Source organism: Anolis sagrei, chromosome 2 (assembly GCF_037176765.1).
Source record: "Anolis sagrei isolate rAnoSag1 chromosome 2, rAnoSag1.mat, whole genome shotgun sequence".
Taxonomy (NCBI): Eukaryota; Metazoa; Chordata; class Lepidosauria; order Squamata; family Dactyloidae; genus Anolis; species Anolis sagrei.
This window is the reverse complement of record NC_090022.1, coordinates 23278789-23400684: the sequence shown is the minus strand read 5'-3', so window position 1 is coordinate 23400684 and position 121896 is coordinate 23278789. Positions and strand designations below refer to the sequence as shown.

The following is a 121896-nucleotide window of genomic DNA, read 5'->3' as shown; positions in this document are numbered from 1 at the left end:
AGTCAGAATAATCCTTGTCTGATTTTACAGCCATCTTAAGTTAGTCTCTTTTCCCTCATTTTTTCTGTCGTCCCTTCCATATGTGTGGCATTAATATACACACAGAAGCAGAAAACAGGAACATTATGTCTCTATTTCTGCTCCACTTCAAGCACTTTCTCTGGGCCCTTCCACACAGCCATATAACCCAGAATATCAAGGCAGAAAATATCACAATATCTGCTTTGAACTGGGTTATCTGAGTCCACACTGCCATTCATTCCAGTTCAAAGCAGATCATGTGGGATTTTATTCAGCTGTGTGGAAGGGGCCTCTGTCTTCATTTGAAGCAGTTATGATTCCCTGCCCCCACTTTTTAGACTCTGGGACTACGGATTCTTGCTATCTATATTTGTTTGGAGGTTCCTTTTGTCACCCAGGGTGCCACCTTGTGATCATCAATATGGTCCAAACAAATGCATGAACTTGAGTACTTGGCTTAAACACTCTTAAGTATTGGAATCTCAGAGTATATATGATTATAATACAGACTCTATTATTTTGGTGCTGTTTTATTAAACATAATAGTAAACATACAAATATGTACGGCACTCGTCTTGGGGGAACAACAACCTTTCAGTGTCCAAACGTATTATATTCATTACATTTTGTTTTTGTTAACTGCCATCAAATCAACTTTGACATGTGGCCACCTCATGAATAAGAGACCTCCAAGTCGCCGTATCAACAGCCTTGCTCAGGTCTTGCAGCACTCTGATCTATGCATTATTTTAATCAAGAACACAGTCTTCCTCTTTGCCTACTCTCCTCTACCTTCCCAAGCATTACTACGTTTTCTAGTGAGTCATGTCTTGTCATGATGTGGCCAACTACGACAGTCTCAGTTTCATCATTTTGGCTTCTAGAGAGATTTCAGGTTTGACCTGCCCTGTCCATGGTACCCAGAGATCTCTTCTCTAGCACCGCATTCAGTTGAATTAATTATTAGCTTTCTTCATCCAATTTTCACAATCATACATAGAAATTGGAAATACGATGATGTGGACCATCCTAACCTTAGTGATTTCTTTTTCTCAAGTGCTGCTTCCACATGACTTTGTAGGTTCATCTTCAAATGGTTTCTCCTTGAATAAATCTGTCACACTTTCATCTCTTTTATATAATTATTCTGTGTTTTATGTATTGTTTTTACCATCTTTTTATTTCTACTTGATCATGCAATGTGTTCCCCTGAGGATCATTGAACATCCTCATTCTTGGTTATTGTAGGTTTTTTCGGGCTATATGGCCATGTTCTAGAGGCATTCTCTCCTGACGTTTTGCCTGCATCTATGGCAAGCATCCTCTGAGGTACCTACAACAACCCAGTGATTCCGGCCATGAAAGCCTTCGACAATACATCCCCATTCTTGGTTTAAATGTCCTTTTGACTTCTTAGTTCTTGTGGAAGAACCCCATTGATTTGTTGTTACCACCTTCTATTTCTCTATATCAGTGGTTCTCAACCTGTGGGTCCTGGCTTCTGTCTCTTTAATATGAGTGTGTGCTTTCAATTCACTTGTTGACTTATAGCAACTTGATAAATTTCCTAGTGTTGTCTTGGGTACAGGTAAGGTTAAAGATTTTCCCCTGACACTAAGTCCAGTTGTGTCCAACTCTGTGGGTTGGTGCTCATCTCCATTTCTAAGCTGAAGAGCCGGCGTTGTCAGTAGACATCTCCATGGTCATGTGGCCGGCGTGACTGCATGGAGTGCTGTTACCTTCCCGCTGGAGCGGTACCTACTGATCTACTCATATTTGCATGTTTTCAAACTTCTAGGTTGGCAGAAACTGGGGCTGACAGCAAGAGCTCACGCCACTCAGTGCTGTCTTACATAAGGAATATTCAGAAGTGGTTTTCTCAGTACCATCCTCTGAAATATAGCCTATAGCACCTGGAATTTGTTGGATGTCTCCTGCCTAAGTGCTAATCAGAGCTGATCCTGCATCCAAGATAGGCTGGGATCTTTTGAATATTTAGGCATAGACCTAATGGAATTTGGAAGAGAAGTTTCAGCAGGTGCTGCTTGTCCTGCAGCTGTGTAACAAAAAACTCCTTCAATTTAAATGTATACATGAATGACAAAATCAGGACTGCTCAGGAGATTTTTACTTTGGTAATGTTTGAGGAACAGTAGCGAGATGTGTCAGCAAGCATGACCCAATACTGGGATATTTTGGGGCACTCTATTGTGCAAAGGCCTGCAATCATTTTATAGAGCAGTATTTGTTTGCTGGAACTGGATTCACAACTGGAACTGGATTCATCACTGAACCTCAGGTCTTGGTGGTGGCCAGGGGAGCTTTTGCACAATTAGGACATTTGCATTGGTTGTACCCGTAACTTGAGAGATCAGACTTGGTTACAGTGGTCCACACTCTTGTTACATCATGGATAGATTAGTGCAATGCGCTCTATATGGGTCTGCCTTTGAAGACTGTTCAGAAGCTTCAAGTTGTCCAACAGGCAGCAGCCAGATTTCTCACTGTGTTATAGAAAACTGCCAGTATTTCCAATCTTACCAACAACTGGGTCCTTGGCTAAGCTGCTTTGGATGAAGCAGAGTCCAAACAAATCAGGGCATAACGTGGTTTATTCATGTTGCGCCATAGGAGGACGGACAGTCGACATAACACACAGTATGCCGGTACAAAACTGTCCGCCCTGACCTGGGACAAACGTCTGATATATATAACCAACTTGTTGACAACTTTCAGAGTTCCCCCTTTCCCTTATTTGGCATAGCATTAAGCAAACATTTCCTTTATCATAAACATCTTCAGGATGTAGCTCACCACAAATGGTCCAAAGTTAAGCAAAGCATATATCTGTGGAACACTCTCCCTGTAGACATCAGACAGGCGCCCTCCCTTATGTCCTTCCGTAAAAGCCTAAAGACATGGCTGTTCGAGAAGGCATTTAATTAAGTGCTATAATAATGTGGTAAAGATGACTGGAACAGAATAAGGAATATGAGATTGGTTACGATTCTACTATGAGACGAAGCGGATTATTTAGTTGTAACTATATAATTGTTGTATTGCTAATATGTTGTTTTGTAATTGCCTTTTGTAAATTGCCTTTTATATGTTGTACACCGCCATGAGTCGCCCTAGGGCTGAGAATGGCGGTTAACAAATGCACCAAATAAATAAATAAATAAATAAATAAATATCATCTTACGGGAATAGGCCGACCACATCAGCCAACACAAACCGTTCTTTCGAATAGACTGTTGTAACACTTGCCTCCCATGGGGGAAGGCAGGCTGCAGCTTAAGTAGAAGTTAACAATATGCCTTTTCTGACACGTTTAAGATAGACAGATACAAAATGGAGACACTTTGGTTCACTGTCTCCTTCAACTGGAACAATATACAGGGAGCATACAACATCCCTGTTAACATCAGCTCCACTGGCCGCGAGTCTGCTACCAAGCACAATTCAAAGTGCTGGATTTATTCAAAATGTTTCAAGGCCAATTGGGGGAAAGGAGCTTGATTTTCCATGTCTCAGCCCAGCACTTAATAGGAACCTGAATAATCAGGGAATGGCAGTTCAGGTACTGAGTCCAGTTTTGACAGGATTATGTGTTTGTCAGTCATCCCAGGGCGCTTCCACACAGCCAGTTATCCCAGGAGCATTTGCTTTTTTAAAATACAATTTTTCCTTGGCCACTAACCCCCCCCCCCCCAAAAGCGCATGCTTTCTGGGATGGATGTCCAGATGTTCTCCAGGAACTTTCTGGGAGAACACCTAGACACTCTAACCCCGTCTCCTAAAGGCCCCCAAAGCCCTATAAAAAACAAAAGAACTTACTCAGCCTCCATTAGAGAGCTGCCCGAGTGCTCCTGACATATATAATTTGTTTGTTTGTTTGTTTGTTTGTTTACCACACTTTTATCCCGCCTTTTTCAGCCCAAAAGTGACTCAGGGCGGCATACAGACTGGTAACAATTAGATGCCGAACACACATAAATACATTGTTTAAAACAGGTTAAATCACATAATAAAATTCATATAAAACAATTTAAAACTATAAAAATCAATTACTTCCAGGTTTGAATCCATGTCCATTTGCATCGTTAAGCTGTTCCATATTCGTTCACAATACTGAGTTTATCTGATTACAATGAGGTTCCAAAAGCTTGCTCGAAGAGCCAGGTTTTTACTATTTTCCTAAAGGTCAGGAGGTAAGGGACCAATCTAATATCCCCAGGAAAGGAGTTCCACAGTCGAGGGGCCACCACTGACCACTGAGAAGGCACTGTCCCTCGTCCCCACCAAGCGTGCCAATGAGGCAGGTGGGATCGAGAGCAGGGCCTCCCCATATGATCTTAAATTCCACACCAGGTTATCTTAAATGACCCATCAAGAGAAATGGGGGCAGGAGCAATTTTCTTCCTACGCCTTCCTCCTGGCGCAACATTTCCATGTGCCAGGAGAGTTCTGGCAGCAATCTAATGGAGGCTGGGTAAGTTCTTTTGTTACTGAAAGAGCTTTGGGGGCCTTTTGGGGAGAGGGTTAGAGTGTCTAGGCATTCCCCCAGAAAGTTCTAGGAGAACATCTGGACACCTACCTCAGAAAGCACGCAACTGGAAAACTGTGGGACTACTGTCTGGACTGCAGTCCAGACACCAGAAGTAGTGGATTTATCCAGCATCTTCCAAGAAGGTGCAGAATAAACCCACTAAAAAATTAATTTGCCACAAACCAGGTGAATTAATTCGGGTTTGTCCAAGAGGTCATCTGGACAGCCCCCTTTTAATTGCGGGAACTCCCATGTTAAAGGGGCTGTCTTGATGGACTCCCAGTGGCAAAGACAGGAAAAAGAAGTCATGCCCATGTCCCATGATAATAATTATACCTAGGCTACTCTCACTCGCCACTTTACATTTTACGATTGCAAAAGTCTTTATCAGAACAGCAGCTATATATTACTCGTCTCATTATGTCCTTCGTAGCTTTGCCACAAATGTCTTTGTCATCACTACAATCCAGTGTCAGTTTCGTGGTGAATCCTGGAAAGAAAAATAGAAATTACATATGTTATCTATATCTGGAATAGACAATGTACCTCCCACACACAATATTGGGGTACACCCCTTCCCCAGGAGTGTCTCACAATATTTACATCCTATCTGCTCTCTGATATGGTGACAGGCAGTAATATTATATCACTTTTGATCACTATTTCTCTCAGACTGTAGAAGAACTGCAACTAAGAAGTCTGTGATAAAGAAGGGAAGTGTTTTTATAGCTCTGAGGACTCTGACTTGGGTTATTGGGACAATTTTTTTTCCTGAAAATTATGCAAAAATGTAATATTTTCCTTGTTGAGACTCCATAATATCTAGTGTTATGCTTAACAAGACCATCTCCATGTTCTGGAGGCAGGAATTCCTTTCAACTTGGGTCCAGCATTTGTCCTGGAGGAAGCAACACAAGCTTTGCTGCTTTCTCCCTTTTTGCTTGGGTCCAACGTTTGTTCAGAAGCAATGAGAAATGCTGCAAGTGGGATGGAATTGGGTGGCAATGGCATAGCTTTAAGTACTGTCCTTTCCCCTTTTTTACTTTTCATTCAATCGATGAGTCCTGGAGGAAGCAACACGTGGCTTTTATTGATGAGATCACATGTTTTGATGCTCTTGCCCTCTTTCTTTGTGGGTGTGGGTAGAATTTAGTAGGCAGTTAGTCTGCTACACTTCCTGTTAGGTAAAGGTTTCCCCTGGCATTAAGTCTAGTTGTGTCCAACCACTTCTGCAGAAAGGTAACGGTGCTCCATGCAGTCATGCTGGCCACTTGACCTTGGAGATGTCTATGGGCAATGCTGGCTCTTCAGCTTAGAAATGGATATGAACATCCCCCCCCCCCACCCCAGAATTGGACACAACTATACTCAATATCAGGGGAAACCTTTACTAGACCAAAGAGATTTCACCTATTTAAGTTGCATCCCTAAATCCAGTATCTTGGACAATTTTGTTTCCATTGCAGCAGATCATCAAGGACAAGGAAAGCTGTACTTATTCAAACTCTGTGATGTATATTCAATGACCAGCTTAGGCAAAGTCACCCAAAGAGAGCATACAAGAAGCCCTACAGTTCAAGGCATATGTCTATTCAGGGGGAAGTCCACCTTTCCCAAGTGGGATATACAGTATTCAGATATAAGTGTACATGGTTGCAGAATAAAGATACCAAATGTGCTCTCATTCTTGGTCACGCAGAAAGCCTCTTCACTATCTATCTCGCACGTGCTTTTAAGAGGAAGGCATGTCTTTTCTGGAGCTTTAACAGTGCACCTCGTGCATTTGATGGCATCTGTTGAGAAGAAGAAGGCATGATATATTTTTAGGTCCTTGCAAACATCAGTTGTCTAAACAAATCTATGGACCTTATCATAAAAATCACCAGAATTGCCATGGATCGTGGTGAATCCAGCAGTGCCTGTCAAGAGGAACGGTGAACTCCTCCTCACGCCTCACATCGCCTGACTCACCCATTCCTCATCCCATGGAGAAAGCATCAACCTCCTGGCTTTCTCCCATTACATCTGGTGTGACACAGGAAGCCTCCATGTTGCTACCGCAGCAGCATATGCTTTTTCTGCTATAGTTTACCCACGGAGCCCCACTAAAAGTTCCTCTGTGTCATGGGATGGGAGATGGCAGGCTTCGTGGGTAAACTATAGCTGAACTGGCACATGCTGCCCAAGTAAGCCCCGTATGATGAGGTCGTAAGTCTTTCAGTTGGACTCATTTTCAAATCAGTTGTTTAAAAAGCCTTTGTAAAGGGATACTTCCTCCTTCAGTAAAAGAATCTGAGGTTTACAATTTAAAGTTGTAAAACAAGTAAATAGCAATAAAACTAATAATAATAATAATAATAATAATAATAATGCCACAGTGACATTAAAGAATGGGAAAATTACTCATAATGAGGGCATAGGGATGGTTTTGGACAAACCATAAAAGGCAATCAACCAAAAGCCTATAAATATCAGGGCATACTACAGTTGGACAATATCAAGCATGGGCATGTGAAAAATGTGGTCAGCAAAGAATATATCCAAAGAGTCTGAAAGGTTTTGAAGAGCAAATTAAATGGGAGAAATACAATCAAGGCTGAAATTGTGAAATGGACACAGGTAGAGCTGGATGATTTGGACAGAAAAACAAGAAAACTGATGACAATCCACTACTCACTACACCCACGTAGTGATGTCGACAGACTTGACCTGCCCAGAAAAATCAGGAGGCAGAGGGCTTCTGCAAGTGAAACAAACGGTAGAAGAAGAGAAACATGCATTGGCAGATTAGGTGAAAGGCAGTCAAGAACCAACATTGAGGGAAGTCAATAGTAGTAAACTGCTCAAAGTGCAAAAGTCAAAGAGTGAATACCATAAAAACACAATTCAGATCAGAAGAGAAAACTGGCGAAAGAAGGCTCTCCACGGACAGTTCCTGGGAAAATTTGAGAGCCAAATTGACAAAGAAACTACATGGCTGTGGCTCACAAATGGAACTGTGAAAAAGGAGACGGAGGGCCTGATTCTGGTATCCCAAGAACAAGCCATTAGAACCAAAGCCATCAAAGCCTGAATTGAAAGGTCGGCAACAGATCCCAAATGCAGACTGTGCAAGGAAGCAGAGGAAACAATAGATCACATCCTCAGCTGCTGCAAGAAGATTGCGCAGACAGACTACAAGCAGAGGCATAACACCGTTGCTCAGATGATTCATTGGAACTTGTGGCACAAATACCATCTGCCTGTGACAAAGAACTGGTGGGATCACAAGCCGGAAAAAGTTACAGAAAATGAACACATCAAACTACTCTGGGACTTCCGAATTCAGACTGACAGAGATTTGGAGCACAATACTCCCGACCTCACGGTTGTGTTAAAAAACAAAGTATGGATTGTCAATGTTGCAATCCCAGTTGACAGCAGGATTAAAGAGAAACAACTGGAAAAGCTGACACGATATGAGGATTAAAAGATCGAACTGCAAAGACTCTGGCACAAGCCAGTCAAAGTGGTCCTAGTGGTGATCGGCACACTGGGTGCAGTGCCTAAAGACCTTGGGCTGCACTTAAACACAATCAGTGTTGACAAAATTACCATCTGCCAGCTGCAAAAGGCCACGTTATAAATAATAATAATAATAATAATAATAATGCAGAAACTATTTTCAAAAGGATAGCATTATGCCCCCTCCTCCCCTAATAGCATTTACTTTAATGTTGACATTCCTTATATATCAATTGAGACCCAACCATAACCTTTCCTACCACCTCAAATGAAATCAGTAAAGATGGGAAATAGGGATATTGCATAGCAGATCACAGACATTTGCAGTCTACATCTTACCACTTGTAACTGGGACTTACCTCCTTGGCTCAGGGAGAGGAAAATACAGACTGCTAGGAGCCACACTGAAACAATTTGTGTCCCCCAAATCCCCAAGACTCTGTGACCCATTTTATAGCCTTTGGGCATGAAGGAATGAAAAGTGAGTCCTTGTCAGTCAGTGTGCTCCTTTTATATCTACCGGGAACTGGAGGGGCAGGGCCTGCATATATTCCATCTGATTTCCAGTGGCCAATAAATGCTCAAAATGGGAAATAGAACAGGGAGATCAGCTCTGTAGAGTGTTCTTGGGTCATGATCCTGTTGGTATTCAATCTCTCACAGAAGTCCCCTAATCAAAATGTCCTGGAAAGCTCACTACTGATTTCTCCAGGAGGAGACAATATTTTTGTAAAGCCTGTCATTTGTCTCAATTCTCAGGAGGTTCAGAGAAAAAAGTATAAGTCAGAATAATCTTGATCTGATTTTACAGTCATCTAAAATTGTGGTTGATGTTTGCCCTCTGAATGGCCAAATCCCCATATTGGGGATCAATTCCAAGAGCAAATCTGAACCTCAAACAACTACTAAACATCAGACATATTTTCTGATAATCTGACAGGCAGAGATTCTTAAAATAAAAGGGACTTTGACTCCCATCTACACTACCCACATCATGCACCATAGACTTATATAAACCAGTTTAAATGCATTGAACTGAATTATATGAGTCTACACTGATCATATACTGCAGCTTCAAAGTGCATTATATGACAGTGTAGATGCATCCATTGTAGATTAAGCAGGCACTGGTTCAACCTTCTGTTCTATCTGAGATCAGATCATGTTTAGACAGGCCAATCAAAGTTATCTTCTTGGTTTGCTTAATTGGGCTGGTAACTCATAAATTAGAGTGCCATTATATATATATATATTGCAGAATCCCTGTTTTGCTTACACAAGCATCCAATCAAGCAGATAATGCATGCAAAAAAGAGAAGCTTGCAAATGGAACAAGAGGTCCTTCTAAATAGGTTTGTATTAGGAACAAGGAGCAATCTGAAACTTTTTGTACAACATGCAGCTGGACACTCAGACTACTGGAACTAATTGTTATGTTACTTCCCAGATCACTGGAGACAAATTGACAGTGAGCTTTCTATTGCTCTTCAGTACTATCCATGCATATTGTCAGAAGTTATGCCAGCTTTACTTGAAGACCCAATACACTCCCACCTAAGAACAAACAAAGTCATGCTGGATTAGATCGATGTAGAAACAAGAATGTATGTATGTGTATTTTATAACACTCTCAAGAAAGTAATATAAATCAGGATTATATGCTCTCTAATGGAGTAAATTGTCTGAGACTTTATAGCATTTAACAGGAATGTTATCAGCACATTATAAGTAAATGTAGATTATCTCATCAACATAGAGAAATAAACAGTAGACTAAAGATAATAAAGTCCATCCTTTCCTGGAGTCGGATTTCAGTGAAGGAATTCAAAAGTCTCTGTCTTTATCCTCAAAAGAATTCTTCTTTTGGCAACACAGTCTTAAGGAGTACTTCTTAGGCAACAGAGTCTTCCTTAGGTAACAAAATTTCAACAAGGTCTCCCAGTATGTTATCCTTGTTTCGAAAAATTACCTTCTTCAGGATGTAGTCTGTTATCACATTATACTTAATGCACTAAATAAAGGAGTAAAAATAACATACATAATAGATACATGAAACTCCCAAAATCACATTGCTAAAGAAACATTTTATAATAACAGTACAGAAACACGCTACTCTACTTACACTCTCTTCAGTAGTACAGGCTCTGTTCTATAACGAGCAATGAGTCATAACTAGGCTACCTCTTAAGTAGAACTACATTTCACAAGAAACAAGTGTATTCAATTTTGTCATTTAGTCCTTGTGGAACCAGTGTTTGTAGTTTAAAGATCCAAAAAGATCTTTGCAAAATCTTTGCAGAAGGAGTTTTTTTACATCTGCATTAGGTCTGGGTAATATTTTTTCTAAAGCGCAAAATTTAAAGCTATGGTGTGTATGTGCTTTTTCATTGAAATGTACATATCGTGAAGAGTCAGTGGACCCATTCCTTATGCGTGAATGATGTTCATTTATCCTGGTTTTAAGGGGTCTAGTGGTCATTCCAACATATAATAGCTTGCAGGAGCATTCTAATAGGTAAATTACATTATCAGTGGAACATGTTGTTAAATGTTGCAATGTAATCTTAATGTTAAGTGTTGGATGAGAGTATATTTTAATCTTGAGTGATTGTTGACAACAGTTACAGTGTCCACAGCTAGTGTGACCCCTAGTGGTAAGTTCATGGGATGTAGTAGGAGAATTATATTCAGAATGGATCATAAGGTCCCTTAAATTTCTGGATCTTTTGTGTGCAATTATAGGTTTGTCTTTGCATCCAGGAATGTCCTGTAGTAAATGCCAATGTTTTGAAATAATCTTAGTGATTTTAGATGAATGTCCCAAATAGTCCTGCATTCTGTCCACAGAGTGGCCAACCAGACCTTCTTTAAGTGTAGATTTCAACTGAACTGTTGTTTGATGTTTCTTCCTGGAGACTAAGATACTACGACTCTCCTGGAAGCTTTGTCTAGATTTCCTTGAACTACCAGCCCGATTGTTCCCTATATTTCAAATCTCATATTGTCAAAAGCAGCTAAAGGAAACCATGGGATCGGTGCAACATTTAAATGCCTTAATGCTCATGTTTTAATGTTTTATGTTTATGCTGATGGTTTGTATAGTTTTTAATGATTTAACTTATAGGTTAAAAGGTAAAGGTTTTCCCCTGACATTAAGTCTAGTTGTGTCCGACTCTGGAGGTTGGTGATCATCTCCATTTCAAAGCTGAAGAGCCTATGTTGTCCGGAGACACCTCCAAGGTCATGTGGCTGGCATGACTGCATGGAATGCTGTTACCTTCCTGCCAGAGCAGTACCTATTGATCTACTCACATTTGCATGATTTTAAACTGCTAAGTTGTCAGAAGCTGGGGCTAACAGTGGGAGCTCATGCAGTTACCTGGATTCGAACCTGTGACCTTTCGGTCAGCAAGTTCAGCAGCTCAGCGCTTTAACCCACTGTTCCACCGGGGGCTCTGATTTAACTTATGGTTATATGCAATTGCTTTTAAACTTGTAATGTTCTTTTATATGGATGTGAGGCATTGAATCTTTGCCATTTACTGTGTTGTGAACCGCTTTGAGTCCCTCTACTGGTATATAAATAAAACAAACAAACAAATGAATAAAGGGCTATCTAATGGGACAGAAATTCTGCATTGAAAAATGCTTGGTTCCGGCCTGGTTATTTGCTACCTGTCTTTTGTTCTGCCTTGATTTAGGAGATGAGGTAAAAGGTGCTATATCTAAGTAGGTGCGATTCCCTTATACCAGTAGTTTTCTACCTGTGGGTCCCCAGATGTTTTGGCCTACAAGTCCCAGAAATCCATCAGTTTACCAGCTGTTAGAATTTCTGGGAATTGAAAGCCAAAACATCTGGGGACCCACAGGTTGAGAACCACTGCCTTATGCTTTCCTCCTTTTGAAATCTAACAAACACAAAGTTGCTATTTGAACTGTGATAATAGTGTGGAGATCACATCTAGATCGTTTTCTTCAGGAAAAAAACATGCCAGAGTTGTGCTTATTTTTTCCAAATCCTGGATATTTATTTTATATGATCCCAGACAGTATGATCCTTCTAAAAGTCATATTTCCATAGTCTTCTTATGTTGTTAAATACTAATACAGAAACGGAACAAAGGGGAGAGGAGTGGGAGAAGCCTTATATGTCAAAAACAGTTATGCCGCAGAAGAGATGCAAGACTGCACTCCGGTAAACCAGCTTGAAAGCATCTGGATAAAAATCAAGGGGACCAGGACTCAAAAAGATCTTGTTATGGGTGTCTACTACAGACCACCGATCCAGGATGAAGATCTCTGTCAACAGTTGACCAAACAGACACAAAGAAAAGCTATAGTAGTCATGGGCAACTTCAACTATCCCAATATTTTTTGGAAAACGAACTTGGACAAGAGCACAAAGTCTCAAAAAAGACATGCACAAGAAGTGGAAAAGGGGAGAAACCGCCAAAGAAAAATTCAAACAAATAACTAACTCATGTAGGGAAAAGATTCACAAGGATAAAGTGCAAAATGATGTATGTGTTTATTTTGTTGGATATATGTTTGTGTGGCATAGAATTGTTGCCTCTATATGTGAGCAATTCTGAGTCCCCTATGGGATGAGAGGGGTGGGTTATAAATATGGTAAATACATCAATAATAAGTAAACCCAGAAATGCTATGGGGGGAGCAGAACTCCCCAAACAGGGACAGCTGTATTTAGTATTTGAATGGGAGACTGTCAATGAATACCAGGTACTGTAAGCCAGGTTTCAGAGGAAAGAACCAGCAAAATTAAGTCTGAGTATTCCTTGCCTAACAAAACCCTATGAAATCCATAGGGTCACCACAAGATGACAGCTAACTTGAAGGCAGACAGTTAGGGCCCTTCCACACAGTTGAATAAAATCCCACATTTTCTGCTTTGAACTGGATTATATGGTAGTCTGGACTCACAAAACCCAGTTCAAAGCAGATATTGTGGGATTTTCTGTCTTGATATTTTGAGTTATGTGGCTGTGTGGAAGGAACCTTAGAAAGGAGTAGTCCTAAACAGAGGCAGAGTTGTGCATTTAAATGTATTGCTCATTGTCTGTAATACAGAAGGTTTCCTGTCGCCATTTTCCATCTTGGCTGATTGCTGTATGTCCGCATGTTTGGATGTTTCTTCCAGAACAGGTTTTGGCAATTTTCTTCAGCCAGCGACCTGGAATATAAGAAAGAAAGACAAAGTGGAAGAATAAAAAAGAATATGTTTATACTGTTATCATAGCATCATCTCTTCGTGCTTTACTTCTCCATTACCTAGGAAATAATATGTGTATGTCTGAAGAGTTACTTTTGCAAAAAATAATTATTGTTATATTTCTAAACACAGGCATTGCAATCAGTTACCCTTGGTTGGCATCCTGTTAGTCTGTTAAGAACTCATAACAGCTTCATATCCTCTTTGCGGTCATGGTACTCCTGAAATTACCACCGATGACCCCCAAACCCATCTTAAGAGCCAGTCAGCCATCTGAAGTAAAAGTAAAATGCTGATGATGAGGTCTCTGTGGCGGTCTGCAGAGATCTTTTTCAACTCTTTATAGGAATAGTGCTTTCCTCTGGAATATAGCTGACAGCACTTGGTATTTATTGCACCCTGTATTCGTTTCCCATTCAAGCACTAAAAAGAGCAGACCCTGCTTAGCTTAAGGTTGCTGTTGGGGCTGATCAAATCATCTGTGGTGCCCTGCTTGTCAGCAAAACAAACTCCCATCATTCTGGATAGGTGCCTGGCTTTGAAGGTAAGATTCAGGACTCAGAAGAGGAGTTAAAACAAAGCTCCAAGATCATGTCTCTGTGTTAATGTGGGATCTATTACACTTAAATTAAAAAAAAACTATTTCCTTTTCTTGAAACAGGCTTAGTTATTATAGGAACAGCACCAAACAGTTACGGTAGTTACTTTTATTAACCTAGGGTTATGGAAAAGTCCAGCATAATTAGGGGCATTTTGTTCCAACTTCCCATGTCAGTTTAAATCAACCCAGTATTTTCCAATTTCCATCAGTGGAAATTGCTGAAGAACAGTTTATGAAATGTTGTAGAAGTCTAGATGTGGAAGAGGGAGGGAGAGAAACCTTAGATCTTCCAAGAAAGTTTGGATGTAACTATGGGAATGAGCAGGTAAAATCAGATCAAAAAGAAATGTGAAGTCCTGACAATTTCAGAGGTCTTTCCCCCTTCTGGATGAGTCCTACTGCATGGACGCTCTCCATGGTCCTGAAGCAAATTCTGATTCCTGGGCTTGTTCCTATGCCACAGACCATGGTACTAAAAACCTGCTCCAGACATCTGAAGGCTTAATTCTCAAAGCCCAGGACTTGAAGAGACTAATCTGTCTTGGTTTGAGTTCTCCCAAATTGAGTTTTAAATGTTTCATAGAATCAGAGAATCACAGAATCAAAGAGTTGGAAGAGACCTCATGGGCCATCCAGTCCAACCCCCTGCCAAGAAGCAGGAATATTGAATTCAAATCACCCCTGACAGATGGCCATCCAGCCTCTGTTTAAAAGCTTCCAAAGAAGGAGCCTCCACCACACTCCGGGGCAGAGAGTTCCACTGCTGAACAGCTCTCACAGTCAGGACGTTCTTCCTCATGTTCAGATGGAATCTCTTTTCTTGTAGTTTCAGCTTATTTCTCTCTGAAGCATGAAGGAATTTGCAAATTTTGGCAAATAATAAACATAATAAAACAAAACAAAACAAAATTATCACCCATGCTTAGTTTTGTCAGGGGGTGTATCTACACTGTAGAATTAATGCAGTTTGTGCTTTAACGGCCATGTTATGGAATCCTGGAGTTTGTATTTTGGTGAGGCACCCGCAATCTTTGGCAAAGAAGGCTAAAGGCTTTGCAAAACCACAATCAAAGTGGTCTCAAACTGCATTAATTCTACAGTGTCTATGTACCCAAGGGCACTTCATTATGCAATAAGTACCCTTGAAGGGTTCAGGAATGTTCCCACTGTAGTTGAACTTCTTCAGCATAGCAGAGAGGAGGAAAAAGAAAATACAAAGCCATACCTTCATAGAATTTTGTGACTACGCAAACTCCATTGTCAACTGTACAGGTTCCACTTGAGGAGGCACAAGTGGAATAGACACCTGGGAAAAGAATGCTACATTCGCTGCATGTTATGGCACCCACTGCAATAAAACAAAACAAAGAGAGGAACTTTTAGTTCTCAATTAGGTGGTAAAAATAATTTTGCATTCTTATAGTCGGACCCATCTATTGCAGACATGGGCAAACTTTGGCCCTCAATGTGTTTTGGACTTCAACTCCCACATTTCCTAACAGCTGATATCATAGAATCATAGAATCATAGAATCAAAGAGTTGGAAGAGACCTCATGGGCCATCCAGTCCAACCCCCTGCCAAGAAGCAGGAATATTGCATTCAAATCACCCCTGAGAAATGGCCATCCAGCCTCTGCTTAAAAGCCCCCAAAGAAGGAGCCTCCACCACACTCCGGGGCAGAGAGTTCCACTGCTGAACGGCTCTCACAGTCAGGAAGTTCTTCCTAATGTTCAGATGGAATCTCCTCTCTTGTAGTTTGAAGCCATTGTTCCACTGCGTCCTAGTCTCCAAGGAAGCAGAAAACAAGCTTGCTCCCTCCTCCCTGTGGCTTCCTCTCACATATTTATACATGGCTATCATATCTCCTCTCAGCCTTCTCTTCTTCAGGCTAAACATGCCCAGTTCCCCAAGCTGCTCCTCATAGGGCTTGTTCTCCAGACCCTTGATATCGGGTGATTCCATTCCATTTCATGGGAAGAGAGGACGTGGAGAGCAAGTGGTATGTCAAGAAAAAAATACCACCTCTTAAAAATGTGAGTAGGCAAGCGGGCACACCCCCCAGGGCACAGAAAGGAACCACCAAGGTTACAGAGGCAAGAATTGGCTCAGAAGCTTCAATTTCATATGGAGGGGGGATTACAACTTATTTTCCAAGAGATGTATGTGTGTTTATATGCCCAGCGGCGGCTCAGGAGAAGGCTCAGGGGCGAATACTTAGCCTTCTGAGGGTGCTTTGAATGTGATTGTCCTGCTTCGTGGCAGGAGGTTGGACTGAATGCCCCACGAGGTCTCTTCCAAGTCTATGATTCTAAGATGGGAGATAGAGGCATCTTGGGTTATTCCATTTCATTTTATGGAGGGGGGTATTTTCCTAGAGGTGCATATGTGTATACCCGGCTCAGGGGCAAAAGCTGGCAGAATGGAAGGGAAACAGGAGCTGAGCAGAGGTGTGGGGGTGGCTGGAGAGTTGGCATCCACACCCAGGCCTTGTGGGGTGGGATCGCCTCATGTGAAGCAGTGGCCAGAGGGCTTCCTGCCTATTTGCCTGGTGCACTTGGCGCCAGAGCAGCACATTCACTGAAAGAGGCCCCTTTGATTCTTAAAGCGGAGTGGACTCAGCCACCCTAGGAGATGAAAAAAGACAGGCTTCTATTGGCCTCATCTCAGCTTCCTTTCCTCCTTTCCTCATTGCTCTTTGTGGGCCAGAGGGAAAAGCTCAAGGGGTTGGGGCTGGTCCATGGGCCTTAGTTTCCCCATACCTAATAAACCCATCTATGTGAAAGCCTGACTGTATACATAGTAATACTTCGTGCTCCTTATGTCTTATAGGTAGGACTCACCTTCTGATTTGATGCTGAGGAATATACAGATTGCTGCCAACTGCCAAAACTGAGCCATGTGCAAGATTTGCATGCCCACTGGATAACTTTTGGCCATAGACAAAGAAAAACTGATTTCTTGTCCATGTGGAGTTTGTTCTTTTTTATAGACTGCCCGAGATTTATACCTGGCAATTGGAGAGTGAACAGCTCAATGAGCATAGGCAACATTTCTATTCTGTAGACATTAATTTATATTGAGGAACACATTACTCTGCAGAGCTGGACAACAGATATGCAAGGCTGAACATTTATTTATTTTAAGCCGTTTTGTTATCAAAAAATCGGACTACCCCCTTTCCAAAAATTAACGTGACAAAATTCCAAATATGAAATTTATTTTATTTTTCATTTTATAGAGTTACACAATTCTGAAAAAGTAGCATTCCTCCCCTCCTCCCCCACAATTTGCCTCATTTCCATTAACCCTGCTGAAAAGGGTGGGCGAACTAAATATTTCAAAATAGATTAACTCACCTTTCATAAACAGATTACCTCAGGGGAAGGAGCCCCCAGTGGCGCAATGGGTTAAAGGCTTGTGCTGGCAGGACTGCTGACTAACAGGTTGACAGTTCGAATCTGGTGAGCCGGGTGAGCTCCCGTCTCAGCTCTATCTTCTTCCCATGCACGGACATGAAAGAAGCCTCCCACAAGATGGTAAAACACCAAACATCTGAGCATAATTCCTTGTGATATCAACATATATGTTTATTAATAAAGAGAACTAGTTGCTCTAAAGCCCTCATATCTGCACTCATACAGTCAAGTGCTTATCTCTTAGAAAACTAAAACAATATGATGTGCCTGTGTGTATACCTGAAGGGTTTTTCAGGTTTCCCACCTACTGTTAGGTTGGAGGTATCAGGAAATACCTGTGGATGTAATGCCATCATGTGAAATTATTTTCCAGCTTCTCAAGGGGGTCTGGAGATGAGTTGCTGCCAGACATCAGTGCACAGATAAACTCTAAATACTTTTCATTGGATTGTTTGTTTTTATATAAAAACCCATTGTGTTCTCTGGAGCTCACCCTTTGTGTAAACTGAAATGGGCAATTAATCTCATAATGAACTGTTCCACCGGTCTGCATCTTTCTCAGGGCAGACCTTCCAAATGAGTCAAACTTCCGATCCACTAATAACAGCCGTTTATTTTTCCCACCAGGGAGCAAACCCTGTCCACCGGTGATGTCAGGAGGAATCCCCGGTGCACAAATGCCCAGATCCCAGCTGGGCCAACTTTTCAGCCAATTAAGGGGAAGGTGCGGATATTTTGAATGGCTGTCAAAGTGAATAAAATGTTCTGTATTTTGCTGCATGCTTTATGTTAGATTCTTTGAGGGGGCAGAATCTGTATCTGACATCTTTCCAGGTCAGAAAGTAATAAAACTCTGTTCCTGTTGCCTTCAAACCCAGTTTGTGTCTTGATCTGGCCTTTTGGAAGTAGTGAAACACACTGGGCTTCAAACCTGCTTTTTTGCTGTTAAATCTCTTATCAATTTGAACTTTTCTCAGCCTTAAGTGTTTTAGTAATGACATACTTTGGTCCTGTGTTCTGACAGATGTCTAAAATACATGCTTTTAAAAATAAAATAACTTATTTGATTTTTAAAAAAACTTCTGTAAAATTAGAGGAACTTTGTTTTAAATTGCTGCAAGTTGCTTTGGTTCCCACCAGTTTACGAAGCAGTGGTCTAGGAGACTTCTGTTGAGGATGAAGACCTTGAGGTTCCAGGGTTGGAATTTCCCTCCCTATAAATACAATGTCGCCTCTATTAGATTAGTTCAAACTCTGAAAAGAGAACAATATTCCTGTCCGTTCTTTAGTAAAGTGGTTATTGTGTGTCTTTGACTAGTGATGTTCTCCTGAGCATGCAGAACACAGCATTCTCTATTTTCACATGTTCTTCCAAAAATGTTCTGCAGGACCAAAAATGTCCCAATTTTCTTTTTCAAATAACTCTTCTGCAAAATAGATCACTATCTACCACTTAAAGCAAAATGTGGGACATGGTGTTTTTTAAAACAATGATCTTAGGACAGAATGGCCTTTTCCTCTAAGATGCAAAAGATCAAGCTAATGAACTGACAGAACTACAGTTGCTTCTACACTGTAGAATGCAGCTTGAAACTTTGATTATCATGGCTCAATGCTATGGAATCATGGGATTTGCATCTTGGTGACACTCTTTGGTAGAGGCCAAGGGCCCATCCAGACAGTCCCTATATCCCAGGATCTGATCCCAGGTTTTCTTTTTATCCCAGATTATCTGTCAGTGTGGATTCATATAATCCAGTTTAAAGCAGAAAACCTGGGATCCGATCCTGGGATATAGGGCCTGTCTGGAAGAGCCCTAAGACCTTGTAAAACTACAATTCCCAAGTTTCCATTGCATTTGGCCATAGCAGTTAAAGTGGTGTTGACTGCATTATTTCTTCAGTGTAGAGGTACCGAGACAACCTGTTTGGGGATGTTTAATGGAGTGCCAAATATATATTTGAGCTCCCCTTATGCTTACTGTGTTACGTATCAGTATTGGTCTTACAACAGTATTTTATATCTTTGCTCCCGTTCCTTCTAAGAAACTCAAGAAGATGTAAATCTTTTTAACATCTCTTATTAACACCAGCAAAATTCAATTTTAAGGTTAGGATTTGATTACAACTTTAGAAAGAGTAACTGATAAGCGTAACTCAAAGACAGCTATATCCAGAAATTAACTCAAGGTCTCTGAAATCCAAATTCAGTAGAAGTCAGTTTAGCACAATTGCACACAGAATTTTGATTTCAGGTTAGCATTGCAATCTCATTGAATTACTTTGTTGGAGCTCTCAGTGCTATATTCTAGTGGCATCACTGAGCGGGTGCAGAAGGTGTGGGTTGCACCAGATAACCTCATCAGAGCACATGACACCAACTATGTAGTTGGGAGAGAGGCTGGATGGCCTTCTGGCAGGCGTGCTTTGACTGTATTTTCTGGCATGGCAGAATGAGGTTGAACCTTTGGGATTTCTTCTGACTCTATGATTCTAAGTAAAATATATACTTATTCAACATGTTGTGGAGTTTTCTAGAATTTTGCCCAGATTTGATTGACTTGTTTGACTGTTTCACAATGATGTACAAAATACATTCCTCCTCAATGGATTGTCACCTTGTCATGGTGAGGAGGCTTGTGTGTTCCATTGAACTTGCGAAACTCGCGAAAGTGTCGGAGTCATGTGCTCCCAGGAGGGGCCACAGGGAGGAACCAGACCAAGTACAATATGAAGATCTCAACGGTGGAACAGGTGGACGATAACATAGTACATGTTACAATGTCTATGAAGGCAGAAGAAGGCTGCAACAGATGAGAAGCCACTGTCGTCGTGTTAATCATGCCACTGGATGGGACCCTCATTCAGTAAAGAATGTGCATTGATCGGCTGTGCACTGATCTCCACACATAAATCAAATTCATGCACATGCGTCTTCCAAGAAAAATAAAAGAAAATCAACAAAAGTCCATGGCGATCCGTGGGCAGGACTGTGAAATCTGGAAGCCCCTAGTCACAGACTAACACATGGGTGATGGATATGAACTCAGTTGTTCTATCTCAAGGTCCGAGGCAGTTGAGTAGTCCGGGAGCTGTATCCACAACTGAGCAGCCCTTTTTAGGATCCACTTTGCTCACCCCATACGGGGAGGAGGCTAGAAAAGGTACCCTAAGCATAGTCTGCCTCTCTTATCCCCGACTGGACTGCCGCGTCCAGCGGGGCAAACATGGAACCTACAGACATTGTTAGACAACACAAACAGTGAACACCCTGAATGCAGGACTGCTATTATTTCAAGGGAGCTGAGATGCTTTAACATCTACATAGCAGCTCTTCAAGAGACAGGGAGAGCAGGAGAGGGACATCTCAAGGGGGAAAAGGGGAGGTTACACCTTCTACTGGAAGCAACTGCCTGAAGAAGAACAAATAATGCATGTCTTTAGCCCCACCTACTGCCCAAATGCATCCTTAGCCCAGACCTTTCCCAAACTGAAATTTGATGCTAAAACCAAAACCAAAAACAAAAAAAACCAATTTCTTTTCCAGGGACTTATTTTATGTTAGCACCCCAAAGTGGAAATATCTTTGTGTTGGAAACAGTGGCTGACACCACTAATTTTAAAAAAAATGGTATAAAATCTGGTTTGTACAGACAGTTTACAAGTTACAAACATCCAATTGGCAAATGACAAAACAACATAATTATACCAAAAGAAGAATTAGCAATGGGTCTTAGGTTACTATAGCACAATAAAAGAAGACTAGTTCAACATGTTCCAGATATTATTTTCGTTTGGAACTAACTGCATATTTGAAATGACAAAAACAGGCCACCTAAGTCTTGGATAAGTAAACAAAAACATTTTGAACCTTCTAGATACCACTTGAATACTTCAAAATCCACCTAGGCATGGAGTTCATCCTCATTCCTTTTCTGTTTATATTGTTTGTGATGTTTATATATGCTCTGTAACAAACTCTGGAAGAAGATGCTGTTTACCTTGCCTGTTGTATGCAAGTGTGGACAATTATAGTAGTGTTAAGTGATGTCATCTGCAGCCAAACCATGGGTTCATGAGCCCTGAGTTTCATGCAGCCAGAAAGACAAATGAGACATAAACTGCTGTTAAGGCAAGAACAGAAGTCTTTTAATCTCAATGGCCAAAGAGAATATCAGCAGAGCTAGTGCTCAAACACTGACATAAACCATTGTAAAATACAGGGCATATTGATTTACTTTGGCAGCTACTCAGAATACCTGCACCAGCCTATGAAAACCAACCTGGCTAGGATCCCATTGGCTGGGAGCCCCGTACAGCGGCTCTGAGGATTGGTCCTCCTGGTGGCAGGAAATTCAAGAAGCTGTCATTTGCTGGTTTGAAGCATGGGTCCATTTAAAGGTGCGCCTCCGGGAGGAATGTATTGATGTCAAATGTAAATAAGTTCACGATTGACTTAATGTCTAGTCCAGTTGAACACAGATATTCCAGAAAACATAAAAGGTGATTGGAAGTAATCAACAGTTCTATGGGCTAGGCTAGGCTTGCCTGTAACCCATGTGCTGATGTCTAGCAAAGAAAAAAAATCTCAATATTATCAGTGGGAGCTGGAATAGCCCAATGACTGCAGGAAGTTTCGCAATGAGATGAGAGTTCATCAATGGAGGGAAGTTTCAATTCATGAGCACAGAAGAGACTGAATCGATGGGATTGGGGTGCGCATGGACTATATGAATACATTAACTGGCTTTTCCTGATCCCTGATTCATTGTGAAAGGATTGGTTAGAGTGAGTACACATATCCAGGGGCTTAGGTGATTTTCCAAAAGTGAATTGATTAAGACAGTCATGGGGAGGAAGGAGACACAGCCCACTTGGCTTTATCAAAATGTTTCACACATTGGAAGACAATCTGCGGATATTGCAAGATTGTCCAGAAAAAAATATTTAATATACTTTCATGTATAATTATTTAGAGTTTATTATTTGAAGTGTCCGTTTTCTCAATAACAGTAGTATCAGTTGGGGCAAAATCTCATTCCTACCCAATTCAAGCAATATTGCATGGTTTTCTGCACACACATTGCTACAAACTGAGAATGAAAGTCTGTATTTCTCTAGACTTCCTTCACCATCTTCCCAGTGCCCAAACTGCTAAAACTTCCAACTAGACAGAGAATGAGGAGGAAAAACAGCATTGGGCAGCCATTAAGAAGACTTTACAAACAAGCTTTTTTGTCGGAGGCTTTGTTAATCAATGCATGCCTGTTCTTATTTGTTCACTTTTGGTGCATTTGTTAATTCTCTTTCAAGATTGCAGTTGGTATTATCAGCCAAGTTTTGAATTAGATTACTTGATCCTGCCACAAATGGATCTGAACTGTTCTTGTTTCCCTGATGACTTCCTTCTGGATTTGAGAACTTCTTCCTGTTTAAAGAAAAAGAATGTTATGTTAATAACCTTTTTTTAAAAAAATAGTAAAGACTAACAACAAGGCGACCATCAGGTTGCTGTAAGTTTTCCGGTCTGTCCATCCATGTTCCAGAAACATTCTCTCCTAATGTTTCTCCCACTTCTATGGCAGGCATCCTCAGAGGTTGTGAAGCCTGCTAGAAACTAAGCAAGGGAGGTTTATATGTCTGTGGAAGGCCCAGGGTGGGAGAAACAACTTTTGTCTGCTTGAGGCAAGTGTGAATGTTGCAGGTTGCCATCTTGATTAGCACTGAATGGCCTTGCAGCTTCAAGGCCTGGCTGCTTTCTGCTTGAGGGAGTCCTTTGTTGGGGGATGTTAGCTAACCCTGATTGTTTCCTGTCTGGAATTCAACTGGTTGGTTGTTTTTTGTTGTTGTTGTTGCTCTTTATTTCCTGTCCTATTTTTTGTTCATTTTCATGGTTTCCTCCTTTCTGTTGAAATTGTCCACATGCTTGTGGATTTCAATGGCCTCTCTGTGTAGCCTGACATGGTGGTTGTTAGAGTGGTCCAGCATTTCTGTGTTCTCAAATAACATGCTGTGTCCAGGTTGGTTCATCAGGTGCTCTGCTATGGCTGACTTTTCTGGTTGAAGCAGGAAGCAGCCAGGCCTTGAAGCTGCAAGGCCATTCAGTGCTAATCAAGGTGGGAAATTGCAACATTCACACTTGCCTCAAGCACACAAAAGTTATTTCTCCCACCCTGGACATTCCACAGATATATAAACCTCACTTGCCTAGTTTCCAACAGACCTCACAACCTCTGAGGATGCCTGCCATAGATGTGGGTGAAACATCAGGAGAGAATGCTTCTGGAACATGACCATACAGCCCAGAAAACTCATAGCAACTCATGAAAACCTTCAACAACACAAGACCAACATCCTTAACTAATATGAACACTAGAGGCATTTTTGAACAATATAATTCATTTTAAAATAATACTGCGAACTTGGATAAGACTAAGCTGGAGATGGAAGCGAGCATGGTGTTACTCCTCTGTTTGCGGAACAGAAATACATAACTCAGTTGTGAACATTATTGGCTTTTGTCAGCTGAATGGACTGCATGCAATTTCCTTTAATGCATCTATTAACCTCTCTTATATCCAGATTAACACACCACTGTGTAGTTCATCATTTATTGCTTCTTTCTAGTCACTTCTATTTCCAGTCTGGTAAACTGTATTTAACTGTTTCACACTGTTTCTCCTTTTATTTATGTGATTATAATAAAAGCCTGCATAATGCCATCTCAAAAATGAACTGTATGGATTTTCATGTGGCTTACTACTATTTTTTACACTTTATTTATATTCCATTTTATCTTCCTGAAGGGACTCAGAGCGGATTACAATAAACATATGAGGCCAACATTCAATGCCTTTTCAACACTGACATATCTGGCATCTGAAGGCAATGCTCAACTCTAGCCATGGGGAGGTGTTTTTGTATCATTTTTTCATGCTAAGGAGTCTGTTGTTCGTAGACATCTCCAATTGCATTGATAGCATGTCTGCATAATCTGCATGGGGCATCCTTTTATCTTCCTGCTGAGGCAGTACCTATGGATCTACTTGAATTGTATGCTTTCGAACTGCTAGGTTGTCAGAAGCTAGAGCTGACAGTCAGGAGCTCACCCCGACTCGCGGTTTTGAATTACCAACCTTCCAGTCAGTAGCTTTCCTGCAGCTAGTGGTTTAACTCTCTGTGCTACCACGGCTTTGGGTTTTCATCAAGAGAGAAAAGTGGAACAATAATAATAAGACACAAATTAATCTAGTTTGGTACTTTCATCCCATCTGTGTATATAGGTAGCAGGCATGTAGCCGGGGGGGGGGGGGGCTTGAGGGGCTTCAGCCCCCCCCCCCCTGAAATTCTCATGGTGGTTCACGAAAAGGCCTTACTGGTGCATTATTTAAACTGTTATGTTTATTCACATCATGATCTGATCACCATACTCAATATATCCCATATGCATAGGGGTATTGGGGTAATGATACAAAAGGTTTGCTAGGGTAGACCCTCTTTCACTCAGACTCAGCCCCCCGCCCCCGAAACTCAGCCCCCCCCAACCCCCCCCTGAAAAAAACTCACCCCCCCCCCCCCCCCGAAACGAAATCCTGGCTACGGGCCTGCTAGGTAGGTTTAGCACTGTGGCCAAAACAAAACCAAAAAGATGAAGAGTGAACCAATTCATCACTATTTCCCCTGCTGCAATGAAAAGGAAGAAGAAAGATATTCAGAAACTTCAAACAAGGAGTTTTTCTTTTAAAATACAGTAGCGCGTACACACACACACACACACTCCCAACCAAAAAATCAAACTACTGGCAAGGCAACAAGTGCACTCTATGGCCACAACACAAGAGAAGAACACAGATAATCTTGGTATGTTGTCATGTAGGGCCCTTCCACACAGCCCTCTATCCCAGAATATCAAGGCAGAAAATCCCACATTATCTGAATGTGGACTCAGATAACTCAGTTCAAAGCAGATAATGTGGGATTTTCTGACTTGATATTCTGGGATATAGGGCTGTGTGGAAGGGCCCCCAGTTGGCATATGCATTCTCCATCAAAAGTGAGTAACACGGGGAGGGTATACCATGGGCGTATCCAGGGCTTCATATTGCATCTGTCTTGATTGGAACAGCAGTTATATTTGTATTTTAGCTTAGTTTTTGGTTCATTCCATGTTGTTCCACATCTCTTCACATCTTTCTCTGTGCAGCTTAACATAAATTTCTCCAAACGTTTCTCTGGGATTAAGGAGAAAAGAGAGAGCCATTGTTATATAGGTACAGTTGATTATTCTGTGGAGTGTGAGGTCATGCGTGTTGACAGAGGACTTTTATTCATTCCAGATATCCACATTATTTACTTTGAACTGGATTGTACAAGTCTACACTGACATATAATCCAGTTCATAGCAGATAATCTGGATTTTATCTGGCTGTGCAGATGGCAGTTCCCAAACTCTTATCCCTCCAGTGTTTTTGAATTCAGCTTGCAGCAGCCTCAACTACTTTGGCTAATGGTCAGAAATGAAGTCCAAGTGCCCGTCCAGACAGTACCTTTATCCCAGGATCTCCCACAGCAAACAGATGCCGTTCCCTGTAAATGTGGAAGCAATCTCTACAAAAGGCAAAAAAGCGAGATTTCCAGGTGTGTGAATATTGTGGTTTTGAGTTGAATATGCTTTGAATGCAATTTTCCTGCTTTTTGGCAGGGGGTTGGACTGGATGGCCCACGAGGTCTCTTCCAACTCTGTGATTCTATCTTCACAGGTCTGTATGTCCCTGCAATCGGAAATCACTGGATTTTTTTTATCTGGGTTGGTTACTGAGTTTTAGATGTTCGTTCTTGATTGGCCGGTTCCTAAAAAGGTGACACGAGCAGAAGGCAAAAACTTTGTATGCCAGAAACTTCATGAAACATGTGGAGAGCACATGCAGATTAAAATTACCAATAAAATGCAGGTTAAAATTCTTAAGCTAAAATTGACTGGGTAGGCCTGCCACAAGAGATGCGTTTTCAATTCCAAAAGCTGATTCAGCTGTGGCATCTATCATGGTAGGTCACACATTCTATAAGTCTGCCCTCCTGAGCAGCCAATTCCGTTTATTTTCCAGTCCCAATTCAAGGTGCAGGTTCTCACCTACAAAGCCCTGAACGGTTTGGGGCCCGCCTACCTGCGTGACCGCATTTCTGTGTACGAACCCACACGATCTCTCCGATCATCTGGAGAGGTCCTGCTCACGCTCCCGCCTTCTTCGCAGGCACGATTGGTGGGGACGAGGGAGAGGGCCTTCTCGGTGGTGGCCCCTCGACTCTGGAACTCACTTCCCAAAGACATCAGACATGCCCCAACATTGGCAGTCTTTAGGAGGAGCCTGAAAACATGGATGTTCCAGTGTGCTTTCCCAGAATAAGATCTCTCAGTAATATGCCCTCATAATGCACTTTAATACTGACTTAGGATGGATTGCGTTCCCTCATTTCTCTCTGAAAATCCTATCCCAGTTATATTTTACCTTGTTCACATCAGCATATTTTCATTTCAATCTATTACATTCGTCCCGGCCATTTTAAATTTGTTACATGTCACCATTGATTGTTTTTGTTTATGTGATTTATATGATTTGTTTTTTATTGATCGTTTATTAATGTTGTGTTTATTGATGTTTGTTTGATGTATCTTGGGCTTGGCCTCATCTAAGCCACACCGAGTCCCTTGGGGAGATAGTAGCGGGGTACAAATAAAGTTTATTATTATTATTATTATTATTATTATTATTATAGAATAGGCCCAAGGCAATGGATGTCCTTGAGGAAGAATCCTTACCCCCATAGATTTCCAGGGTGACGCACACACCATTGTGAACATGACAGGTAGCTTTCAGAGGAATGCATGGTGCCAGCGGCCAAGCAGACATACAGTTTCGGCAGATCAAGGCATCTGGTGCTAGAGAAACAGAATATACATATAGGTATGTATTGTAATTTCTCCCTGGGCTCATCTCGCTTACCAAATGACTGCTCATATCACAAAAGTGTTTTCTTTACAGTGCAGTTCCTACAGTGCCTCTCATCCAGTGGTCCCCAACCTGTGGTCCATGGACCACCAGTGGTTCACAAGACTAAAATATGGTCTGCAGCCTCACCATTACTACACGGTTACAACGAGCGCAAATGGTCTCACAAAACCCTCTTATAGTGCCAAGGCAACTGGGCTGTCAGGAGGGTAGAAGCTAACTACACACTAAAGTTGCGAGAACAACCCTCCTGAGTCTGACTGCTGTTTCTCCTCAAATTATCAATGAAAAATAGTTAAAATTTATAAAGGCAAAATTATTTAAAGACTTGGCAAAGTAGCACTGGAGCTTCATGCACATCTGAGAATCTCCTAATAGCACAGTTGATCCTCCACATTGGCGGATTTGACTTTTATGTATCAGCAGACCTAGGAATCTCTCGGTTCTCTGGTATGATCTGGAAGAAGTTGACATGCTCAAAAAGCTAGATATTCCTAGAGAGGTGATCTCTCAGGTAATACAAACAGCAATTTTATTAAATGTAGTTTCTCACTTTTGCATGAATCCTGTGTTCTCAAATGTGAGGGGTTGACTGGAGAGATCTTAACTGATGCCAACCAAGTATCCAAGCCAAAAAAATGTGTATGCTTTGATAGATAGATAGATAGATAGATAGATAGATAGATAGATTTCTGTTATCCATAAATATATCATAAAATTTAGAGAATTGAATGGAGAATTGGAATACACAATTGGAATATGCATTTTTGACATCTATAATTAGTGTGCTATAAATCTCTGACTGCTTCAATGTATGGGAAGAGGGACGTAAGAATTATAAGTTGCTTACCTGTAACTGTAGTTTCCTGAGTAGTCACCTACGAATTTGCACACATGGTATTCCTCTTGCAGAGCCTTTGGGAAACGCTGGCTATCTGGTGGCAAGGAGTCCAAATAAGGCAAAATTTGCGTCCACAAAAATTTTTGATAACCACTCATGTAAGTGGCAAAGTGGGACATTCGCGTGAACAATCCCGCTGAGAGGTGAGCCTTCCTGCCCAATGAGTCCACCTTTCTACCTTCCCTATCAGGGGGAGTAGTCAAGGCGCCTTTTTGGCGTTTAGATTTGGCCACTTCGGCCACCACCGTGTTTGGCCTAGGGGGGTTGGACACCCACTTCGCGGAGGACAGATCGATTTTATATAGAGAATCCACTCTCCTGGGAATGGCCGGCACTAGAGGGGGGGCTACATCAGAAACTCTGGCCAACTTGAGCAGATAAGGGAGAGGAGGCAGTGCAGTGGGGGACGCGATGTTCTGCTCGTCAGAGGGGAACATCGGGTCCTCCACATGCTCAGAAGGCTTTGGAGCTGGTAAGTCCAGAGCCTTTATCATCCTGCTGACGAGGGAAGCAAACTTATTGAAATCAGGGGATCTGTCCATGGTCTCGTCTGCAGCCCCCGCAGCCTGGGCCAAATCAGGGGAGCCCGGAGCTGAGTCAAAGTTGTCAGCTTCCTCAAGTCCATATTCAGGCTCCTGCCCCTCTGGATCATCTGGCTGGACATTGGTAAGCTGCAAGTCCCCTTCACACAGCATTGGGAGAGGGGGGGGTGTCATGGGTGGAGGGAGGGACAGGGTTTCCTCCCCTACCTGATGACCCATTTGCAGGATGAGCCACAAGAAGAGAGTTTGCTGGCAGCACAGTTGCAGGCCCCTGGGGAGGGAGAGGGGCAGCTGGCATTGTCATTCTTTGTACAGGGAGGGGCATGGCTGGTGTGGATGACATCGGGAAAGGCAGCTGTGAGGGTCCTGGTGCAGGCACAAACACATACTGCCCCGTTGGTGATAGCTGCCAAAATCCCTGGAAGGGCAACGTTGGAGGCGCTGGAGCCGGCATCCGACGTCCTCTGCGGGAGGAGGCTCGGGACCACCTCGATCGGCGCCTCCTCCTAGAGCACCCGGAGGAGGAGGAGGAGGAGGATGAAGAAGAGGAGGAGGACGATCTGCGCCTCCGACGCCTGGACCCCCTAGAGGATCGAGATGGCGAGCGCGCGCGCCGCGATCTGCGCGAGCCCCGCTGCTGTGGTTCAGGGCGCTGCATACTCCTCTCTTCGCCCCCGCCCTCATGGTCGGCCGATACCGAGGGAGGGGAGGCGTGCTGCAGAGCTGCGTCCCTGAAGATGGAAGGGGAGGGGCCCGCCATGTGCAGCGAGGGCGAAACCACGCCCACTCCTGGGAGGAGAGCCGGCATCGGAGGCATCGGCTGGTTGTCAGGAGCAGCCCCGGCGTCGAGAGGGGCCATCCCTCCTGCTTGTGCTCCCAGGTCGCCCGGCATCGGGGGAGTGAGGGCAGGCATCGGCAGCAGCGGGTCCGCCTGCCCCTCGGCCAGGGGCGGCATCGACGCAGAAGGCGCAGGGGCCGCCTCCCCAGCCGGAAGCGCTGGCAGCAGGTTCGCGAGACCTAGCGGCTGGGCCGAGGTCGAGGGCTGCTGGAAGGAGGTTTGCGGAACCTCCAGAGAGGGCGCTCGCTCTCCGCGCTGCTGGCTCGGCGCAAGGCGCGTCGGAGGCGAGTGGAGGGTTGCCACGTTTCCCGCCCTTTTTACGGAGCCCGAAGGCCCCGGAGAAGCCAGGCTGCCATCTTGGAGGGCATCTTTTGCCTTCTTGATCTTCTTCTTAGCCACTCCGCCATGTTGTGGCTGCTTAGAACTAGGTAAGTTCGCAGGCCTGGCAGCCTGGGCAGACGGAGCTGGCGGGAGGAGGGCCCTCTCATACAGGGCCGCTTTTAACCTTGAGACCCTGTTCTTACGGGTCTGGGGCGTGAAAGCCTGGCAAATCTTGCAGGGTTGGGCAAGATGAACTTCCCCCAAGCAAGTGAGACACAGTGAGTGCCCGTCCGTGTCCGGCAGAGTATTGGGGCACTGGGTGCATTTTTTGAAAGACGTGGTCGCCATTAAGTCAATGCTAGGGCGATCCGTCAAAACCAATCGAGGAAGTAGCAAAAGAGAGGTCGATATACAGTCCGGGTCAGAGAGTTAGAGAAGAGCAATAGCCAGTCCGAGTCTAAACCAAAGTCTACCTACGAGTTGTCACGAAGAAGGTTCTCTAGTTGAATCGCTGGGCGGATAAAGAGAACTGAGGGGGCCTGGCCCCGCGTGGGCTATATATACTCGAGAGGGGAGGGGGGAGGGGGGGCGGGGCCAGGCAATGTCATAAATGTCATCTTTTTAATTCTAGAAGGTTCCGAAGTTGGGTCTGCGCAGGCGCAGGAATACCATGTGTGCAATTCGTAGTTGACTACGACAGGAAAATAATGATGATGATGATATATTATATAGCAGAAATTGCTCTGAATATTGAATATAATGGTTGCTACATCTACAACGGCTGCATGCAGTCATGCCAGCCAGATGACCTTGGAGGCGCCTACGGACATTATTAAAATGTTTATATCCTGTCCCGTATCATAGTTATCAGGACTGTGTAAAATAACAGATGAAACAAAAAATCTGCATCTTCTCTCCATTTCTCTAGCTGCTGAAACAGAGTCCCATTTTTTTCACCTGATGCAAGGCAAGATCCACCAGGACTCAGTAGGGCTCCATTTTGACAGTGTAGAGAAAGGGAGCCCAGTGCCTTTTGAGGAGTCGGAAAACATGAAGAGGAAGCTGAGAAACAATGGGAAAGGGCAGTTGCATGAAATGGGAGGCCATCCCAGAAGACAGGGAATGAAGGTGGACAGTTTCCTCAACTTTCTTCCACTTTCCCTCTCTTTTCCCCTGCCTATCTGATGAAATCCTATTTATTTATTACTTATTTCAAGGAGGTACTCAGGATGGCTTACAACAGGGAACCATCAGGTGCTGACACAGTACATTAGAAATCACAGATACAATTAAAAACAATTATAAAACATTCAATTTTAAAACAGTTCACTGGTTCAAATCATAGTCCAGGTCAATCCATTGTGGTTACTAAAACAATCCCTTCCCAGTTATTCCATCTATTGTTCAAAGGCTTGCCCCCATAGCCAGGTCTTACAAAAGGTCAGGAGGGAGGGAGCAGATCTAATGTCATTGGGGAATGAGTTCCACAGCCGAGGAGCCACCATGGATTAGGCCCTGTCTCTCATCCCCACCAGAGGTGACTGCAAAGGTGGTGGGACCGAGAGCAGGGCCTTCCCAGATGAACTTAACATCCTTGGTTGTTCGTAGAGGGAATCACATTCGGACAGGTAAACTGTCCTAAGAGCATATTGAACAATTTAACATATTTAAACAGTCAGTAGCAGAGCAAGGAGTTATGGCATGGTAACAGAGGCAGCTATGCTGGGTCTGGCATTTTGGGACTTGTGTAATCTGTGACATACTCTCCACTTTTTAAATCTATAGAGCAGGCATGTAGCTGAAGCCCCTGAAGCCCCCCCCCCCCCCTGAAATTCTCATGGTGGTTTGCGAAAAGGCCTAACTGGTGCATTATTTAAACTGTTATGTTTATTCATATCATGATCTGATCACCATACTCAATATATCCCATATGCATGGGGATATTGGGGTAATGATACAAAAGGTTTGCTAGGCTAGACCTTCTTTCACTCAGACTCAGCCCTCCCCCCTGAAACTCACCCCCCCCCGAACCCCCCCTGAAAAAAATTCAGCCCCCCCCCCCCCCCCCGAAACGAAATCCTGGCTACGGGCCTGCTATAGAGTCCATGTAAATGCCCCTCTCCTCTAAACTATAGAGCCCTTCCATGGCATCCAATAATAATTAATTAGCTGGGGTTGATTTATAGTGACCCTATAAATTTCTCATGTATTTTTTTAAACAATGAATATTCAAAAGTGGTTTTGCAAGTTCCTTCCTCTGAAATATAGCCACAGCACCTTGTCTTTACTAGTGATGTCCCATACTGACCAGAGCTGACTCTATTTAGCTTCAAGTATCAGACAGGGTCTGGTACATTTTGGGTATGCAGGTAGAATATTCCATAAACTAGAGATTGTTGAAATTTGGAACACACTCTCAAATGAGGTAAGATCTGCTCCCTCCCTCCTGGCTTTCAGAAGAAATTAAAATCATGGCTTTGGGACCAGGCCTTCAGACAGTAGATGTTTGTAGAGTTTAAAGGACATGGACTAGAATGGCAATACTAGTGTATTGAATATAGGAACACAGAACAACGGATTATGAGATTGGATCTTGATTCTACCTATGAGACGCTAATGAGATGTTATAGTTATGTTTAACTGATTGTTTATTATATCATTGTTTTTAACTGTTTTTAACTCTTTTTTGATGTTGAGCATTGCATTTTGCTATTGTTAACCGTTTTGAGTCGCCCAAGGGCTGAGAAAAGCGGTATATAAATGAAGTAAATAATAAATAAATAATTTTAGAAGACATGTATTTGTATATATGTACATGAGATATCTTTGAAAAGGAATCCAAGTCTCAATATCCAAAACACTTTTGGTTCCTAGCATTCTGGATAAGGAATGTTCAACCTACAGTTCCCAGTAGCCCTAGATGCTAAGCTATGCCCCTTGTATATATTCATAGATATGTTTGATATACATTCCACCTTTCTCATGGAACTGAGAATCAAGTTAGCTAAAATTATTGAGAGATGGGTAACCGTACAGTGATAAAGTTGCATAGTAGTTGAAAAATGCTTGCTCAATAGTGAGGAGTGCCATGGTGCATTAAAATATATAAACATAAACATGTATACGTCACCAATGGAAATTTACAAGTGAAAATCTAGTAAATGTAAACATTAAAACACAATTAAAAAACAGTTTAAAAGCACCAATTAAAATAGTCACAAAAATTAACAAAGTATAATATAAACACTCCAACTTTATCAGTTGGTTAGTTTCTAAAAGCCTGCCTGAATAGACAATTGTGAATTACTGTTATTACTGTTCATAAAGAGCTTATGTAAGGGATAAAATAATGCATGGCCATACCGTTTTCTGTCTTTCAGGTGGGACTTACCTCTTCTCATGAGGCACAGGAAAATATAAACTGCGAGTAGCCACCAGCCCTGAGCCATATGTCCTCCAATGTGAATTGATGAAAATCTACCACACTCATCAGACCTTTGGCACTGAAGGAAACAACAACTGGCTGCTCCTGAAAAGCTGCTTTTTATCTACAAAACATGCCTATGCTCCAGAGATCAATGTGTCCATATGGAGGTGGAACAAGAATTGGGTTGATGGGCCTTGATAGCATTGCATGTCTTTTAAGAACTGCCTAACAGTGGAATAGACTGCCTCAGAGTCGCCTTCTTTGTGGAGATTTTTCCATAGAAGCTAGATGACCAGCTATTAGGATTATCTATATAAATAAAAATGTAATGTTTGTTTGTGCTACCATCAGAACTCAAAAACCACTGGGGGAATTGACACCAAATTTGGACACGATACACCTAACAACCCAATTTATGTTCTCCACTCAAAAAAATAAACAATAATTAACTGGAAAGAACGTACCCCCACAAGGCTAAATGCCTATATAGAGCCTGTGTTAAAAGAACACTCTCCCTCGCCCACCGCTCCTGCACGAGGGGAAAAAACACAACCGCTGAGAGAGGGAGGGAGGGAGGCGCGGCACAAGAGAGGGAAAGGTGGCCGGTCTATCCCTCTGCCTACCCCCATCTCTTCTGGCAGGCCTACATAGTCAACTTTCAACCATGAATTTTCATTTGCATTCTGTTACTACCAATATTTATTTATTTATTTCATCTACTTATACCCCGCCCTTCTCATAACTACTTCATCACACTAGAGAATGAATCCACTTTGAATCCGGTTTCTGCCTCCTGCAGAATTCTGGGGTTTGTAGTTTAGTGAGGTTCTTAAAGGCTCCTCCCTAAACTACCAGCCCCAGAATTCTGCAGGAGGCAGAAACCGGATTTAAAGTGGAGTCATTTTCTAGTGTGATGAGGTCCTATAATGTCAATTTTGTAAGTGTGTTTGGTATAAGATTTTGTGTGTGCGTGTTTATGTAATTTAGTACTTAATTGCATTTTTATGTTATGATGCTTTTGAACTGTGGTGTTGGAGGAAAATTCTGAGAGTGCCTTGAACCACGAGAAGATCCACCCAGTCCATACGTCAGAAAATAAAGCCCAACTGCTCATTGGAGGGAAGGATATTGATGTGGAGATATAGATATTTATACATAAGCAAACAGTATTTTGGTCCCGTCCCCCCCAACCAATCACTGATATATATTTTCTGTTTGTCATGGGAGTTCTATGTGCCATATTTGGTTTAATTCCATCATTGGTGGAGTTTGGAATGCTCTTTGATTTTAGGTGAACTATACATCCCAGTAACTACAACTCGCATATGTCAAGGTCTATTTTCCCCCCAAGAGCACCTCAAAAGCGCCCCTGGGCAAAATCAACTATACTGCAAATGCTTACTTTGCGTAATGGGTTGAGCCGCCCCTGCATATATTGTATGTACATTACAAGCACTGAAATATAGAAAAATCAGGTTCATCTTCCCTAATAGGAAACCAAGCTGACAGGCCAGAAAGAATGCTGAAGGAGATCTTTGTTGAAAGGGGGAGGAGAAGAGGGGCATGTTATCTATACAGAGACTGGTACAGCTTAGCCTAAGCCAGGCCTTCTTACTTCTAAAAAGTAAGGAATCTCCCTACCTTCTGACAGGTCAAAAGCAGGCCCCTGATGGATGTAAGCTGCTTTAGAAAAAAAATATAGAGGCCATGCCTCTTGCATGTTGGAAGATAGAACTTGATATTTCTATGATGCTAAAGTGACGTAGTGATGATGTTATGTATGTAGAAGCATGTTTCTTTGTTTGCTTGCATTTGAAGATGTATAAAAGGGAAAGTCAATGCCTTTATCCTCACTCTGGTTTGCTTTTGGATGAGATTCCATGTCAAAGTCTCAGCTAAAAATAAACGTACTTTTCTGCCTACAGTAAGGATTGCTCTTGGTATTCTCTCTCCTATCTGCTGCTACAATATTAGAGGTAAAGATGAAGTACTTTGGCCACATAATGAGAAGACAGCTTAGAGAAAATAATGATGCTGGGGAAAATTGAAGGAAAAAGGAAGAGGGGGCGACCAAGGCCAAGATGGAGAGATGGTATCCTTGAAGAGACTAGCTTGACTCTGAAGGAGTTGGGGGTGGTGACAGCCGACAGGAAGCTCTGGCGTGGGCTGGTCCGTGAGGTCACAAAGAGTCGGAAGCAACTAAACGAATGAACAACAACCTCTTGTCTCACCTCTGTTAGTAACTATGAGTCTTTTGTAAGTCAGATGTTTGTAAGCTGGAGACTGCCTGTAATTACTTAACACATTACTCTGATCATATAAAAACTTACTTGTTACTTGAGAAACTGCAAATTGCTTCCTGTGTGAGAGAATTGGCTGTCTGCAAAGACGTTGCTCAGGGAATGCCCAGATGTTTGATATTTACTATCCTTGTGAGAGGCTTTACTCATGTCCCCCCAGCTGGAGCTGACAGAGGGAGCTCAGCCCGCTCTCTCCAGATTCGAACTGCTCACCTGTCAGTCAGCACTCCTGCCAACACAAGAGTTTAACCCATTGCACCATCGGGTATTTCACTATATCAATTAATCTGCAATACTTGTGTTGTGGTAGCATGCTGGCAGTGATTCCAAATATAATTGGGATCCCTTTTCCTCATAAGAATCCCACAAAGAAGACAGCGGAAACAAAATTAACCAGACTGCCAAATTAAGTCAGGAACTAGAAGGGTTTTATAACCTTGTAGCCACTATCATTGCAGAAATTTTTATTAGAACAGCAGCTGTATACGTACATTTTCTTAGACTTTTCATACAAGTACCAGTCATCACATTTTGAATTATCTACGTTGGTGCACATATTGACTACTTGCCACGGTTCGAAATCTAGAGTGGGAGAGCATGAGAATAATAATAAAAAAAATTCTGTAAATGCCACTTTTTCGTGAACCCAGCACCTCATGCCTTTGGGAAGCCTTCTCTCACTTCCTGAGCCAGCTAATCCCTGAACAAAAGGACTCACCAAAAACTCTTTACATGACTGAAAAAAACAAATGACTCTAATTCTTGAGACCTCGGAGAAGCTAAAGGCTTGCCCATCTGAGGGATGGATTCTAAGGACATTCAAATCATCTTTCACAAAAGGTGTTTGGTCACCTCAGTCTCCTTCCATTGTGTCAATTCCTCTGGCTGATACTGATCCAAGATATCATCAACAGACCCCATACCCAGGACCCAAGGACAACAAAGGGATTGACTTCCTAATCAGTCAAAGAAATATTTCCAGGAACCAAAGACAATAACCAGTCTGGCTCGAGAGCTTAGGAAAAGCTACCGCTAGCCATTATACAAACATTAGTCATTTAATCCATTTACCTTGTCCTCCTGGTTAATTGTTTCCTGCCCTGACCACCTCCTTCCTTCCCACTGGCCAAGAGGCCAAAGCAGCGCTGGCTCCCTGATTGGCTGAGCCACAAGTAAGCCAGCCGCACCTCCCAGCCAGCTGATGACTCCATCCAATCAACACAAAGCCGGCAAGGGGGGCGAGAGCAGGAAATTTGAATTTGACAGCTTGTATTTTCTATAAGAACCATGTTGTTTTGCCTTGCAAGGCATGTCGGCTTTGGCAAATTATTGCATTTTGACATCCGCTCCAGCTGGAATGAAATAAACATCTCAGTGGCTTCTGCTTCAACTTGGTGAGATTTATTCTGGAATATTGGCTTCTCTTTCTCATCAGGCAACCCACAATGGTTTGGGCCTATCCACAGCCATTCTAAACTGCTTGACAACAGGATGGCAAGAGTGCAGGGGGGCAGTTGGCCAAAGTGGGGAGCAGATGTTGGTTATAGAGACCTTTGCTCTACTACTTTTAGCTGTCATTTCCTTATATCCATGGATTTGCTTCACTCGAATCTCCCAAATCTTCATCAGGTTTTAAGAAGCGGTGCATTTAAATCCTGCTGGACTATTTTTGAAACAAGAACACCACCTTTCATCATTGTTCAAGACAAAACTTGCTGCTGACTGCATCTTAGCAGAATGAATTGCTGAATCTGCAGATCAAAGTGTGAAATGCTTTTGGGAGCACTTCCACACAGCCCCATATCCCAGAATAACAAGGCAGAAAATCCCACAATATCAACTTTGAACTGGGTTAACTGAGTCATAATTCAGATAATGTGGGATTTTTTTGTCTTAATATTCTGGGATATAGGGCTGTGTGAGTTATCTGTGGGAGGCTTGCATAATAATAATAATAATAATAATAATAATAATAATAATAGAGGGAAATGTTAATATCAAGAGAGGAATTTTCCAGGGTGACTTACTGTCACCACTGCTGTTCATCACTGCAATGATCCCTCTGTCAGTAATTCTACAGAAAACAAACCTGGCCAATGACAAGTTTGCAAACTTTGGGGGGGGGGGGGTTATTTCTTGTTTTTGTTGTTTTTAAATACAATGCAACAGTTTGGTTTGCTCCTGATACAATAAATAACTAAGCTGGTTGAGAAAATCAAGACTTGAACAGTCTGCCATTGGTATCTGCTGGGGTTTGGTTCCATGTAGGTCGGAAATGCAGCAGCAGTATCAATAGGGTTAGATAGTCTGGGGGATCTGAAGAATCCTCCTGTCTTTAGTCAAACTATTCTACTCACATCTGTGATGTAGACTGATACTCTCAGGGATTTTCCATTTCTCCACCCATTCTCATTCTGAGAGGTTCTTTCTGTCTTCCAGAATGGTTTAGGTTACCTCCATGAGTAATTCCAAGCCTTTGAGAAGTCTAGATCTCTACCGCTTGTCCACCAAAGGGGAATAATTACAAAATAGATACTAAAAACGTATGTCCCATTATAACGGTTTAGTAAAAAAGTATCCCTTTTTTAAAAAAAAAATAATGTCAGAGGTTAATTGAGAATACTGCAAGTCGCTTCTGGTGTGAGAGAATTGGCCGTTGCCCAAGGGACAATGCTCTCACACCAGAAGCGAGGTGTGAGAGAATTGTAGGAGGCTTCTCTGATATCCCAGTATCCCTTATTTAAAATAGTAAAATCAAGTTTTGCTTCCTGGATTTTTTTAAGCAGGGAGGGAGGAGAGCTTGGAGCAAAAACAGGATAATTCCCCTTTCAAAAAAAAATTAGACAGGATGTTATCCAGTCTACCTAATGCCTGTTAACCTTCCATCTGTACTCTTTGCCCCAATCATAGCCTATCCTCCACTTACATTTAAGATACATAGACCAAAGATCAGAGATCTTTCTTTTGATTGACATTAGTCTGTGAAGCACCACACTTCTTATTAACAATACTTCTACAAGGGAAAAAAAACTAGAAATCCACAACAGGTTTTTCAAGAAACATCTATACTGTAGAATTAATGCAGTTTGACATCGCTTTGACCGCCATGGCTCAATACTGGTGAAATGGTGAGATGTGGAGTTAGTCTTTAACTTTCTCTGCCAGAGTCCTGGTGCTTACCAAACTACAAATCCCAGGATTCCACAGCATTCAGCCACAGCTGTTAAAGAGGTGTAAAACAGCATTGTTTTTGAAGTGCAGGCATATCCATGGTTATGTAAGAGTCTGGTTTTAGTTAACTTAAACAGATCTGCAAACTTGGATGGATATATGTATTAAAATAAAAATGAAACAGGGCAGCAATCCAATCACCAGTAAAACTATTTAATATCACTCACTTCAATAGGTGAGTTAGTAAAGGTAAAGATTTCCCTTTGACATTAAGTCTAGTTGAGTCCGACTCTGGGGGTGGTGCTCATTTCCATTTCTAAGCCGAGGAGTTAGCGTAGTCTGTAGATGCCTCCTAGATCATGTGGCTAGCATGACTGTATGGAGCACCGTTACCTTCCTGCCAAAGCTGTACCTATTCATCTACTCACATTTGCATGTTTTCGAACTGCTAGGTTGGTAGAAGCTGGGGCTAACAATGGGAGCTCACCCCATACTGTGGATTTGAACCACCGACCTTCTGGTCAGCAAGCTCTGCAGCTCAGCAGTTTAATCTGCTGCACCACCAAAGCCCTATGGTTGAGTAAAAGATGAGTTAAACATTGTGGATTTGTGCCCTGTGTTTATGTCAAGGTGTGTTTGAGCACAACTCCAAGTCCACGCAAACAGAAGACAAAGAACAAATTTGGATACCAACAGATAAATTAGATGATATCATAATACATTATTTTAGCCATTGTCCTCAAGATGTTGGGTTCATGGTCCAACATTTTCATCTTTTATGCCGAATCAGGTGAGAGTGATAATACTCTAAACCTCTGGAGGTAACAAGTTACCTTTCCCCTGCTCTATATCAACTTTTTTTGTGTGTGTCAGGAGTGACTTGAGAAACTGCAAGTTGCTTCCTGTGTGATAGAATTGGCTGTCTGCAAGGATGTTGCTCAGGGGATGCCCAGATGCTTGATATTTACCATCGTTGTGAGAGGCTTCTCTCATGTCCCCGCATGGGGAGCTGAAGCTGACAGAGGGAACTCAGCCTGTTCTCCCCAGATTCGAACTGCTCACCTGTCAGTCAGCACTCCTGCCGGCACAAGGGTTTCGCCCATTGCGCCATCGGGAGTTCCACCATATCAGTTAATGTGCAATACTTATGTTCTGGTAGCATGCTGGTAGTGATTCCAAATATAATTGGGATCCCTTTTCCCCATAAGAATCCCACAAAGAAGACAGCGGAAACAAAAAAGAATCAGACTCCCAAATTAAGTCAGGAACTAGAAGGGATTTGCACCCTTGTAGTCACCAGCATTGCAGAAATTTTTATTAGAACAACAGCTGTATACGTACATTTTCCAATATTCTTCATAAAAGTACCAGTCATCACATTTTGAATCTTCTACGTTGGTGCACATATAGACCACTTGCCACAGTTTGAAATCTAGGGTGGGAGAGAATGAAAATGAGAAATAATAATAATAATAATAATAATAATAATAGATTCTGTAAGTACAGTATTTGAATTCAGCCTTTTGAGCTAGGATATTTCTGAACAAAAATGTATATATTGCTTTCAATGACTTAACTGCTCTCTTAACCTGCCTTTTTGTCATTTTTAACACATGTTAAAAACCAAAATCTGTTCCAGATATATATTAAGGTCAGTCCTTGTATTCTCAATATGTGTTGAGCCCCTTTTGAAAGCCACATGTCTGGAATACTAAACCCCAAGGTGATTTTACCATTGACATCAGAACCACCATTCTTTATAATCCCAAAAGTTTTTAATTTTACCATCATGTTGCATAAATTTGTTTATTTATTTACGATATAATTATCCTGCCTTTCTCAAACCCGAAGGCGACTCGAGGCAGCTTACAAATTGCCAGCAATTCAATGCCATAACAGTCCACAATATACAATTAAAACATTTAAAACAACATTATAAAAACAATATAAAAACCATTATAACATATAATAACCAATGTCTTCCTATTAATCTCATTTTCCAATAGCATCATCTAAGCCAGTGGTTCTCAACCTTCCTAATGCCGTGACCCCTTAATACAGTCCCTCATGTTGTGGTGACCCCCAACCATAATATTGTTTTTGTTGCTACTTCATAACAGTCATTTTACTACTGTTATAAATTGTAATGTAAATATCAGATGATGTATTTTCATTCACTGGACCAAACTGGGCACAAATACCCAATGCACCCACATGTAAATGCTAGTGGGGTTGGGGGAGGATTGATTTTGTAATTTGGGAGTTGTAGATGCTGGGATTTATAGTTCACCTATAATCAAAGAGCATTCTGAACTCCACCAGCGATGGATTTGAACCTAATTTGCCACACAGAACTCCCATGGCCAACGGAAAACACTGGAAGGGTTTGGTGGGTATTGATCTTGAGTTTGGAAGTTGTAGTTCACCTATATACAGAGAGCACTGTAGACTCACGCAATGGTGGATCTGGACCAAACTTGTCACAAATACTCAATATGCGCAAATGTGAACACTGGTGGAGCTTGGGAAAATAAACCTTGACTTTTGGGAGTTGTAGTTGCTGGGATTTATAGTTCATTACAATCAAAGAACATTCTGAACTCCACCAATGAGAGAATTGGCTCAAACTTCCCACATGGAATCCCCATGACCACAGAAAATACTCTGACACCCCTTCTGACACCCCTTCTGACACCCCTTCGCGACCCCCTCAGGGGTCCCGACCCCCAGGTTGAGAAACACTGATCTAAGCTGTTCCATGTTTGAAATTTACATAACTCTGTGTTTGTTGTAGCGAATTTGTTACTCTATGTGAAATTTTAGTGCATAGCTCTATGTTTGCAGGGGGCAGATAAGGAAGAATAGGGACAGAGAGGATAGCAACAGAGGGACAGGATTTATTTGCATATGGAGGCTGATTGGTCATATGCAGATTAGCATAGCCCCAGGATTTCAACAGGTTGGGAGACAAAATGACAGTTGGGAAGAGCAGAGCTGAACATTCTAAAGGGGCGGAGTTAAGTTTAAAAAGAGGCAGTTAGAGTTGAAGAAAAAGGAGAGCAGTTAGTGTGGAGAGTTTAAGAAATGACAGTTAGTTAGTTAGACAGAAAGTTAGTTAGGGATTGCAGTTTGTGAAGGACAGACAGTTAGGGATTCCTGTTCATGAGAGATAGTTAAGAAATCCTGTTAGAAAAGTAAGCAGTTAGTCAAATAGAGTACAAGTTTTGGGAACTTAGAGAAAAGCCAGTGGTGCTTTAATCAGAAAGTAGTTTTAGTCAAGTATGTGTAAAGCAAATACCATCTTGGTAAATGAGAAACTTTGAAAGTCTATTTCAGGAAAGTGCACCAAGTATATTATACATGACTGAAACTCAAGTTTGCAACAAAAATATCAATTGTAACCACAAGCGTTTGGAGCCTGAAGTGTTTGAATCAACTTCGTTACTGTGTTGCATATAAATGAGCCTCAAGCCTGTGATTCAAATGTTTTACAACACACAGAGCGTCTCAGGTATTAAAGTGTTGGCAGAGGACCGCACATATGTACATGCTTTCTTTACAAAATTGTGGCTTCCCTGGCATTACATTTGTCTATTGCAATGCGTTTCCAAAGGCTTGTTCAAAGAGCCAGGTTTTTGCTTTTTTTCTGAAGATCAGGAGGGAGGGGGTTGATCCAATATCCCTAAGGAGGGAGTTCCACAGCCGAAGGGCCACCACTGAGAAGGCCCTGTCTCTCGTCCCCACCAGATGAGCCTGCAAAAAAGGTGGGATTGAGAGCAGGGCCTCCCCAGATGATCTTAAATTCCTAGATGGTTCATAGGGAGAAATTCATTCAGGCAGGTAAGCTGTGCCGGAACCATTTAGGGCTTTATAGGCTAAAGCCAGCACTTTGAATTGTGCCCAGTAGCAAACTGGCAGCCAGTTGAGCTGGCGTAACAGAGGAATTGCATGCTCCCTGAGTGCTGCTCCAGTTAGCAACCTGGCTCCTTGCCCTGACCTGCCCCTCAAGAACAGTCTTAATACCATGTTGAAAGTAAATAAAAATGCCTTACCTCAGCAAAAACATAAGAGAACAGTGCACGCAGTTATATAATGCAAAAGAAAGCAAAGAATTCTTAATGCAGACACAACACTCAAGTCTCTGATAAAGTCCAAAATAAAACAGTAGTCTCACATTAGATGAAGAAACAACATGCATTGACCAATATATCCCTAGAGGCAGTTTCTCAAACGCAGACTGGAAGCAGCTACAGAAAGGACTGAAGGCATAAACATTAGGGTTGTTTGTTACCAGATGACTACTCCTGCTTTCTGATTTATAGCCCTGAATTCCACATGCAGGAGGTGCTAGGGTGGTTCCCAATTACTTTGGAGTTTCTGGCAGCTATTCTAGCTGAATGGTGTCTTTGCTGTTTCCTTTCCTCTTTCTAAAAATGTGGGCACTTTCAAGACCTCATCCTCTGATTCTAATTCCCACTCTTATTCCTGAACACTTTCCTGCTTCCCTTCCTCTTCTGAAGATGAGGAATCCCTAACACTGCCACCTGCTGGGCCATTTGAAGCTTCCAAACAGTCTTCAAAGGTACAGCGCTTTGCGTTAGTCTATATGGGATGTAACCAGAGCATGGACTACCGTGGCCAAGTCAGACTTCCCAAGATATGGGCACAGCTGACACACAAGTTTTAACTGCGTGAATGCTCCCCTGGTCATCACCAAGACTTGGAGTTCCAGGCTCAGTGATGAATCTAGGATCATCCCCAAGTTGCGAACCTGCATCTTCAGGGGGAGTGTAAGCCCATCCAACACAGTCTGTAACTCTACGCCCTATTCGGCCTTTTGACTGACTAGGAGGACCTCTGTCTTGTTTGGATTCAGTTTAAATTTGTTCACCCTCATTCAGACCATCACAGTGGCCAAGGACTGGTTCAGGACCAGGACAGCTTCCTCAGTAGGAGGTGGGAAGGAGTGACAGAGTTGGATGTCATCTGCATATATGTGACACCGCACACATTTTTTAATAAAGTTCAAATAAAATGCACTAGTATGATGGCTTTCCCTCCCACCCCCTCTCTCAAAATATACACCTATATTTATACATGGAGGAAAGTGCTGAGAGTGCCTTGGACTGCGAGAAGATCCAATCAGTCCATACTTCTGGAAATAAAGACCAGACTGCTCATTGGAGGGAAGGATATTAGAGGCAAAGATGAAGTACTTTGGCCACAACATGAGAAGGAAAGCTTAGAGAAGACAATGATGCTGAGGAAAATGGAAGGAAAAAGGAAGACGGGCCAACCAAGGGCAAGATGAATGGATGGGATCCTTGGCGTGACTGGATTGACCTTGAAGGAACTGGAGGTGGTGACGGCCGACAGGGAGCTCTGGCTGGGCTGGTCCATGAGGTCATGAAGAGTCGGAAACGACTGAATGAATGAACAACAACAAAATTTATACATAAACGCTAGACTTGTGCATTTGATTTGGAAATACCTTTGATTCTGATCTAGTTTGGACGTTTAGCACTTTTGAAGTCAGTTCTGACAGGTCTGTTTGCTGCCCCCTCCCCCCAATATTAAACAATTGTATCAAAAGGAGCCTTTAATTCTTAAGCTTTGGAAGCTGTGATGGAGCTAAAATTCACAGGGCAACCAAGCCCTGCTGAGAGGTGAAGCCAAACATGTTGCCATGCCTTTCCAGCCAATCAGAGGTGGTGGAGCAAGGAGGAAGAGGTATCCAAATTATCTGCTCTGAACTGGATGCATATGAATCTACACTGCCATATAATCCAAATCATATAATCTGGATTCAGAAACTGGATTATATGGCACTGTAAACAGGACCCCAAAAGCCAGTCCAAAGCCAAATCAACTTTAAAACATGTGCAAACTAGTAAGGGGAGAAAAAGAGCACAGCGGCCTCCATCTAATGCTAAGAATAGTGGAGTTGGACTCCTGACCTTTATAAACTTTCAATGTCATGCAGAGATGTTCATTGGCGGCGGCAGCACAAAAGCCATCTTCGGGATAGCAGGGTAGCCAGGGCCTCATGCTGGTACATTGTCGGCAGACCACAGCATCTGATTTGTAAAAAGAAAAGGGTTTTTAAAAATACAAGAGCAGCCTAAAAGTTTCTCTTAAAAAGGGAAATAATTACCAATCTTTATTTATTTACTTACTTACTTACTTACTTAATTTGTATACCGCCTTTCTCAGCCCGCAGGCAACTCAAGGCGGTTTACAGAGTAACATTCAATGCATACAATATCATAAATACAATTAAAATATAATCAAGTTTAGCACTTTTGAAGTCAGTTCTGACAGGTCTGTTTGCTGCCCCCCCCCCCAATATTAAAAATTTGTATAATAAAATGAAACAGAATCAATAAAATATAAATCCATAGTGTCTCCTTGTTAAAAACATTGTCCGGTCTCATTGTCTAGTAGTTCTGTTGTCTTATGTCAATTACGCTAAATTTGCAAACATTTGCTCAAAAAGCCATGTCTTGACTTTTTTCTGGAACGTTAAAAGGGAGGGGGCCGACCTAATATCTATAGGGAGGGTGTTCCATAGCCGAGGGGCCACCATAGAGAAGGCCCTGCCACTTGTCTCCGCCAAATGTACCTGTGACAAAGGCGGTAACGAGAGCAGCCTCCCCCCCCCCCCCCCAAGATGATCTTAAGGTCCTAGATGGCTCATAAGGGGAGATGCGTTTGGATATGTAGGGCTTTAGGGCTTTATGAGCTATTGAATTGTGTCTGGTAGCAAACTGGTAACCATATAAATCTAAGCCTCATCTACCAACCCCAGTTGGATGCAATGATTGTTATAATTATTCAACTGTGTGATAGGAGGCCCCCAGTGGCGCAATGGGTTAACCCCTTGTGCTTGCAGGACTGCTGACGGAAAGGTCAGTGGTTCAAATCCAGGGAGAGGGGTGAGCTCCTGTCTGTCAGTTCCAGCTTCCCATGCAGGGACATGAGAGAAGCCTCCCACAGGATGGTAAAATATCCGGATGTCCCCTGGGCAACTTCCTTGCAGATGGCCAATTCTCTCACACCAGAAGCGACTTGCAGTTTCTCAAGTCACTCTTGACACAAAAAACAAAAACTGTGTGATATGGCAGCTAAAAATGTCAATGTGATTCTAGGTGGCATCAAATAGTAATGTAGTGTTTAGATCAAGGGAAATAATTGTCCTACTCTAATCCACTTTGATCAGACCTCACCTGAAATACTGTGTCCATTTCTGGGCATCATCCTTCAAAAAGGATATTGACAAAGTGGAAGGTGCCCAGGGAAAGGTAAGCAAATGCTTAAAGGTCTGGAAACCAAACCTGCAACCCCCACCCCAGAGATTTATAGTTCAACAAGGACAACTAAACAAAATAAGATGAAATAATTTATTTTCGCTTTTCTGCAGGGTCTCTGTGATCCCCACAATGGACCACCAGCAGCAAACCTCCCTCAAAGACTTGTTATATGCATACACACAAACGCACGCACACGCACAGACAGATATAGAACATGTAGATATACACTGATTCGTATCACAGCATGTACAGAAGAGATCTGCAGAGGCGAATATCTTGCAAAGGCAAAAGCTCCTCAGCCCTTTAATAGAATGCATCCTTCTTTAGTTTCAGCCTACATTGTATCCCTTCATTGTAGTCTTTGTCCATATTATATCTTTTATTCTCTGTCCTATCCCTTTCTCTCTTTATCTAACAAAAATATATTAAATTATATGATTTCTGCCACAGACAGCCATGGGATCATTGCCTCTCTGTTGACCCATCCAAAGAATTTCCTGAGTGAACTGGGTTGGGCTAATTATTTGGACAAAGGTGACTTGGGCCCCTTCCACACAGCTGTATGGAATCCACATTGAACTGGCTTACATGACAGTGTGGGCTCAGATAATCCAGTTAAAAACAGATATTGTGGATTATCTGCCTTGATATTTTGGATTATATGGCTGTGTGGAAGGGCCCAAAGACTGTTTGTGTTTGTGTGTTTATATTCAGACCAGCAAGTGGTCTCAGCTCTAGATAGGATATTATTGATAACCCAACTGACTGTCTCAATCGGTTGAGAGGTTGGTAGTCACAGAAACATGAACTCATCTGAATTCTCTTATTTGACATCCAAAAGCTTGATTACAAGATACCACCGTCCTTCTGTTTTACCCGTTTGCCGTACAGTAACCTTTCTAGGAAATTCACAGGAAATTTCCCAGAATGGTACCCCATCTCGCTCCCACTCAGAGGAAATTACAGGAACTGAGAGGACTGGGAGAGGGACACATAATGAATTTGCATCAGAGCCATTTGACCTCCTTTCTGATTTATCTGATTTGGTCTGGGCTAGCCTGGAAATACGTACAGTTCTTCCTTTCCCAGGTCTCTGTTTTGGGCCCCTATGGAGAGACCTATTAACTTGATCACCTTAAGTAAAGTAAAGGTTTACCCTTGACTTTAAGTCTAGTCGTGTCTGACTCTGGGGGCTGGTACTCATCTCCATTTCTAAGCCGAACAGCCGGCGTTGTCCATAGACACCTCTGAGGTTATGTGACCAGCATGACTGCATGGAGCGCCATTACCTTCCCACCAAATTGGTACCTATTGATCTACCTACATTTGCATGCTTTTGAACTGCTAGGTTGGCAGAAGCTGGGAGTTCACCCCACTCTCCGGATTCAAATGGTCAACCTTCTCGTCATCACGTTCAGCAGCTCAGTGGTTTAACTCGCTGTGCCACAGGGGCTCCCTATTATTTATCAAGCCTAACACCATTGTTCACAGAGGAGCTGAAAATATGCGGACCCATCCCAGCCAGTTATCATCAGACACAACAAATTCCTTCTTGATTGCACCCCTCTCCTGGTCAGATCAATAAACAGGTGACACTTCAAATACTCCAATGACAGTTTATCAAATTTCCCACCACTATGATAAAGTACAAGAGAAAAGGAAAGCGATGGGCTCTGCGTTAACATGCTAACAGCCTAACTCAGTTCTCACCCATCTTTACACATACAAAATTTATCCATTCAAGGATAGGATCGGATCACCTTGCATTGCAACTAAAGACTATACAAATGAAGTACTGTCCTTTGTTTTTCTCCTTTGATCATACTGTAACTTTTACTGTGAGAATTAAAATACGTAATTCTTATCTATACATGCGGTGAATGTTGTGTGAAGTCACGGCACTCTGAACTTTTAAAAATCCCTTGTATTCTCCAACAAAGTGTTTCTTTCTTGTCTTCATCAAAAAGCAGGACTACTTGTTCTTGAAGGGAGGAAGTGGCTCTTTGATCAAAACCTTAGAAGTTGCTCAGAGTGTCCACCCACAACCCACATATCTGTAAAAGATCTGGCTAGTATTTTAGATGTATATGTTGTGGGTAGAATTTAGGGGAGGGGGTGTTCAGTTTTAACTTTATTTTTATTTTAACTATATTTTAATGTTTGTTTCTATGACACAAAGATTTATGTGATTCACATATATGTGTGTATTTGCCTCTTTTTAAAATACCATTGTGTCATGTCATGTAAGGTCATTGTTACCGGCCTTGAGACAAAAATGAAGTCAATTGTTAAATAGCCCAAAGGCATCACAAATGTAAATCAAAGCAAGGATTGTTGTTGTTGTTGTTGTTGTTTGTTTTCCAGTCACTTCTGACTTATAGCAGTCCTAAAGCAGATATATCTCAGGGTTTTAGGGACATTACTTATTCAGAGAGTTTGTCATATGGCAAAGATAGGCATATGTATGTTCAAACATCCCTATATTTGGGGTGGGGAGGAGGTTGGATTCAGCCCAGTTGATCTGGCATCTCCTCAGCTGGCCAAGGACCATGTTAGCAGTTCCTTCTGGACTAAATCTAGCTATTTAAAAACTCTAGAATCAGGACAGTAAATAAAGAGCAACACTCAGAAAACAGGGCATTCTGGACAAGAATCAATCAGGGCCAGCTAACACCTCCCAACAAAGGATCCCCAGGCAGCACCCAGCCAGGCTTTGAAGATACAAGGTCATTAAATGATAATCAAGATGGCGGATTGCAACATTCACACTTGACTCAAGCAGACAAGAGTTCTTTCTCCCACCCTGGACATTCCACAAATATATAAATCTCACTTCCTAGTTTGCAACAGACCTCACAACCTCTGAGTATGCCTGCCATAGATATGGGTGAAAAGTCAGGAGAAAATGCATCTGGAACATGGTCATACAGACAGGAAAACTCACAGCAACTCAAGTATGGAGATTTGTCTATAGACCTTTGATGAATTATCTATTGATTTACAGTGAACCCATGGATTTCATAGGGTTTTCTGAGACAAGCAATACCCAGAGCTGGTTTGGCCAGGTCCTTCCTCTGAAATATAGCCTACATCACCTGAGATTCATTGGCAGCCCCTGATCCACACTTTTGATACGATGATATAAGGAATAACATACATATTGGGGAGGTGAGCAGTGCAGAAAGCTGTAGAAGAAAATGAACTCACTTGAAGTGAAGTTTTAGACAAGAATTCTGCTGATACCACGGACTGTTAAAAAGACAAATGAATGAGTCTCAGGGCCCTTCCACACAGCCATATAATAACGCAGAATATCAAGGCGGATAATCCACAATGTCTGCTTTGAACTGGGTTATCTGAGTCCACACTGCCATATAATTCAGTTCAATATGGGTTCTATACAGCTGTGTGGAAGGGGCCTTAGAGCAAACCAAGCTGAATTGTCATTAGAAGATGAATAAAGTCAGACTGTCACACTTTGGAAATTTCATAAAATAGAATATTGAGAAAGCTGGTAATTTTTGGTAAAGTAGAAGGCAAAAGGCAAAGAGGCGATATTGATTCACCAAGAAACCTCAGCACTGTGTCTGCAAAACTAAGGCGGGCAGTGGATGATCAGGTTTTTTTGACATCTCTCATTCATAGGATCATCATAAATTGAAGTTGACTTGATGTCAAGTAACAAACATGGGTTTGTTTGAGGATGAAAAATCCAGACTGTTCACAGATGGGAAAGTCAAAAACTGTAATTTTTGTCAGGGAACTTACCTCCTTCTGTGAGGAAAAGAAAAATACAGGATGCAAACAGCCAGATTTGAGTCATACTATTCCTCTGGAGTCCTTGAGCTGAAACAACAGCGTCCCTTGAGTTGTCTTTTAAAACTGATTTCTCATCTGTGAGCAGTCTCGATTTAAAATCCCCAAACACACCCACACCCAGAGACCAACCTGTTTTTGTTTTTTTGTTTTTTGTTTTTTTTAGAGGCAGAGTCGCAGATGATTATTTTAAATGTTTGGGAGAAAATGTTAAAATTCAGTGCTCCCTTCTTCCATTTCTTGCTCCAGTTGTGCAGCTTCTGTGGGCAGGAGATCCAGTCAGCACCCTGTTTTCTTCAGTGCTTCTCCATTATAATGCCGTTTGGCACCACTTTAACTGCCAATTATTAAATTATATGGAATCCTGGGAGTTATAGTTTCACAAGCCTTCTCTGTTAAAGAATGCTGGTGCCTCACCAAACAACTCTGAGGATTGAGCCCAGCATTGAGTCCTAGCACTTTAAGTGGTAACAGGTGGCCGTCAGGTTACTAAGAGGAGCAGCGCTCAGGAAGCACACTACTCCTCTGTTGCGTCAGCTCCACTGGCTGCCAATCTGCAACCAGGCACAATTCAAAGTGCTGACTTTAGCCTATAAAGCCTGAAACGGTTGTGGCCCAGCTGACCTGTCCGAATGTATCTCCTCCTATGAACTATTTATTTATTTATTTATGCGCTTGTATATCGCTAATATCTCAGCCTAAGTCGGCGACTCATTGCAGTTTACAACAACTAAAAAGTTAAAAACAATTAAAAAACAGTATTCAATTTAAAACATGAAACACATAAACAATACAAATTATTGGGCCACCAATAATAATCCCATGCATCTCGTAACTAAAATCACAATCCAAAATTCATCGTCCATGATTACCAGTCCTTTAGTCATCAAAATTCGTTGCAACGGATTAACTATCTAGGAGCTTAGGATCATCGGGGAAGGCCATGCTCTCTATCCTGCCTGCATTGCAGGCGCGATTGGCAGGGACGAGAAACAAGGCCTTTTCAGTGGTGGCCCCCCAGCTATGGAACTCCCTCCCCAGGGATATCAGATCGTCCCCCTCCCTCCTGACTTTCCGTAAAAAGGTAAAAACTTGGCTCTTTGAGCAAGCTTTTGAGTTTGCAATAAAATAGATAACATGAAACTATGAATGATGAACATGAGATGGCCAGACGATGTGATTGGAAGATGTTTTAACAGGATGACACCTATGACTATATGTTTTAATGGTTTATATATATTTTTGCATTGTTATGTTGCTTGTTTTGAACTGCACTTTATGAATGCATGGCATCAAACTGTGCCAAGCTGTAACCTGCCTTGAGTCGCCATATGGTTGAGAAACTGTCCATGGAGAGCCTTCTCTTCTGCTCTGGGTTGTGTTTTTACGGTACTCCCTCTTTGTCTTTTGCACTTTAAGCAGTTTACTACTATTGACTTCCCTCAGTGTTGGTTCTTGACTGCCATTTATTTATTTATTTATTTATTTATTATTTCACACATTTATACCCCATCCTTCTCACCCCCAGAGGGGGACTCAGAGGAGTTATGTCAGGATGCCCAATGTCGGCCTTCAAGGATAGGCTGCATGTGTCATTCTGACATGATGGGATGAAAGGAGAAGAGAGGGAGAGTTGATAAGGCAATATGGCCTGGCTGCTTTTTTGAGAACCAGACTGGGGGTCCTTCCATACAGTCCTATATCACTGAATATCAGGGCAGCAGTTTGATAGTCACACATTATGCTTTGGATAGCATAGGGAAGGGTGACCACCCCTGTGGAGTTTGTTTCCCTGTCTGTACCCCTGTTAATAATAATAATAAATAATAAAACTTTATTTGTACCCTGCTACCATCTCCCCAAGGGACTCGGTGCGGCTTACATGAGGCCAAGCCCACAGGACATCAATAAGCAAAGGCAATAACAAATAATCAATACAAAAGTTAAAATAAAATAAAACTCAAAAACAAAAAATACACAATAAGCGATAAGCAATATTAATAACAATAACATACAGCATTTAAAAACCAATGGCCGGGCCAAATGTAATAATTAAAATTTAAAATGCTGGGCATGAACAAGGTAAGGTAAGCTAGGATAGGGTTTTCAAAGAAAGATGAGGGCGCGCAGACAATCCTAAATCAATATTAAAGTGCATTTGAGGACATATTGCTAAGAGTTTTCCTATTCTGGGAAGGCACACTGGCACACTTCCCCTATTCTGGGAAGGCATTTCAGGCTCCTCCTAACGACTGCCAGCATTGGGGCATGTCTGATGTCCTTAGGGAGTGAACTCCAGAGTTGAGAGGCCACCACCGAGAAGGCACTTTCCCTCGTCCCCACCAGTCGCGCCTGCGAAGGCGGTGGGAGCGTGAGCAGGGCTTCTCCAGATGATCAAAGAGATCGTGTGGGTTTGTACACAGAAATGCAGTCACACAGGTAGGCGGGTCCCAAACCGTTCAGGGCTTTGTAGGTAAGAACCTGCACCTTGAATTGGGACTGGAAAATGAAGAGCAGCCAGTGGAGCTCCTTAAACAGGAGGGTTGACTGCTCTCTGTAAGCACTGGTTAGCAACCTGGCTGCCACCCATTGTACCAATTAAAATTTCCGGGCCGTTTTCAAGGGCAGCCCCACGTAGAGAGCATTACAGTAGTCCAATCTGGAGATGACTAAGGCATGGACCACCCTGGCCAGATCCGACTTCACGAGGTATGGTCGCAGCTGGTGCACAAATCTTAATTGTGCGAAGGCCCTCACGGCCACCGCCAACGCCTGAGCTTCAAGCGTAAGTGATGAGTCCAGAAGGACACCCAGACTGCGGACCTGTGACTTCAGGAGGAGTGTAACCCCGTCCAGCACAGGTTGCCACCCTATACCCCGATCCGGTTTACGATCTACCAGGAGGACCTCTGTCTTGTCAGGGTTGATCCTCAGCTTGTTCCTCCTCATCCAGACAGCCACAGCGGCCAGGCACTCGTCCAGCACCCGAGGGGCTTCCTTGGAGTTAGGTGAAAAAGAGTAGTTACGAACATAAAAACTCCAACCATCACCCAAGTCAAAAAAGAAGCACCATTAAAACCTTCGCACACTGTGCAAAAAGAATCTGCAAACCCCACCTTCTCCAAGATGAACTGAACCACCTCAACTGGGCTCTACAGGCCAATGGAGACTCCACCTCAGACATCAGAAGAGCTAAAAGACCGAGAACAGCCACGAGAACAAAGATGAAGATCCACCCAGAGGAAAAGTGTTCTTGCCATACATCAAGGGAACCACTGACCGCATAGGGAAGCTGATGAGGAAACACAACATACAAACAATCTACAGACCCACCAAGAAAATCCAACAAATGCTTCGTTCAGCAAAGGACAAGAGGGATCCTCTCACCTCTGCAGGAGTCTAGCGTGTACCATCCAAACGCAGGGACCACCAAACGCAGCATTGCCCAAACACGAATCAAGGAACACGAAAGGCACTGCAGACTACTTCAACCAGAGAAGTCAGCCATAGCAGAGCACCCGATGAACCATCCTGGACACAACATATTATTTGAGAACACAGAAATGCTGGACCACACCAACAACCACCATGTCAGACTACACAGAGATGCCACTGAAATACACAAGCATGTGGACAATTTCAACAGAAAGGAGGAAACCATGAAAATGAACAAAATCTGGCTACCAGGATTTAAAAACTCTTAAAAAAAATTAGAGCAGCACAACAACAGAGAGGAAACAAACAAGGACATCTAAGCACCTCTCAACAAAAGATTGCTCCAGGCACTGCCAGGCTAATCAAGGTGGCCAGTTGAAACATTCACACCTAGCTCCAGGAGACAAGAGTCCTTTGTCCCACCCTGGTCATTCCACAGATATATAAACCCCTTTTCCTAGTTCCAACAGACCTCACTACCTCTGAGGATGCTTGCCATTGATGCAGGCGAAACGTCAGGAGAACATGGCCATATAGCCCGAAAAAACCTACAACAACCCGTAGTTAAGAACGTTTCCTCGCACTTTCCGTCCCTCTCTAACAGGCCTGGGCCAACTTGGGCCCTCCAGGTCTTTTGGACTTCAACTCCCACAATTCCTGGGAGCTGGTAAAGCTGGCTGAGGCTTCTGGGAGTTGGAGTCCGAGTCGCTCACAGGCCCAAAGTTTGAAAACTCAGTCGGATGCCTTGCTGATTGCCGGCCCCTCTTTCTCCGTCGCCTAGCAACGCGGCGTTCCATCACCCGTCCAGCCAATCCCGTCGGAGCGCCCTTCTGGGCTCTTCTCTCTTTCTCTATGGTCGAGGGCTACTTCCGGTGACGTCGGTTCCTGTTTGGAGGGGAGGGCATTTCAGCCAGTAGGACATTGCGAGTGAGGGGCTTCGCAGGGCCCCTGCTGGGCGCCCCAAAACACCACTCCCCCGGCTCCCAGTCTACTCCAGGTATAGCTGTGTGTGTGTATATGTATGTATATGGGAAGCCCCCTTCCTTGAAGCCATAGCTCCAGGTCTAGCCCAGGCATGGGCCAACTTGGGCCCTCCAGGTGTTTTGGACTTCAACTCCCACCATTCCTAACCGCCAGTAGGCGGTTAGGAATGGTGGGAGTTGAAGTCCAAAACACCTGGAGGGCCCAAGTTGGCCCATGCCTGGTATATAAGGTTGGGCCAAAAGTCACAAAGGGGTTTCAGTTATAAAGTTCCTGTATATGTCTGTCCACTCAGGTTAGCTGTTTCTTCCTCTTTCTTAGGCCCCATGTAATGCAGTCCAAAGCTAGCTAGCAGCCGGGGCAACAAACTCACTAAAAAGTCCTTAATGTGCACCTGATGACATGTGTGATCACCACCCAAGCCTTTTCCAGGACTTTCTTTGTAATCATCTGCACAGCAAAACCACCTTTTTCAATACTGGTTTGAAATGGCATTAAATGGTGAGTGTAGATAGGATCTTAGGCCCCTTATACACAGCTGTATACAGTCCAAATTTAAACTGGATTATATTTATTTACAACATTTAGATGTCACCCTTCTCATTCCAAAGGGGACTCAGAGTGACTTACAAGTTACAAGTACATACAATATATTATGTTATTAGCATAGCACAATAGTAATATTATATATTACTATATTGTACTATACCACTATACTATAATATTAGAAATACTACATGTAATATGAAATAACTAATAAATAACAATAACAAAATAATCATTTTATATGGCAGTGTGAACAGAGGCCCCTTCCACACAGCTGTATAAGATCCACATTATTATATTATTAGCATATTATATTGTATTATTAGCATAGTACAATAGTAATATTATATATTACTATATTGTACTATACCACTATACTATAATATTAGAAATACTACATGTAATATGAAATAACTAATAATAATAAACAACAATAACGAAAACATCATTTTATATGGCAGTGTGAACAGAGGCCCCTTCCACACAGCTGTATAAAATCCACATTGAACTGGATTTTATTTATTTTTATTTATTTATTTACGACATTTATATGCCGGCCTTCTCACTGGATTATATTTATTTATTTATATTTATTTATGACATTTATATACTGCCCTTCTCACCCCAAAGGGGACTCGGAGTGACTTACAAGTTACAAGTACATACAATATATTATATTATTAGCATAGCACAATAGTAATATTGTATATTACATCACTTTATATGGCAGTGTGAACAGAGGCCCCCTTCCACACAGCTGTATAAAATTCACATTGAACTGGATTTTATTTATTTATTTATATTTATTTACGACATTTATATTCCGCCCTTCTCACCCCAAAGGGGTGACTTACAAGTTACAAGTACATACGATATATTATATTATTAGCATAGCACAATAATAATATTATATATTACTATATTGTACTATACCACTATACTGTAATGTTAGTAATATTACATGTAGTATGAAATAATTATTATTGTTATTTATTATTATAACAACAACAACAACAACAACAACAAAATAATCATTTTATATGGCAGTGTGAACAGAGCACCCTTCTACACAGACCTATATCCTAGAATATCAAGGCAGAAAATCCCACATTATCTGAGTGTGGACACAAATAACCCAGTTCAAAGCACATATTGTGGGATTTTCTGTCTTGATATTCTGGGATATAGGGTTGTGCGGAAGGGCCCTCAAATAATTCTGTTCAAAACAGATATTGTGGCATTTTCTGCCTTGATATTCTGGGTTATATGGCTGTGTGGCAGGGCCCTGAGATGCTTTGGAAATTAAGGGGAAAATGCAGTATAATGCAGGAGTCAGGGTGGCATAGTGTTTTGAGTCTTGGACAGTCAGGGTTTGAATCACTGCTTGACCAGTGAAAACCCACTGAGGGACCTGGGGCAAGACACATAGAACCTTCCATATAGCCATATAACCCAGGGCCTATCCACACTGCTGTATAACCCAGAATATCAAGGTAGATAATCCACAATATCTGCTTTGAACTATCATACAATCCAATTCAATGTGGATTTTATACAGCTGTGTGGAAGGGGCCACACTCTCAGCCTTAGAAACCCATTAGGGCCACATAAGTCAGAAGTGATGTAAGGCACATAATAATAATAATAATAATAATAATAATAAGGCACATAATAATAATAATAATAATAATAATAACAACAACAACAGCAACAATATCTGTCATTAACAAGAACTGAAGCCAGGAACAGATGTGTGTCACCATCGAGTTTAAATGGTCAAGTTAAGCCATTCTTCCATTGCACTCCAGCCTTTGTGAGTCGATCCTGTTTAGAGGCAACTATGTGATAATTCAGCCCACATGTATTGGGTTTGAGGTAGCATTGCTACAGCAGCTCGCCTGCTGCTTCATATCTTTAAAACATCACGCATCCCGGTTTCTGTGTGTTGATATACAAGAGTATACATGTTCAACTGTTCCAGGCCTACACAACCTGTGACCCTTCAAGTGTTTTGAACATTGGCTGCCAGAATTCCTGACCATTGAACAAGCTGGATAGTACTACTGGGAGCTGAAGTCCCAAACACTTTGAGGGCCACAGGTTGAATAGGCCTGAGTTACTCAATCTGGGAAAGAGATGGGATGGAAAGTTCTGCAGAAGTATTCTTGCTCTTTCCTCTTGTTCCACTCTGACCCACCCTGCTATCAATCATTGTAATTTCAGCCACAATCTTGATTATATAGTGCCAAGATACAGAAGAAAGCGCCCATCTTGAAACAAATTGCAGAGTTGGAGGAGATCTAGTACAACTGCTCAACCTGTCCTGTGTCATTGGATCATTAACCTGCTCTTGGGGAATAAACCTTTTACTATCCAAAACCTAACCAGAGGAGAAAATGAACATACCAATTGATCAGCTTCGGATAAAACAAGCATGGGGTAAGTGGATTGCTATACAGTTCCTCAAAGGTCTCTTAAATATTTCTTGTCCAGACACTGTTAGTACAGTTGTTATTGAAATGGGAATACTGATAAAAAAAAATTGTAACATATGGAATACAAGTTACTTTTGAAGTTATAGCTTTGTTGTAGCTATTTTGCTTCTTCCCCCAATCCCATTTGTGTACAGACCAGATCATATGTACTCATGAGAACATTGTTTCTCTATATGCCACATTTTCCCCAGACTTGGTGCTCAAAGCAGCTAATAAAAATTTCTACACTTCTTTCAAGACTAATCCGCACCTCTTAGGCTACCAGTGAAGGTTGCAGGCACTTCAGAAAAGGCATTTTAAGAGTGCTTTAGGTATAGGATTCAGTACTTGTGTCTAGATCAAGGACTCTCAAACTTTTTAAGCAGAAGGCCATTCACGTTCCCTCAGACTGGGAATTGGGGGGAGGGGGATGACAAATATAGTTTGAAAAAAAATGACTTCCTATGCACACTGCACATATCTGGTTTATAGTAAAAAAAATGAAAACATTTTTAACCAACATAGACTTACCTGTATTTCAATCATAAGTGTCCGCCTGCTTTTGGCTGATGATATAATCAAATTAATTAGGATTGTTATTGCTGTGTGCCTTCAAGTCATTTCAGACCTAGAGTGACCCAAAGTTAAAGTTTAAGGTGAAATGCGGGTAAATTACCTTGGAAGACTAGGGATCCCTGGTCTAGATAATTTTCCAAAGTATGATATTTGAATCCTTTTCAAAAACAGACAGATTACAAGCTCTTCTGACATAAAGAACTGGTGTTATACTGCTTTTTATTGGTTGGCTGATTAGTACACTGAATTTTCTGAGCAAGATATCGCTCAGAAAATTCAGTGTACTAATAGACAGCTTTATAATTGTCAAGGTTTATGGATTCCCAGCTTTTTAAACATTGCAAAAAAAAATTCAGTGTTTAAAAATCTAGAGATCCATAAATTTGACTACTAGCAGTGGGAAAAAAATCTAGAATGGAATTGATATGGACTTTTTTAATGTGAGCTCAGTTCAGTTCTGGTTTTAAAAATGCAGTTCAGAATGATTTGTAAGGTTTGGGTTTTTATATTTTTTGGGTTTTTTTTTTTTGACAATATGTTGCCTAATTCTGAATATATGCCTTTTGTACCTGACTCTTGATTGGTGGATCTTGGGGTTTAGTACAAAATAAAGTAGATTTGGCGGCACTGCAATCTGTCCATCGTTGATACAGTGATGCATTTTCCAGTTGGCACATGGAAGGCAGATTCCCATTTTGTCATAGTGGCCCATTAGGTGCCTCTTTCCTTAGGCAGAACATTTCATGCTTTACATAGGGTTTTATTTTATTCTTCCCTTGACCTTTAAAGAGAGGACATGGATAAGAGCCAAACTATATTAATTTTGGTCATTTGAACTTTCCACATCCAATCCTGGAGAGGCCTGTGAGTTCTCTTATGCATCATTTTTTAAAATAGCTTTTTTCCCCCTCTTATCTTTTCAGGTACTGGTCCCCAAATCCTGCACGGTGTGCTTGCCCTGTGGAACCTATTAGCAGGATCTCCTGTTCAGATGTTGCCTTCATCTGCATGGACTTCTGAAAGTGATCCTTCTTAGGAGTTCAGCAGTACAGTGAGTATCAGTTCTTTAATCATGGTTTTTCAGCAGCAACTACTAGAATGTCTCCAGTAAAGTTCATAGAAGAAGCTGGGGATACATCCCAAGATGTTCAAAAGATTATTGTTTTATTGATGAAAGAGCCTGGTGAATTTTGGCCCTTGTGCTCTTAAGGCTGCCTTCGGGGGCTGTATAAAACCACAAAATGACAACATAAATCAATTGTATGGCAATGCGTAACATGACATAAAATTGGGATAGCACAGGTACATTGCTTGTAGCCTATACATACCTGTTCAACAATTATCAAACTAGTTACAGAAGAAATGAAAACATGTAAATTGCTTTTTCTTTTTTTAATGCTATAATAGCTTGAAACATTATTTGTTTCATTATAATGTTTGATTTTATTGTTGCTGATGTTTTTTATATTGTATATTGCAATTGTATCCTTGGTGGCATTGAATTCTTTTTTTAAAAATTATTATTTTATCATAGTTCTTACATTTGTTATACATTTGTTTATAGCAGTTACATATTATTCATCACCCTCTTTAACATATAATCTTATTATTCTGCTTAAGCATTTCCCCCCCTTTTTTCCCACCATTGTGCTCCCCTCCCCCATTTCAAGCCACAACTTTTACATATCATCTGTCCAAAATCTCATTTCTTCTTGTGGCGGTAACTTTCCTTCTTGCTTCGGCAGCACATATACTAAAATTGGAACGATACAGAGAAGATTAGCGTGGCATTGAATTCTTGCCTTGTAAACCGCCTCGAGTCGCTGGAAGGCTGAGAGGGACAATATAGAAATGTACTAAATAAATAAATAATAAACTTAAAACACTCAAATCGTTTAAAGTAGCTTTGTACTGCCTTTCAACGTTAAGGTTTTGAGTAATTAACAAAGAGCAGATAGAGAAGTAAAACAAAAAATGTGGTTAATCATAAAAAGTATGAAATATTTTGAATAGTCAAAGCAGTAAATAAAGGTTGAAATGTGCACATATCTTGCATGTAACCAACATGTATTCAATATTATATAGATGTATATTTTATTGGTTATATATTGGAATTGCATTTCCTATTAACTTGAGAGGTGAACTGTAATTTCATTCTATTTTAATATTCACTTTTGGTATGCCCTTAACTATATTTTTTAAATTGTGAGTTGCTTTGAATCCTCGTGGTAGGAAAGAGCAAAATATAAATCATACATACATACATACATACATACATACATACATACAGTGGATCTTCAAATGTTGTGAGACTATGTCCTAGCAGACCTAACCAATTACACTAGTATGGAGAAATGCTGGGAGTGGCAATGCAAGGATATCTGGAGAGTTTCATAAGTCCCACCATGGTACTTGGATGTACAGTCTTCTAGATGCATACAGTTTCTAGATGTATATACTAGAAATGATCCAGAGCACTGTTGTACCTCTGCTTGGTTATAGATAACTTTGACATTCCTTCTTGGATGTAATTTTCATAGTGTTTGATGCTGGTTAAATATGTCACAAAGTGGGTGACCTTGTTCTTTCTACATCCAGAGAGTATTTCAAGACATAGCCAAGTAGCATTCAAGTAAACCAGGCATCCTCAAACTGCAGCCTTCCAGCTGTTTGGACTTCCAACTCCCAGAATTCCTGATCATTGAGCAAACTGGCTAAGGCTTCTGGGAGTCAAGGCCCAAACAGCTGGAGGATGCCTGAAGTAAACTCACAGACAACTGGATCTGGCTTTCATCTACTTTATTGGCCTGCTAATCCATTCTAATCTAAACAGTCATACAAGGTAGGGGAGTCTCACTCATTCTCTCATGCTTACTTCATGCAGCAAACCCTTTTTGAAGTGATCAGTTCCAAAAGGGTCTAGTGTGCAGGTCAGGAGCTACTGGTGACAGGCAACTGCAGCTCTTTATCTGCACCTACTTGGAAAGCCCCTTGTTTTTCAAATTGTTTATCAAAAGGTTTGTCAATGGTTTATAGATTGCTCAACATTCTATTATATCTGCAAATACCGTGACAATTATATTTTCCAGATGTCACTGTGTCCAGGTTCTCAGACATGTTCTTGTCAAAAGGTACACACTATTTCTCCACTTCAAAGCTCAGGACCATAAAGCATTTGCAATTCTCCATTTCAAAAGTGGGTTTCTTCAGTCCTAGAGGCCAATAATAATAATAATCATCATCATCTTTATTTATACCCCGCCACCATCTCCCCCAACGGGGACTTGGAGCGGCTCACATGAGATCAAGCCCGAACAACAAATAACAATACAATAAGATACAAATTGCAGTAAAATAAACAACATAACATTAAAGTCTAAAACATATAAGCATATAAACAATATACACAAAACATTTTTTTAAAAAGCAGTAAACCAAACATACTGATAGTGAGCGGGCCACATGTACATAAAATGATTTTAAAACTCAGGGTGAGATAAAGAGGCAGAACTATTTGTAAGGGAGAACTCATAGAGAGACAGGGAAATAAACAAACCTTTGTGTGTGTGGGGGGGGGGGGTGAACTCCTAGGACAAGAACAAGAATGTTGAGGAAGCGACAGCCTAAGATTATGTCACTATTTAGGCCCAAGACTTAAGCATTCATCCATGTAGAGTGAATGTATGCTGCAATAAACATTCTCAACTCTTGAGGCTTGCTTGGTTCTGACCACAGTATTTCCTCTGCTTTTCAAGAGCCATGGCCACCACAAACCCTCTGGAGAACCTTCAGGTAGAAGCCAGTTGCTCTGTTTGTTTGGAGTACTTAAAAGACCCTGTCATCATTGAATGTGGCCACAACTTCTGCCGAGACTGCATTACCCGATGGTGGGAGGACCTAAATCGGGACTTCCCTTGCCCTGTCTGCCGTAAGACTTCCCGCCACCGTATTCTGAAACCCAACCGGCAGCTGGGCAACATGGTAGAAATAGCCAAGCAGCTGCAGGTCACAAACAAGCGCAAGGTACGGGACGAAAACTTATGTAAAAAGCACAATGAAGTGCTTGGACTTTTCTGCAAGGAGGACCAGGAGGCTGTTTGCTTAGTGTGCGAGATCTCCCTCGAACACCGCTCTCACACAGTTGTCTCTGTGGATGATGCTTCTCAGGAATATAAGGTAAAATTGGGGCTGAAGGATGATTGCAGTCAATATTTTTTTTAAAAAAATAACAGACAGTAAAGAGCATTTTGAACGGCAAGCTGAAGTATGAATGAGATATGCATTGTTCCCTTGTTATCACAACAGTAGATGAGTTTGCTTTGAGTGTGCACTTCACAGCCTGTGTGAGTGCCAGAAAATTAAAGAGAGACTTACAAAAAAGTCAGAGTTGATCAAACAAAAACTAAAGTAGCATTCAGCTTCCATGATCAGCTGGTTTTCTTTTTGGGGGATAGTTTTGAAGTATTTTCTGATCCTGGAAGGGTGGCAGTTTACATTTTGGGAGAGATTGGGAGAGGCTGCAAAAAAATCCACCATGAAATACATTCAGTTGGTGAGATGCAGTTTCCCGATCCCTGATATAGTCAGTTTTTATCTAGTTTCTGACAAGTTACTGTATTATGCATAAAACTCTATTTCTTTCAAATTCCTATAGAAAGAAAGCTTTGGGGAGACACCTTTTCCCCATGATAATTCTTTCAGGAGTAAATTTCCCTTCTGAGGGGTCGATTTCTCTCGCTTGCTTTTGCCTGACCCCTGTTCTTAACTATGAGTTGTTTGTACATTGGTTGCTTGTAACTCAGAGATGGCTTGTACTTCTGTCTTATTTATTTATTTGTTTACCATATTTATACCCTTCCCTTCTCAACCCCAAAGGGGATCCAAGGTTTATTTATAGCCAATATTTACATATAGGCAACTATTCAGTACCTTAAAACAACATACAATTAAAATAAACATTTACATTAAAGTTAAAATTAATACACATTAATAACATTTAAAGCATTACGTTCACTATTAAGACCACCCCATCCACAGTCGTAATCCAGGGCCATTCCAGTAGTCATTGCACATATTCTGTATCCATCTGTTGCACTACAAGTGAAAGCCATGTTTTCACTTTTTTTCTGAAGGCCAGGAGGGAGGGGGCTGATGTAATTTCACTGGGGAGGTAGTATTAAGTCAACCTACATGTTGAGGGCAGGATTCGGAACGAAAATTATGGATTTTCATATGACCTATGGTTGAGTTGAGGGTTAAACTTTAGGGCTCAGCATGGTGCTCCTTGGATCTATTTTGCGGAGAGGCAAAAGCACCAGCACTGTCGTTTTCCTGCCTAGACATTCAAAGGCATTTTGCCACTCTACTCAGAGAAGGAACTTGTTCCTTTTGATAAAAGTTAAGGTTAAGGATATCCAAGTTACAACAGTGGGCAGCAATGCATTTTCCTATCTAAATCCAGTGCACCAACTGCACTTGCTCCTTGAAACATCAGATCTGGCTAGAGTGACACTTGGCTTGATTACACCCTGTTTGGATGATTATATCACACGCTATGTGGGGCTGCCTTTGAAAACTTTTCAAAAACTTCAGTGAATCAAAAGTAGTTCAGACAGAAAACTGACTGAGGCCAGTTATAGCAAACATATAATATTCTTTTCAATTAGTATTTTGAATCCCGTTGGATGGATTGAAATTGAAATTGGCTTTTAAATGTTTGTGATTATTTTAATGTGATATGTTTATACTTTAAAATGTTTCATTTTTGTATGGTTTTTGTGTTGCTCAGCAATGGAATGTTTTGCCCTGTGTTGGAAACCGCCCTGAGTTCTCTCTGGGAGATAGGACGGTATATAAATAAAGCTGTTGTTATTGTTGTTGTTGTTACAAGCATTAAAATTCAAAGTGTTGTTCATGGCTAATAAATCTGTATTCAGTTTGGGCTCAGATTATCTGCAAGATTGCATCTCACTATATGAGCCTGCCAGGATCTAAGATCTTCATGGGAGGGCTTTCACTTGACCCTACTACCTTCATAGGTTCCTTTTGATGAGAGCCTTCTTAGTGGCTGCTAGCACCTTTGGAAGTTTCTTCTGTAGGAGAATAAATTGGCCCTCTCCCTCCTTTTATGTGGACACCTTTTTGTTTAAGCAACCTTTTAATGTGAAAGCAGGAGGACTTTCCATTGAAAATGTTTTGGTTATCTTTTTAAACTTTAGTTTGTTTTAAAATTGATTTCAAAATGTTTATGAGTTGATTTTAATTGTTTTTACATTTTATTGTAAATGGTTTCTTAAAGTTATTTCTCTGGAAGCTGCCTTGGATCTGAGAAAAAGACGGCATACAAAATAAATAGAGTCTCACTTATCCAAACTTTGTTCATCCAATGTTCTGTATTATCCAAAGCAGTCTACCTCCCGCCCGGATCCACAGCTGTATCAATATATTGTGATGTTTTGGTGGTAAATTCTTAAATACAGTAATTATTACATACATTACCATGTATTGGACTGCCTTTTCTGTCGGTTTTTTGTAAAACAGGATGTTTAGGTGCTTAATTTGTCAAATCATAATGTAATTTGACATTTAATAGGCTTTTCCTTAATCTGTCCTGATTATCCAACATTTTCACTTATCCAATATTCTGCTGGCCCATTTTTGTTGGATAAGCGAGACTCTGCTGTAAACAAATAAACAAACAGTCTGTGGAAGCGAGGCTCTTAACCTTCAGCACTCCTTAAGGCTTCTCAGGGATATTTTGTTGGAATGCTCTGAATGATCATTTGAATGATTCTTCTATCGACCATCCCTGTTGCTTCTCTGTCATATAGGAAAAGATGCAGAAGTGCCTGGAGCCACTAGAACAAAAGCTGCAGAAGATTGCCTACTGCAAATCCCAAGAGGAGAAGAAACCTGGGGAACTAAAGGCAAGTGTTTACATGCTGTGTTTTGAACTTCTCCTACCAAAGAAGTTTTTTATTGTGTGTTTTTAGATAATTTCTTATGATGATCCTATTGCAGGGTTTTCTTGGCAGAATTTGTTCAATGGGTTCCTCTGAGTCTTGACAGAATGTGATTATATTTGCACTGCATAATTGTGTACTCTTTGCAAACATGTAGTGATTGCAAACTAGCTACTTTCAAACTGTGACTGACCTGTTCTCCCATCCTTTTAACTCATTCCCCTTGGTGTAATTACTAGTTTTTTTCTACAATCTTTTGGTATCCTCTAAAATTCTCACACCCTCCAAATAAATTTATAATGTCTTGTAGAGAAACCTGATACACAGTTTGCTTATAACAGATACCAGAATAATGTATCTTTAATTTCCTCTGTTACTTTTACTGGGCTTTTAAAAAGGGGAAATTGTCCTGTTTTACGTACCAAGAACTTGAACTCTATTGTACTGAATGTCCGAGTGAGTTTTTTCTTCTTCTTGCAATTCGATGTCTGTTTGTACTAATCCAGTTTATTGGGGATCTCAAGTTCCCTGTATTATTTTGTTGTTTATACTGAAGCATAGCCCAGCTTTCTGATACTTCCTCAAAGGAGTTAGCATTACTGTAATTGAGTAATTCATATAAAATACAAAACAGCAACAATATAAATAAAAACAGACATGTAACAGAATGTAAACATTAGATGGAACCCTAAAAGCAAGCACGTTTCTAAGCAAGAAGGTCTTTTCCATCCAGCAATATTATTATCCACCAAACCTTTCTTCTCCTTTCTCCACAGAGAAAGATTGAAGACCGCCGTCAGCTCATCATCAGTGAATTTGAAGAGTTGCATCTGTTCCTGGCAGCTGAGCAAGAAATCCTGATGAAGCGTCTGGAAGACGAAGAGAAGGAGATTTTGCAGAAGCTGAAGGAGAACGTGGCAAAGCTGTCTGAGCAGCGGGCCATTCTCAACAGTCTCATCACAGAGATTGAGGAGAAGTGCCTGCAGTCGGGCATTGAAATGCTCAAGGTGAGGAGTGCATCATTAACACTCCCATCTCCCTAGAAGGTAGGGAATATTCCCCCCTATCAGTGTCTTTGGACACGTCCTTTAAGGAACAGCCCATTCTCTGGAGCTTCTTCTAAAGAGAGAACTGTTTATTCTTAGGTGAAAGTGATGGGGTTTGATGTATTTCCAGGCCATTGATCTTGCCCAGTTGCCAGGAGCACGCTTGGCTTTTTGTCATGGAAAATGGACTGAGAAAGAAAGGAGATATTTGGGGTGCTTTTCCTTGTTCTTTTTTCCCTTTGTTGTGCCATCATTGAGTATTTAACTCTGAGGGCTCAAACCAGAAAGGAAAATTCAATATTCTTGGGGTGTGTGTCAAATGGTCAAGTAATAAGAGAGCTGTGGAATTTTTTTTACAATTGTTCATAAGACAAAGCTTTCTAGAATCTTCCACACTGACTGGAGAAGGAGTAGTTTCAGGTAGAATCGTAACCATGTTGCAGATGATAGATTTTGTGCTGAGTTTGATAAATAATCTGCTACCATAAGCTCCAGAACTTCAGCTTTCATTTACACCTAAAAACTTTTATGGTTGTAGAAGGATTAATAGCTGTTAAGCTCTTTGGCGATTACAGGTGGAGCATTCCCTATCCAAAAGTTCCAAAATACGAATTTGTTCACATGGGTGGCTGAAGTAGTGACATCTTTTCCTTTTTGATGGTTTAGTGCAGTGGTTCTCAACCTTTTTTTGACCAGGGACCACTCTCCCAACATTAGTACCAAAAAGGTTATGAATCAGTTTTTGGTCAGCTTTAGATTCGGGTTGGTTATTTGGGATGCTGATTCAAAAAATTGCATTGAATAGACCACATCAGCTCTAGTTTCTGATACAGAACATATGCCACCCAGTAGTCACCATCTGCTCGCTCACAGAAAACCATATTTAGTAATCTAAGGCTGATGTAGTCTATCCAATTCATTTTTCTGAATCAGCACCCTAAATAACCCCAGGAACAGGCCTAAAAACGAAGACACCAAGGTGCCCCCGTTTCCAGGTGCCACATGGACCGGCTTTACTCAGGGAGAGGGAGGCAGGAGGAGGAGAAGCAGCAGTCAGGAGGTTTGTTGTCACACCTTTCGTGTGTTCTCAGCCTCTCTCCTCCCAACATCCCCATTGCCTCAGCACTATAAGAGGGTTTCGTGAAACCAGTCGCTCTTGTTGCAAAGTGGTAGTATCGGTGAGGCCACGAACCATATTTTAGTTCTTGCAGACCACTGGTGGTCCACGGAACACAGGTTGGGAACCACTGGTTTAGTATATACAGGTTTTTTTTCATCCAGAAAAAAATAGAACTGCCATATAAAATTATCATCAGACTATGTATATGAGGTGTACATGAAACGTACATTAATTTTGTGTTTATTGTTGGTCCCCAGTTCCAAAATATCTCATTATGTATATGCAAGTATTCCAAAATCAAACATACAGAGCACATCTTGTCCCAAGCATTTCAGATAACGGATGCTCAGCATCATAGCATTGGAGGAGACCCCAATGGCCATCCAGTCCAATCTCATTCTGCCATGTGGTGATACACAATCAAAGCACTCCTACTATATGGCTATCCAGTCTCTTTAAAAATATCCATAGGTGGAAGCTCCAGGACATTTCAAGGCAGTGTATTCAAACAGCTTTTAGCTGTTCTTAGGCTTTCTCCAAAGATGAATCTTTATCAGTTCAAATTATTTCTCTTTTTGCAGGATGTGAAGAGCACTCTTGAAAGGTAAGGGCCACATTTCATTTTAATCATTTTGGCAATGTCGTTGCTGCTTTCTATAGTTGTGTTTTTTTAAAAGAATATTCTAAATATTGAAAAAGAAAGAAAGTGAAAAGTCAGCAGTGTGGTAGGTTCTAAGACTATGTTTGCAGCCTAGATATATACATTAATGTAAGAAGGATATCCCAGAAAACCCAGCTTAAAATCTATAAATTACGCAGTCATACTCTGATTAAAAAGTAAAGTCAATTGTCCAGTGAATAATGCCAGGACAGATAACATTAATCTTTACAGTATAAGCCATCTTGCTATAATAAAATAATTTAGAATCCATTGACAATGGCCAGCATTTGACTGTTGTTGTGGATCTCTGTTCTGCAGCTAGAAGGCCTGAAGAATAGTCTGATTGCCAATACCCCTCCCTCTCAGCTTGGGTTGAGGTTATTTATAGTTCCATTCTTCCTTCCTAATGTATAGGTAGTATCTGTTTTCTTATCGTTTGTACCCATTGCTCTGTGTTCTAGTTTCTGGAGTCTAGAGCAGTACAAAACAAGCTTACTCCATCCTTAATACGGCATATGTTTTAAGCATGGCTATCATCTCACCTCTTCATCACACAGTCTGGTCACAGTTTAAGACAAAGCAAATTCAAATGTTAAAAATAATTAAATAGTACTGTGGTTACTATAAGTTAATATACAATTAAATATATATTTGAAACCCCCGAATCCTACCCACTACCTTCCCAGCAGCATGCCCCTCATCCTCCCTCAGATGCCTGCTGGCAGAAGGTCTTGATCTATTTGTGGAAGGCACCACACGCTTCAGTCCCTTGCCCAAAAAATGAGAGATTGGAGACTGGCCTGTAGTTTTCCAGTACAGAGGCAGGTTTTTTAGAAGTGGTCTTACCACAGCCTCCTTGAGGCCTGCAGGGACCCTGCCCTGATAAAAGGAGGCATTAATCACTTCCCCAACCCACTCCACCAGTTCCCTTCTGGCTGGTTTAATGAGCCAGGAAAGGCAGGGTTCTAGATCACGTGTGGTTGTTCTCACCTCTCCAAGGATTCTGTCCACATCCTCAAATTGGAAAGTATCCATCAACACTGGACAAGCAGGAGCTGAAGTTCAGTCGACCAAAGCTGTATCAACTGTGGCATCTAAGTCAGAACAAATTATATGTGAAAGGACTTAAATGTTTTTGGTTTTAATCACAGCTAGATGGCTATGTGGGTGCTCTTAGCAATCCTCTTCCTTAATTGTTGATCCCACAAGCATTAAGCCAGCCTACTCCTGGAGCTTTACCCAGGTTTCTCTGCTTTTGTCCTTGCAGATTTGAAGAGCTCCAGGCCCAAGAACCATGTTTAGTCTCCATTGAGCTAGAAAAAAATTTCTGCAACTTCCCCAGACAGTTTTTTGTTCTGAGAAAAATCCTTAAGAAGCTAACAGGTAAGTAAGTGTGATGATGTTGCAGATGAATAGAGTGATGGCACGCTGGGGTAGAAGAAAACTGTATGTCTGGCTATTCCCGGCAGCTATCAGTATACCCTCTGATGTACTTCAGTTCTTTAAAAATAAAGACTCTTGAGACAGGATTAAAGTTAACCAAATAAATTTACTGGAAACAAAAGACAAAGGTAACCTCAGTCAGAGTTCTTGAAAAGTGAATCTAAATAAAATATTACAAAGACAACGTTTGTTGCTTGAACTTAGTTACACTGAAAATAAACACTTGACTATATTCATAAAATATGAGGTAAAATGCTTGACTATAATTGTCTTCAGTAAGGTACTTGGCTATTGATATAATACAGAACTAAAATGGTAAAGTACAGAACTATAATAACTAAATGGTAGTGGTACAAGCTATAATGGTAAAGCACTCTGGGCCATAGTGTCTATATGGTAAATACACAGCTAAGATGACTATGTGGTATGTACAGCTGTGGTGACTATATGGTAAATACAGCTATGAAGATCTATGAGGTATATACTATAATGATTCTACGAAGACACTATAAGGCAGGAGTCCTCAAACTTTTTAAAGAGAGGGCCAGGTCACAGTCCCTCAAACTGTTGGAGGGCTGGATTATAATTTGAAAAAAAACATGAAGGAATTCCTATGCACACTGCACATGTCTTATTTGTAGTTCAAAAAATACTTTAAAACAATACAATAATTAAAATGAAGAACAATTTTAACAAAAATAAACTTATTTGTATTTCAGTGGGAAGTGTAGGCCTGCTTTTGACTGATGAGATAGGATTGTTGCTGTTTTTGTGTGATTTCAAGTCATTTCAGACTTAGGTTTGAAATGGCTGAGTGCCAGGTAAATGACCTTGGAGGGCCATATCTGGCCCCCAGGCCTTAGTTTGAGGACCCCTGCTATAAGGTATATACGTAGTATATACAGCTGGTAAATACGTGCTATGGAATGCCTGTTTAGATTGCCAGGCCAAGGAACCCAGACAATTGCTGGCCTTTTCCTCCAAAACTCTGGCACAGACCAAAAAAAAAAATTTTAAAAAAAGGAGGGAAAAGCCTTTCAGACAAGTTCTGAGGCAAAAAGATCTAAACCAACAAAGCCAGGCCTCTAGGGGGTTTTAAGCTCCACCCCTAAAACTAAGCACAAATGGAGAAGTCCATACCAAAGGGAGAACAAAACAAGGAAGTGAAACACAGGAGGGAAAAAGTCTAGGCCAAGACATCACAAATAGCTTTTTGGGGGTGCGGTGAATTTCCCACTCATATGTCTGGGTGTTCATCTCTTTGTTGCATGCTTTTAAGCTATTTCTGGCATATGGCAACTCTAAAGTTTTCCAGTCATGGATTTCTTGGCAAGATGTGTTCTGAAGTAATTTGTCTTTGCCTTCCTTTCAAGCTAAGGGAATGTGACTTGCTGAAGGTCACTCTCTGGGTTTCCATGGCTGAGTGAAGATCCAAACTGTGGTCTTTAGAATCACGGTACATCACTCAACTACTATACCACACTTTCTGTCTGTCAGCAGCATCCAAGTGATAGAAATATTTGTACACTGAGACATTTGGTGGTGTTGGATAAAGAAACAGGATAATAACATCAAGGGGAGAATGTAATTTGAAAATGAAAGATACTGGAAACTTAAAGAAACTCTACATTCAGGATAAATACCTGTGTTTTCTGAAGACTAGAGTGTTGAACACCACCCCTCAGAGTTGGAAATGACTAAACTTAATGTCAAGGGGAAGCCTTTACCTTTTTATAGTTACTTCATCTGCAAAACTTAGTAAAGCATTGGTTTCTTTTTTTTAATCTGTGTAGGTGTGTCAAACGAAGGTAAGGATTCGAGTGCCAAGTTTAATCAATCCTGATCCAGTTCAAGTCAAGAGGAGTCTTCTTCCTTTTTATTAGTAACTAATACCAATAGAGGAAAGCATGGTAATACAGAGTAATACTAGAGATAAGCTTTTTCTGGTTCTTACTAACCCATTTAAGTTCAGTTCTGACATTAGGAACCTATTAACATGGATATACGTAAGTGTGCAACTCACGCCGTTGGTGAATACAGATCAAAACAAAAAACAAAGACCCAACAACCTCACAGCAATCTATAATCACTGGGCCACAAAGATTAGGACAAAAAGACAAATATTTAATTTGGTGCCAAAAATAGGTTAATGGTGGTCAGGATTCCAAATAAGAAGCACGGGGCTTTTGGGTTCACGTGGTGACGAGTTGGACAAAGGTGTTTTAATGGGCCACTTTAAGACAAGTGATGATGGAGATGCCATGTCTTACCTCTCTCCTCTCATTACTCCCTCCTTCCAATTTTGAGTTTGTCTCCAATGTGTGGATATCAGAGGGTGTTTAAACATTTCTTGTCCATTATCAGCACATGTGGGTGATCAACATATTATTTTCCATGTGTGCTCGCCAAATTTGTAAATAAAAATAAAAATATAAAATAATTGGAAGTAATAAAAACAATTAGAAATACATTTTTTATTATTGTTGAGTATATGTCTCAAAATCCCCCAGCATAGCTGTAATCCAAAACATTTGTAATGCCAGAGTTGGAAAAGTCTCAAAAGAAACTGCTAGACTTTCAGTCTTGAGGGAGAACATTGGTAGTGAGCCTAAAGCCTAATGAAGATATGAATACAAGGGAGATTTCCACCAAAGATGAAATGAGAGTTACATTTAATGAATGCATTCTGAACTGGCTGACAAAAACAAATTGTAAGAAGGGAGGAAGAGGATACAACACACTGGCTTTCCTTAAAACTGAGCACCCACAAACCTCTCTCCCTTTCTCTGCAGGAGATCTGATCCTTGATCCTGAAACAGCCCATCCCAACCTAGTGCTCTCCGAGGACCGGAAGAGTGTCAAGTTTGTGGAGCAGCGCCTAAGAGATCTGCCAGACAGTCCGAGGCGCTTCACCGTCTACCCGTGCGTCTTGGCAACAGAAGGGTTTACTTCAGGACGGCACTACTGGGAGGTGGAAGTGGGCGAAAAGACCCATTGGGCCCTGGGGGTTTGCAATGACTCGGTAAGCCGTAAAGGGGAGACGACCTCCCTACCGGAGACCGGCTATTGGCGGGTGAGACTGTTCAATGGGGACAAGTACGCAGCCACCACAACACCCTTCACCCCGCTCAATGTCACCACAAAGCCCAAGCGAGTGGGTGTCTTCTTGGACTACGAGGCTGGGAAACTTTCTTTCTACAATGTGACGGACCGTTCCCATATTTACACATTTAGTGACACGTTCACCGAGAAGCTTTGGCCTTTTTTCTACCCAGGGATCCGTGCCGGCCGCAAGAATGCTTCCCCTCTCATCATTCGGCCGCCAACGGACTGGGAGTGACAAAAGGACTGTCTTCCCCTGCTAGGATTGGCCCTCAAATACATTGAGTGGAGTCCTAACAGCTTGGCTTCTCAGTGAAAAGGAAACTTCTCAATGAAAGTGCAAAGCAGCAGCATCTCTGATCAGAAGCAAGTCAACTGAAGAAAAAGCACAGAGCCATTCAGAAGTCACACTGTGTTTCTTTTTGGGGTCGGATTCTAGGAATACGGCACCGGAGAAGAAAAGGAGAGATGCTTGTTACAGTGACGCAGTTTGTAGTGCTCAAACGTACAGGAAAGGCAGCGAGAAGCACATTTTCTGCTGCAATCCTGAAGTTCTAAGTCAGATTTAAATTTGACATCACAAGACATAAACCTGCTCTAGTAGGGGGTTTTAAGAGTTGTGTTTGCATTGGCTGTGGGCAGAGCTGCTTAGAAATAGGTATGAATGAAAGGGCAATTTTATGTCCTGTTGAATGGGTTTAGAAGAATGTGGTATTACTGTGAAGGACTCAGGATGGATTCTCTATTCTTGCAGGCATATAGCATAGAGGATAAATATCTTTCTCTTTCCCTGCAGTTCAGCTAAAGCTATGACTAGAGTTGTGCCCTGTTAGCAACTTCTGGCAGTCTTTGTTATGGGGTTGTAGAACATGGGTGCAAGAGAGTCAATGAGGCTGGGCATGGATCATCTGGTCTGAGACACTTCTGGCTAGTGGATTCTGGAAGTTGTCAGATTTAAAAAAAACACTTTCCCAATTCTAATTGCAGCTCAGAGCCACAAAACCATTGTGAATCACTTAAGGTTGCAGCCATCTAGCACTAAAATAAAGCCCCAAAATGGAGAGCAGGCTGTTAGTCATTGGAACCATGGTTTCCAAATATGAAGTTGGATTACAACTCACAGAATCATTCTCCGTGACTACTGGGTGTTGTAGTCCAACACTGAAGTTCCATATTTGAGATCCACTGCCTTCAGCAGTCTGGCCTTCAGGCCCAGTGTGGCCATACTACATCACCTACTTGTATCGTACTGGAAAAGGTGTTGTTTTTGGAAGGCCTTGAGAGGCAGCAGTTTACTTTCGGAGGCTTTGCAGTGCACGAGAGTTAGATCCTTATGCACAGAAATATGTCTCACTCTCATTCTGATAAATTTCAGAGGAAAGTGCTTGCTAATCACCTGAGTTTGAACTAAATAGGAGATGGGAGCTTCACTTCCATAGATGAAACAGACTTTGGAATGCATAGTTCTAATACTGTTGCAGAGTGCTGGAGGAAGCGCAAACTAGTACTCTTGGTGTGTGGAAGATACCTGCACACAGCAGATTCGTTCCAACAGGAAGGCTTTGTTTTTGGTTGCAGCAGTGCAGATATTTACAGCTAGTGCTATACACCAATGCACATACACACACTCTCCAACAATCCTCCAACTCTCCGACAGCAATCATCCATCAGCAATCATCATGGCTGGTTGCTTATATACCTTCCGATGATGCAGTCCTGCATTCGTGGTTACACCAGCCACTTGCCTGGTCACTCTGAATCAGCACTTTACCACATGGGCATACCTATGTGACTCAGATCTAAATATGCCCATGTATTATAAAACTCTTAACAATGAATTGGAAAAAATGTATAATGAATGTATAACAAAATGTTTACTTGAATGGAAAATATACATGTTGAGCAAGAATTCCAGCACCCTTTGAACATGGTGGTGGAAATCCAAATGGTGATTTCAGTTTCTCTATGACAGAGGTGTCAGACTTGTGGCCCTCCAGATGTTTGGCCCACCAACTCCCAGAAGCCCTGGCCAGCTTGTCCAATGGTCGAGAGAACTCTGGGAGCTGAAGTCCAGAACACGTGGAGAGCCAGAAGTTATGGCACCCCTGCTCTCAGAAAACCTTGCTTCCAATTTTATGTTTTATAGATTTGTTTGAACTACAGTCTCCATTGTCCCTATTCCGCATGGACATTGGCTATCTAGAAGGAACCAGATTAATAAGGTCTGCTTTAGGACCAGTCTTCTAAGTTGAGTTTCTAATTAATTAATTGCTTGACAAGCCTTTTGCATTGATGAAATGGTGGCTCTCATTTGAGTTGACATGCCTGCAAGAAACATGAGAATCCAGCCCATTAGGCGCAGCAACTTCCAAAGGCAAGTTGTATGATTGATTTGTGTGTGTGTGTGTGTGCAAATGCGTATGCGCGTGTGTGTGTTGACACAGTTGAGGAAGGTCTGTTTTAGGTGCTTTGTTTCCCTTAAGCATGAGTGGAACCTGAACTATTCAGCAACCCACAGCTTAGAGCAAACTAGTTGTGTTGTGGCTTGTAAAGTTACAAATAAAATACCCTGGTTTAATAGTCTGGGGGTTTGATTTTTAAGTACCAGAACGGAAAGAGGCTCTCGTAACTCTTTCACACACACACAGATTTCACTTGTGATTTATCCAAAATTTCCTTTGTTTCAACATCACCATATAAGATTGAGTGAAAAACCATTCTGTAACGGCGCTCCATGCAGCCATGCTGGCCACATGACCTTGGAGGTGTCTATGAACAACGCTGTCTCTTCAGCTTAGAAATTGAGATGAGCACCAACCCCCAGAGTCAGACACAATTGGACTTAATGTCAGGGAAAAACCTTTACCTGCTGTTATTAAATAGATGGGTATCGCATATCTTTCCTGATTTGCTACAAATCTCTTCGAAATCTACTTTTGGGTCCCGATCTATCTTCTGTCCAACTCTGAACTAGAAAATATCTTACAGACTGTAGTGCATTTGATGTGAATTTCTGAAGTAGTAAATACATCCGAAAACTTGCCAGGCCAGTGTTTTTAAAAGCATCCAGCAATTTAAGTACCCAGAAAGCTGCTGAACTTTCATCAGCTTTCAGATCTGTTCCAGAAAGATTGATAGAAACTGATATGCCAGAACTGTTAAAATGTTATGATGGTGAGTTTCTAAGCAGAGGTCGAAGAAGCCTAAAAGTACTTCCACAGACTGTCCCAATTAAAAAGCGACACGAACACTTAATTAAAGAGGTAGTTTTAGCACTTGAGCTCATACTTTAACCCACATGCATAGTTTCCACCACACTCCAAGGCAGAGAGTTCCTCTGTTGAACAGCTCTTCTTATGATCAGGAAGTTCGTCCTAATACTCAGGTGGAGTCTCCTTTCCTATAATTTGAACCCATTGTTCCGAGTCCCACTTTCAAGGACAGCTGAAAAGAAGCCTGTTCCCTCTTATTTATGACATCATTTCATATATTTAAACATGGCTATCGTATCTCCTCCTCTCAACCTTCTATTCTGCAGGCTAAACAGACCCAACTCTTTAAGCCACTCCTCCCAGGGATTCATGGAAAGGCAATTATGAATCATAGAGTTGGAAAAGACCTCGTGGGCCATCCAGTCCAACCCCTGCCAAGAAGCAGGAAGATTGCATTCAAAGCACCCCCGATAGATGGCTATCCAGCCTGTTAAAATCTTCCAAAGAGTCTCCACCACACTCCGGGGCAGAGAGTTCCACTGCTAAATGGCTCTCACAAGAAGTTCTTCCTAATGTTCAGATGGAATCTCCTTTCTTGTAGTTTGAAGCCATTGTTCCATGTCGTAGTCTCCAGGGCAGCAGAAAACAAGCTTGCTCCCTCCTCCTTATGACCTCCCCACACATATTTATACATGGCCCTCATCGTGTCTCCTCTCAGCCCTCTTCTGCAGGCTAAACATGCGCAGCTCTTTAAGCTGCGCATATTCTCTAGACCCTTGATCATTTTAGTCGCCCTCCTCTGGACACATTCCAGCCTGTCAATAGCTCTCTTCCATTGTGGTGCCCAGAATTGGACACAATATTCCAGGTGTGGTCTAACCAAGGCAGAATAGAGGGGTAGCATGATTTCCCTGAATCTAGACCCTAGATGACTATTGATGTAGGCCAAAATCCCATTGGCTTTTTTTGCTGCCGCATCACATTGTTGACTCATATTTAACATCTTGTCCACAAGGACCCTGAGATCTTTTTCACATGTACTGCTCTCGAGCTATACATGTGAATAATAATAATAGTAATAATAATAATAATACTTTATTTATACCCTGCTACCATCTCCCCAAGGGACTCGGTGCGGCTTACATGAGGCCGAGCCCAAATACAACAGTACAAGCAGTAATAACAACAACAGTACAAGCAATTAAATAAAAACATAGACAATAAAATATACAACATTAGCAATAAGACAACACACAATTAAAAACAGTGGGAAGGCCAAATGTAAAGTTAAAATGGGGACTAATGCTGGGACATGGACGAAAAGGTGATAGTGGCGTTTGTGGAAGGGTATACGAGCAGACCTAAAAATATAAAGTGCTTGGAGGACAAAGTGCTACAGGATCATTATTCCGGGAAGGCACACTGGAACAATCACATCTTCAAGCTCCTCCTAAAGACTGCCAGAGTTGGGGCATGTCTGATATCTTTAGGGAGAGAGTTCCAGAGTTGAGGGGCCACCACCGAAAAGGCCCTCTCTCTCGTCCCCACTAATCGTGCCTGTGAGGCGGGTGGGATCGAGAGCAGGGCCTCTCCGGATGATCGAAGGGATCATGTGGGTTCGTAAAAGATCTTGGGGTCCTTGTGGATAACAAGTTAAATATGAGCCAACAATGTGATGCGGCGGCAAAAAAAAAAGCCAATGGGAAGGAACCAAAATAAATCCTCAGTCCTGAAAGAATATTCTGAACAAAGGTTGCATTGAAGCAGTTATTTATTGCAATCTATGTGACTAACAGACATTGGATAAAATTAGTAATGTGAGCTCAGAAGTATTCAAATACTATAGAAATTGCTCGGTTTCTCAGCAGAGCCACAGAGCTCTTTTCTGCGTGGTCCTCTCCGGTCTTGTCACACCACTCTTCCCCTTGTGAAAACCCTGGCCCACCAATCCCACCCTGAAGCTTTCACCCGGAACTGGATCTCCCCACCCATTTCTTCTCTATACACACGGATCTCATTCTCCCCGGTCCCAGAAAGGAAGGTCAGGTTTTGCCATCCACACGACACCACCATTTTGGCATTGGCCAGCACTGTTGTGGGCTCCTGGGGCAACTCCATTAAGGTTTTGTTGAGGCATTGCTGCATCTCCTCGGAGCCATTCTGGGACTTTAGTTCCACTAGGACATCGAGGATGCTGGTCCGATTGAGTGGGAATGTCTGGTGCCCAAGCCTTGCCAGATGGACTTCTGCACTGGCCTCATGTACAAATAGGTAATACACCTTCTCATTGGCCAAGACAACTCCGATTTTGTTTTGCCCTTTCCCGGAGCGAAAGACCCGCTTTGTTCCATTGCACAGAATAACCATCAATGTATTTTTCTTTACTATGACCGGCTCCTTAGAGAACTCCTGAGCAGCTTTATCCAAGCAGATCCTCATGGCTCCCCCAAGTGGTTCTTGCCCCTTGGCCTCCAGCAGGGCTGCGAGAGTCAGATTCTTCGGGACTCCTGAGACGGCGATACTTATGTTCATCACACCTTTGATCCTCTCAAACTCTCTTGCGTATGGCTGAATGGGATAAGTATGAACTTTGGTTGAGACATAGGACCGGCCCACTGCAAAAATGACCAATCCGAGGAGAAAAGTGTAGACGAGAGTCAAAATCAAGATTCTTAGCCCCTCGGATCGGGTGGCCTCGGATTTTGGAGATGACTGGCAAAAACAGAATACGGCAAATCTTGTGTCCTTGCCAATGATGTTGCGTAAAGGTAGTGAGCTTCTTGATAGCATTTCTAATAATCTCTCGTTGTATGAAGTGCACTGTTCAGGGGGGACAACAATGTGTTCTCCATCGAGGAGAGGCTTAAGGACGTTGCTGTCTTTCATGATGGGAGAGCACTGTCAATGGAAGAAAAAAAGCAGCTTGGAATTAGTGACTCCCGTGTGCCAGGCTCACCACTGCACACCCAAAAGTGTCATATCAGGTAAACCTACCAAATGGGAGCTAAAAAATACTTTCACAGATTTCACCCATAGTGGGATCAATTTTTCTTTGCTCATCACTGGGATGGCTCTTTGGGACAGTTTGTTTTAATTTTCACCATGACCTTTTTTTATACATCATAGAATCTTAGGGTTAGAAGAGACCTCAAGGGCTATCCAGTCCAACCCCCTGCCAAGGAGCAGGAAAATCGCATTCAAAGCACCCCCGACAGATGGCCATCCAGCATCACCGTTACTACACCGTTGCAACAAGAGCGGCTGGTCTCACAAAACCCTCTTAATTATTTTATTTATTTATTTTGAAAAATTTTACCCTGCCCTTCTCAACCCCTAGGGGGACTCAGGGGGGCTTCCAATTGGCAACAATTTAATGCCGCATCATAAAATACAAAATAGCAAATATAACAATTAAAAACATGAACATTAATTTATTTTTTGTTGTGACAGGAGTGACTTGAGAAACTGCAAGTCGCTCCTGGTGTGAGAGAATTGGCCGTCTGCAAGGACGTTGCCCAAGGGACGCCCGGATGAATTGATTTTTTTTATCATCCTTGTGGGAGGCTTCTCTCATGTCCCCACATGAGGAGCTGGAGCTGATAGAGGGAGCTCATCCACCTCTCCCCGGATTCGAACCTGCGACCTGTTGGTCTTCAGTCCTGCCAGCACAGGGGTTTAACCCACTGCGCCACCGGGGGCATTAATAAATAACTATTAAACAGTATACTTACGATCCATTTAGCTATTGCCAGTCTGGTGGCTATGGGCCTGTATCTAGCCATATACTAATGATTACTCTGCTTAACTTATCCAAATCCACTTCTAAGCCATAGTCAAACATTATCAATTGTCCTTTAACCTAATTGCCTGAAGGCCTGGTCCCACAACCACATTTTTACCTTCTTTCTAAAGGTGAGTCGCCCTTATGGGCTGAGAATGGCGGTTAATAAGTGCATCAAATAAAGGATGATGATGACCTAATTTCCCCGGGAAGCGAATTCCACATGCAGGGGGGCTACCACCGAGAAGGCCCTGTCCCTCATCCCCAGGTTTTGGCTATCGAAAAGTGCGATTACAAGTGCTGCTTCTCCTCCTCCTCCCTCTTCCTGAGCATAGAATCATAGAGTTGGAAGAGACCTCGTGGGCCATCCAGTCCAACCCCCTGCCAAGAAGCAGGAAAATCGCATTCAAAGCACCCCCGACAGATGGCCATCCAGCCTCTGTTTAAAAGCTTCCAAAGAAGGAGCCCCCACCACACTCTGGGGCAGAGAGTTCCACTGCTGAACAGCTCTCACAGTCAGGAAGGTCTTTGACCTAGGCTAGAACTGTGACCTGAGATATTTACAAGGAGGTTTTTGTACCTCCTTGTAAACATCTCAGGTCACAGTTCTAGCCTAGGTCAAGTTTCCCATATTTGATCACATTATAAAATTTTCTACTTTCATTTGCTTAAGCTTATCTCTGCATTCTACCAAATATACACTAAGAAAGATAAACAAGAAGACACAATACGCATCGCTCCTTCCCGAATGGGAGGGGATACTCCTACTTTTTCTAACTTTGGTTTCTCAGAATCATAGAATCATAGAGCTGGAAGAGATCTCATGGGCCATCCAGTCCAACCCCCTGCCAAGAAGCAGGAAGATTGCATTCACATCACCCCATACAGATGGCCACCCAGCCTCTGTTTAAAAGCTTCCAAAGAAGAGGCCTCCACCACACTCCAGGGCAGAGAGTTCCACTGCTGAACGGCTCTCACAGTCAGGAAGTTTTTCCTAATGCTCAGATGGAATCTCCTTTCTTGTAGTTTCTCCTTCTTGGTGAATGTTGATCACCAGATTGGCTTTTATTAGTTGTTATTGTATAATTGGACTGTTTTAACTATTTATAACTGTCGCTGCTATGTATTTTATCTTACTATGTGTATTGCTGGCATCAAATTGTGCCTTTTGTAAGCTGCCCTGAGTCCCCCTTCGGGGGTTGAGAAGGGCGGGGTAGAAATGTTCGAAATAAATAAATAAATAGTTTGAAGCCATTGTTCTGCATCCTAGTCTCCAGGGCAGCAGAAAGCCTGCTCCCTCCTTCCTGTGACTTCCCCTCACATATTTATACATGGCCCTCATCATGTCTCCTCTCAGCCCTCTCTTCTGCAGGCTAAACACGTGCAGCTCTTTAAGCCGCTCCTCATAGGGCTTGTTCTCCAGACCCTTGATCATTTTAGTCACCCTCCTCTGGACACATTCCAGCTTGTCAATATAATAAAAAAATTAATTATAATCATCCTCTAAGAAATTTAAGGTGGACAAAGATGAAAACATGTTGATCTGAAGCAGTGAAAAGCCCAACGTTGAAAAGAAATGTGAAACAACTAAGGTTGGCTCTACAATGCCATATAATGCAGTCTGGAACTGCATTATATGGTCAGTACAGAGCTAGATAAGGCACTTTAAAGTTATGTCAAACTGCATTAATTCTTCAATGTGGATAGACACAGAGAGAAAGGCTGCTTCTGTAGGAGAGAAGGCAGAAAAAAAAGAGGAAAGATGTAAAAAAAACACACTATTGGGAATAATAAATGCCAAAAGAGGAGGGTTATCTGCAGTGCTGCGCTTCACCTCTAGGTGGCGCCCGTTCACTCCAAGCGCCGCTACATCGAGGCACCTCCTTCCCTCTTCCTTGCGCAGCCTCAAATGACAGGCGCACTTGGGTCGCTTTGTTAACACACACTGAAGACAATGGAGAACGAGCCCAGAATAATCAGCAGCCAATGGGAAGCGAGTTCAGCGTTACCACCAACCAATAGGAAGCGAGCTCGCAATTCCTCTGGGCCAATGGGGAGCGGGTCCAGGTATTAGTGTGAGATACTGAGCAGGAGGCGGATAGCGGTCAGTCTGATCACAGGGTCCTAAAGCCTGCTGGGTTCCGTCTCAAGAAACTGAGACACATATAAGGGAGAGCAGAGCTCCCTTTAAGAACCCAGGTCATGCTGGAAGACCTAGAAATTCCTAAAGAGGAATTTATTTAAAACATTATATTAGAAAATCTATTAAAATTATATTTATTAAAATTATATTTATTAAAAATTATATTAGAAAATTTATTTAAAATTATATTTATTAAAAAATATTAAAAATTATTAAAAATTATATTAGAAATTCCTAAAGAGGAATTTATTTTAAAAAGTACACAGCAATGTCTCTATGTTATGTCCAGGATGTTAACTGGCGCCCCTTACAGAGAGAGGTCAACCCTCCTGTTTAAGGAGCTCCATTGGCTGCCGTTTACCTACCGAGCCCAATTCAAGGTGCAGGTGAAAGCCCTACAAAGCCCTAAACGGTTTGGGACCTGCCTACCTGCGTGACCGCATCTCCATATATGAACCCACGCGCTCCCTCCGTTCATCCGGAGAGGCCCTGCTCACGATTCCACCTGTGTTGCAGGCTCGTTTGGTGGGGACGAGGGACAGGGCCTTCTCTGTGGTTGCCCCCCGACTTTGGAACACCCTCCCCAAGGACATTAGACTAGCACCCACGTTGGCAGTCTTTAGGAAGAACTTGAAGACCTGGCTATTCCGATGTGCCTTTCCTGAATAGGATAACCTCCAGCACTACGTCCCAGAAGCACTTTATTAGAGCTTAAGACTCTCTGCACATTGCACTTGCCCAGAATCCCAACATATCACCTCTTACACTCAGCACTTTTTTAACCTGTACCCTTCATTGGCCCGGCCCTGGTTTTATTGCGTAATAGTGTTATGTTTTGTTGTTGTTATTGCTTATGTTTTTAATTTGCTTGCATTGTATTGTTATTGTCTATTGTTGTTTGAGGCCTTGGCCTTTGTAAGCTGCATCGAGTTCTTCAGGAGATGCTAGCGGGGTACAAGTAAAGTTTAATAATTAATAATATATTTGCGGTTTTTCACTTTCAAAGCGGTCCTGTGCCCCTAACCTCCAATGAATATGGAGATCTAACTTATTTCTCATCATTGGCTATAATGGAAGATGCATTCCCAACATCTGGAAGCTTGAACTTTTCCTGCCTCTGCTATGTAACAAAATGTGACTTTTTTTCTGTTCCTGGCTTAAAAGTGTTATTTCCTGTTTAATTGTGCGGCACTTACTTTGAAAATAGTCGCTATACTCCAAAAACATTATTTTTGTGGCTGCCATAAACTATGTTGACTTCACAACCTCTGAGGATGCTTGCCACAGATGCAGGCGAAACGTCAGGAGAGAATGCTTCTAAAACATGGCCATACAGCCCGAAAAAACCTACAACAACCCAGTGATTCTGGCCATGAAAGCCTTCAACAATACATTAAACTATGTTGAATTGGTTGCGACTCTTTTAAGAGATGTTCATTGAAATACTATAGCAAAATGTGCTGCAAGATGTCTCACGGAAACAAAGTTTCCCAGTTTAATTAACTTTTCCCATGTTTCTATGATAAACCCAATTAGGAAATGACATTCGTAAACCAGGAACAAAAATCGTGTTACATGGTGTTATCTAGAGCACTGCTTCTTAAACCAATGGTGTCCCCTGGCCTCAATGGTGGGGTCCTCAAAAGTTAGACATCTATGTGGTCAAGGAAGTCCAAGATATGGAGGGTTATAGATTCCCAACCCTGCTAAATACTCCAACAATGAGGGTTGGCTTGACGTGCCTTCCTCTTGGCACATTTCTCTCTTTCACCCTCCATTTGTGCCTCTTCAAATTCTGCAGCACTGCTGGTCACAGCTGATCTCCAACTGGAGTGCTCAAGGGTCAGGGCTTCCCAGTTCTCGGTGTCTATGCCAGAGTTTTTAAGGTTGGCTTTGAGGCCATCTTTGAATCTCTTTTCCTGCCCACCAACATTCCGTTTTCCATTCTAAAGTTCGGAGTAGAGCAACTGCTTTGAAAGACAGTGGTCGGGCATCCAGACAACGTGGCCGTTCCAGCGGAGTTGATGGCAGAGGACCATCGCTTCAATGCTGGTGGTCTTTGCTTCTACCAGCACGCTGACATTTGCCCACCTGTCTTCCCAAGAGATTTGCAGGATTTTTCGGAGGCAGCGCTGATGGAATCACTAGAAAACTATAGGTCCTCCAATGCAACTCTATGTTATGCTATGCCCAGAAGTCAGGTAATTTAATTGTGCTTGGTCATATCTATGGTTTCAGATTTCTACAGTCCACCCAGGAACATTTCCCCTGTGAATACAGGAATCGTACTGTATTATCACCTCTACATCCTTGAAAGAGTTTTAATCTTATGTTACAAAAGCAGAACCAGGAGATATTTGCATGTCCGTGAATGTTTATTCATTTATTTATTTATTTTGGCATTTGCACATGCTAGTACGGGCACAATCAATTACTATGGACAAGCAACACTTATACATAACCTGAGAGGAAACACTGCAATTGTTATAGAAATGCATTTATTTCCTAATATTGCATTAAATCCTCCAAAATACAGGCTGTTCTGAGTGTTTTACTTTCTAGCTCTGGTTGGTACATGTCAGATATGCAGCTTTCTTAAATGCAGTTTATTTTGTTGAAACTGGCTATTTAGGTTATGATGGATATTCACGTTATCATTGAGTCAACATTATTACATATGCCATGGTGGACATTATATCACATTTGATTCTTCAAAGCCCACCAACCTAAATGCAAGTAAATTGAGGGGAAAGCATCCCTGAACTGTTTATATTCTACACAAAAAACATCATGCTACACAATGTCATGTACATTGAATATAACGGCATCAAGTTTTACCACTGGATTTTGACACAGAATACTTATTAATTAAATGATGATGGACAAATGATGACATCTAGAAAAGGAAATAGTAAGTGCCCATCAGATAGATTTTTTTTAGATCCATAGATGTTTCTTAATCTGAACATAGTCCAAACTGAATGTCTTCACAACAATAAGCATCTTCAGCTGACTTCTGGGTTGCATGTTGTTAAAGTAAACCAGACCAAATCAGATCCTATTTTGGAATAGGTCACATCTACATTTACGAGAACAGGAATGTTTGCAAACCAGATGAAAAACCAGAATTCTAAAAATCTTTGTAGGGATGATGGGATTGAATATTTTCTATTGTACATGTAACTCTATTTAAGGGCCAGGGCAGCCTCTTAAAGTTTCCACCTCACATAAGGAGAAAGAAACACACAAGCATACACATATTTTGAATGCTGAGCAAAGTATTCGTTTGGACTACTTGGAAGTCTCTTCATTAGCCCCAGATGGTTTCATTATCGACTTGAGAGAGTTCTTGGGTGAACTGGGCGAGGACACCCATCTCCCGCTCAAGGGCTTGAAATCTTTCTTCGAAGCTGGAAAGAGTCCCCAGGAGCTTATCCACACGATCCTTTAACATGTCCTGGTTCTTCAAGATCACTAGGAGAGTGTCTTGGTTCTTCAAAATGGCAGCTGATCAGAAAAAAAGGATACACATTTAGAGCCATATCTTTTTCCTGAAAAAGCAGGTGTCTTTTTCCATTCATCCCTTCGCTTGCAACAATCCGGTAAAGCAAATTACACAAAGATAATGACTAATCCATGGTCACACTATTGAGCAGACATGGGCAAACTTCGGCCCTCCAGGTGTTTTGGACTTCAACTCCCACAATTCATAACTACCAGTAGGCGGTTAGGATTTGTGGGAGTTGAAGTCCAAAACACTGGGAGGGCTGAAGTTTGCCCATGCCTGCTATTGAGCCTCAATGCCTTTCCACTCCTGTTCCAATACTCTACAGTGACTGGGGTTACGGAACAGGGCCTCCATGAAAGAGGAAAACCATGAATAAAATTAATGCAGTTTAATACCACTGTAGCTGCCATGGCCCAATGTGGTGCAATCCTGGGATCTGTAGTCCTGTGAGGCACCCACACTCTTTGGCAGAAAAGATTAAAGGTCAGGACATGATGTCAATCTGCATTATTTCTATAGTATAGTAGTAGTAATAATAATTTTATTTCAATAATAATAATAATAATAATAATAATAATACACTTTATTTATACCCCGCTACCATCTCCCCAAGGGACTCGGTGCAGCTTACATGAGGCCGAGCCCAAAATACAACAATACAAGCAACAACAACAACAATACAAGCAATTTAAAACAACAGAACAATAAAACACTAACATAAGCATTATCAAATAGGACAACACACTTTAAAATCTATGGGTAGGCCAAATGTAATTAAAATTAAAAATAATTCTGGACATGGGCGAAAAAAGTGATGGAGCAGTTTGTGGAAACATACAAGCAGACCTAAAACAATACCAAGTGCTTTGGAGGACAAAGTGCTATGGGATCATTATTCTGGGAAGGCACACTTGAACAACCACGTCTTCAAGCTCCTCTTAAAGACTGCCAAGATTGGGTGCTATTGGGTTGCAATTCCCATTACCCCCAGCATACATGGATAATCAAAAATGATGGGAATTGTTCAATAACATATAGGAACCCAAACCAGGCAAAAATTAAAGAGTACTGACCAGTATGCAAAAAATTATAGTTGGCCATCTGTATCCATGGATTCTCCACTCATGGATTCAAAGGCCTTTGGAAGGCCATCATAACACTGATGTAGCCCTTAATGAAAATGGGTTTGACTGCCCAACTCTAAAGGGACCACTTACCTTGGAGTGCTGCATATTCTTTACAGCTGCTATCCGAATGTGTTGCAGAGACGCCTTTCAAGGGACAGTCTGCCTCCAGTTGCGGCGTCAAATGACTTGTCTGTGTTGCATCATCAAACACCTCTTGGGCGCTGCCTTCCCCATCACCATTAACAAGGGCACAGGCTACTCAAAAATAAAGGCATATATACAGAATGAAATAAATATTAAATATCTATTTAATATTCTTACAGGGCAATTGTACTTATTCCTTTTCCACCCCCTGTGGCTGCACCCAATACACTAGACTCTCAGTTAATCAGAACTTAAGCAAGCAGGACTCTCAAGCAACCGGCAAAAATTCAAACAATACTTTAAATTTTAAAATGTTTTAATTGTCATTAAAATTGTATATTGCATTCACAATGCTGTTTTTATAATATATTATATACCTTAAGCTTGTCTTACTTCACTGTACTTTAGTACTAATACCAAGTCAATGCAGAATTTATGGCATGGTATAGTATGAGGTGTTAAGCCTGCTTTTAAAAGTAGCTCTCAAGTAACCAGAAACTACATTTATCTTGGATATACCAATCCTCATGGGAGTCGGATAAATGTAGTTTCTGGTTGCTTGAGAGTCTACTGTATTTTGTTTCTTTCTGTAGTTCCTCTTTTAAAATGGCAACATCATATCACATTCTTTTAAGGAGGGTGCAGATTAGTCCATCACCATTCCTGGTTATTATATTATATTGTATTATCCCATATAATAATACTGCTTGTGTATTATATATTTGGGGTATAATAATATAGTACTATATAATAATATGGTAATTGTATATTATATATTACATATAATATTACTAGTAATATTGCCGTATAATGTTATTTTTGATATAGATGTGGATTTGCTTTGGGGATTTGGGGGGTTGGCTATTTTTGCCTTTGTTCAGCTTCTTACAGCATCGAATGTTTGTCAATATTTATTTATTTACAGCATTTATATTTCACCCTTTTCACTCCGAAGAGGACTCAGGGCGGATCACAGAACACATATACGGCAAACATTCAATGCCATTAAACGGACAGGACAGACAACAGATAGAGGTATTATGTCAGCATTTTTCCCAACTTTGGCATCCTGGAGGTTGTGTTCAATTCCGGCCGCAGGAGGTGCTATCACTCCATCCTCTCTATGACAAAGAGCCCTTGATCACAGACTTCCTCCTTCCTTCAATCGCCGGCATTTCCTGGTTTTTCCTTTTTATGGTGTCATCAAATACCTTCTCGCTTAAGCAGTGCCTAATTTCTCTACTCATAGCTCACAGCTATTTTCAAATTGCTTAGGTGGACAGTAAGCTGGGCCAAAGGTCAGGGGCTCACCTCTACCCAGGCTTCTAACTGCCAAACTTTCAACTGGTGTGATCTATTGCTGTTGGTGATTAATCAGCTGTGCTAAAGCCTGTTGTAAAATGCCGAGTTTCCTCGAGGAGATAGGGTGGGATATAGAGTTTTATTATTGTTGTTGTTTTCATTTGAATATTAACTAGATTCTCAACCTCCCAAATTCTGATGGAAACAGAGTTTCAGAGATGCTGTGGTTTTTAACTTTGAATGTTTGATTAATTTTAACTGAAATTTTAAATACTGTTTGTGTTTAATTCTGTTTTATTGTTTATATATTTGCATATTTTAAACTGGATATCAATGCTTTGATGTCAAGCCGGGATTGTGGCGCAGCTGGCTGAGTGTCAGCTACATTAAGATAACTCTGACCAAAAGGTCATGAGTTCGAAGCCAGCCCAGGTTGGAGTGGGTGTCCAGCCATAGTGTAGCCTGTTGTCGACCTTTGCAACCTGAAAGACAGTTGCATCTGTCAAGAAGGAAAATAAGGTACCACCTTGTGTGGGAGGCTAAATTAACTAATTTATGAGGCCATAAAGAAAAAACTCCGGGGAATGTGGAATGCGGAAGAACTTCATCAGTGTCGCTGGTGGACGATGAAAGCAGCAGGTCCCCTGGCGGCCAGAAAAAAGTTAAATAGCCTCTGTGTATTGTCTGTATATGTTGTTTGTCAAACTGGCATTGAATGTTTGCTATATATGTGTATACTGTAATCCGCCCTGAATCCCCTGCGGGGTGAGAAGGGCGGAATATAAAAACTGTAAATAAATAAATATAAATAAATATTTGATGATGATGATGATGATGATAAGGTGCAAAAGGCCACCTTACTTGGATCTGAGTGCATCATTCAAAAATACATCACACAGTCCTAGACGCTTGGGAAGTGTTCGACTTGTGATTTTGTGATACGAAATCCAGCATATAAATCTCGTTTGCTGTGACATACTGTGCTTTTGTGTCATATATATATATATATATATATATATATTTGTCGTGTCAGGAACAACCTGAGAAATTGCAAGTCGCTCCCATTGTGAGAGAATTGGCTGTCTGCAAGGACGTTGCCCAGGGGACGCCCGGATGAGTTGATGTTTTTATCATCCTTGTGGGAGGCTTCTCTCATGTCCCCGCATGAGGAGCTGGAGCTGATAGAGGGAGCTCATCCGCCTCTCCCCGGATTCGAACTTGTGACCTGTCGGTTTTTCAGTCCTGCCGGCACAGAGCTTTAACCCACTGTGCCACCGGGGGCTCCAATAATAATAATAATAATAATAATAATAATAATAATAATATATTTATATTCCGATCTATCTCCCCAAAGGGACTCAGGGTGGATTCCAAACATAAAAAGCAAACATTCAACAACAATACATCCATACTAACAAAATTTATATAACCCAACATATAAACACAAATTATAACTTTACAAACTAAAATTAAATAAAAATCACAGCCTGTTATAACAGACATCAAATGGAAACAATAATTTCCCATTTCTTTGGGGCAAATTTGAGTTTCTTTTGGGGAGATAAAACTGGGTATAAACATTATTATTATTATTAAAACATTTTATTACACTTTTATTTGTTTACATTGTTCTATTTTAAATGCTTTTATTCAGTTGACACACAGGAGCCCTTCCTTGTAGGCTGGAAAGCAATATAGAAATATCATAGGGTGCATCTACAGTGTATTTAATGCAGTGTGACACCACTTTAGCTGCAATGGCTCAATGTTATGGAATCATGGGAGCTGTAGTTTGGCAAGGAACCAGAGAAGGCTGAAGACCTTGGCAGAGAAGGCTGAAGACCTTAGAAAACTACAGCTCCCATGATTCCTTAGCACTGAACCTCAGCAGTTAAAGTGCATTAATTCTACAGTGAGGCTGTATCCAAACTCATGCAGCCAAGACAGTAAAATGTGTACTTAAAATATTTGGTCTTGGTGCTCTTCTGGTAAAATTGACAATATGTGCAAATTGTTAAAACACAAGCTAAAATAGCAGGCTGCAATAAGATGCTTGTGTCCATCCTTTGAGATGTGGGGCTTTTGATTGGAAAACTGGCTAATGACTTAATAAAAACAGAGGTCTATCTTAATGGCTCAAAGGAAGAAGAAAGGGAAGCACTCATGTAAAGGAAAGCGACCCTGGGAGGTCAGATACTAACCCATACTCAACGAGGTACAGTTTTTGGTGCCCTTCTCTTCCATCTTCCCCTCTCACATCAGAAAGTTTGGAAGCAAACAACCTGGGGCCTGGACCTTGGAGGTTTTTCTCAGGTTCCTCCTGCGCCGTGACCAATCAGAGCCCTGCATTTCCAAGGCCTGCTTTTGATTGGCTCGTTGAGTTCGAAAGCAAAGCAAACACTAGACGCCATAGAATAGAAGGTTGGATTTCACCACCATAGAATGAATGAAGCCTGCCAGCACTTTAACTGCTATTGCTCAATACTATGGATTCCTGGGATTTGTAGTTTTACAAGGCCTTTAGCCTTCTCGGTGGAAGAGTACTGGTGCCTCATCACACTACAGTTCCCAGGATTCCATAGCATTGAACCATGGCGGACCAAGTGATATCAAACTGCATTCATTCTACAGTGCAGATGCACCCAACGCTGTAGCTGTAGTGGCACAATGTTTTTGGGGGAAATTCCCTTGCAGCAGCAGAAGTAGGTAGAATTGAAATATCTTTTTTTTAAAAAAAAAAGCTATTATGTTATTACTTTGTTATTTTGTTTTATTGTGTGTGTGTGTATTGATAATAAAATAATCTGGGCCTGATTTGCAGAGAGGAGGCAGTTTTCATTATATATATTTATATATAATGTCTGAACGCATCTCCCCTTATGAACCATCTAGGACTTTAAGATTGTCCGGGGAGGCCCTGCGCTCAATCCCGCCCTATGGCTAGCAGGGACAAGAGATAGGGCCTTCTCGGTGGTGGCCCCTCGGCTATGGAACACCCTCCCTAAGGAGATTAGATCAGCTCCCTCACTCTTAGCATTTCAAAGACAAGTTAAAACATGGTTGTTTGAGCAAGCGTTTACAAATGCAGAGTAACTGACATAGGAATCATTTGACAATGGAATTGGACAATGTTCTTAACTAGGAGACAGTAATGATGTTGGTTTTATTGTTTCTATTGTGGTTTTTATATTGTTTGTAATGTTTACTTTGTATTTTGATATTATGTGACTTGGATTCACCGATAGGCTGAGAAAGGCGGTATACAAGTATAGTAAATTATACACACACACACACACACACATATATATATAAGAAAACTGCCTCCTCTCTGCAAATGTGGCCCAGATTATTTTATTATCAATTTAAAGATGGGACCACACTTACATTCCACTGGAACACTGTTGTTGTTCATTCGTTCAGTCGTCTCCGACTCTTCGTGACCTCATGGACCAGTCCACGCCAGAGCTCCCTGTCAGCCGTCACCACCTCCAGCTCCTTCAAGGTCAGTCCAGTCACTTCAAGGATGCCATCCATCCATCTTGCCCTTGGTCGGCCCCTCTTCCTTTTGCCTTCCACTTTCCCCAGCATAATTGTCTTCTCTAGGCTTTGCTGTCTCCTCATGATGTGGCCAAAGTACTTCAATTTTGTCTCTAATATCCTTCCCTCCAGTGAGGAGCCGGGCTTTATTTCCTGGAGGATGGACTGGTTGGATCTTCTCGCAGTCCAAGGCACTCTCAGCATTTTCCTCCAACACCACAGCTCAAAAGCATCTCTCTTCCTTCGGAACACTGGAACACTGGTGATTGATTAAATCATTTTGAGGGGTTCCATTATATGATGATGATGATGATGATGATGATGATGATGATTCTTTTTTGTTAAAAATGTAATACAAATGTCTAGTTGCTGATGACACGATAAATAAAAATGATGATGATGATGCAGTGCCTAAAAACCTTGGCCTGCACTTAAAAACAATCGGTGCTGAAAACATTACCATTTGTTAGCTGCCAAAGGCCACTGTACTTGGATTTGCACACATTATTTGCTGATACATCACGTAGTCCTAGACACTTGGGAAATGTCCGAGGTGTGATCAAATACAAAAGCCAGCATAGGGATCTTGTTTGCTGTGCACCAGTCTTGTTGTGTATCAAATAAGAAGAAGAAGAAGAAGTCATCACTTGGGAAGTGTCCGACATGTGATCCAATACAACAGGCAGCAGAGTAAGCTTGTCTGCTGTCGACTCATCTTGTTGTGTTTCAAATAATAACAGTAGGAAGGAGGTAATATTGATAGCGGGGACATTTAGGAATTTGTCCTGTATGAGAAGTGAATGCCTCGGTAGTTCCAAAATAAAGATGCTAGGATGAAAACTGTGGTGATGGCACCTGTACCTTTAATGGTTGTAAAGTGGAAGCTTCAGCAAGTGCTGCTTGCTACTGGTTGCCAATATAAATTAATGTCTCCTGAAACCATCTCTTCTGCACAACCATTAAAAGCACAGGACTGGTCTCATTGTCTCAATCCAGCAACCCTCCCCAGAAGTAACAGCAGGGCTTGGATATTACTGCTGTACACCCCCCCCCCCCCCCCACTTTAGGCAGCTGCCTCATTCCCAAGCTTCCCAAGGGCAGAAACCTCCTCCCATTGCTAAAAGGCCCCAGGTCCTCAACCCCTAAGTCCCCTTCCACACAGCTGCATGAAATCTACATTGAACTGGATTATTGGCCAATGTAGACTCAGATAAGCCAGTTCAAAGCAGATGTTGTGAATTCAAAAAAGTAAAGGTTTCCCCTTAACATTAAGTCTAGTTGTGTTTGACTATGGTGTGGTGGTGTTCATCTCCATTTCTAAGACAAAGACCTGGCGTTGTCCGTAGATGCCTCCAAGGTCATGTGGTCAGTGTGACTGCATGGAGCACCATTACTTTCCAACCGGAGTGGTACCTATTGATCTATTCACATTTGCATGTTTTCAAACTGTTGGTTGACCGAAGCTGGGGCTAACAGCGGGAGCTCACCCTGCTCCCCGGATTTGAACCGCTGACCTTTTGATCAGGAAGTTCAGCAGCTCAGCAGTTTAACCCGCTGCGCCACTAGGGACTCCATTGTGAATTATCTGCCTTGATATTCTGGGTTATATGGTTGTGTGGAAGGGCCCTAAATTGACAAGCCAGCAAGTAAAAGTTCCCAGCTTTTCAGCTGGTTTTAACAGTGGTTCAAGCTACAATAATCAGCAACCAATGCTTACCTCTCTGCTCCAAACATTTGCAGCACCTGTTTTTTGCATATCAATCTATTATTAAAGACCCAGGAAATCAAGCTGTTTTTCTTCCTCTGATCAGCTGACAGCTCAAACTGGAAGGATGATTAAAATCCCAGGTGTAGCCAGGAGAGATGCAACTTTCCAGAATCCAGGGAAGGAAATTACCTCCTAAGTAGACTGTTACCTGTTTTGATTATTTTCAGTCATTGATGCTACAAATTATGGGTCCAACAGAGAAACTAGTTCCCTGAATTAATCCCACTATGTACCATGGTTTTTGTTCCTGGGTTATAAATGTGATTTCCTAATTAGTTCTATCATAAAAATATGGAAAAGGCTTATTAAACTGCAAAAACCTTGTTTTAGCAGCATATCTTGCAGCACATTTTGCTCTAGTTTTTCAATGAATACCTCATGGAGTCTCAACTAATTACAACACAGTTTGTGGTGGCCACAAAAGCAAAATTTCTGGAGTATAAGGACTACTTTCAAAGTAAGCACCGCACAATTAAACAGGAAATAACACTTTCAAACCAGGGACAGAAATGATCAAATGTTGTTACATAGTGTTATATTGTCCGTTATACAAACAATCGAGCTCATGATGGAAAGCCGGTGATTCAGGACACCCTATATTCAAATGTGCCTCTTTTGTGGTCTCGTGCTGTAGCTTTTCTCTTCTGCCTTGCCTTCCGGTAAATCAGTGTTCTACCTTTTAGGAAGCACAGTCAGGTCTGTAAAATACTTAGCAAGAGTGCTCTATAAATAACCACCAGTATTTCCATATCCGTAGATATATATTACAATATTGAATGTAACGTTTTAAATGTTTTAACATGTATTAATTTTAAATTGAATTTATTTTTAAGCTTATTATTTTATTTGTGTTTTAAGGCATTGAATAATTGCCCTATGTAAGGTGACTTAAGTTCCCTTTGGGGTAGAGAAAGGCAGGATATAAATAGGGTAAATAAATAAATAAATAAATAGATTGATTATATTGCAAGTGGAGCTTCCGGTGGCGCAGTGGGTTAAACCGCTGAGCTGCTGAGCTTGTTGACTGAAAGGTCGCAGGTTGGAATCCGGTGAGCAGCATGAGCTTCCCGCTGTCAGCCCCAGCTTCTGCCAACCTAGCAGTTTGAAGATATGCAAATGTGAGTAGATCAATAGGTACGGCTCCAGCGGGAAAGTAACAACACTCCATGCAGTCATGCCGGCCACATGACCTTGGAGGTGTCTACGGACAACGCTGGCTCTTTGGCTTAGAAATGGAGATGAGCACCAACCCACATAGTTGGACACAACTGGACTTAATGTCAGGGGAAAATCTTTACCTACCTTATTGCAAGTGGAGTTTCATGCCTAAATGGTGAAACACTGGCATGTTATAGTCTGGAGAAAGTGTGAGATGATAATGTGTAGGGACTTAGAATACATTCCAAGTTGTTGTGTGCCTTCAAGTTGTTCCCATTTACGGCAACTCTTATCATGGGGTTTTCTTGGCAAGATGTATTCCAAAGAGGGTTTGCCATTGGTTTGTTGTGAGTTTTCCGGGCTGTATGGCCATATTCTAGAAGCATTCTCTCCTGACTATTTGCCTGCAACTATGGCAGGCTTCCTCAGAGGTTGTGAGGTCTTGCCATTGGGTTTGCCATTGCCTTCCTCTGAGGCTGAAGGAGTGTGACTTGTCCAAGCTTACCCAATCTTTTTTCATGGACAAAGGGGGATTTGTACCCTCGTCTCTTGAGTTGTAGTTCAACAATAAAACCATGCCAACTCAATATATATTGTATCCAGGGACATAAAATTCGATAATTGTGCTGTATATGTGTCATTTGGTATCAATTGGTAGGAGATTTATAATTATTTCCTGTACTGTATCCCCTTTTTAAAAGACTTTCAGAAGCAGATTTCTGAAAGATCTTTAAATGTCCTTTTTGAACTGTTGCCACTTGAAGTAGAGTAAATATATTTAAAACAAAATGTGATTGTGAATATCTGCATTACAGGGTGTTGGTCTACTAGATGATCCTTGGGTCGCTTCCGACTCTTAAAACAGGTAAGAGGGACCAATGCTGCTTGGGTAGTGTATATATCAGTCTTCAGGGCAGTGGACCATGGATACATTAGCTTGAGGATTCTGTGGCCCATTCATATTCCACCTGGGATTATACAACTTGCATCCCCAAAATCATTGTAGTTCAAAATTATGTAGGAAGTTTTCTCAAGATGCATCTAAACAGTAGAATTAATCAAATTTGACACCACTTTTGGCTGCCATAGCTCCCCTGGTAGCTCAATGCTATAGAGTTGTCATTTCACAAGGTCCGTAGCCTTCTTTGCCAAAGAATGTGAGTGTCTCACCAAACTCCAAATTTCCAAAATTGGTAGGACTGATCCATGGCAATTAAAATGGTGTCAAACTTTACTAATTCTGCCTCCTCAGAAGATTGGATTCATATACAATACGCATTCTTCTCAGGGCTTAGAAAATTGCCCTTTTTTCTTTCTTTTTTTCTTTTTGACGGGGTATAACTCCTCATGATCCCATTAAGGGGGGTACTGGGAACCGTAGTCGAATAACAATAACACATTAAGTTTCTAAAGCTCTGTTTCTTCAGAGTCACATTCTAGCTTTCTTTTTATGCGAATCACAGAACAACAAAGGACCCCACCCAGTTCACACCCACTCAATTATGTCCTTTCTCCACCTCTCAGACCCAGTTCTGAAGTGGAATCACCCCACAAACAAGCTGCGCCATGTGCTTTTCCAGAATGGTTGGGTTAGTTCTCTGTCTCCATTCTGAGGCCAGTCCAGTTCACCCTGCCAAATCTGACGATTTAGTTAAGATGTTGGGGGAGGCTGTGGCCACCCTTCTTGCATGAGAGTGGACACCCAGCCGGAGCTGCTTTCTCCCAATCTCCATGTCTCTGGAGGCAGGAACCCCTTCATGCTCCATCCCCTTAACCCCGCAGGTGGGGCAGGATTGGGCATAATGGGGGTGTGGAAAGGACTTGGCGCCTCAGACCACATGGAAGCAACTGAAGGGTTGCCACTCCTGTCTGCCTCACTCCACCAAGGTGGCATGAGAGAAAGCGGGGGCTCGGGGATACCAGAAACCATTTCCTTGGGGAGCCTGGATTGAGAGGAAGAGGAGTAATCCCCTCCTTTCCCTCCGTCAGTTGCTCCTCGCATGCTTCCCTTTGGGGTACGGTCAGTAGTATGAGTGCGCTGGTGGCGGTTGCGATGGGAGCTGCGGCTGAAACATTTCCCGCATTCAGGACACTGATAGGGTTTCTCTCCTGTGTGGACCCTCTGGTGCCTCTCCAGGTGGGAGACGAAGCCAAAACTCTTCCCACATACAGTGCATTCATAAGGTTTTTCACCCCGGTGGGTCCTTTGGTGTGTGAGCAGCTGAGCACTAGCCACAAAGCGTTTCCCGCATTCCTTGCACTTGTGGGGCTTCCCGCTTGAATGGGTCCGCTGGTGCTGGAGGAGGGTGGAGCTGACACTGAAGCTCTTGCCGCACTCGTTACAGCGGTAAGGCTTCTCCCCAGTATGGATCCTCCGGTGGCGATCCAGGTGGGAGCTAACACTAAAGCTTTTCCCACAGTCACTGCAAGCGTAGGGCTTCTCCCCTGTGTGGATTCGTTGGTGCCTTTCCAAGTGGGAGCTCCAGCTGAAACTCTTTCCACAGTCGGGGCACCGATAGCGCTTGCTCTCAGCCACATGGGATTTCTGGTGCTTGACCAGGGATGCCAGCTCCCCATAAGTTTTCCCGCATTCTGTGCACTTGTGGGGGCGGTCAGGAGAATGCACCCGTTGGTGCCTCTCCAAGTGTGAGCTAACACTGAAGGCTTTGCCACACTCATTACAGCTGTATGGCTTCTCACCTGTGTGGATCCTTTTATGCTTGATGAGGGCTGAACACCAGCTGAATTTCTTTCCACACTCTGGGCACTGATAAGGCCTTTCTCCTGTGTGGATCCTCTGATGCTTCACCAGTGACGAGCTCTGGCCAAAACCTTTTCCGCAGTTGGGACATTTATAGGGTTTCTTGCTACAAGCTGGTGGTGACGGTGGAGGCAGGGGCAGAGCGGCAACCCGTTTGCGGCTACATTCAGCACATTTTGTGGGGTCCCTTGCCCCACTTGGGGAGGCCTGCAGGTGCTGGAGGGTGGCTGCACTGAGGTAGAAATTTTTGCCACAATCAATGCATTGCTGTGGCTTCTCACCAGTGTGGATTCTCTGGTGCCGGTACAGATGGGAGCTACGGCTAAAGCTCTTTCCACAGTCATTGCACTGATAGGGTCTCTCTCCTGTGTGGATTCGCTGGTGCCTCTCCAGGTGAGAAGTGAAGCTGAAACTCTTCCCACAGTCGGGACACTCATATGGCTTTTGGCCCAGGTGTTTCCTCTGATGAGCTGTGAGGTTGGCACTGAGGTTAAAGCCTTTGCCGCAGTCCTCACACTGGTAGGGCTTGTCGTTTGTGTGAGTCCTCTGGTGCTGAACCAAGGTCGAGCTGACGGTGAAGCTTTTCCCACATTCAGTGCACTGGTACGGCTTCTCCCCCGTGTGGATCCGACGGTGCCTCTCCAGGTGTGACCCTACACTGAATGCCTTGCCACACTCCTTGCACTCGTAAGGTTTCTCCCCTGTGTGGATCCGTCGGTGCCTCTCCAGGTGGGAGGTCCAGCTGAAGCTCTTCCCACAGTCCTCACATTTGTAGGGCTTGTCACCAACGTGAGACTTGCGGTGCTTGGCCAGGGCCTCAGGTTCAGAGAAGCTCTTCTCGCACTCATCACACTTGTGGGGCCTCTCATCCAGGTGGAGCCTCTGGTGCCGCAGAAGGTTGGATTTTTGGCTGAAGCTTTTGCCACACTCGGCACAATGGTGGCTTCTGTCACCTCCTTGTGGTTTTCCGGGAGGCAACAGGTTTTTGGATGTATTCAATGCCTGAAGTTGTTCCTTTGCTTCTATTGTAGAACATTTCGGTATTGTCCCTGTTAATTTGCTCCCTCCTTCAACCAAGTTCTCCTCTGAAGTCCCTCCTGTCAGTTGATCTGCCTTGCTGAGTATTCCTTGCTGAGGGATATCTTCATTCTTCCTTCCCAGCTCATTACCTGAAGAGAGAAAACAATTGAGACCTGAGTTGACTTCAATTTCTTTTTCTACAGTGAACTTACTGGAAGATAGTTACTATTTTCCCATTTCTTGTTGCTGGCATGTTTCAGAGATGGGAAAACATACTTTTCGTGAACTACCACTCATAATATTCCTCAGACCAGCGTGGAAATTGTAGCCAAAAAAAGTAAATGTCACAAACTCTGTCACTTGCGCCCCCGGGCTGAGTCGCCCCGGGCTGAGAACAGCGGTATATAAGCAAAGTAAACAAAGTAAATAAACTTGCATTATCAGAAGGAGCTTTGTAAAGTTACTTTTTCTTTTGGTGTCACCCTTTTATATGACTTCCATGATATTCTCCTCCCCTTTCAAACACTTACTGAAGTAGAAAACAACCTGTGCTTCTTTGAGTGATATGGGTTGAGAATCCTTCATCTGGAATTCCAAAATCTGAACTACTTCAAAATCATCCACATAGATGTCTGAAATAGTTATGCCTTTGCTTTTTGGTTGGTTCAATGTGCAAATACTCTGTTTCATGCTTAAAACTATTTAAATATTGTATAAAATTACCTGCAGGCTATATGTACAAAGTGTTTATGAAACATCAACGGATTTTCAGTTTAGACTTGGGTCTCATTACCAAGATATATCATCATGAAAGGTAAAGATATGATATCCATGTATAAATATGTGAGAGGAAGTCACAGGGAGGAAGGAGCAAGCTTGTTTTCTGCTTCCTTGGAGACTAGGACGTGGAACAATGGCTTCGAACTACAAGAGAGGAGATTCCATCTGAACAGGAGGAAGAACTTTCTGATTGTGAGAGCCGTTCAGCAGTGGAACTCTCTGCCGCGGAGTGTGGTGGAGCCTCCTTTTAAACAGAGGCTGGATGGCCATCTGCCAGGGGTAATTTGAATGGAACATTCCTGCTTCTTGGCAGGGGGTTGGACTGGATGGCCCATGAAGTCTCTTCCAACTCTTTGATTCTATGATTCTATGAAAGGTTTCCCCTTGACATTAAGTCTAGTTGAGTCCAACTCTAGGGGGTGCTGCTCATCTCTGTTTCTAAGCTGAAGAGCCAGCATTGTCCGTAGACACCTCCAAGGTCATGTGGCCGGCATGACTGCATGGAGTGCCATTACCTTCCCGCTGAAGCAGTACCTTTTGATCTAATCACATTTGCGTTTTTCCAAACTGCTTGGTTGGCAGAATCTGAGTTTAACAACGGAGCTCACGCCATCCTGCAGATTCGAACCACTGACCTTCAGGTCAGCGAGTTCTGCAGCTTAGCGGTTTAACCTGCTGCACCACTGTGTACAACTATGTAATTACAAGTACTCAATAATAATAATAATAATAATAATAATAATAATAATAATCTGAAACCCAAAACACTTCAGGTCCCAAGCATTTCAGGTAAGGGGTACTCATCCTGTACCAATGTAAAATCCCTATTTTAAGGATGTAATTAATGTACTGCAGTGGTGTTTTAACAAGAAACCTTTTTTGTATTTTTCTCTTTAACATTTTATCTTGTTGTAAGGTACACTGAATTCTGTTCCTGATGAAAATTCAGGATATAAAGGGAAAGGTTTTTTACCTGGTTGAGTAGCAGCTGACCCTTCTATTCCCAAAGAATCCTGAAGGTCAGGAGCCCATGGGTTTTCCCCTCTGTCCACCCAGGACAGCAGGTCAGGTTTGGAAAGTGGAAATCCTGTTGATCAGAGAAAACAAATTTTAAACTTCCGTACCTGGAAGAATATTCAATCCCTCTCCACAGTTATAGTACTTCCTTTTGAGTCAGCAGTGGACAGCAGTGCTCCTCTAGATATTCTTGGACCAAAACACCCATTATAATTGCTGATATAATATATTACATGTAGAAGCCCTTAGCTGTCCACCTATATACAGCAGGTCATTACAGTTTGCTGGAGTTTGGTCCCAGGACATCCCATGGATACTAAAATCTGTGGATGCTCAAGTCCCATTGTATAGAGAGGCATAGCAAAATGCCATCCCTTATATAAAATGAATGCCAGCAAGTTGGAGGATCTGTGAAACGACAGGAGGCTACAGCAGGCTATGCCTAAACATTCATGTAGTGGGTTGCTGTGAGTTTTCCAGGCTGTATGGCCATCTTTCAGAAGCATTCTCTCCTGACGTTTCACCCACATCTATGGCAGGCATTCTCAGAGGTTGTGAGGTCTGTTGGAAACTAGGCAAGTGGGGTTATATATCTATTGAATGTCCAGGGTGGGAGAAAGAACTCTTATCTGTTTGAGGCACGTGTGAATATTATTGCAATTGGCCACCACATACACACGACAGTTCTTTCTCTCACCCTGGACATTCCACAGATATATAAACTCCACCTGCCTAGTTTCCAACAGACCTCACAACCTCTGAGGATGCCTACTATGGAAACGTCAGGAGAGAATGCTTCTGGAACATGGCCATATAGTCCGGAAAACTCACATCAACCCAGTGATTCCTGCCGTGAAAGCCTTTGATAACACATTCATGTAGCGCTTAGTGAGTGACAAAATCAAGGTATGTGTTTTGGACTAGACAGGCCTTCAGTCTGATTTAACAAGGCTGGATCTTACCTATTTTGATAAACAAATCTGTAAATAAATAAACACATTCCTGTATAACCAGGTTGTACACATTTTCCAAATACTCCCAAGCATTTCAAAAGAAAATCTTTCAAAAATTAAAAGCCAGCTTTGCAGATTCAGAATGTGAGTTTCTTGTTTGTACTGATGACGCTAATAAGATACCATTTCAGTTTTGTTTTAAGTGAAGCACAGTCACACGGGTGACTTGTACCTGATGCCAGTCCTCTCCGGTGGGACTCGGCCAGAGCAGTGATCCGGGGCAAGCTGATGGCCATCTCTTCTGCTAACAGAAAAGAGTTGAGAAGATACGATTAGAATACAAAGCAGGCTGGTGAGATTTGTTTGCTTCAAAGCTGTAGACATCACTGTCTTTCTGACACTGTTCTAAACCATTATCTTGGGGAGCTGTTGGCCTCTGTTGGTTTCTGTCAAGAGTTGACAACCTCAATAAATCCAGAGGCCGATTTTGAAAAATGCATGTTTTGACTGATGTACCATTAAAGTCCTTTTGGGGAAGACTAAAGCTGATCACAGTGGTTCATTCATAAATTGCCTTCCAATTAGACCACTGAAGTGTTTCAGATTAGATCAGAAACTACAACTAGTAGCTCAAAAGTAATGGCTAGACTATTGTCGAGTCTGCATTTTGTTGTTGCTGCCTTCAAGTCAACTTTGACATATGGGAGACCTCTACACTCAAGAAGTAATGCAGTTTGACACCACTTTAATTGCCATGGCTAAATGCTATGGGAATCATGGGAATAGTCATTTTACAAGATATTTAGCTTTCTCTGCTAAGAATGCTGGAACCTCACCAAACTACAAATCCCAGGATTCGATAGCATTGAACCATGGCTATTAAAATTGTGTCAAACTGCGTTAGTTCTGCAATGTAGACACATCTCAAGTTGCACCATTCTCTTGCCGACCTCGAGCCCTAGCTTCCCACTTGATTGAGTCTACCCTCTTGAACACAGTTTTCCTTTTCTTCTACTGAAAAAGCCCTATGAGGAGCGGCTTAAAGAGCTGGGCATGTTTACCATGAAGAAGAGAAGGCTGAGAGGAAACATGATAGTCATATATAAGTATGTGAGGGGAAGTCACAGGGAGGAGGGAGCAAGCTTGTTTTCTGCTGCCCTGGAGACTAGGACGTGGAACAATGGCTTCAACCTACAGGAAAGGAGATTCCACCTGAACTTCCTGACTGTGAGAGCTGTTCACAGTGGAACTCTCTGCCTTGGAGTGTGGCAGAGAGGCTTCTTTGGAGACTTTTAAACAGAGGCTGGATGGCCATCTGTCAGGGGTGCTTTGAATGCAATTTTCCTACTTCTTGGCAGGGGGTTGGACTGGATGGCCCATGAGGTCTCTTCCAACTGCCCTTCACGCTGCAAACATTATTATCTTTTTTTTAAGCGAACGATCTCTTCTCGTGATATAGCCAAAGTATAACAGCCTCAATTTAGTCCTCTTGGCTTCCAGAGCATGTATTTAAAGGGCTGCCTAATGCCAGTCTTTCAGGAACTAGGTTGGATTCCAATGTGCTTCTAGCCCTGCAACTTACCTTTTATTTGGTTCAATACCCAACAATATCTACGATCAGTGACAGGTCCTTACCCAAAGAGATTAGTGTCTCATAATTCTCCTGCATGATATTCCATTAGAGAACCCTCGAGCCGGAAGTTGGGTATGTTCATGAAATTCAGCTTCTACCTTGTGAACCTCTGGGAGGAAAAGAATATTTGGGGGTTAATTACCTCTGGTCTGGGAGTTGTAGTTCACCCTTATCCAGACAGCACTGACTGCACCCGACGACGGATTTGGACCAAACCTGGCACACAGACCCAACATGCCCAGCTTTGAATACTGATGGGGTTTGGGGTGATTGGCCCATGATTTTGGGAATTGCAGTTCACCCACATCCTTATGCATTTTCTAATGGGAGCAGTCATAAAAAACAATAGGAAAGTCTGGCTTTTTTCTAAGAAACACAGCTAAAAATTACCAAACTGATATTACCTAACACCCCAAAACAAACTGTGCCTTTTTCAAAAAATCCATGCCAACATAACAGACTGGAGGGGTTTGGGGAGAATGACCTGTCCGCACGGGAATTGTAGTTCACCCTGCATCCAGCGATATTACCAAACTTCCCAAAAGAAACAATGCCTTTCTCAAGTCACCCAGGCATCGCCGGTTGGGTTCCCAAGCTAGAATAGTAACAACAGCAGCAACAACAACAACAAACACCTATACACACACACACATCCATTAGTTTTAAAAGAGGATTCCTTGCTTCAATTTGATCAGTTCCTCCATATTTTAATTTTTTTTCCTTCTAGCTGAAAACCAGCCAATTTCAGTGGGCTCATGGTTAACCGGAACTTGGGCAACTAGAAACCAGAAATATCAAGCAACTGGCAAAAAATGCCAAATAAATAATTCTTTAAATTAAAAAAGCTGTTTTTATATTACAGTAAAAACTGTGTTACATTAAGTTTATTTGTTTTTAATTCCTGTATTTCAATACTCATTACAAGTCAATACAGAATGTATGGGATATAGTATTAGTGAGGCTTCTTTTTAAGCAACCAAAAGCTACAGTTATCTGGCAGCTACCAATCCTCAGGTGTTAACTTTGGCCCCTTCTACACTGCCATATGAAAACCAGATTATCTGCTTTAAACAGGATGATATGGCAGTGCAGACTCATATAATCCAATTTAAAGCTGGTAACAAAGATGGTCTGCTTTGATAATATGAATTCTACGGCAGTGTAGAAGGGGCCTGAGAGTCTACCACACATTTAATATTATTATTTATTTATTTAAGATATTTGCACCCCGCCTTTCTCCACATGCAGACCTAAGGCGGGTTACAACATGTAAACACACAATCCAAACGTTGAAATATAGATACAGAGGTAAACACATGGTAAGTGCATATATTCAATAAAATCAAATAACAACAACATACACACACACACACACATATATATATATATAACATTGGATTTTGGCATCCCTTTTGTCAGTTTCTCTGTAGTTGCTTTCAGTATTATTACGTCAACACAGACATTATGGTAAGGTATAGTATGGGGCTATAGCCCAGGTATGGGCAAACTTCAGCCCTCCAGGTGTTTTGGACTACAGCTCCCACAATTCCTAACAGTCGGTAGGCTGGGTTGTTGTAGGTTTTTTGGGCTATATGGCCATGTTCTAGAAGCATTCTCTCCTGACGTTTCACCTACATCTATGGCAAGCATAGATGGCTGTTAGGAATTGTAGGAGTTGTAGTCCAAAATACCTGGAGGGCCAGAGTTTGCCCATGCCTGGGCTATAGCATTAGTTAAGCCTATTTTTAATAGTAACTCTCAAGCAACCAGAAACTACATTTATCCGACACCAACCAATCAAAACATGTGCACCTTATGTTTAGCAAGTTATTTACTTCTGCTTGTTTTCACATCACAAAGATTCCATTATCTTGAGGCTGAATCTTGCAAGTCATTTGAGCTTACATCTTGCAGATCTTGAGCCTGCAAGGAAGCATAAAGCATCTGTTTAGTGGGCATTTGCAGAGACAACCCAAATCACCCCCCTTTCCATTATAATAACCTTTGTATGTCCATCCCCTGTCATGCTCAAATGCATTGCCTCTAGCATCAATGGCGAAGTGACAGGCCAGAACAGCTCCCCACCTTGGTTCGGCAAAGATGGGGGGTGGCAAAGGTCTCCCCAATGCTGCCATGGGCCCCAGCCTTTGCTGCAGGAGGAGCACATCTATCTTGGTCCTTTTGCTAAGGCTGCATCCGAGTCACCCAGGAAGCTCAAAGCCAGATGCCCGGAGCAGAGGAAACATCCACAGAGGAGAGAGCAGGGCTATTTCCCCTCTCCTCCTCCTTCCTAAAGCGATACCCAGGGCCCTCTGGCGGCTGCAGGAGACCAAGCCTCCCAGATGTGCAAGAGAGGAAGGAAGGAAGAAAGGATGCAGCTACACCCAGGCATGGGCAAACTTCGGCCCTCCAGATGTTTTGGACTTCAATTCTCACAATTCCTAGCATCCAGGAGGGGAGGCACCGGGTGTTTAGAGCTGCTTAGGAGGGGTATGGCCAGAAAAAAGGTTGGGAACCACTTATCTACACTGTAGAATCAATGCAGTCCAATGCTACATTAACCTCCATGGCTGAATGCCTTGGCATCCCAGGAGTTGTAGTTTTACAAGGTTTTTCACCTTCTCTGCCAAAGGGTATTTGCTGGTGTCTCACCAAACTACAGGAATATGAATAAGACTCAGGCTCTTTCCACACAATTGTATGAAATCCCACGTTATCTACTTTGAACTGAAATATATGGCAGCGTGGACTCAGATAATCCAGTGCAAAGCAGATATTGTGGGATTTTCTGCCGTGATATTCTGGGTTATATGGCTGTGTGGAAGGGCCCTGACTCAAAGGAGTTTTGTGTCTCAGTGGAGGATCGAACCCATGATATCCATATCCAAGGGTGCGTCTATGCTGTAGAATAAATGCGATTTAATAATAATAATAATAATAATAATAATAATAATAATAATAAATTTTATTTCTACCCCGCCACCGTCTCCCCGATGGGGTCTCGGAGCGGCTTACATGGGGCCAAGCCCGGACAATAAAATCAAAGCATATACATCAGACAACAACATTATCAAAATGACATTAAAATAATAATAAAATAATAATAGTAATAATAAAATAAAATAAAAATTCCAATAGACACAATCACAATAGAGATGACAATGGGCGGGCCACATATTCCAAATTAAAAAAACAATTAACAGATTTGATGCCACTTTAACCACTATGCTAAATGTTATGGAATAATAGGAGTTGTAGTTTTATAAGGTTTCCATGGCTGAGTAGGAATTTGGATCCTGATATATCCAGAGTCATCGTCCAACTCTCAAACAAGATTTTAAGCCTACAGCTCGCTTATTATTATTTGAAACACAAGATTAGTGTTTCAAATAACAAGGTCACTATGCTGGTTGTTGTATTGGATCACACGTTGGACACTTCCCAAGTGGGTTGTTGTAGGTTTTTCGGGCTATATGGCCATGTTCTAGAGGCATTCTCTCCTGATGTTTCACCTGCATCTATGGCAAGCATCCTCAGAGGTTGTGAGGTCCCTTGGGAGGTACAAGACACTTGGGAAGTATGAGACACTTCCCAAGTGTCTTGTACTATGATGTATAGGCAAATAATGCATGCAGATCCCAGTAGGGTGGCCTTTTGCAGCTGTCAGTTGTTGTTGTTGTTATCTACTATTATTATCTACTATTATTATCTACAGCTAGTTTTACATATATACTGTTGTTTTAAAATTGTTTTATTTTAATTTTATATTATATGTGTTGACAGGGGTTGTTGCTATAATTTTATGTGACTTGTTTTTGTTTTTACCTGTTGTATGTTTTATATGCACCCTGGAGTGCCTTTGTAAGCCGCCCTGAGTCCTTTCAGGGAAATGGTGACGGGATATAATAATAATAATAATAATAATAATAATAATAATAATAATAATAATAATAATGGTGGTCCCAGTGGTCATTGGTGCACTGGGTGCCATGCCAAAAGATCTCAGCGGCATTTGGAAACAATAAACATCGACAAAATCACGATCTATCAACTGCAAACGGCCACCTTACTTGGATCTGCACACATCATTCGAAAATACATCACACAGTCCTAGACGCTTGGGAAGTGTTCGATTTGTGATTTTGATACGAAATCCAGCATATAGATCTTGTTTGCTGTGACATACTGTGCTTTTGTGTCAATAATAATAATAATTAGATACACAACAAGATTGGTACACAGCAAACAAGATTACTGTGCAAGCTTTTGTATTGGATCACACGTCGGACACTTCCCAAATGTCTAGGATTGTGTGATGTATTGGCAAACAATGCATGCAGATCCGAGTAGGGTGGTCTTTTGCAACTGACAGGTGGTGATTTGTTAGCGTCCCCCCCTTTTTTTTTTATTACATGCAGGCCAAGGTCTTTATGCACTACACCCAGTGTGCTGATCACCACTGGAACCACCTTTACTGGCTTGTGCCAGAGTCCTTGCGGATCAATCTTTAAATCCTCATATCGTGTTAGCTTTTCCAGTTGCTTCTTGTCAAATCTGTTATCCCTTCTGGTTGCTTGGAAGGCTCTAAACAGACTGCGTTCTGGCACCACGAGATGCAGAGCCAACCTTAAAAAATGGGGCCACGACGTGGAATCCATAACGTGCGAGTATGGAGAAGAGCAAACCACAGACTACCTGCATTCCACAAATATATAAACCCCACTTGCCTAATTTCCAACAAACCTCACAACCTCTGAGGATACCTGCAATAGATGTGGGCGAAATGTCCACAGAGAATGCTTCTGGAACATGGCCATACAACCCGGAATACTCAAAGCAACCCAAAAACATGTATGTTCTTCCACTGCAATTGTACACTTTGCCACTAGATGTCTCTTAGAGCTCACTGCTCATCTAAAGATGATGCAGCAGTAGATCAAGGGTGCATCTCTATGCAGTAGAGCAGTGGTTCTCAACCTTCCTAATGCCATGTCCCCTTAATACATGAATCGCCATGTAAACAATGATCTGCAGGATGTATTTTCATTCACTGGAGCAAATTTGGCACAAATACCCGGTGTGCACAAATTTAAATACTGGTGGGGTTGGCGGGGGGATTGATTTTGTCATTTGGGAGTTGTAGTTGCTGGGATTTATAGTTAACATGTAAACAAAGATCATTCTGAACCCCACCAACAATGGAATTGAACCAAAGTTGGCACTCAGGACACCCATAATCAACAGAAAATACTGGAAGGGTTTGGTGGGCATTGACCTTGAGTTTGGGAGTTGTAGTTCGCGTAGATCCAGAGAGCACTGTGGGCTCAAACAATGATGGATCTGTACCAAACTTGGCATGGATACTCAATATGCCCAAATGTGGACACTGATGGGGTTTGGGGAATATAGACTTTGACATTTGGGAGTTGTAGATACTGGGATTTATAGTTTACCTATAATCAAGGAGTGTTCTGAACCCCACCAATGAAAGAATTGGGCCAAACTTCCCACATGGAATCCCCATGACCAACAGAAAATACTGTGTTTTCTGATGGTCTTTGGTGACCTCTCTGACACCCCTTTGCGACCCCAGGTTGAGAAACACTGCAGTAGAGTGAATGCAGTTTGATACTTGTTTTGCCATGGCTCAGTACTATGGATTCACAGGAGTTGTAGTTTTACAAGGTCTTTAGCCTTCTCTGCCAAAGAGTGCTGGAGTCACACTACACTACAGATCTTAGGATTCTATAGCATTGAGCCATGACAGTTAAAGTGGAGTCAAACTGTATTAATTTCAGAGTATAGATACATTTTCTGAAGGTGGAGAAAATGAAAATGGCAGTACCCATGAGCCCTAACTAGCTTTGACAATGGGGAGGGATGATGGGACTTGCAGACCAACATATTGAAGAAATTGAAATATTCTGTGTTGTCAGCCAGAAGGAACATGATCACACACCAAAATAGGACTTGCTGTTAATCAGAGGTTATTGGCTTTTTGATGATGAAGACATTGAAATAGTTTGAGATTTACCATCAGAATGGAAACAGCAGTCCAAAAATCAGAAGAAAGCTATTACCTGGAAACTAGTGTAGATGAGATCATGAAGTATCTCGCTGCCTAAATACTTTGGATTGTCAATTTTAATGTTTTCTGATTTTCCAAGTTTTTTTTTTTAAAAAAATAGTGTTTTAAAAAAAACACTATTTAAACACTATTTCACCTTGGAGCTTTTAGGAGGATTAAAAGCCTGGACAACATACATGTTTACTAAACAAATATGCATTAAAATTAAGAAATAGTATTTTATCTGCTTCGATAGTTGGTTCACCATAATCAGGGATTCAACTACCCATGGCTTAGGGAAATACATATATAGTAGGAAAACACAAACCTTGATTTTGTGATTGTGTATAAGGAAGGGGATACCATTTTATTACACCGCTAGCCATCCCCTGCCACGCGTTGCTGTGGCTCAGTCTGTGTATATGTCTTTTATGTGTGTGTGTGTATATATATTTGTGTATATGTGTATATATGTGTGTTTGCATGTATATGTGTGTGTGTGTGTGTGTGTGTGTGTGGTTTCGCACATGCATTGTAATGTATTTTTTATTTTTGGGATTTTTAATCTCTTCCGCTGTGTTTTTCAGTGTTTTATGAGTGATGGTCACTTGTTGGCCTTACAGATATATTGTGTCCAAATTTGGTGTCAATCAGTCCAGTGGTTTTTGAGTTATGTGAATTCCACAAACAAACATTACATTTTTATTTATATAGATTGTTGGGCAGTTGCATTTCTTTCAGAGAGGAACAGCTGGGAAGAGGAGAAAAAGTAGGAGTTAAGTCACAAATCTTTTAAAAGTCCTCCTCCTCCCTTCCAATTTGATAAAGCTGGACCATTTCATGCCAGGATTTGCAGTTGTAAGAAAAATAGCTAAAACTTATCAGCCTGAGAGTGCAGTATTGTAAAAGGTTATTTGGCTCAATGGTGCATTTTGTTTGCCAGGAGTAGTAGTTCTTGGTTTGGGAAGCATATTATATTGCCTTTGGCCCTTCTCCCATCTCCTTTGGAGGTGAACATTTGCGAAATCCAATGAGAATAAATCATGGATTCAGTTTGAGAATAAATCACAGCCATAGGGAGTTGCCACATGTTTCTTTGGGGCGTGTCTTCATGTGCAAGCGACTTTGGACACACCATGGATTTCCAAAACCTTTGCAACTCCATGTAAACAGATGGGTGGGTTTAATTGCTCATTTTGCAGCCAGGAAAATAACTTTCTCTCCATTCCAAATATGCTTTACACCAAGGTACCATCGACACTGCCATATAAAATCCTGATTATCTGCTTTGAACTGGATTATATGGCGATATAGACTCATAAAATCCAATTCAAAGTAGATAATCTGGATTATATGGCAGTGTAAATCCAGAGCCCTTTCGCACAGTCATATAACCCAGAATATTTATGTGAAAAATCCCGTTGATGTTGGTTCTATTGTTTTTACTGTGGTTTACTGTGGTTTTATATTGTTTTAATGCTTAATCTGTATTTTGCTATTATGTGTACTGACTTGTTATAAACCTCCTTGAGTCGCTGATTGACTGAGAAAGGCAGTATACAAATATAGTATACAACTACAAGTATTAGCAGTGAACAATCTTGCAGCTTCAAAGCCTGGCTGCTTCTTACCTGGGGGAATCCTTTTTTGGGAGGTGTTAGCTGGCCTTAATTGTTTCATGTCTGGAAACAAGGTGTTCTCCTTTATTTACTGTCCTAATTTTAAAGTTTTTTTAATACTGGTAGCCAGGTTTTGAAAGCAGCCAGGCTATGAAGCTGCAAGGCTATTAAATACCAATCAAGGTGGCCAATTGCAACATTCATATCTGCCTCAAATAGGCAAGAGTTCTTTCTCCCACCCTGGACATTCCACAGATATATAAACTCCATTTGCCTAGCTTCCAACCTCTGATGATGTTTACCATTGATGTGGGTGAAATCTCAGGAGAGAATGCTTCTAGAACATGGACATACAGCCTGGAAAACTCACAGCAACCCAGTGATTCCAGTCATGAAAGCCTTCAACAACACAATGTAATTCCTTGCTTGCAGACTCACAGTCTAAAATTAGGCAGGAAGTAATAGATTTACTACTCGAACTTGAGTTGGTTTGAAATTGAGTCCTATTGTGTCAATTATTTTAGGCCCCAGGTAAATGTGCACAGGAAGTGTAGCTATGAAAAATAAGCATAATTGCTTTGCTAGGACAGGCCACAGCTTGGGGCTTCCTTCCTGTAATCTCTTTTATCAGCAGCTGGATGCTTCTGGGTGCTTGAAAACAGCATAAATAGCTAAAATATAGGGTGTGGAGGAAATAGGCCTTCCTGACTGTTAGGTCTGATTATAGTGTTTCCCTATTAGGGTTGCCAGATCTCAAGGGATGGCCTTGGGTCTCCAATTTTCATTGTATCTCTGGGCAGGACATGGGGGTGCGTATTCTCCCATTAAGGCAAGGGGAAAAGGCTGTGTGCAAAAATCTTTGGCTGACCTAATAGACTAGCAGTTTACTACTGTTTGCAATGCTAAAAGGATTTCTTGCCACAACTTGCAAAGCTTATCCAGGGAGACTATAGATTTACTACTTCAGTTTCTTCCTCTTCTTCCATGTTGTTATAGTACCAGGTCTCATGCTCTGCTCTGCTTCCACCTTCGGGTTAAATGCCCCTTCTCCCATCTTCCTGAATGAGAAAGAATAGAACAATAGGGTTGTTGTAGGTTTTCTGGCTATATGGTCATGTTCTAGAAGCATTCTCTCCTGACGTTTCACCTGCATCTATGGCAAGCATCCTCTGAGGTGCTTGCCATAGTTGCAGGTGAAACGTCTGTTCAGTGTCTTACAACCCACCTAATCTTCTGTGTGCCCAGGAGGGAGTTTCTGGTATCAGCCACTGATTGAGGATCTGGGTTTTAACCTGCCACTTTTGGACTCTCGCATGCTGAGGTGTTCCTGCGAGTGTCTCTGTAGATCTTCGGAATCTGTTTCTTGATTTAAGGTGTTAGCTTGCTGGCTGATATCTGATCAAGGGATGGCCCGGAGATGTCAATGTCTTGGTCCTTACATTACTGGATGTTACTTCCCAATGGATGTCAGGTGATGCAATGCCAGCTATACAGTATAGAACAGGGGTCCACAAACATTTTAAACAGAGGACCAGGTTAAAGTCCCTCAAACTGTTGGAGGGCCGCATTATAATTTGAAAATAATGAATGAATTCCTATGCACAGTGCACATATCTTATTTGTAGTGCAAAAACATTTAAAAATACAATAATTAAAATGAAGAACAATTTTAACAAATATAAAGTTATTGGTATTTCAATGGGAAGTGTGGGCCTGCTTTTGGCTGATGAGATAGCATTGTCGTTGTTGTTGTGTGCTTTCAAGTCGTTTCAGACTTAGGTTGACCCTGAGCGAGGGCCGGGTAAATGACCTTGGAGGGCCGTATCCGGCCCCCAGGCCTTAGTTTGAGGACCCCTGGTATAGAAAGTAAAGGTTTCTCCTGACATTAAGACTGGTTGTGTCTGACTCTTGGGGTGTGTGTGTGTGTGTGCTCATTTCCATTTCTAAGCCAAAGAGCCGATGTTGTCCGTAGATGCCTTCTAGGCCACGTGGCCAACATGACTGCATGGAGCTCTGTTACCTTCATGCAGAAGCAGGACTTATTGATCTACTCACATTTGCATGTGAGTATACTGTTATTTATGGGTTGCTGTAGGTTTTTTCGGGCTATATGGCCATGTTCTAGAGGCATTCTCTCCTGACGTTTCGCCTGCATCTATGGCAAGCATCCTCAGAGGATGCTTGCCATAGATGCAGGCAAAACGTCAGGAGAGAATACCTCTAGAACATGGCCATATAGCCTGAAAAAACCTACAACAACCCAGTGATTCTGGCCATGAAAGCCTTCGACAATATACTGTTATTTTATAACACTGTAAAATATTAGAATAGAAAAGAGATGATAGATTCTGTGTCCTTCTGCCCAAATTTCATGTTGATATTGACATTACAGGCTTATTTAAGCACAAACTCATTTTACTATCATGTATGGACACACCTGCTGGCACTGCGCTGTTTGCTGATTATTTTTGGCAACAAAAAAAACCTTTCCTTCGAGCCGGAGTCGAACCAGCGACCTAAGGATCACTTTAGTAGCACTACTACAGTCCTCCGCTCTACCAACTGAGCTATCGAAGGCATATGCCTGAGGTATGGTGTCACTCCTTTTAAGTTTGGGTGTGGCACTAGTTGGGTGTGAAGCTAAATGACTCTCCCTATAAAATTCTGAGTTACCAGAATACTTCCTTCACATCTGGTAAATGGAAGTGACAAAGGTTGGCTCCTTTGAGATATATGTCACTCTCAAAATATCACTTCCCAAAGGTCCCTTGGAAAAGTTTAGTGGCCACAGGGTAAGTTGGCAAGCTCTTTTATGGAATGGCAATTAAGCTATGAATTAGCAGACAGTTGTTCAGGCTTTCTCTTGGAAGTCAAAGACTTGGAGGAGAACACAAGGACCGTCCAATCCAATGCCTTTTAAATGCAGGAGTACACAATCAGAACACTCAAAACAGATGGCCATCCAGCTTGTGTATAAAAATCTTCAGGGAAGAAGACTTTTCTACTGCACTCTGGGGCAGCATACTCCATTGCTATCAAGAAGTTCCTAATAATATTTAGTTGGGATCTCTTTTCTTGCAGCTTGAATACATTGCTCCATGTCTTCGTCTCCAAAGCAGAAATATTTTTAGCTTAATTTGTAGGTTGTGTTACACTTTCAAATTCTTCATGCAAGTTGGATATTTTAAGATTTTTTTAAAAAAGAGAAAAAAAGAATTTGAGTTTGTAAAATTTCAAAAATTTCAAACTAAAAAAACATCTTGCCACGCCCCTAATATGACATTCTTTCAAACAGTTTATTTATTATTTATTTAATTATTTGCTGTATTTATACCCTGCCCTTCTCACTCCTTAGGAGACTCAGAGCAGCTTCCATATAGAGGCAGCAATTTGGTGCCAACATGAATATACATAAAATCAAATAAAAATACATTAAATTAATCGCTAAAACATATCAAACTTTAAAACCCCAGTGCCACAATATGAGGCCATTCCAATTGTCATTGTAGCATTCTGTATTCTCTTATTGCACTGTTACTGACCGAAAGCTTGGTCCCACAACCATGTCTTTAGCTTTTTCCTGAAGGTCTGGAAGGAGGAGGCTGATCTAATTTCACTAGGGAAGGAATTCCATAGCTGAGGGCCACCTCCAAGAAGGCCCTGTCTCTCATCTCCATCAGTTGCGTCTGTGAAGGGGGTGGGACCAAGAGCAGGGCCTCCCCAGACGATCTTAACCTTCTAACATGCTCATAGAGGGAGATACAATCATAGAATGATAGAGATGGAAGAGACCTCATGGGCCATCCAGTCCGACCTCCTGCCAAGGAGCAGGAAATTCGCATTCAAAGCACCCATGACAGATGGCCATCCAGGCTCTGTTTAAAAGCCTCCAAAGAAGGAGCCTCCACCACACTCTGAGGCAGAGAGTTCCACTGCTGAACAGCTCTCACAGTCAGGAAGTTCTTCCTCATGTTCAGATGGAATCTCCTTTCATGTTGTTTGAAGCCATTGTTCCGTGTCCTAGTCTCCAGGGAAGCAGAAAACAAGCTTGCTCCCTCCTCCCTGTGGCTTCCTCTTACATACTTATACATGGCTATCATGTCTCCTCACAGCCTTCTCTTCTTTAAGCTAAACATGCCCAGCTCTTTAAGCCACTCCTCATAGGGCTTGTCCTCTAGACTCTTGATCATTTTAATTGCCCTCCTCTGGACACATTCCAGCTTGTCAACATCTCCCTTCAACTATGGTGCCCAGAATTGGACACAGTATTCCAGATGTGGTCTGACCAAGGCAGGATAGATGGGTAGCATGACTTCCCTGGATTTAGACACTATATATTTGAACAGGTAAACTGGGCTGGAACCGTTTAGGGCAGTGGTTCTCAACCTGTGGGTCCCCAGATGTTTTGGCGTTCAACTCCCAGAAATCCTAACAGCTGGTAAACTGGTTGGGATCTCTGGGAGTTGTAGGCCAAAACACTTGGGGAGCCACAGGTTAAGAACCACTGGTTTAAGGCTTTATAGGCTAAAGCCAGAACTTTGAATTGTGTATGGTAGTAAACTGGCAGGCAGTGGAGCTGACGCCACAGGAGGGTTGTGTGCTCCCTATATGCCGCTCTAGTGAGCAGTCTGGCTGCTGCCCTTTGGACTACATAAAGCTTTCAAACAGTCTTCAAAGGCAACCCCACATAGAACACGTTGCAGTAGTCTATTCGAGATGTAACAAGAACATGGACCACCGTGGCCAAGTCTGACTTCCCAAGGTACGAGCTCAAGTGGCCCACAAGTTTTAATTGTGCAAAAGCTCCCCTGGACACCACCGAAACCTGGGGTTCCAGGCTCAGCGATGAGTCCAGGATAACTCCCAAACTGCGAACCTGTCTTTAGGGAGAGTGTAAGTTAAAGGCATTGGCTACATGAGACTAGATATATTCTTCAGCATCGCTTCTGTTTTTTTGCTTATAGTGGCAACAATGTAGTTGCTTGGTGGTAGGCTAGGAGAGGACACATTTGGGACTCCTTGAAGTCAGTTCCTACAAAATAGAGCCTTATTAGTATATGTATTCTAATGGTCTTATGTCTTTTCTAGATATTTGAACTGTGTCAGACCACACCTTGAGGAGAGGCAAGTAACAAACAACAACAACTGGTAGAAGCTTCTTGACTCTGCTAAAATAATCACTCCTTGCTGGGAATGGGAACCGAAAACAGGAAAATTGTGGTCTTATTATTGAGAATGCAAAACATAGTAGATTTAATTAAATTTCTACTTCCATACTTCCATAGCCTACGGGTAAACAGCTATCTGTTTCTAAAGGAAGCTTCATCCAAATTGAAAAGATCCAAGGCAAAATTGGACTTGTTCCTTTGATAGCTCAGTTGGTTGAACAGCATAGAATAGGATGTTACTAGTGATTTACATGTTGCTGGTTTGATTCCAGACTGAAGAACAAAGTCTTTTTTCTCCAATAAAATCTCTTTTTTTTCCTGTAAATGTGCAAATGATCTGGAGGAAGTCATGATTAATTTCTTATGGAGCCAGAAACAAATATGGCTTTGAGATAAATGAGTCTCAGCTCCTGTTTCATTTGGCTGCTTGTGAACTGAATGTTGTAAAAAAAAAAGACAATGTGAAAGGAAAGGCGTTTTGTTCATTTTTGTTGTCACAGAACTGATCAGAGAGCTGTCAGTTGCATTTGTGCAAGTTTACAGTCAATAGATACCGCTTCTGCAGGAAGGTGACAGTACTCCATGCAATCATGCTGGCCACATGAATTTGGAGGTGTCTACAGACAACAGGCAACAAAGATCCGCCTATTCCCTGTAGTAACCTACAGATGTGAGAGCTGGACCTTAGGGAAGGCTGAGCGAAGGAAGATCGATGCTTTTGAGCTGTGGTGCTGGAGGAAAGTTCTGAGAGTGCCTTGGACTGCGAGAAGGTCCAACCAGTCCATACTTCAGGAAATAAAGCCCGACTGCTCATTGGAGGGAAGGATACTAGAGACAAAGTTGAAGTACTTTGGCCACATCATGAGGAAACAGCAAAGCCTAGAGAAGACAATTATGCTGGGGAAAGTGGAAGGCAAAAGGAAGAGGGGCCGACCAAGGGCAAGATGGATGGATGGCATCCTTGAAGTGACTGGACTGTCGGTGACGGCCGACAGGGAGCTCTGGCGTGGACTGGTCCATGAGGTCACGAAGAGTCGGAGACAACTGAACGAATGAACAACAACAACAATAGACAACACCAACTCTTTGGCTTAGAAATGGAGATGACCACTACCCCCAAAGTCAGACATGACTAGACTTAATGTCAAGGGGAAATTATTACCTTTACCTTTAGGGCTCTTCTATCTTCTGCATTTGCATTATTTGAAATGGTTTTATGCTCCTTTTCTTTGGATGTCTCACCCGCATTACTTGATGCTTAGTTGAAGCTTTTAAGGCAATGCTGAAAACTTCTTATTTGGGGGGCAATGACCTCATGTTACTCTTATAGGTACACTTCTAGTTATGGCATAGTGCATGCACAGAGTATATACAACACATAGTGGAGTGTGCCAATTGCTGACAGCATTGTTTGACTCAAATCACATTAGCAGGTTCGGGCCTGGTTGGAGCCCAGATAGGAGGATATGGGGCCCTTCTCCTCCAGGGCAATGCTGGCTCTGATTTTGAGCCAGGTGCACAGAGCAGAAAGGAACTGGTTAATTTGGGCATGACTCCGTCTTCCTTTTCCCCATACAACCATCACAGCTGAACAAGTTTTGTTGTGTATCTTTCCCTCATAAGCTGAGCCAACTGGCATTGCTCAATTACTATTTTTCCACTGCAGGGCAAAAGTATTAAAAACAAATGATAAAACCAGGTGGGCCAGATAGTGTGCAGATGAACAATCTGATATGTAGTTAAATATGTAAATAACGGGCATGACCACCAGTATGTTTACTCTCCCACCATTGTTCTCTGCTGATGATTTCACAACTTTCTTTAATACTAAATATGAAACTATCAGCTCTGATCTTGCCGCTCCTAAAGTTTCCTTATTAGCAACATAACAAATGTTGATTTCTACTATATTTTCTAGTTTCCCCTCTGTCTTGCTGATGAATTATCTAAAATGTTTAAGTCTTGGACCCGTCTACTTGCTATTTGGATTGTTCCTTCTCATTTCTGAATTACTGTTGTCCCTGCCATTCTCTTCTCCACATTATCTGTCCAATTTATTTCCTTCTGAGTTTAAACATTCTCCATTTCTAAAGAAACCTTCACTTGATCCATTTTCTCTTTTAATTATTGCTATCCGTCTCCCAAAGCAGTTACTATACTCTCAACTCAAGAACGGGAAATGTAATGTTGGTGGACAGGAAAAGAGATTTAAAGATGGGCTTAAATCCAGCCTTATGCCAGTGTCGGCATAGACACCGAGAACTAGAAAGCCTGGCCCTTGAGTGCTCTAACTGGAGTCCAGCTGTGACCAACAGTACTGCAGAATTCGAAGAGGCACGAATAGAGGGCGAAAGGGAGAAACGTGCCATGAGGAAGGTGCATCAAGCCAACCCTGACTGGCACCACCTTCCACCTGGAAACTGATGTCCTCATTGTGGGAGAACATGTGGATCAAGAATAGGGCTCTACAGTCACCTATGGACCCACCACCAAGACAGTGCACTTGGAGGACCATCATCCTTGGGCTATGAGGGATCACCTAAGTAAGTAAGTATGTTTCACTATAGACTTGTATCTTTGTGACTAATAACTACAGCATACAGGAGCCTGCAGAATTCATGGCGGGAGTGGGAATCATACAGCATTTCAGTTGTTGCTGGATTGCAGCTCCCAGGACTCCTCATCATTGGTTGCATCAGTAGAAGCTGCTGGGAGGTGTGTTTAACAGGAGCCACGGGACATGACAATCGCCACTCCTAATCTAGGATATGATAGATAGAAGCACAGAAGTAGAACGGGCCATAGAGAAGATAGGGTCCACAGTTGACTATCTATCTATCTATCTATCTATCTATCTATCTATCTATCTATTTCATATACTTGTACCCTGCCCTTCTCACCCCCAAGGGGGGACTCAGGGTGGCTTCCCAGAAAACACCATTCGGTGCCATCATATTGATAAGAACAATCAACAAATTAATTAAAACAATACATTAAATAAACAGTTGTTAAAACACGCCAATTAAAATCTAGGTCCGGGTCAATTTATTGTCACTTTGAAATTGCTTATGTCTTCTTCATACGAGTTGCTGTTCAGTAGTCAAATGCACGGTCCCATAGCCAAGTCTTGAGTTTCCTTCTAAAGTACTGGAGGGAGGTGGTCAGTCTGATGTCTTTGGGGAGGGAATTCCACAGACGAGGAGCCACTGTTGAGAAGGCCTTGTCTCTCGTCTCCACCAATCTACGTTTGCAGTTTTGACTTTTGTGGATTGGATTTTTCATGGAATCCATGAAAAATTGAATTCTAAAGATAACACCTTTCTAAGAATCTTTGAGTACTTCAGTATGATTCTGTGGTCAGTTTCCAGTTACTCAAGCTTCCAAATTCTCTGTGCAAACGTGTTGGCAGAGGAATTCTTGGTCTTTTGGTCCAAAAGAGTAATTGTTCCAAGTTCAGGGCTGAAGCATAAACAATTTAAGGGAGGGGATGTGTTATCCCAAGAACTGAACTGAGAAATCCTGACAAAGGCTCCTTCCACACAGCTGTGTAAAATCCACATTGAACTGGATTATATGACAGTGTGGACTCAGATAACCCAGTTCAAAGCATATACAGTATTGGCCCAAAGAGTTATTTGTAGAAATGTTTTGTGCTTCAAGCCTGGCATTTCATCAGCCAGCATCCCAGAACTCGTGTATTTGTGAGGAACTCCTTGAGAGCAATTACCTTAAAAGCCTGGGGAAAAGGTTCACCCATTTGTTTATTTTCAACTCTGCTTTGGAAAAAGAGCTGGTGCACCTGTACAAATATGAGCACGGGATCTGACTCATTAACAGCTAGATGTTTCAACTGAAAACACAAATGCTGCAAATTGATGAGTTACTTAGGGATGGGGAAAGAATACAGGATGTGTATTACTCCGGAGCCCCTGGTGGTGCAGCAGGTTAAACTGCTGAGCTGCTGAACTTGCTGACTGAAAGGTTGGTGGTTTGAATCCAGGGAGCAGGGTGAGCTCCCACAGTTAGCCCCAGCTTCTGCCATTCTAGCAGTTCAAAAACATGCAAATGTGAGTAAATCAATAGGTACCAATCTGGTGGGAAGATAATGGCATTCCATGCAGTCATGCCGGCCACATGACCTTGGAGGCGTCTACAGACAATGCCAGTTTTTCGGCTTAGAAGTGGAGATAAGCACCAACCCCCCCCCCCCCCCCCAGAATAGGACACAACTAGACTTAATATCAAAGGGAAACCTTTACCTTTACCTTATACTCCTAGTTTTGAAAAATAATTATACTGTTATGCTGGAGGGACCTGTGAACAACCCATTTAAATACTTCATAGCCACTCCTGAAGGCTTCTATCATTGCTTTGACTGCAGTATCCTGGAGTATGTAAACTGGAAGTGCACTCATGCTTTTGCACTGAGAATTCAAAATGTCTTTTCATAAATTGCCAATCCAGGGATTCCGTAGGAAGTTGCCATGGCTGTTAAGTCAGATCAAAGAGCTGGAACTGTGTAGTGTGAAAGGGTCTACTATCTTGCCTTCTGTACTTAGTTTTTGAGGGTGATGGAGCCTAACTGAAGATCTCAAATTCAATACGGGCTGATATGATATGAGATGCTCTTTCAGATCCTTTGTCTTCAAACTACAAGATGAATATCAGCACTTTGAAGTTTTCTCAGAAGCAAACAGGAAACTAGTGCAGTTGATGATACAATCAGCAAGATTTGAGGAGAAGTCTTATAGGTCATTAGATACAACCCAGTAGTGCCTTCTGTCTGGTCAGCTCAGTGTTGATAAGTACCTCCTTATTCTTCTTTCTAAACTATTTTCCCAATGGAGGGGTTAGCATTGTGACTGTCATTTCCACAGAGCTTTGTTTTGGTCATGCTCAGGTCTCAGGTTGGCAACACGCATGTCTTGATTGATGGTGTCCATCCCTCTTTTCTTTGGCCATCCACATGGTCATTGTCCTGCAATCTCCAAATTTTGAGAAGTACCACCATACTTCCATAAATGCATTCTTTTGCTGATAGGGGCCTAGATGCACATTTCATTGAATCCACACCCATTCGTATGAATCCTATTGAAATCAATTGTTTAGTGGTAAGTAAAGCAATGATATTCCCTGTAGTAACCTATGGACGTGAGAGCTGGACCATAAGGAAGGCTGAATGAAGGAAGATAGATGCTTTTGAAATGTGGTGTTGGAGGAAATTTCTGAGAGTGCCTTGGACCGAGAGAAGATCCAGCCAGTCCATACTCCAGGAAATAAAGCCCGACTGCTCATTGGAGGGAAGAATATTAGTGGCAAAGATGAAGTACTTTGGCCACATAATGAGAAGACAGGAAAGCTTGGAGAAGATAATGATGCTGGGGAAAAAGGAAGGAAAAAGGAAGAGGGGCCGACTAAGGACAAGATGGATGGTATCCTTGAAGTGACTGGCTTGAAGTGACTGGCTCTATGGTAAGCAACCTCACTACCTCTGAGGATGCTTGCCATAGATGCAGGCGAAACGTCAGGAGAGAATGCCTCTAGACCATGGCCATATAGCCCGAAAAAGCCTATAACAACCCAGTGACTGGCTTGACCTTGAAGGACCTGGGGGTGGCCACAGCCAACAGGAAGCCGTGTCATGGGCTGGTCCACGAGGTCACGAAGAGTTGGAAGTGACTGAAAGAATAAACAACAACAAAATAAACATGCAAATCCCATGAATTCCGTGTGTGTAGTGTATTTGGGATTGTTTCAGGCTATTTATCCCCAATGTAGAATGGATATAGAATCTAGAAATCCTTATTATTGGGGAACTGAAGCAGACTGGTCCCTTTCTTGTTCTTGGCTGTCATTTTTAGATCCATGTTTGGTGGGAAAATCCTATTTTGGAAAAGAAAGACATAATTTCTGGTTCAGTGCTCTCAAATAACCATGTCTTTGCTTGCATCCCGACATGCGAGTGCGGAGAAGAGCAAACCACTGACCACCTGCTGCAATGCACCCTGAGCCCTGCCACATGCACAATGGAGGACTTCCTTGCAGCAACACCAGAAGCACTCCAAGTGGCCAGCTACTGGTCAAAGGACATTTAATCAACTACCGAACTCACAAATTTTGTATTTTGTCTGTTTGTTTGCTTTTTTCAGACAAAATAAAAAAAATGCTTGCATCTGCCAGATTGCGGATGACTTGGAGAGCTCAGACTTGATCCATATGCTTGAAAAATATGTTACCTTTCCCCTCAAGGTGCAGAATGTTCCTGCCATATTTTTATTATAGGTGGATGCTTCTATGTGAGTAAATCATCTTGTGGCATCTATTTACTTCTCGTTCTTTTTTTGTATATAATTACAGCAGTTTCTGGGACTGAGTACTAAATTTGGTACTGTCTGAAAGACACAGACATGTCTGTTCTGTCTAGTACAACATCTAGATCTGAAGAAATATATTCCTAAACTTACTGGATAATAGCAAACCCTATTGAAATGAACAACTTTACTGGAAGTTACCATAGAGTGATGTTGGAAGACCTAGAAAATTTCTAGAGGACACATATTCTTTGATTTGGATTGATTAAGCCCACAGGTACCAGTCCTATGGGAGTGGGGGTTGTACTGTATGACTTTAATTGGTCCCTTCTTTGTAACGCAAGCCTTGTGTTGGGGGTGCTATGATTGTGCTTTTCCTGTATGGCAGGCAAATTGTACTGGATGGCTCATGTGGTCTCTTCCAATTCTATTACTCTATGATTCTATGATATGTCATGTGATTGTGACTTGTTTTGTGTCCATCACCGTTTCAAGTTAGCTTGGAACCACATTAAATGGTCAGTGTAGATGAACCCCAATAAAGGTGAGTCCACACAGTATAATCAGATACATTTCAGAAAGCTAG

At 42.0% G+C, this 121896-nt stretch overlaps 4 protein-coding genes, 3 long non-coding RNA genes and 1 other non-coding gene across 11 annotated transcripts; 2 read left to right on the top strand and 6 right to left on the bottom strand.

Moving 5' to 3' along the window:
- Positions 1-3908: 3908 nt before the first annotated feature.
- LOC137096384 (uncharacterized) lies at positions 3909-8532 on the bottom strand. Its single transcript, XR_010909418.1, has 3 exons — positions 8434-8532; positions 6241-6363; positions 3909-5060 (listed from the first exon to the last, which is right to left on the bottom strand). It is a non-coding gene; the product is annotated as an uncharacterized lncRNA (long non-coding RNA).
- A 13789-nt stretch (positions 8533-22321) lies between these two features.
- LOC132766733 (uncharacterized) lies at positions 22322-29393 on the bottom strand. The gene is made up of 4 exons (XM_067465533.1): positions 28180-29393; positions 27140-27259; positions 25400-25553; positions 22322-22750 (listed from the first exon to the last, which is right to left on the bottom strand). The coding sequence occupies exons 1-3, from the start codon at positions 28989-28991 to the stop codon at positions 25481-25483; spliced, it is 1005 nt and encodes a 334-aa protein (XP_067321634.1). The 5' UTR covers positions 28992-29393; the 3' UTR covers positions 22322-22750; positions 25400-25480.
- A 377-nt stretch (positions 29394-29770) lies between these two features.
- Positions 29771-34189, top strand: LOC137096383 (uncharacterized). The gene is made up of 3 exons (XR_010909417.1): positions 29771-30038; positions 30860-31059; positions 33312-34189. It is a non-coding gene; the product is annotated as an uncharacterized lncRNA (long non-coding RNA).
- Positions 34190-40085: 5896 nt separating this feature from the next.
- Positions 40086-54179, bottom strand: LOC132766734 (uncharacterized). Of its 2 annotated transcripts, none has more exons than XR_009630557.2 (3): positions 53863-54179; positions 44787-44906; positions 40086-40261 (listed from the first exon to the last, which is right to left on the bottom strand). It is a non-coding gene; the product is annotated as an uncharacterized lncRNA (long non-coding RNA). The 2 variants fall into 2 exon arrangements; XR_009630558.2 differs by having other exon boundaries at positions 53871-54179.
- A 76-nt stretch (positions 54180-54255) lies between these two features.
- On the top strand, positions 54256-74884 carry TRIM39 (tripartite motif containing 39). 2 transcript variants are annotated; one of them, XM_060759342.2, is made up of 9 exons: positions 54256-54387; positions 57161-57356; positions 58891-59018; positions 61723-62143; positions 64798-64893; positions 65706-65936; positions 67677-67699; positions 69024-69139; positions 71992-74884. In XM_060759342.2, exons 4-9 carry the CDS (start codon positions 61727-61729, stop codon positions 72537-72539), a joined length of 1431 nt encoding a protein of 476 aa, XP_060615325.1. In that variant the 5' UTR covers positions 54256-54387; positions 57161-57356; positions 58891-59018; positions 61723-61726; the 3' UTR covers positions 72540-74884. The 2 variants fall into 2 exon arrangements, with proteins under 2 accessions (XP_060615325.1, XP_060615323.1); XM_060759340.2 differs by having other exon boundaries at positions 57141-57356.
- A 2382-nt stretch (positions 74885-77266) lies between these two features.
- LOC132766735 (uncharacterized) lies at positions 77267-81188 on the bottom strand. The gene is made up of 2 exons (XM_060761042.2): positions 81129-81188; positions 77267-78411 (listed from the first exon to the last, which is right to left on the bottom strand). The coding sequence occupies exon 2, from the start codon at positions 78397-78399 to the stop codon at positions 77422-77424; it is 978 nt and encodes a 325-aa protein (XP_060617025.2). The 5' UTR covers positions 78400-78411; positions 81129-81188; the 3' UTR covers positions 77267-77421.
- Positions 81189-95380: 14192 nt separating this feature from the next.
- Positions 95381-102252, bottom strand: LOC132765148 (zinc finger protein 420-like). Of its 2 annotated transcripts, none has more exons than XM_067463353.1 (4): positions 102148-102252; positions 100745-100816; positions 99516-99629; positions 95381-97911 (listed from the first exon to the last, which is right to left on the bottom strand). In XM_067463353.1, the coding sequence occupies exons 1-4, from the start codon at positions 102179-102181 to the stop codon at positions 95633-95635; spliced, it is 2499 nt and encodes an 832-aa protein (XP_067319454.1). In that variant the 5' UTR covers positions 102182-102252; the 3' UTR covers positions 95381-95632. The 2 variants fall into 2 exon arrangements, with proteins under 2 accessions (XP_067319454.1, XP_067319455.1); XM_067463354.1 differs by having other exon boundaries at positions 100745-100813.
- Positions 102253-112319: 10067 nt separating this feature from the next.
- Positions 112320-112408, bottom strand: TRNAY-GUA (transfer RNA tyrosine (anticodon GUA)). Its single transcript is given in 2 exon segments — positions 112320-112355; positions 112372-112408. It is a non-coding gene; the product is annotated as a tRNA-Tyr (tRNA).
- Between the last annotated feature and the right edge of the window lie 9488 nt (positions 112409-121896).

Excerpts from the sequence above, each read along its gene's own strand:
- LOC132765148 (XM_067463353.1), bottom strand. The coding sequence starts at position 102,181 with ATGCAGGAGAATTATGAGACACTAATCTCTTTGG. Across the intron at positions 100,817-102,147 it reads TGAGACACTAATCTCTTTGG|CAGAAGAGATGGCCATCAGC; the intron begins GTAAGGACCTGT and ends CTTTTCTGTTAG. Across the intron at positions 99,630-100,744 it reads CCGGAGAGGACTGGCATCAG|GATTTCCACTTTCCAAACCT; the intron begins GTACAAGTCACC and ends TCTGATCAACAG.
- TRIM39 (XM_060759342.2), top strand. The coding sequence starts at position 61,727 with ATGGCCACCACAAACCCTCTGGAGAACCTTCAGGTAGAAGCCAGTTGC. Across the intron at positions 65,937-67,676 it reads CGGGCATTGAAATGCTCAAG|GATGTGAAGAGCACTCTTGA; the intron begins GTGAGGAGTGCA and ends CTCTTTTTGCAG. Across the intron at positions 69,140-71,991 it reads AATCCTTAAGAAGCTAACAG|GAGATCTGATCCTTGATCCT; the intron begins GTAAGTAAGTGT and ends CTTTCTCTGCAG.
- LOC132766733 (XM_067465533.1), bottom strand. The coding sequence starts at position 28,991 with ATGGGTCATCAGGTAGGGGAGGAAACCCTGTCCCTCCCTCCACCCATG. Across the intron at positions 27,260-28,179 it reads TCAGGAAACTACAGTTACAG|CACCAGATGCCTTGATCTGC; the intron begins GTAAGCAACTTA and ends CTGTTTCTCTAG. Across the intron at positions 25,554-27,139 it reads CACCCTGGAAATCTATGGGG|AGAAACGTTTGGAGAAATTT; the intron begins GTAAGGATTCTT and ends CCTTAATCCCAG.
- LOC132766735 (XM_060761042.2), bottom strand. The coding sequence starts at position 78,399 with ATGAAAGACAGCAACGTCCTTAAGCCTCTCCTCGATGGAGAACACATT.